We start from the raw sequence: 133,816 nt of genomic DNA, 5'->3' as shown, positions 1-133,816 counted from the left end.
CTCCGATTAAAATAAACGTTCCTGAATGACAAATCACAAGTGCTAATGAGTCTAAAACACGCCTGAAGCGTGGAAGACCTTTTGGTTCCAAAGATAAAAATCCTCGAAAGAAAAGAGGATCAGATGAATCAATAATTAGTGACAAAATTCAACCTCCTAAAGAGGTCGCTCCTGAAGAGCCAACTCCTGAAGAGAATGAAGTTATAGAAAATTCGATAAACTTTATCACTACAAGAAAAAGTTGGAACCGAAGAGAAATAATTGTTGATAGTACTTTTGCATATAATGTAGCACTTGATATTATGATAGATGACGAGAATCATGAGCTCAGGTCGGTTGATGAATGTCGGCATAGAAATAATTGGCCAAAATGGAAAGATGCGATACAATCTGAATTAAATTCATTGACTAAAAGGAATGTTTTTGGACCTGTAGTCCAAACACCTGAAGGTGTAAAGCCAGTTGGATATAAATGGGTTTTTGTAAGGAAAAGGAATGAAAAGAATGAAATAGTGAGACATAAAGCAAGACTTGTAGCCCAAGGTTTTTCACAAAGGTCTGGATTTGATTATGATGAAACGTATTCACCTGTAGTGGATACGATCACATTTAGATATCTTGTGAGTATTGCAGTGCATGAAAAACTTGATATGCGTCTGATGGACGTTGTTACTGCTTATTTGTATGGGAATCTTGAAAATAATATTTACATGAGAATCCCTGAAGGATTCAACATTCTTGAAGCATGTAAATCAAATCCTAGAGATGTGTATCTATTAGAATACAAAAGTCTTTGTATGGACTCAAACAATCTGGACGTATGTGGTATAACCGCCTCAATGAATACTTAACTAAAGAAGGTTATATCAATGACCCAATATGTCCATGTGTTTTTATCAAGAAAAATGGGTCAAATTTTGTGATTATTGCGATATATGTTGATGATCTCAATTTGATTGGAACTCCTGAAGAGATCCAAAAGGCTATCGAATATTTGAAGAAAGAATTTGAAATCAAAGATTTTGGAAAGACAAAATTCTGTTTTGGTTTACAAATTGAGCATTTAGAAGGTGGAATTTTTGTTCACCAAACTGCTTATACCCAGAAGATATTAAAACGATTCTGTATGGATAAAGCACATACATTAAGTACCCCAATGGTCGTTAGATCATTGGATCCTTATAAGGATCCCTTTAGACCATAAGAGGAACATGAAGAGATACTTGGTCCTGAAGTACCATATCTCAGTGCAATTGGTGCGCTTATGTATCTTGCTAATTGTACAAGGCCAGATATATCATTTGCTGTGAATTTATTAGCAAGATTTAGTTCCTCGCCTACAAAACGACATTGGAATGGTATTAAACACATTTTTCGCTATCTCCAAGGAACAATTGATCTTGGTTTGTTTTATTCAAATAAATCTAAGCCTGAGTTGCTTGGATATGCTGATGCTGGGTATTTGTCTGATCCACATAAAACACGATCTCAAACTGGCTATTTCTTTACTTGTGGCGGAACAGCCATTTCTTGGCGTTCTACAAAACAATCCTTAACTGCCACTTCATCAAATCATGCTGAAATAATAGCAATTCATGAAGCCAGTTGAGAATGCATTTGGCTAAGATCAATGACCCACTACATCCAGAAGAGTTGTGGGTTATCCTCCGAGAAGAAAATTCCTCCAACTATTTTATATGAAGATAATGCAGCTTGTATAGCTCAATTAAAGGGAGGATATATTAAAGGAGATAGAACGAAACACATTTCACCGAAATTCTTCTTTACTCATGATTTGCAGAAGAATGGTGAGATTGATGTGCTACAAATTCGATCGGATAATAATTTGGCAGATTTGTTTACCAAGGCTTTGCCGACTGCTACATTTGAGAAACTGGTGAAGAATATTGGTATGCATCGGCTAAAGGATCTCATATAATGTTTGCTTCAGGGGGAGAATTTATTACACAAGAATAGTGTACTCTTTTTCCTTCACTAGGGTTTTTATCCCACTGGATTTTTCCCTAATAAGGTTTTAACGAGACATATTCCTTGTGTCATGGATATCCAAGGGGGAGTGTTATGGAATAATGATAAGATGTGGATGTCCATTGGTATTCTCAAGAAGGATTACAAGATGAAGATGTCCGTTTGTATTCTCAAAATGATAGACACATGTATTCCCCCTAGATTCATTGGTACATTGGATGAACTCATTTATCGATGTACTTGATGTACTAAATTCATGTATTTGTTTTTAATAGGGTTCATGTACTTTTGATTTTGGATCACCTATATATAGGGGTGTATCCTACTTCATTTGTAACCTTGTAACCTTGAGATTTGGAAGTACTTTGATCAGTAAATATAATAATTCTATCTCTCTCTCTACTATTCGAATCCCTACTTTTGGGAGTTTTTGTATTAGTTTCACAACAATAGTAACAAAGGCAATGATGTCTTTGCTATAGTTATTATTTATAATGATATGGTGTGATTATCTACGATAATCCTATTTCTTTTGCTTATAAATTTGTTTACTTTTATAAGTTTGTTGATTTGACCAATTTACTATAATTCCATGCACTTCAACTGATTCAATTAAACTTATTACCATTCAGTTCTAATTCTACTATCTTTTCTAATGAATTTATTTGAATAAATATTTCATCGCATAGGTTAAAACTCCCATGCTTAGCGCAGGATTCCCCCTAGTAATAATGATTAAATTCATATTTTGTTTTCTCCATAAATTTTTATATTCCTTATTCCCTATATCAAATACAAACAGAGAAAAAAAAAAAGAATTCCCCATCACATCACAATAAAACCAAATTAAACAAAAAAAAAACTTTTGTGTTTTTCTTGTTTTTTATTATTTTTTTCTCCCCAAATTCATTTTCAGGAGAACAAAAATTCAAAATTAGACCCCAAAAAAGAAAAGAAATAAGAATACAGAGGAAATGACAAGAAACCGTTTTGACTTTTGCCTTCTCTTCCTTGGGTGTTAAAGCTCCTGTACCATTACGGAATCATCAATCATAGACTAATCCAAAAATCAAAAAGATTGAACGAACAAAATCTGAACTAATACTGCTCCAATGAACTAACAGAAACCAGCACCAACTCTCTACACCAAAAGATGCAGATTTCAAATTCGTTGATCCTGCTTTCACTACTTTCATCGCTAATATTATGTTCATCATCTTCATCAATTCAAGAATCAGAAGCTGCTATCGAGTCCCTGCTGAAGCGTTTGGACAGTAAAAGATCACCTGCATCAGTGCAAGAAGCTGCAGCCAGGGGTGTACTCCAGAGGTTGCTTCCAACCCATTTGTCCAGTTTTGAATTCAAAATTGTCTCCAAGGTATACAACCACATCAATTTCTTGAACTTTTGTGTGGTCTGGGTTTGTTCCATTTTGTGCTGATATGAAAGTTTTGAGTTTATAATTTGACTACAATTATTGGTTTTTACTCATTTTCTACTTTTTCTCTAAAGTTTCTGCTCATATGTTGGAAGTTTGAAGCAATCAAGAGCAATTGGATTTATGAACGTATTAAAGCCCAGCAATAGTATCTTTAAAATTTGTTTAGTGGACAAGTCAATTGTTCGACTTTGAGACCCCAGAAGTTAATATGATGTATATCTAATTTGCAAAATTTTTTCCTGTTTCGACAAGAAGAACTAGAATTTGCAGGGGTCCAATGTGCAATATATGGTATTGATTGTCTCCCGATAATTTTGGCACTACCAAGTTTGTCCCTTTACAATGCCTCAATGATGTGCATTGTCCATGCAGTTGAAGGTCAAATTCTGATTAAGAAAATAGAGTTGTCAGCATTTCTATGACTTGGAGTACGATAAAGATGTACAATTTGTAAATTGCAAGGGGTACTTTTCCTGCTGGAAGGAGCCGATGGATGATGTTATCTGTTAGGACAGTGATATAACTCCTTTTTACTCATGCTACTTGAGCTGACTCTATATACATTTCTAAACAACAATGATGACTAAGTGCGAGATTCATCTGTTAAGTTGTTTGCTTGTAACTGTATTGCTGCTTGTATGGTATGTGAAACCGACTTCTGCTTGTTGATTGTAAGCATCAGGATGGCTGTGATGGACGCAGCTGCTTCCGGATAAGCAATTACAAAAGCTCAAGGAGAAATTCTCCTCAGATACTGTATGTGACTGTGTTACTTTTAATCTGGCAAATAGAATGATGAAATTGCTTCTCTCTACATTCTTAATTTTCAGATATTTTCTCATGTACTGTAATTTACTGGAAAAAGTTTGAGGATCATATTGGTCATCTAACTGAATGAAAGGTAAAGACAAGAAACCCCTCATTGATTCTAAAATATTAATTATGCAGACTTACAATGAATGCATGGTGAAGGTGATTTCTCTTGCTGCTTAAGCAGGAGTTTTAGCAACCTTCCACTGTCGTGTTGCCACTCTGTACTATTTGTTAGGCACATATGGCTTACACTTATCAGAATGTTCCTACTTGTTCTATTTTGGGTTTAGGTGCAACTACCCCACCATAATCATTTAGAAGGCCATTACATGGAAAGAACAATATTTCTGAGAACTTTGATTTCTTAGTTAGATTTGGAAAGGGCTATAGACAATTTTGGTGGATAGTCATTTCTCATATTAGAAACTGATTGAATTTCTTGAGATTTTCACTTTTGGTCTCTGAAACATATTTGTAACTTTTAGATCTTTATTCCAATAACATCTAGGACTCCATTTACCCTTCAGTTTCTTTGGGGTTCATATGTACCATTTTTTCCTGCTTCAAGAGCTTTAGTAGGTTTACACTGTCTCTTTGCTACTTATGCATGGAAGACATTTTTTATTTTTGAGTTACTCTCTTTTTATCTTCTTGAAAGTATATGTATTTATGGAAATGACAGATGGTAATTACTAAGATGCTTAAATTGAGGTCTGAACTCTCTCTCTCTCTCTCTCCCTCCCTCCCTCCCTCCCTCCCTTCCCATGCTCAGAATTGAAGGAACTACTGCAACTGAAATCACATCAGGCCTGCATTGGTATTTAAAGTATTTGTGTTATGTTCATGTTTCATGGGATAAGACAGGGGGCATTCAGATAGCATCAGTTCCTAAGCCAGGAGCACTACCTCGTGTAAGTGATAATGTGGTGATAATTCAGCGGGCTGTGCCATGGAACTATTACCAAAATGTAGTAACTTCCAGCTGTAAGAATCACATCTTCCACAATTTATTGCTTTTTTGTTACTTAAAGAGTGCTGTCCCACTTACATGTGTTTTGGGGCTAGTGCAATCTAGGCTATTCATTGTGTTAACTAATCTTCTCAAATCGCGTGCTAAAATGATGAATGAATTTAAAAGCATTGGAAATTGTGTTTATATTTGTCAAATGTGTTTTCTTTTTAGTTTTTTCTTTTTTATTTTTCTGATGTTTTGGTTTCAGTTTAATCTTTTCATCATTTGAAAGAGAAAAGAAAGTCATGTTGCTGTAACAGCCTGTGTGCTAGACTACCAAGACATGTAATAAGCCAGCCAATTGCTAGTTATTGGCCATAATATGATGTTAAGCTTGAAAGATGTGTAGGACACAGTTGTTATGTATTGGATGTAGGAATTACGAATTGGCAGGTCATCTGTGGTGTGGGATAGTTTTAAATTGATATTTGGAAATGGCCTATTCATATTGAAGTTTTTTAGACCTAATAATAGATTAGTGGCCTATACTGTGGAAACTAGCATTTTTTGGGATTTCAAAATGATGAGACAGAAGCAGTAAGTCTCTTAACATGATGACTTTTTGAACTCATTAGGTATGCTTAAGAAGCTGCTGTAAATAGCTTAGAACAGTTCTTTATTGTGTATGCAGATTCATACGTTTGGTGGGACTGGGAAAGGTGGGAGAAAGAGATAGATTGGATGGCACTTCAGGGAATTAATTTACCTCTAGCTTTTACGGGCCAAGAAGCCATATGGCAAAAAGTTTTTACGGTATGTACTTCATAATTTCCTGATTTTATTTAAAATTTCTGTTAAATTGGTTTATCTCATTGCTTAGTTCTAATGTCTTCGAAAAAGAACACTAGCAGCCATTTTTAGGCTCCAAAATTTTGGCCCAATATGATTCATTAGCCAGCCTGATGCCCTGAGTGAAAAGTTAATGATACCAGCATATGATTCATTTGCCAGCCTGTGCATGAATTCATTTCTTTAACATGGTACTTTGTTAGATTCTAGCTGGTTTGATTGATCAAACTCTTGCTGTAAAGTGTTCTTTGTGTTTTTGCCATGTTTCATGATGATAATCTGATTCCTTTTACTTGACAGGAAGATTTTAATATCACAGCAGAAGATTTGAATGATTTCTTTGGTGGACCTGCCTTTCTTGCTTGGGCGCGCATGGGAAACTTACATGCGTGAGCACATAGCACACATATGCTCACATACTGTTTCCGTGTATATCATGAATATCTGAATGATTCTTATCTACTTTTGAGTTGATGGAGCAATCAGTGCTGTGATTGTCTAAGGCACAACATGCTAATACAACTACACTATCTTGATTTGCATGAAAAATTTATTTGTAGTCAAATTACACCTGAAATAAAAATTTGTTTAAATATAGTTTTCTGGACATATGGTAATAGACAGCTTTGATTGGTAGGTCAGAAGTGGGAAAGAAGGGCAACGGCACTCATTCTTTTTATTTGGCTGAGGGTCTTAGAATGTCCTCCACTGGATTGATTGCCCAGCAACAGAAATAACTCATTCCCCTCCTTTGTGAAATGAGACTCATCTCATCATTGTTATATTTACATTGGTCATTATCATTGTGATTATAGCTAGGATATTACAGTAACAATGATATTAACACAGATGATGTCGCAGCGAAATAACTGTTGTATTTAGACCCCCAAAACAGGAGAATAGCGTATAACTGTAATTGTTGCTATAGCAGTGATAGCTATTATATAAGACTGTAATAGAATACAGAATATTTCTGAAACTATTTCCCTGTTGTTTTTGAAACAAAAGTAAGCAGATAAAAGGTTGATATTCTCTCCATCTCAATATCAGTCATGTGGTTGCCCATTTTTTATTTTTGGTTACACATGCTATCTTTGAGATAGGATACAGCAATATCTTTTAGAGGAGAGAGACACTTAAAGGTTAAGATCTTTCTGTGCAACTAATGGGATATGGAAGAAAGAAAATCCATTAAATGGCTAATTACGGCCCACAACAAGAACAACATTCCCCTAAAATTTTCAATTTGCCGTGCAGAAAAATAGTCAAGTACTAGTTTATCTTGGGTACTGCAGTTATCTACATCTTCTTATGATCCATGGTTACATGGTCACTTGACTGGTAAGCAGATGGTGGATAAATGACAAGTATGAAAAATAGAAGAGGAATATTTAGCTAAATAAAAGCATATGGACTGTTAATAAATTAGAGTATAAACCATAAAGATTTCAGCTTTACTTTTGTGTATTGTAATTCTTGAAATATGTCTTGGGTTTTACATTCTATCATGCCTTGAAAAAGCTAACTTGTTATCTCCATTATTTACATGATTTCAAATAACTTGTTCACTGGATATCAGACTTTTTAACTGTATTGCATACTTGACCTTTTGGCTTCTCTAGTTTTGCTTCATTAGTTTGGGTGTGCCACTGGTCTGTTTTGCTTATATTGTCATCTGCAGTTTAATATCTACCCTTGTGAAAAGATTTACATCCAATGTCTATCATTTTGCAGGTGGGGTGGGCCTTTGTCTCAAAATTGGTTGGATAAACAGTTGTTGTTGCAAAAACAGATATTAGCCCGGATGTTGGAGTTAGGCATGACTCCAGGTATGCAATCGTATCAAAATCAAACACCTTTTTTCTGTTCCACATGTCAACTTGTGCCTTTTGAAACTAATTATGTTCTCTTTTACTAGTGCTCCCATCGTTCTCTGGAAATGTTCCAGCTGCACTAAAAGCAATTTATCCGTCTGCCAACATAAGTAGACTTGGGGAATGGTATATGGCTTTGGCCTTTAATATGCTTAGTCATTACCTTTTTATCCCCCTGCACTTTCTTTGTCCTTTATTTCAATATTCAACGCGTGTCAACGCCATGGATGATGTTATTATGATATTCTGAATCCACTGCTGACTTTCTCTGCATTTTATCCTAAGATGAGTTAATATCTGTGTACTTTTTTGGGCTTGTCACAACTATGCTTGGTAATCTTCTGGTAGAAGTAAAATGAACAGATGCATTTTTTGCTCCCCTTTCAAATGCAACAATTACAAACCAAATGCAGGTCTGAATCTGGTGATGAGTAGTTAGACAGCCATCTGTATTCTTGCGATCTCGAGTATTGGTCCATGCATTTATTCAAGTGGAAAACCTTTCTAGGTTCCATTCCTTTTTCTGCTTTCAATGGGTTATCTTATTGAAATATTGATTAATGGAGTAGAAAATTCTCTTCCTGGTTCTATATCACCCGACATCATTATAAGATCCAAGTCACTTGAGTTTTTCTTGAATTTTCATTTGGTATATTATTTCTTATTCATGTCAATTTCTCCAGCTGTTTGTTTATGTAGTCTGGAAAATTTTCCTTTTACCTGATATTGGTAAACTGTATTTTTTTTCCACAAAATGAGCTGTTTTACATCCATCTTAGGAACACTGTTGATGCTGACCCTCGATGGTGCTGCACTTTCCTTCTTGATCCTTCTGATCCTTTATTTGTTGAAATCGGGGAGGCATTTATCAAGCAGCAGTTCAAAGGTAAAATGTTCATCAATCTTTTATCTTGTCTGTGCTCAAAAAAAGATGAAATATATACATTTTGAATTAATACAATGCAGTTTGTTAACAACTTAAACAAAAAAAAAAAAAGAGGAACAATGAAAATCAATTTTATATTTGTTTATTTATTTATTTTACGGGTTTCAGATTTGTTACATCAAATGTCATTTCAATTCCTCCATGGTGCTCTGAATTTGTTTAAAACTGTTTCTTTCCGTTATAACTTGCTTTTTTCAATATATTTCTCATTACATGCATATATCTTGTAACATGTACACCTCGAAGATTAAGCAGTTGGATGGTTAGAAATTCATTTTCTTGATGGCCTTATGATAGAGGATTTCTTCTGTGGTTATGCATTAATTTATATGAGATTTCATGTTGAAGGGAAAATCATTCATGATACATTCTGCATTTTGCTTGGTTTGTTTTCAGTTGGTAATTTGTAATTTCTGGGGCATTTGGTTTAGTTTCTTGTGCTATCAGCACATGAAATGATCCACTGGGTCCATGGTGTTTTAGAGAATTTTATAGTCTGTTTTTGTAAAATATTGACTGTGCTTATTGACTGTGCTTATTGACTGTGCCTAATTGTTATATTTTCATGCAGAATATGGAGATATCACAAACATTTATAACTGGTATGTGTAATAAAGTTCATTGATTACCAAGGGAAGCTTATTCTATTTGTTTTCTTTCCCTGGGAGAGTACTCCTAAACCATGTCAATGCCTTTTTTTTTTACAACATGAATATTTTGATATTGGTGACCATCTTATTAGATGTAAGAGTCGGTACATGTCATGTGATTCTATAATACTTATATTGTCTTCCTCCTAATAGGTCAAGTTTTTAGATAGAGTGGCAATTTTAACATGACTTAAGGGTGGAGAAAGATCTAGGGTTTAGTTTGAACCCTTATGCTAAGTTTGCACTTCACACATGCTTTGGCTGTCAAAAAAGAATGTGTCTGGACACAAGGATTTGTCTTAGAGTACAAGGATATGTAAATGATTCGTCCCTCTAAGAGCATAAGCATGACAGATTCATCTAACTGAACCCACACTAAAAGGACCATAAGCTCAATGGCTAATAGTAGACAAGTTAGATGTTACCTACAGAAAGGGGTCATGCTTGTAGTTCTGATTTATGACTTATATCCAAGGTTTTTCAGCTGTATGTATGCATGTATGTTTTTTTCATCTTCTTTACGTTTTTTGTACCTTATGTCAACTTCTGTCTGTAATTCTGTAGTTTGTACTACTGTTATTTGTTTATTTTGGATTTTCTACGTGTTCTGGTTATCATCATGATGGTCATGACTGGCTGTTTTATCCTATCTGATCTTGCTTTCATTTTCTAGTCCACGTTTGCAGGTATTTTCTTTTTCTTCATTATATATTTGAGAAAGTCATGTATTTTAGCAGTTCTTCCACATGGTATTTAAAGCCTTCCTTTGCTCCTTATGGAGTAAGTTTGTCTATATGTGATCTTACAGAGATAGCATGTTATGCAGTGATACATTTAATGAGAACAGCCCTCCTACTGATGATCCAACATATATATCTTCTCTTGGTTCAGCTGTCTACGCAGCAATGTCTAAAGCGGATAAGGATGCAGTTTGGCTAATGCAAGTATGTCCTTAAAAGGCCACGTAGTCTCTTATTCTAATTGTCTGTTCAGTTCTGTAATTTGACATTCACTGCATTCATTGTCAGTTATATTGGTCATTTTCTGCTAAAATGGTCTTCAGATTGTACCAAGGAAAATTGTCAGAATTAATAAAAGACATAAAAGTTCTTCTGCCAGAATTAATTGATAGTTTGATTGCGGACATTTTTTATTCCCTTTGTTTTCTGTCTTGACCCAATATCTCTGTGATTATTTAAGTTAGTTGTCTGCTTTTTGGTTGAACTCAATAGGAGCAGACGTTAACACAAAAATCTTTATTTCGAAGTCCACTTAGGTAGGAATGTTGTGAACAAGTTTGAATTGGACTTATTGTGATAAGGGCCTTCCGTGATTTTCCTTGATTTACAGTTACTTCTACTAGGAATGTTTTTCATTAACACCAACTGGACGTTACACAAAGTCATTCTTGTTTTCTGGATATGCACGCAAAAGTTTGCCATATGCACAAAAAGACACTAATGGCATTAATATTTCAACATTGTTTCTGCAGAACAGGAGCATTAGGTAGCATGATATGCAATTGGGATCTCAGATGTAATATAAAATGTTGGAGGTCCTGACACAATGATAAAACTTCAAGGAATCATCTAATTAGTAGTTCGGTACTGAAATTCATAAGCCACAAAGTGTAAGTTGAAGAAAAGTACTATATTCACTATGTACTACCCTTCTAAAACTAGGTAAATACTAAAACCTAAGATGAGCAAAAAGCAAATAAAGTAGCCAAATACCCAGCCCTTATAACGGGTTTAACTCTCTTGTTGTCTCCTTTCCCATTTTTCATTTTGAAACAAAAAGGGGAAATAGTTAGGAAATGGAATTTATATCACGGCAAGACTTCATGATGTTCTTTTTTTTCTTTTTCTTTTTTTAATATGAAGTGTGACTGTCATAGCTGTCTTATTTTGGATGATAAATGAACTGAAGAATGCTCATTTACAATCTTCAGGGTTGGCTATTCTATTCAGATTCATCATTTTGGAAACCACCACAAATGAAGGTACGCATATTCAATGGCTTTAGCTGCTTCCTCTGGTTTTGCTGTGAGTCTGTTTACACTCTTTTCATGCTTTCTGGTAGTCTTTTTCTGTTTGTTTATCCAGCTTTTCTTGAGGATATTACAACTCAAAGTAGTTAAACTTCCTTTGCTCCATGATCTATAAATCATATCGTTTTTGAAACCTTATAAGTTGCAGCCATATGGAGAAACACTTTCAGCACATAAAGCTTATTGCATCCCCCTATGAATAGAAAACTTTATTCCTTATACAGACAAGATTCTTTTACTTGATTAATAAAAAAAGTAAAGTTGAAAAGAAACAAAAAATGAAGAAAGGTTACCTACTTCAACAGACATTAGGTATCTACAGGTGATAATTTCTGAAGAGGCAGGAATTCTCGAACATACTACTGGAAAGGTGCAAAATCAGGAAACAGTGATACCTGTCTTCCATTTTCCATGGGATTTCACCATATGCATATGATACTGTCAAAAATTTTTATTGCCCTGGCTAGCATTAAGAGCTCTGAGTTTTGCTTTTCGCTAAAGGAATGATTTTTGACCATTATAGGTGCATTAATTTGCTCTTAGGTAATATTTCTTGCTGGTAACATATATATTTTATGTAAAAGGTCTAATCATTGAAATATATTGACTCCTTATGAAAGGGAAAGAGATGTATCTTTGAACTTCTTGACTTTCCTCATTTGGCTCTTATTCTACCTTTTGGTCCTTCTGTTAACTTAGTCTTTTATCATCTAATTTTCCCTTGGAGCCATATTTATTAAATGTTAACTGTCCCTTATTGAAGTTTTTTTAGTTTTGCAGTTGTTTAACCATTATCTTGATTTGTTTGTCACAGGCACTTTTACATTCGGTTCCATTTGGGAAGATGATAGTTCTTGATCTATTCGCTGATGTAAAACCAATATGGAAGTCATCCTCTCAGTTTTATGGAACTCCTTATATCTGGTAGTTAGCGTATTGCTCCAGATCATTGTGATTTTTCATTCTTTCGTGAGCTTTATGTTTTTCATTCTTTTATTTGCTTTATGTTCAGAACATACTTTCTGTTCTTTTTTTTTGTTTTTTTAATCTTGTCAACCATATTGGAGAAGCTTGGGATGCTGTCTGCACGTACTTCCAATTTTCTGAATATCCAAAACATATCAGGTGTATGCTGCACAATTTTGGTGGCAATATTGAAATGTATGGGGTGTTGGATGCAGTCGCTTCAGGTCCTATTGATGCTCGTCTGAGTGAAAATTCAACTATGGTATGTTTTATTCTACTAATAATTCTTGCCTGCATATATCCTGCTCCTAATACTGGCCAAACACAGAGAACAGAATCTGATTCCTAACTGTAAAAGAAGAAGGGTCTATGGACTATTTTTCTCAATGAACTCTTTATTCCTCCATTGGTTCACAGGAATAGGACATCCATTCTATGGAATAGTAGTTTAGGTAAGAAAGGACACAACATTCATGAGAATCAAGACAGAATGTGAAGTTTTCTGGACTTCAATGGCTTATAATCATGAAGGGATCATTAGTCAATACAAAAGTAATTAAAAAATAATAATCTGTAATTTTTGATGGATGAGTTATTTAAGCAAATATTTCATTTTTTATTTAAAGTTTGAAAACTATTGTTCCTTTCTTCCAAAAATATGAGAGTCAACTTCTTGGAAATTGACTTCACAAAGTATACTCCATGGTTGGGTACTTCTACACAGAATAAATAATATTCCTCTTAACACCACAAATCTGTTTTCTGGCTCTGATGCAAAAATCAGCTTATGATGAGGTGATCATCAGTTTTGCGGAGCATCCAAAATTACTTCACATGCCTATCTCCAAAATCGTTATGATTTGTGGAAACTACAAAGAAGGCAGCAAGAGTTCCTAACCAAATCGTGCCTATCCCAATTTCGGTCAGAGCCAGCAGGTAAGAATCAGTTGCCCATGCCCCAAGTTCCTGTTCAAGGATTGAAAGAAAGTCATGAACTCCCCAATTGAGAGGCGCCATCAAATAGGCACCGGAAGCAACCAAATTTTGCCTAAGTCCAACAACTCCACCACCAGTAGGAAAATTAGGACTCAAATTGATGTGTGTGCTTTACAAGCTGAGGAGAAAGCACAGGCCTATGAGGTTGAAGAGGCACTGGAAACAACCAAAATTTGATGAAGAAGATCAACTGATATAAATTAGAGGTTAACCGGGAGAGAAATTCTGGTGGTCTGAATATGTTGAAGTGGAGCTTAAGTGGAATAGTATTCTTTTGGTGTTTCCACGGTTTGATTGAGAAAGGGCAGATGGGCCACACTGAAAACTGATGAATGTGGTCTCAACTCTGGATGGGCTTGAAACTCCATGTGGATGAATGTATCCCAATAAGTTACCAGGCAAAAGAGCTGACAATTTGGACCATCTCTATCAATATTTTTGTTCAGTATGGAAGGGTGATAACAGATGGAAATCTCCCACCATGTTTTTGTATAGCTGATTTACATCAAATTTGGCAGTTCCTTGTCGATTCAGGCTGTTTCAGGTTTAAAATTCTGAAACAGAGAATTCAAGTTCAGCTGCAGTTTGAAAGTTGAAACTGATAGACTCATCTGACTAATATTTTTGCGTAATTCAGAAACGTCTTTGGGAGTATATGAGGTACACATATACTTCTTCTCAGAAACCTGAGAGACATTCCTATATTATATAATCAAACTTTAGAAGAATCTATCCCAGACCAGAAATTTATTGAAGCCTAAAGAGAAAAATCCGTGTCATGTAGAGGATCATAGCCAACTAACATGCATACTAGTTGTACTGGCTGGTTATAGTGTTCATGGTACAGAAGTGTAGATTGAATATTGCTCAAAATAAATAATAAATAAATAAATAGGGTATAGATCGAATAATCTATAATCCTCTTGCTTAGGTGTGGTGGTAATGCCAGAGTATATTTAACTTTCTCTCATTTCTCTCATTCTTATCATCTTCATGTGTTGATCATGTACTTTATGTAATTACGTGCAGAATATGCTACATATCTGAAGTTGACTATACAATCTTTTTTCCCCCCTAATTACTGCAGATCGTAAACAATTTGGTTTTTCTGGACAGGTTGGTGTTGGCATGTGCATGGAAGGAATTGAAAATAACCCAGTTGTATTTGAGCTTATGTCTGAAATGGCATTTCGAAGTGATAAATTCCAAGTTAAGGTAATCGAAGTTCTTGTGTTACCAGTGATAAGAATCTCACGTGCACATCACTGAGATTGAGCTGCATCTTGTCTGCTTTTTGCTTCCTTAATATAGTCAGAGTTGTTTCCAGTGATGTCAATAAGAGCCCAGTGAGAGATTATCCTATAAAAACTGAGAAAGCAGTACAGAAATTAACTCAATCAGCCAGGATTGCATTTTACATTATGAAGTCTTAATGAAAGTAGTATTTTTCTGTAGATATGTCAATTTGGATTTTTCTTATTGAGTAAAATCATCCATAAGTTTTAGTTTCAATTGAAAATAATCAGAAGCCACTAAAGCTTCAAAAAAAGATAAATAAAGAAGAAATTAAGTCTCAACTTTCAATTGCACCAGTAGAACTCAATTGGATAAGATGGAATTCAATTCATCTTTCTTACTTTTGCAGTGTTCTTATGTTTTAAGTTGCCTTGTATATCTTTAGCATATACATATATTCCAGAAAAACTAATAAATAATGATGAGACAAATCATGTGATATTATTCAAGGTGCAGTGGCAGTTTTTTTTTCCTTTTTATTCTTTTATTCATGTGCACTGGTATCTTTTCATTTGCCTGCAACAAGAAATGGAAAGCTTACATGTATGCATACGGTACTGAATTCTCTCCTGTTATCCATATTTAGCAGTCTGGAAGGGGGGAGAATTAGTTATAGCACAAGTCTCACAGAAAGTGTTGCAAAATAAATAATTTTAAGCTATACATGTGAGCTCAATAAATCAAACATAAGCCCAAAAGAAAATCAAAAGTATGTTGAAAGTGACTAAGGCCAGGTATATATAGTGGTTTGAATCCTCAATCCCTAATTCACTACTGAAGATCTGATTCCCCTCGGAAATGGGCTTGTTCTTTTATTAAGCTCATTATTCATTCCATACTCCTTCAAATGGTTGTTACGCAATCGCTTTGATTTATCAATGGCTTCAAGTAAATTGCTTTTTTTCCAGGGATATTTGAAGTATCGACTGGGTCAGTGGGAACATGATCCAAAGCAAATTTTAGGAAAGCTTAGGAACTCAAAATAATTTGTGGCATTTTGCAAAAAGATACTTTGAGACAAAGGGACTGATATAAGATCTGAGAACTAGCCTATACCAAAAATGGCATCCTAACTAAGAAACATAACTACATTCAAATCCATCTCTCTTTTCTCTGAGTGTCACCAAGAACCTTTGTAATTCTGTCAACCCCATGAACAGAGACAGGAAAAAGTTTCTAGGACTCATGTAAATATCTGCCATATACAACCACTTCAAACATCAAATATGAGTATCATATCTTGGAATATCAAACTTGTGGAGCATAAACCAAAGGAATATTTACCTTCCTATGCGAAACTTAATATTGAATTGCAACACTATATGGTGCTTTTGGTTTCTCCATTACTGCTCTTGAATCATTTCTATTCTTGACGATGTAGTCTTATTTACTTCTCCAGGAATGGCTGAAAGTGTACAGTCATAGACGATATGGTAAAGAACTGCACCAGATTGAAGCTGCTTGGGAAATTCTTCATCGAACAATATACAATTGTACTGATGGAGTGGCTGTATGTATCCTGATAAACTGTTAGCATGTTGTATTTTTCTGTTTTGAGTTAACTAAGATATTTAATTGTCAGAAGCACTAAACTGAACAGAGTGGCATAGAATACACGATGCGGGACTAAGTATTAAGAAAAAATATTAAAAAATAGTTGATTCTTAGAATAAGTTCTCATGAATTGAATAATGATATCTTAATATTTTTTAATATTCTACTCTATAAAATATAGTGTCGTTTCCCATTGCTTTCTTTTATCATTATGCAGAAATGAGATATCTATCTGAGTCAGGACTATAGGATTGCACATTTGGTTGAAAAGGACTATAAATTATTCAGACAATAGGACTGTTAAGTGATGTGAATTTTTCTCATTTATCTTGTAGAGTTTGAATCAGTACAGAATTGAACATGGCTATGCAGGATAAAGTTAATTTTCTAGGCATTTTTTCCTGGATATTTATTTATGTTAACTGTCATAAAGGATTGTGCTGTTTATCTTCTAGTTTCTGAACACTCTCACATGATGTTTGCAACTCATTATTCTTCTGCAAAATCAATTTTGTCCAGGATCACAACACAGACTACATAGTCCAATTTCCAGATTGGGATCCAACACTTCATTCCAGATCCGATTTGCATCAAGAAAATCAGATGCAAAAGATTCCTGGAATATACCGAAACAGAAGGTTTATGCTCCACGAAATAAGCTCCCCTTTAACTCAGCCACATTTGTGGTATGATACTCAGGATGCGATTGCTGCATTAAAGCTTTTTCTTGACGCAGGAAATGAGCTTGCTGGAAGTCTCACATATAGGTAAGGTTGCATACGGGTGGTCAATTTGGGATGAGTTTCCACTTTCTTTTCCTTCCTACATTCCTTTTTTTCTTGAACTAAATGTGTTTGTTGCATGTGTCTGTCTGTCTATCTGCTTGTGTCTCTCTTTTCTGTCCTGCCACAAGTATTGAGAGAGAGAGAGAGGTGAAACTTCAGGATATGTCATGTGTTGATTAGTTTTAAGAACTGTAAAGTCTAGATAGTATTCTTGTTTACCTGGTCATGCATACTACTGGTATACTAAGAATTTCTGTTTTAATCTATCAACATAGAAAATATTTTACACAAATCATAATAGAGTGTAACATGTACATTTTGAGATTACCTTATAATATGTGAAAGTTGAAACTATAAACTTACATCCGGATTATTTACATGAGACTAAATGTGACAAAATTCAGCTACAGCGTGCTTATTTTCTTGAAGGACTTTTACTCTTACACATGTGGTTGGAAACATGCCATACATTGTTTATTATAACACTTAAGAAATGTTTCATGTGATGGTGGCCGAACAGCAAAATGTTCCTTACTAGTTACCCAATTTTGCTTGAGTATTTCCCTCTAAGAATATAACGTTCAGCTGCAAATTAAAACACTATTGCCCATTTCTATCTCATGTTTAATCTCTTGCTTTAGCTTTCTGGCAGGTTGATCATTCTTCCAACTGTTTCATTTTTTCAAATTTTTTGTGGTTGGAAATGTTGAAAGAAAATAGCAGATATATAGTAATTTTGAAGGGTAAAATTGAAATGAAAATGGGGAAGAGAGATCTATGGTTGTAGATACTAAGAAAAGAAATGAGAACGGGATCCAGAAGTTGCAAGAAGGAAATTTTATAGTTTAGAACTTCAAAATTTTGGTCCTCAATGTTACACTTACGAGAAGGGAAACCAACAAAGTAGAAGAAAAGTTATAAAGAAAGGAGGCATGGTTATCTGAGAGATGATTTCTACATTTGTGAAAGCGAAATTGTGGTCAACCCTCTAACAATGTTGTCAACATGAAAAGTCAAGATTAAAAGGGGAGATTCCAAACGGGACATGCACACGGCATAAATGCACTGTCTGAAACTTTTCTCAAGCAAATTAACGAGTTGAACTTTTCGCTTGAAATATTGGAAGCTTAAAGTAGATGAATGTTGTTGCAATCACCACTGATCACATATTTTGTTGGAACAGGTATGATTTGGTTGACTTGACTAGGCAGTCACTATCAAAGCTTGCAAATCAGGTATATTTGGATGCCATAAGTGCTTTCCAAAATAAGGACGCCAATGCCTTAGTGGTCCAGAGTCAAAAATTTTTACAACTAATTAAGGACATTGATGTGCTTCTTGCTGCGGACGATAATTTTTTACTTGGAAGCTGGCTTGAAAGTGCAAAAAGTTTGGCAGTTAATTCTGATGAGGCAAAGCAGGTCAGAATCATATTCTCACCTTTTCCATCAGTTTGATCAACTTAAGTCCAGCATTAAGCTTGTCATTGCATTCTCTTGGTGGTATCTTTTGTTTTCTACAGAGATTGCACACCTTTCATACAGATATTAGAGCAGGCCATCCATTTTTCTGTCAATGGTGTACACGTGATCTGTTTGAAATAAATTAGAATAGGGACTGAATGATTGATTGTTTGACTTCTTTTTTTGTTTGTTTTCATTTTCTAAAGTATGAGTGGAACGCAAGGACACAAGTGACAATGTGGTTTGATAACACAAAATACATTCAAAGCAAGCTTCATGACTATGGTAACGTACTTTCAAAATGTTTTTACCTGCTACAATCTAATTAACTATTCTTATCTGGGCTTTTGATCAGTGTTAACATTTCATTCATCTGTGATCAGCGAATAAGTTTTGGAGTGGGCTGCTCCAAGGATATTATTTCCCACGAGCTTCAATGTACTTCAGTCATTTATCAAAAAGCTTGAGCGAGGACAAGGCATTCTCGTTGGAGGATTGGAGAAAGGAATGGATAGCATATTCAAATGAATGGCAAGCGGGCACAGAGCATTACCCAGTTAAGGCCCAAGGCGATGCCCTTGCCCTTGCAAAAGATCTATACGAGAAGTACCTGAGATAAGACAACTATTTTAGGTTTTTCCTTGTTTTAACTTTTCTTTCCTGTTCTTTGTCAGGGAGAGGAGGTTAAAAATGAGATATCTCAGTTGTTTAGCTGGAATGTAAAATTCTGAAACTTGTTGGAACTATTTGCAACATTTTAAATTTACTTGAAAGATTTGAGTTCTTAAAGAGCAACTTGGGCATAATATTTTTGGATAAATGTTGATGCTGCATGATGAATATGCACTGTTGATTGAATATTCTTGATTCTTTGCTGGTCAAAGTAGAAAATTTTTTGGGGTGCTTTGAAGTTGATCCCTTTGCTGACATAGTAGAGAACAGTTGGGACAGTGAAAAATATATACATAATGTGATCATGTTCCAATATGATTTTGTGGAATAGTCAGGGACCTCTCTGTTAAACCAAGATTAGTTGGCAGAAAATTTACTGTTGAAGTAAGCACAGTGGTCTCTGCGTACAACGGGAAAACTCTTTTTTTAAGGGGAATGCAGGCAAGCTCTTGAATCCCGGGTAATAAATTCAAACAGCCCTGAAATCATCGAAAGCCAGAAGAATGTCTCCGATGGCACGAGGCCTTGGTTAAACCCCACAGTTATCTTTCTGGAAGTCAAAATCTTTAGGGCAGCACAAGCTACACAAATGCATTTGTCATAATTGTTTTCGTTGGATTGTTGACAATGTCCCAATCCTACAAGTCAATGGTTGATATACTTTCCATACGTTAACCTCTTAAGTCTATTCTGTGTCCAAAGTACCCATTTCAGGTGTTAAAACCATTTAGGAGAAAAAGAACTTTTTGAATTTGAATGTGCCTAATGAAATTGAGAAATAATTTTAATATAAGAAAAGATAAACCTACTATGAGTAACTAAGAAAATCCTTACTTGGGTAGGAATTACCCCTATATTTTATTAAATCAATAACTACTTCACTAGATAAAAATATGTAAAGGTTATAGGCGAGGAGTTTTAAAGAGAGATTTAAGAAATAGATTTTGTTAAAATAATGAAGTGAGAATAAAGTAAGAATTAATAGGAGTTTGGTCCTTTGCAAAATTTCTCTTCTCATCTATCACCTTCACATAAGCTCGGCACTCGGATCATTAGCTCCTCTATAATAATATATTCGATAGAGGTGTGGCACAAATGGGCGGGATTTGCTTGGGTTTGAGACGGGACCGAATAATATAGATTTAAATCCAATCTTATCTATATGTGTTTTGGAACTAATTTGAGCGGGGTCACTTTGGTATGAGTTTAGATTGATTCCACCCAATATTCAAACCTATTTCCTGTATTTGTTTTTCCTTTAATTCTTTTTTTTTATATAAATTTAATAATTTTTATTTATTAAATTTGTTTTAGTCTTATTGCGAATTTATATTTTCTTGAATTCTTTTTTCCCTCAAATTTTCTTTTGTTTATTTTCTATGCATATATTTTGTTTAATCTTTGATTTCCAATGTTGCTAAATTTTAGTTGAGAAAAGAAATAAGTCCTATAAAAACTTAAAAGAACTTATATTTATGAGTATAAAGAAATGACGTTTGGAACTATGAGCCATTATAAAACTGCCAAGACTGAACAAAGTATTTTCTAATAAAATTACATATTAATGACTTCTATATTACTCTCAATATTCATTTTGATCAGTATTCTATTAAAAAAGGAGTTCAATATCATTTACTGGCCTGAAAAAGTCCCCACCAGCCCCATTTAGGCCCTCTTCGATCGGACTGCTCAACCATTGAGTTTTTGTATCAACATAAGAAGTTTTTTTCGACATTTTTCAAAGAACAATCTAAATTGAGACTGGTGACAGAATTTTTACGAAAAAAGGGAAATTTTTTTTTTTAAAAAAAAACTGATTTCTAAGAGACAAAAGTGTCGAAGAAACTAGACGGGGGTTTTAAGCATAATTACAAGGAAAAAACTGAAGGACCTAGTTAGAGAATAAAAATGGTTCACTTGAGTCATTAAAAGATAAGTATAACAATTGATGGGATAAATTTTTTGTGAGATCATTGGGCCCCAATGGGTACCCAAGTTTTTGCCAAAAATTCCCATCAATTGATAGGTATAAATGGGATTAGTTCCATTTCAATCCCTATCTCAAAATTAGAATATCTATCCTGTCCAAAGTCCCTTTGGATATGGATAGCCTATTAGAACTTGGGACAGCTTGTCATCTTTCGTATATTCACAACTATTTTTCCCTCAGCTGTCTAGTGATCGAAAAGACGAGAAATGAACTGACAAATTTGTCCTTGAAGGAGAACCTGTTAAGTTGAAGTATCAGCCTTGGCTCTTGATGTCAATATGTCATTGTTCGAATATTGCAATTACATAAAGGTACCAGATGTATGGACCACAGAAAAGATAAAGAAGTACAGCTGTGAAAAAGAGATTGAGTTTGCAACTAATCGCCACCTATAAAATTTACAGTTTCATCCATTTCTTGCGGTATTTTTGGATATTAACAAGTTGTTTACATTGGACCCGAAAAGGATAAGAAAAAAGTTGGAGCAATGTCACACCAATTCCATTAGTAAAGGATCACCTGCGGACATCAGTTTTATCAACTTCAGAAAATCAGACTCGTTGGAAACTATCCACGGATGCACTGCAGGTACATGAGCAGAATAAAAATCCTGGGAATCTATAGATGAAGCTTCTGTCTTGTAGATCATTTTATTCAGCACAGAATCAAAATTTTGAGGCACATCCATTGCCATGAAGAACACAGGCACCGCAATCTTGTGGTGAATGTCAAGATCGCCCACAAGATCAACAAGATCAATGAAATCCTGAACAAATTTCCGAGGCACGTAAAACACTTCAGAGCCACAGAAAGCAAGGCTCTGCTCACTCGGGTTGCTTCCCTTGTAATTGACCTGAAGATGAGCCGGCATTGTACTTACAACTTTCTTGACCATGTCTGCTTGCTTCGAAAACCAAGATAAATTCTGGTCAATGGCTGTCCTTGAAGCAGGCACCTGGAATTTGGTTTGGAAAGAGACAGAGAATGAGCAAATGGTGATTGGGAGTCCAAAACGTAGGGAAAACATTGTTTGGGCTCATACTACCTGGTTTGCAATCCACAGTTTTGATCTATCTGCTTGCACCAGATGCCAGTAGTTTAAGATTGTATTGTCGTGAAGAAAAAGGAACCCTTCTGTACTATTAAACCTGGCAAATATTTTTGGCAGATATCTGCAATTTAACTGAGCATTAGCAAAACAAAGGCACCAACCATGGACTCTCACCACACTCAAGAGGCCAACTTTCAGCACGGAAAAATGGATAATCCAATACAAGATCTCACTCTAAGAGAAATGTATAACAAACATGCAAATGAAAGATAAATAGGAGTACAGTAATTGACAGCCGAGGGAAAGGTTAAAAAAACAAAGTCTGCCAATGCCTACTCTTGCCTTTCATAGCAAATGAAATTGAGGAAACAGAAAAAAGGAAGCTTCCTAGCTTCAGTACCTGTTAGAAACGTTGGAATGACTTTCAATAAATTACTCTTAGTCACCACAACTTAAGAAGCTGTAGTCCCACATACCAATGTGTTAACAGCATTATCTCTAAAACGAAAAACCCATCACAATCCCAATTGTGTTGAAATTCCATGAACTGGCAAGGAAGAAACTAAATCAGCTAACTAGTATAACATGTTTTACCCACCCCACCCCCCTCCCTGCAATTATATTCAGGCAAATTCTTTTATGTCTGGAATCCTTTTGGGAAAAGAAAAAGTGAAGGATAACGACATCTTATTAGAATAATCAGTCAAATGCAAATCAAGGATGATTATACAACAACTAAAATATTATTCCACTTAAAGGGTTGCTTAGAAGAAGTCATTAATAGAATGATAAAGGAAGAAAAGCTATAACGAAGCTTCAAAATATTAAGAGTTGGAGGGATTCCATCTGTTTAGCAAATAAGAATGTATTCCTCAAGAGCAAATAAGAATGTATTCCTTTCCTGTTCATTTGCCATAGGAGATTCAATGTCATTGAAATGATTTGATGTTCTATATGTAAAACAAAGTCTTTTTTTTCCCCATTTTTCTTAGGCATAGTAGGAAAACCAACAGCAAATCCCCAGAGCTTAATGATCATGCACCTATCGTGCTCTGCTTATTGGATAGCTAACTAGTTTGACATGAAACCAGACAAGTACTCTAGAGGTTCACTTATTATTCAAGTGAGACATGATATGACACTTTAATTTTCTCACTTCACTTTATACGTCAAAGCCATAGCCACTATTGTAAAAGGTAATATCATTTTCACTGAAGGAATCTAGAAAAATCTGAGCTATCTACTAATAACGTACACCAACTCCTACAACATACACCACCAGGGCTACAATCCACGATTGCCCCTCCCATCTCCAATTGCCCCAACACCTAACTAAAAAAGGAGAAAGAGGAGAGTGAAGAAATGCCAGCAGCTATCAGAAATGTGTGATTGAGATTTTTTCGTTTCTTTTTCCATAGCTTTCCTATATGTTCCTAAATAGCATATTATTTTCACAGCATGAAGATGATTCACAGTCCTATACCATACAGCCAAAATTGGTATTTATCAGCTGTGCTATTGTCCGACGGCATCAAGTGAAAATTTTGATTTTAACTCTTGTTTTCTGTGAGCATATGATTTGGCAACCAACTATATGTACAAGGGAATATTTAATTCAAAAACTCCTAAGACTTAAAGGCATCAGTCTGCGACTCTTAATATTCCTTAGTTCGGCTACACGGAACATGATAGGAATCCTAAAGCAAGAAACTTTTCATGTCAAAACCTCTTTCACAAACAAGTAAAGGTTAGTGACTGTGCAATGCTGCCAAACTTCATAATTAAGGATTGTGCATGAACTAACTTAAGAAGCCAGAATTCCTTCCTTACAACAGGATCGTGCATGAACTAAACTGAGACACCAAAATTTCTTCCTTACAACAAGATAAAAGAAGGCAAAATTTCTTCATTATGACAGGATTCAATATTAAGAATGTACCATTCTTCCCCTCTTTTTTCTTTTAACTTTTTCTAGAATGTTTATGGCTGGCTTTACCTATGGGAAATACACTTCTAAAAATTATAGTGTTATCTTGAAATGCTTCAACATGTATTCTCAAGCAAAGTTCTCTCATCTTTTGAAAAATAACAACAAGATTGATCTTTGATATTCACTGTTTTCATGCTATTGCTGCTTAGTCGTATATTCTCCAAAATGGATCCATCTTTTATGTTAATTTTTTTGCCTTGATCATTACCATTAGTAGCTTCATCACATCTATGAGATGATAAATAGAAGTTTAACCATGTAAGCAATCAGAGTAGTCAGCCAGATAAACGAAGCACTCTGAAGCAGAAACAACTGAAAATCTTGATTGGAATAATATTCAATGAGTATGTAAGCAGTAATGAGATAATGTGAATCAAAATGTCGTCTACATACTTGTATAGTTGGTCCAATTGCCCTTGTCCAATTGCAAGATCTGCATCAGCCTGGTTTGATAGAATAACCACTGTTTTGAATATTCTGCCATAAAGCAATCTCCATTCTAAAGCAGTTTGTTGGACAGGTCCACTGACAAACATAATTAGCACCACATTACCAAAACTCTTCCTCCATCTAACTAAATTCCCTATTTCATAATTCACTGTTCCCGACTCCTCAACTCCAAGATGCACAGAAGGTAGTTTTCGAGGGACAAATTCCTTTCTATCTCCAGGGACGATTTCTCCCTTTTGTCCATCCAATTCAATTTGGAATATGCTTGGCTGCTGATATCCAACAGAAAGCAAATCTTGCAACCAAGCAGCAGTATATTTGACATCATTTTCCCCCCAGAAACCTTCTTCAGCCATGGCATAACTCAAATCCAAAATCTTCTCAAATAACCTATGCTTTTCAGATCTCCAAGAAATCAAGAACCTTATTAAACGGCCTACATTTACATGAAGGTCTTTCTCCTCGGAAAAAGGGTATGCTTCAAGTTCATCATTTCTATGAACTGTTGGAGGATAAACCACAACATAACCACCAATTTCCCACAACAACCTTTGTCCCCAGTAGCCCCTTAAGATATCACATGCCATCTTGCTAACAGAGACGGGAAGCATCAAGGACCAAAATGCATTATAATGAAACAATGTATTGAATGAATTCACCGGCACCATCATACCTCGAGGCAATGCAACTTTAGGAGCATGTTCGTCAAACCCTATATCGAATGTTTCCAACCCTGCTTTTCTGGTCGAATAGAATACCGAATCAACATCGGGTAATCCATTGCTTATTCCCTGCTGTATGTACTGCATTCCTCCAGACACTTCACTGTAAAACTCCTCGTGATTAACTTCACCGACATTTTCCAATGGCAATCCTCTAGGCCAAACTGATCTCTGTCCAAAATGAACATAAGGATTCACAGCAGTCCTATTCGCAGTTACATGACTATACTGCAAAATCCTCTGCTCTTTTGCTATATCTCCATCAATCTCCAAATCAAAATGCTTCCCTATCTCCCCACCTATCACTTCCCCGCGACCATCAGCATCAAAAATCTTCCTAGCACCGTGCTGGATTGCAAAAAGATAGCCCACAGTTTTCCTAACAAAAGAATCATAAGGAAGGTAATCCACTACTCTGAACCCCAAATTTGCTTGGTCTTCTAATGACAAGTATATTGCACCCTTCAAAATCCAATCTTTTGGGGTTTTTACGTTGCCTATTGCAAGAACTTGCCAACCCTTTATCCTAACCAGGCTCTGGAGTGAAGCAGAAGGATAGTCTGAAACTGAAACCACAATCCACTGTTCTGAGTGGAAGGAAGAATAGGGTGAGGACTTGTCTAAAATGGGCTGGATTGAATTGAGGTCAAGCTTTGGAAACTTGAGCTTTTCAGGGTGGTTTTGATGGGAAGTTTTGAAGCAAAAAATAGAGTTTTGGGTGGTATTGGAAGTTTGCAAGAAGAAGAAAAGGGCTGCTACTGTGAGTGTTAAAATGCAAAAAACAAGCAGTTTCAAGGAGCTCTCAGAAACCCATGTGGAAAAATCAAAATTTCTTGGCTCATTGAAGAGATTGACATGCTTTGGTCTGATGTAATGGGGTTTTGACGATTTTACAGAAGAATCATCTTGGACCATTTTTGTCAAAAACCCACAAAACTTTTGATGCGGGTTCTCAATTCTGAGCGCAGAAACCCACCAGAGACAGCCACAGACACAACACAACACACAGCAGTACGGTGCTACTCTGATCTGAAGTTCTCTGTTATGGTAGTATAGTTTGTTAACTGAGAATGTGGGAAGAAAATGAATCTAAACTCTCATGAAAATGGAATGCTTGATACAAAAACAGAAAGACAAACAGACATTCATAAATTGGTTTCTGGATTCGGATCTAAATCAAGAAGGAATTATGAAGTGTGAAGTTAATGGAACAGTTTCTTGATTTGGCTGCCGACAGTTTTGTTTGTTAAAGTTCAAATTGGAATGCTTCAGTGAAACTTTAACACTCTTTGCAGACACTCTGTACTAACATTTTACAGTACAATCAATAACCATACTTTAACTCTCTCCCGGCTCAACGTTGCTCCCATCTGTTCATGTCCAATCATCAGGCCAGGACCCATGGGGCCAAATAGGTCGAGCTAAATAAAGGGACCATTGATTAGTGCCCAACAAACCAATTATTCCTGGTTGGCCACCGAAAGAGATTTAAAATTTTACTTGGACGCCGATTAAGGACATGCATTCTAAAAATTCATGCTTTTCTGAAAATTTTGATAGTGGGATCCGATGGATGGTGGTTCAATTTCCTTTGGATTCTTCTTGAATCTCTTTAGGTCCCTCTTTCTCTAGTATAAAATAGAAGTAAGTTTAGAATAAATTTTATCATACCCGGACAAAAAAAGTGTAGTGCCCAACAATCTGCAATAAGTTTTCAGAGTGAATTCTTAGTTTATGATGAAAAAAAAAAGAATTCTACAACGAGGGCGTTTCTTGGAGAGTATTCTACAAATGGGGTATTCGCATTCCGGTGAGCTCGCATTCTGGAAATGTGTGAGCTCGTACTCAGGAGCGCCAAGACCCCATTTCGAAAAAAAATAAAAACAGAAAAGTGAGTCAAAGAAGCAGAACGCAATATCGAAACATAGCTGTCGAACAGCAAAACAAATAATTCAGAATAGTCGAACAGCAAAACAAAGAAAACAGAGCTGGGTTCTGCACATCGAAGCATTCAAAGACCGGAGCTGACCGGAGCATCCAAAGACTGGTTCCGCGAGTGCCGCTTCCCAAAATTTGCCAGCATTCCCGTCCCATTGCGACTCTCAAATAGCATAAAGGTTAGACTTTTCCACTTGCAATGCCTCACTTATAGCATTTTAAGTTTAATTAATACTTGAATACTTGAATCCAAGGGCAAGTTCAGATTTGTTGTGAAATTTGGATTTAAATTTGATGTGGGTTGTGCTTATTTTTGCAATTTTTGTGGTGGATTTGAGGATATACGTTACATTTTTCGAAATCTTGCAATTTTTCTGTTTCCAATTTGTTGCAATTTATTTGCAGTTTCTGCAATTAGTACAGAAAAAGCATGATCCGAGGTCGGATCCGACTCAACACTGACGGATCCGACCTCGGATCCTTTGAGGATCAAAGGCGAAATTGGGTGATACGACCTCGGATCCATAGTTGTTCACTCAGATCCGAGAGCTTGTCTGATCATCTGTTGAAACGGATCCGAACCCTATTGGATCCGAGGGTTACCAGAAATAATCCGAGCTCGGATCCTCGCATTTCATAAATGCGAGGTCTGGTTTTTTTTTTTTTTTTTGTTTTGGATTTTGTTGTTCGAAAATTCGAACTGCGTGAGTTCGTATTTGCTGAGTGCGAAGACCCTTTGGACGGAATCCCATGCTCAAAATGCCCCATTTGTAGAATTCTTTTAAATTTCATCATAATTTTCGAAATTTCTCTGTCATCATAATTTTTTTAAAATGTCTATTTTTTTGTGTTGAAGAAGATAAAACAAAAAAAAAAAAGAAAAAAGGGGCAAGTTCCATTTAAAATAGAAAATGGGTTCTAATTAAGGGAATTAAACATGAGATGCAAATGAGAAACGAATCTGTCTAGGGCAGCTATGGGTAAATCGTACATTAGAGTTGTGTTCCTAGAGAAGATTTTAGAAAAATAAGGGCCTTGAACTAAGATGGAAAAATAAATTTTATTGAAATTACAATATATGTTAGCAATTTCCGAAATTTGATGCCAAGCATTGAAGTTGTCGTGGATGCATTTCCGTTGCTTTAACAGTCTTAGCATGCCATTTAATTTTTTGTTATATACATTTAGGCACTATTGTCGTACTTTAACAAGTGTATATAAATATATTTGACAAATACTTATTTTTCACTAATGTAGTTATCAAAGCCATTTACAATAATTAGTACTTTAATACGCCCTGTATAATTTGAAATGATAATAATTACAATAATTAGTACTTTAATATGTCTTGTGTAATTTAAAATGATAATAATTAATCATTTCTGACTAGTTTAATGTACAAAATAATTCTCTAAAATACTAAGCACATAGTAGACAAAGTTTCTAATACTGAATGTGGGGGCAAGGGTTATGTACCAAATTTGGGTGGCAAGTGCCCACCCAAATTCTCTAATTTCTCTAATACTGAATGTGGGGGCAAGGGTTATGTACCAATAATTCTCTAATTTCAGTTTTTATTTTTAAAATATATTTCGTAGCTATTATTTTTTGTCGAAACACTATCTACATTGGACATTGTATGTTTCGCAATTGGAGTTTAGAAATTTTATTGACATTATGTAGTTTATAGATTGGAGCTTTTGAATTTTATGGATATTTGGATTGTTTGACAGGAAATTTTAGCCCATTTATAGGGGAGACTCTGTCGAATTTTTTGTAGAGTTTTCTTTGTGAGGGCAACTGACTATTAAATGGATAAACCCTGTTTGGATTGATTGGCAGGGAGTTTTAGTGAAATTTGTGGATTGGTTGGCAGGGAGTTTTAGTCTATTTTTAGGGGAGATTTTGTCCAAATTTTCTAAAAATTTCGTTCGGAGTTTTAGGCTATTTCTATCGTCATTTATAGCATATTTCATACCTGTTTTCAATTTTTTCATAAACATCTGGATCAAAATTAGTCTATTTAATAGTTCCAACTTCGACCTAGAGTCCACTCTCTTTCATTTGTTTAAACCATTGAACTACTAATTCTAATTTATTGTCCCCAAAATAGGGATTCATTTCACAGACATGTTTGTAGAAAGACCTCTGCGGGTAAACCTATACTGGGGAGGAGAAATACATTACGAGGGTGACTTTATTTGTTATTTGTCTCGTACTTCCAATCGGACATTCACTTTGAGGCATATAATTGGATACGGGGAGTTGGTTGACAGGATTACCACTATATTGGGGTCGATAAAGGGATGTTCAAGTTGAAATTGTTTCTTCGTCAACCGTTGGAGAGTTCCAAATATACTGTTTCCTCAGTGGTGGATGATGAAACTCTTGATGTAATGTACGATCTTTGGATCGAAAAAGTTTCATACATGGCGGAGATTTATATCGAGAAGGAAGAAATCGTCCAAATGCCTGTAGTTAATAGCGTATTCACTGGATCAATAGGTAATGTTGGTCCAATGATGTCGCTTGTACACGCATTCATGGATCCAACAAAGTTTAACTTCGGTTCTAGTTCAGTCGTTCCAGAGACTTCATCGGCATGTCACTATATGCATGATGATCGATCTATGAATTCATTAGAACCAAGGCTCACATCAGGGTTCATGGGTGCCCAGGAATATTTTCATGGCTTGGATTCGATTCCAAGTTTTGGAGATCCAGGGCCATCACGCCATATTTCTTCACATGAGATCGAGTCTAACCCTGGTTTAGGTTGTCGCAGTTCAGCTGAAGATGATGTATATGCTAGTGGACATGATAGGCTCCTTACCTCTGAAGAAGATGACCCGGAAGTTAATGAGGAAGAGGTTGAAGAGTCGGAGTCGTAAGATGTGTCTGGTAGTGACTCGGATGATGAGCATGAAGGTGGGGGTTTAAGAGTAAACCTCGATACCCAACAACCCTTTGTTAGGTATCGGGTTGCCAACACAGAATGCGGAGATATTAGACGCAATAGCACAGCTGGCAGCTCTGCATATGTTCCAAGAGGAATGGCATTTTTCTCCGATCTTGGGAGCATAGATGATGATAATATAGAAGAGGAGGATGGATTGGAGCATATTGTAACATTCAGTGAGGAGAATAATAATATACGTCTCCATATGAGATTTGAAAGTAAACAGTAGCTCAGCCGGACAGTTAGGATGTGATCCATCAATCAGAATAGGGAATTCAGAGTTATTGAGAGTAAGAGTAACACGTGGTTTGCTAAATGCAAATCATCAATTGAAAAAACCCCTTCCACTTCAACCGCGCCATCGTATCCACCATGCGATTGATGTGTTAGAGCCGTAAAGAAAAAGACTCATGGAATGTGGCAAATTACAAAATGGGTCAATGACCATAATTGCTTGGGCGACATGATTAGAGATAACAATACAAGCCTGACGGCTTCCGTTATTTCAAGGCACATCCTCCGTACCATTGAAGATGACCCTGGATTAAAGGTCAAAAACATACTAAGTTTCGTTAAAGAAAACTTGAAGGTTGATGTGTCTTACAAAAAAGCCTGGTATGCCAGACATAAAACAATTGAGCTTGTGTTTGGATCTTGGGAGGCGAATTTTGTCGAACTATCACAGTATCTCGATGCCCTGGTGCAATCCAATCCAGGCACCGTGGTTGAGTGGTCAAATCATTCGGATAGTTCAAATTGAGTTAAGACTTTTAAATATGTATTCTGGGCCTTTGGACCTGCTATTGAAACATTCCACATGTTCAGAACGGTTATATGCGTTGATGGCACTCATTTGCGTGGTGAATACAAGGGCAAACTCCTTGTTGCAGTCACTCAAGATGCGAACAACAAGATTCTGCCAATTGCTTATGCCATAGTGGATGAGAAGACGATTTCCAATTGGTCGTGGTTCATGGAACAATTAAGATATAATGTGGCACTTGATCGACATCCTATCTGTGTCATTTTCGATCGCCACAATGGTATAATCTATACCATGACACACTTTGACTATTGGGAGGAACCTTTAGCCTACCATAGATTTTACCTGTGACATGTTAAGAGCAATTTGATGACACGCTTCAAAGGTTTACACCTTAAAAAGTTGTGTTGGGTAATGGGAAGGGCAAGACAATTACGCAAGTGGCGGATGTTCAGAAGAGAACTACGAAGCATGTTTTCAGATGCTTGGAATTATCTGTCAGTCATTAGTCCAGAAAAGTGGTGCCTAACACACGACGATGGCCGTCGTTGGGGTATTCTAACTACCAACATATCCGAAAACTATAATAATATCTTGCGCGGAGCACGCCATTTGCCAATTCGTGCATGCATTGACATGACATTTCATCGGACAGTTGCGTTATTTAGGACGAGAAGGGAAGATACTTCACATTGTCGCAATCCTTTTCCCCCAAAGATATGGCGGCGTTTTAAGAATGCTGAGCTGAAAGCAGACGCCCACAGAGTCATTGAGTTCGATGGCCTATCGGGCATATACAAGTTTATCACAGGGAGGCGTGTCGATGGTAAAAGAGGCAATACGCAAACCATCAGGTTTTTTGATAAGACATACTCTTGTGAAAAGTGGCAGAATTATCGGCTTCCTTGTTCACACGTTTTGGCGGTATGCAGGAATAGAGGTGACAATCCGAGATTGCTTGTGGATCAGCAGTTTACCAAAACAAGATGGGCCGTGCAGTATTCAGGGAAGTTTAACCCACTGCCGCATCAAGATACTTGGCTCTATCCTGGGTGGAAGCTGCAGGCAGACAGGAGCAAATTTGTTGCACGTCGGGCAGGGCGGGTTCGAGCTAGCAGAATTCGGAATAAGATGGATGAAAGGGATCCAGACGAACGAAGAAAATGTCGAAATTTTCATTAGACGGGTCACAATAGGAGAAATTATCCGAATTATATGTCTTGATTTGATCGAGTCCCTAGAAATTTGAAACTCATGTCAGTGCATTTTTTTTTGTCGTGGGGTTCATTCTAGTTCATTTCTGTTCGATTCTGGATTTATTTTAAACAATTATATTAGTCACTTTCATTGTTCATTTGTCAAATGGATGCTTCGTTCTGTACTATGATAAGTATTCAAATAACCAGTTTAAACGTGCAGCCCATCAGTTTTATTCTTTTATCGCTAAATCCCCTATCCATTGATTTGGGAATATATCTGCTAAAGGAATGCTCGATGGTGTTTATATGTGTTAATGTTCTTGCATATGTAGGATATGGTATTTTTTATGTTTGATTGACAGGGAGTTATGGCCGCTTTATAGGGGAGACTCTGCCAATTTTTTTAAAACTTTAAAATATGACTACAAATAAATTGCTGCAGTATATGAATACATAAAGGGATAACAAATGTTTCTCAAAAAAAATAACTGATAGGCATGGAGTTTTAGTCGATTTATAAACTACATATATGGTCAAAATTTGCTAAAAAAAAAGTCGTGACCGCGATTTATAGGTCAAAATTGTATACACAAACTTTTTGGGTTTTACTTATGCATAACTCATGGAATTTAATCGATGCAAATATTTGTTTGGGATTATGGCCGACACTCCTATCCCTGCAGGCCTACATCCAGAACCATACGTGTACGACATTATATCGGCGGGAACTGCACACCGGGCACATTCCATTTTTCATGGACATATTGAGGGCAATCAGTTAGATGTCAGACTGTGTGACAGAGGATTTTGGGAGCATACGCCTATTCCTGATCGGGTTTGTCATTATATTGCCTTGGCTGGATTTGAGGGGGTGCTTGAGAGTGGATATCATATGGTTGATCATTCTTTGATCACAAGTTTAGTGGAGAGATGGCGGCCTGAGACGCATACATTCCATTTACCGGTTGGAGAGGCTACCGTGACATTACAGGATGTAAAGGTGTTGTGGGGGTTGCGCATCGATGGTCCACCGGTTATAGGGGTAGACACATACCGCAGCATAGGGGTGGCAATCGGATCGGGTTCGGGTTGGCGGATCGGGTTGAGATTTAAGTATAACAAGGAACCTGCTGACCCGAACCCGACCCGCCAACCCGAAAAGGGTCAGGGTACCTGACACGAATCCAAAAAATTCGGGTTGGCGGGTTGACGGGTCGACCCGAAAGACCCGAAACTTAATTTTAATTTATTAATTTATCACTGTAATTTCTAATAAAATCAATTTTTCACAAAATTAATTATATCATCAAGTAATAAAAATTTAAATAAATAATTTCAAACCAAATCTAAAATAAATTAAACACCATAAAAGTGTTTTATTCCAAATCAAATATAAAATAAATTAAAACAGCATAAAAGTAAAAAATAACATAATATATTATTTGTCCAAATATAATAATTTTAACTTCACACAAGTTAAATAAATTCATTTAGGATTAAGTAATTAATGCCTTTGAAAAAAAAGAATAATTTAGTTTAGTTAGATAAAATAATTTTAATATTTATTAAATTAGTTTTAATTCGTAAACGGGTCACATCGGGTCATATCAGGTCACCACGGGTTGACCCGAAATTGACCTGTTTTCTTTTCGGGTTCGACCCGATTCTGACCCGAACTCCCGAAACCTCAACCCAAACCCATTAATTTCGTGTTGGGTTCGTGTCGTGTTTTCGGGTAGTGTCAGGAATTGCCACCCCTACCGCAGCATTTAGGAGTGGGGAGTCATTTGTGAGGAATTCATTGGATTTTCTCCTACAGTTGGATACTTTAATGGATAGAGGCTAAAATTTGGATGTTTAGCAAGAGTCTTGGATACAGAGTTGCCACCCGATGCTTCAGATGCCGAATGTAGGTAGCGTGCGCGCATCTACCTCTTACTGATATTAGGTGGACATTTATTGTCCAATAAGTCCGGCAACAAAGTCCCTTTGTTGTATCTTCCATTACTGCGAGACTTGGAAACTGTTGGGCAATATAGTTGGGATAGTACGTGTTTGGCGACTTTCTATCGGTCATTTTGTAATGCCACGAATCCTACCAAATCGGCTATTGCCGGTCTATTAGTTTTGCTACAAGTACATTGCACCCAATAGGGACTCACATCTTGAATTTTTTGCATTTTATTATTTTTGTAATTTTAACATTGATTCTAATTTTCTAACAGCTCTGGATTTAGGAACATATACCAACCATGCGTCCGGACCGAATCGCGCCGTTGGAACATTACCCTGATCCATATGGAGCTAGGTGCGCGTTTCGCCCTTATTTCGATTGTTTTAACGACATTTGTTATCGAAACAAGTTTAATTTGTTCTAAACAGGTTCCTACTTTATTAAATATAAGTGGAATAATGACTTGGACATACACAGTGTTGTTAGGCATGTTGTGCCCGCATTCCGTGATCAGTTGATAGGCCTGCGTCCTGAAGAGATATTGTACATATGTCCGGACAATAGAAATTTTTGAAATAGGTGTCAGTAGTCTTTTCTACCAATTTCTTGTCAACCCAAAGCATAAATTTGTCATATTGCATTTTGTGAATGGAAATTGAGTTTGTTGGCAAAGAGTTAACCTTCAGATATAGGGGAGACTCTGCCGAATTTTTTTTAGAAATTCAAAAATTTTTTAATTGACCGCAGACTAGCACTTTTTACATGAAATTGTCCAATTTGAATATTGGGAGTAATAGAAAAAATGAAACAACTTTGATTTTATATTTTTTTCAGTTCATATGGTAGCCATATTCGGAAGACGTTCTCGCTTTTCTTCCTGCGTATTGTACTGCAGGTCAGGACATTTGGAGGTCCGTAACGTATCTTATTTGCTGGGATGTAGTTGAGCCGCACCTCACACATCGGGTTATGCGGCAGTTTGGGTTTCATCAATCCCTGCCTGATATGAGGTTGACGGATAATCAGGCAGCTCTACATTCTCTAGATCGTCGTGATAGGGCGAATCAAGACTGGAGCACCACACATAGATAATATATTGATATTTGGACTGATCGACGTGTGCATGTACAAGATGGCACTGTAATTGAAGATACTACATATCCATCAGATGAGTATGTTCAGTGGTATCGGGAGTGGACGGTGATTTACATTTCAAATCCGGGTCGATTTCCCGCTTTCCCAGAGGGTTTTCAGGGTGATAGCGCTAGGGCACAATATCTTGTAAGTTTATTTCCAACCCACTTTTAATAATCACTTTGAGTTTGCTCACTTTTTAAACTATTTTTTACCACAGTATCTCCTTCTTATTCTTATATTTGTTTCTCCCGAACGATGCCATGTCTCGCATGTATTTCATGGCACAGGACTCTCTTGTAGTTAGTGATGAACAACACAGCGGATATTTTCAAGAGTTGAGAGACTTTGCATCCACATCTTTGCATCATGTAGGAGAGTCACGCCGACTTGCATTTCGCCATTCACACGTACCACAGGAGATTCCACTATACCCTGATCCATGTCGTGTTCAGCGAGCTCCTAGAAATACCCACGGAAGTCAGCATGGCGGTGAGCGACGTCGTAGACTCCGATCACCAGAACCCGCCATACAAACTGGATTCCATGGAGGTTCGATGGCTACAGTTTACCAAACTGGCGCATCTACTTTTGTCACACCTCAGACCGAAGTCATGCATGAGAGAGGTGTATCGATTGGCCATTCTAGGTCCCCTGTGAATTTTTCAGAGTTTATGCCCGATAGGGACTCACATCGGCATACTTCTGAGCAATATGAAGGAGGTGAAGGCACAAGCACTCAAATTCAAGATGCTACACTATTGACACATATTACTCAGGTCCATACAGTAGTGCCAAACCAACCACGTCGAAGGCAAAGAATACCCAAACCAACAACATGTGGTACTCATGAAAAACTTGGGCAGCATTGATTGCATGCTACTTATATTGTTATTGTATAAATAACCTAACTTATGGATTACATACTTTTTTTGTGACATTTTGTATATATTCTAAAATTTCACGAATATGAGTGGAACAATGCCATCGCGCGTATCTTAGTTCTCACTTTATATGAGTACTCTTTTAAACAAAACAAAAAATGTAGGTTATATGAGTTCTCACTTTATATGAGTGCTCTTATGGATTATACTAACCTCTCCTCTATTTTATACACGGTAAATTAGTTACATGTCGGAACTTCCATCTTGAAGGTGCAATTGAAGAACAAGTGTAAAAAAAGGGAGGTTTTATAACCTAACTTCGCTTTTCACATTGTTTAGAATTGCCAAGCATACATACAATGTTGTATTTTCAGTATATTCAGGTGAGTTTTGGTGATAACATGTTTATAAATGCTCATGGACTCATTTGATGTGCATAAATGCCCAAAAGTGCCATTTTGGTGTAACAATGCAAGAAAATGATCAAAGAACCTCACCCCTCGATTTTCATTGAAAATTGTGTTTGATGTGTTTTGAGAGATTGAATATTGTATTTTGGGTATATTATATGTGCGTGGGAGGTTAGAATTGATAAAAAGTTAGTCCAAAGCGTGTTTTGGAATTGGCCGGAAAAGGGAGAAAAAGTTTGAAAAATTACAGTTTCTACAATTAGTGCAGAGAAATACAGATCCGAGCTCGGATCAGAAAAACCTAGATGGATCCGACTGCGGATCTTTTATCCGAGCTCGGATCTAAGAAATTCCAGACATATCTGACGACTCGTCTGTGCTTCTGGCGGTGAGGATCCGAGCCCCTGTAGAATCCGAGGGCATTCAGAATGGATCCGACCTCGGATCTGTTCGCGATATGAATGGAATCGCGGGCTCGGTTCCTCACTTTTCAGCTTTCTTCTCCTTCTCTCTCATCGAAACCCAAACCTTCCTTCACCAATCTTCCATTTTGCCCATTAATCCTCTAAAATTTCACTACAAAAACATCCCAAATACTCTTGCGAGCATTAACCTTGAGTTTTTTGAAATAAAAAACATCAATTTGGTGAGTTTAATCTTCAAAAACGACAATCCGGGGCTGCATTGTACTTCTTCAATTTGGGGGCTAATTTGGGCTGTTTTGGCTTCCATTTTTGCATCATCATCTTCCTTTATCAACACTCTACACATTTCAGGTAATAATTTTCAACTTTCTTTGAAATTTTACATTTCTCAATTCTTAATTTTTTAGTATTTTTCTACAAATTTGGGAAATGCACATATGTTGGATTTTATTGTTATAATTTTGCTACATTGTGCTAGTATATGTCATTGGAAATGCTTGTTTGTTTAGAATTGAGAAATTTGTTAATATGGTGATAAATTTTGTATAATTTTTCTCATGAAATGACATTATACTTTTGTTGACAATTTCTTGTTTCTTTGTATAATTGGCATTTGACTATTTGAAATGAAGTTCATTTTTATGCAAATTGATGAAAAATTATAGCAAGTATAGTGGATTGTATGTATTGCTTTGAGGGAAATAAACAGAAGCTGAAAAGTGTTTGAATTGAGGATGTTTTTCGTAATGCACAAGGAGATGTTGTGTTCAATTGCTGATTAAGGCTTAATTTAATAGCACATTGTCTTTGATGGTCCATTTTACTTTGAGATAATATTCTATGCTTGCAAATGGTTTTAAACCTCACACATTGTATTTATCATGTGAGGGTTGATTTCCTTATTGAAAATATATCTTCTAAATGTTAAAAGTGGATTTCAGAATGTGTTAAGCAGAGTATTTGCTTCAATTTGTTGATTGTTGGCAGGGAGTTTCGTCCTTTTATAAGGGGAAACTCTGCCGAAATTTTTCAAATTACTTTTCAACATTCTTTTTTTGGAATGTATTTTCAAGGAATTTAGATTGCTTTTAATGTGCATTGATCTTGTTCTTAATATAGGCACAATGGTTCGCACAAGAAGGGCTATTATTCGCACTCCTTCGCCCTTTTCAAGCAAGGAGTGCACTCCCTCACATAAAGAGTCGCCTGAGGAAGAATCTCCTTCGCCTGAGCCATCACCTCTGTCTCGCTGGAAGACCGCATCCACTAGCCGCGACGAGCCGCTTCTAGATTATGATACCTCTAGATTCACGTCACTTGAGAATCAACAGTGGTATGAAACAGGCTTGGATAAGGAAATTATCATTGAAAAGCATCTGGCACCGGAGGTGGATGCGCACTACCACATCTCTATGACATTCAAGCGACTCGGATGAGAGAACATCCTTCAATTGCCCAAGCACTACTATCCCAATCGGGTCCGAGAGTTCTACGCCAATGTAGAAAACAAACAGAGTCACAGTGGCAATCTCATCGTCTTCTGGGTTCGAGAAAAAAGAGTGGCTCTTAACCGGGATACAGTCGCCAAAATCGTCAAACTCAAAGACGAAGGAGTGGATGTTAAATTGATTAAGGAATTCAAGGCACGCGACCCTTGGCAGGTGGGAGAAGCGGTAGCACGTCTAAAGGGTCAATATAGGGAGCGAGGAACTTCAAAGAAGCTCACCGTATATGCCGACTCCTTCGAGCATAGGTACCACTTGATCTTCTATCTCTTCGCCTTCAATGTAGTACCCAAGAGGAGTGGAAATTGTGTGCTCCGCAATAGTGACCTCTACTTCTTGGATAAGATGATGCATGGTGTGGGTGAGCAGTTGACTGGTATTCCTTTGCCCAGCATCATCATTAGTTACATGCGGACCACAGCTCGCATGAGGGCTGGCGAGACTTGATTTGGGTTCCCTCGACTGCTATCCCTCATTTTTTAGAAGCTCAAAGTTCCTCTTGGAATCGAGCGGGCCATTGTCACCAGATCCGCCGACGAGGTCAGTGTCTCGATACTCAAATCCTTGAGTATCTCTACAGATTTTGGAGCTGCCCTTTTTCGAGACACTGGAGAAGTTTCGACTTCTGCTCAGCCCCCACCTCACACTCAGCAGGAACTAGAAGCTCAAGAGACGGAGGCACAACAGACTCTTCCTCCTCGCGCTTCACGACCACCACCTCCGCCGCGATCGAAATGGCAAGAGCTCCTCAATGCCATCAGCTGTATGGAGACACGAGTCGTCGAGCGCATTGACCAGACCGAGAGGATGATGATAGAGCGACTCGACAGACATGATCGCCGTCTTCGTGCGATCGAGAATCATTTTCATATCCGCCGGTCACTTACTCCGACGCCTCAGCAGGAGGAGGGGCATATTGGTACATCACAGGGTCCTCCAGGCACTGAGGAGGCAGTAGACCCTCGTTCCGAGCAGCCATGAAGATGAAGATCCTTAGCTGCTCTTTATTTTTCTTTTATTGTGCTCCGTTTAAACTTTGTAGTTTTTATATTGGATTCTCTTGTGCTACTTATGGTTCTTCGTACCTTTTGTTTCATTGTGGAAAGAATTTGGATGATCGTGAGGAATTATGGCTTCAAAATGAATCACCACTTATTTTGAGGGAAGTTTCAGTTTCTTTTACTTTCCTCTACAATGAGGACATTGTTCAATCATAAGTGTGGGGGAGGGATTACTTTATTTTATGGATGTTTGTATTTTGAAATGTATGATTTTAGTTGTCTATGGCTTAAAAATGTTGGATTTGTATTTGAAAATATTGTCATGAGGTTAATTTTCTTGAAATTGAGGTTGTTGACAGGGAGTTTTGTCCATTTTTTAGAGGAAACTCTGTCAAAATTTTTTAAAAATATTTTTTAAAATTTCAAGTTAATGGCCAAAATGTTCAATTTTGTGAAATTGTGAGTTGATTAATGAGTGGATTAAATGAGTGGATAAATGCATTAATTTTGTGAAATTGTGAAGGATATCGATGTATGAAGTTCATGCACGAGCTGAAAGAAGTGTAAGAATTGTCCAGAGGATAAAGTACACAAGAAATTGTGGAGCAAAAATGAAGGAAAAACGAAAGAAGCGAAAAAACTGGAAATTTAATGGAACCGATCTGAGCTCGGATCCGTGAGAGCAAAGAGAGATCCGATCCCTCGTTTGTACTTCTGGAGGAGTGTATCCGAGGTCAGAAGATCCGACCTCGGATCCATTATGGGAAGTTCTCGGATCCTAAAGATCCGAGTTCGGATCTATATTCAACCCTCGGATCCGAGACTCGGATCTGTCTCTCTCTTTAGCAAGTGGCACAGCCGTTTTCCTGTACCTTTCTCACAACTTTTTCAGCTATTTTGAGGTACAGAAATCGGTGGCACATGCTTCTGCAACAAAAGAGAAGACCAAATGAGTTGTAGACAAAAGAAAATATCATATCTTTGATTCTGCTACTGACTACATTAGAGATAGCACTCAGGGTTTGAGGCTTTTAGGATTCAGGATTTTAGGGTTTCAGAGATCAAGAATTAGTGTTTTAGGAGAATAGCATTTTCGGGTTTATGGTTGTAAGATTTTAGTTTGACAATAGTGTGCCTTGATTAGGACTTTAGATTTTTAATTAAAATAGTAATCCTATCGTGCCGCAAAAATATTTTTTAATAGATTTTAATAAACCCAACAACCTTGATTTAATGTTTTAGGGTTTACAAGAATTTGGTTTCTAAGATTTACAATTTAGTGTTTTACGGCTTTAGCACTTAGGCTTTTAGGATTTTTGCATGACAATAACTTTGTCTTGATTATCGCTTTATATTTTTAATCAAAATAGTTATCCTGCCAACAATTGTAAAAGGTAAAACACGCAAGATTTAATCGCTAGATCTTTGATTTAATTTTTTTTCTTTTCCTTTTCAACTACCAAACAAATAACATGCACTTCATAAAAATAACTTATATAATTTTTTTAAATAACATTGCGTTATGAAATTTCTAAAATTACAGTTGAAATTGTAACATATATTAATGACTATTAACTATTAGATTCTTATAACTAATATTCATCGGTGTCAACAAATAAATACGATTCATTAATAACAAAGGAAAATTAGAATTTGATCAAAAAAATTTATTTGATAAAAAAGGAAAAAAAGTTAATATTTTTTTTATAAAAAATAGTCTACACCTTACATGTTAACAATTTCATTCTATTTTTACATTGATCTATGCAATAGAAAGAACTATGCATGTGTACTTTTTCCACCATTTAAATGTATTATAATAAAATAACGTATTTCCAACCATACAATTACCAATTTTTTTTATTATAAAAGAAATATGCATGTATAGTAAATTATATTAAAAAGATTATTGTGAATATGATTTTTTTTAGAGCACATATTTGATGACTTTAGGCACGTGCAAGTTTTAAAATAAAAAAAATTTATTCCTCTGCTAATTACAGATTTTTAAATAAAATTTCTCTAACATTTCTCCGAAATATAAGATTTTAGTAGAGATTTTAAAATAAGATTTTACTACCGACAGCATTTTAGTAAAGGCAAATTCTACAAAACAAACAATATTTACATTTAATTATATATTTTTTATGGAGCTCGTAAATTTCATTTAAAATTTTTTTTCTAACAAGTTTGAATTTAATTTTTTTGGTTGTTTTTTCGGAAGTAAAGGCCCTTTTTTTTTTGCTATGAGCATGTGGTATCCTCACCCTCAGTGAGACTAATTTGGATTCAACCAAGGAGCGTTTGCAGAATTCAACTCCTACTCGGGAGTGAAGATTTGAGACGAACTTTGAATACTAGATATGATTTCAAAATAATAGGGGTCAAGGTTAGTCAGTGAAACGATTGAGAATAAGCTTCATCGCGGGTCAAATCTTTTGAAGGTGTAACATGCACAAATACAACTTGTGATGTCCGTTAGCATTAGAAATGAAACGTGTAATGAGCACACTTAGATTCTGATTCAGCAGCCCTCTGAGATTGGAGTTTAGTCAAGTAAACATAGAAGCTTTCCCGATTAAGACTGATTCCGCTTTAGTTCAAGTAAAAAGGCTTCTTTGGAAATTGGAAGTCATTTTAGAAGATGACATTAAAGAGATCTTAACGAATTTGCAAATTTTGGCTGGTGAACTTAGACAATTAAACTAAGGGCTTCTTATGAGTTGATAGTTTTAGTTGATTATAAATTCTGATTATAGAGATAATCAGTTTTTAATAGTTAAAATTATTAAAATCCTTAATCAATTAAAGAGTAACTCTTGCTGATTCTGATTCTTTTCAAAAACAGCTTTTCATAATCAGAATCAGCAAGAGTTACTCTTTAATTGATTAAGGATTTTAAAATTTTTAACTATTAAAAACTGATTATCTCTATAATCAGAATTTATAATCAACTAAAACTATCAACTCAAAACAAGGCCTTAAGATTGGTAACATGTTAATTAGCATTTGAAGTCAATCTGCAAGCACATTTCTGTGTTTGATTTTCCAACTCTCATCCTTATGAATGCCATAGGAAACATAACAAACCCTTTCAAATCAATGCCTAATTTGTCTTAAAAGGCAATTGTGGAGTTTTAACAAAATTTTATTGTGGCGTCAATATTTGAGCTTTGGCAATAATATCATTTGTTTTCCAACTAGTCATCCAATTGAGACAAATCATTTTATACCTTTTAAGAGTAGAACTGCATTGCTTGACTTATGACATAACAATTTGGTCCAAAATTTCCAATGTCTATATAGTAAAAGAGTAAATTATCCCATAAAAGTTGACGTTGACTTATCAGAAGTAATAGCGCAAATTATAATGCGGTTGAAGCTGGAAAATATCATAACATTTTTCAATTGTGAGTTGTTTGTTCCTCGTTTGACTCTCTGCTAAAGAAGAAGATCATGGTTTGGTGGGAGGCAGTTTTATCACCAGCCCTTCAAGTTTTGTTTGACAAATTAGCTTCAGGAGACATCCTAGAGCTTCTGAGAAGATGGAACATAAATGATTTGCTTCTTGAGAAGCTGAAGATTGCTTATTTCACCTGCACAGTGGTGCTCGATGATGCAGAGGAGAAGCAGTACTTCAATCCAGCAATACAGACATGGCTGGACATGCTGAAAGATGCTGTTTGTGAAGCTGAAGATGCACTGGATTTTCTGGCCACTGAAGCCTTGAGATGCAAAGTGGAGCTTAGCCCTCAAAGCCTTTCAAATCAGGTAAGGAATAAGAACTTTCTTGCAAATAATTTTAGTCCATATGATGAAGGAATGAATGTCAAGATTGAGAAGATTATTGAAAAACTGGAATTCATTGCAAAACAAAAGGGTATTCTTGGTTTGGAAAGTAGTGGAAAAGGGATACATGGAATGATGCACAGAACTCCAACAACTCCATTGGTTGTTGAATCTTGCATTTATGGCAGGGAGAACGAAAAGGAGGACATAATAAATTTATTGTTAGCTGATGATGGAACTAATAACCAGGGATTCTCTGTAATACCAATTGTGGGTATGGGTGGGATTGGCAAAACAACACTAGCTCAGATTGTTTACAATGACAAGAGGATAGATGAGGCTTTTGATGTAAAAGCTTGGGCTTGTGTTTCAGATGACTTCAATTCGATAAATATAACCAAGGCACTATTGGAATCATCAACTGCTAAACCTTGTGATACAATGAACTTGGAGCTTCTTCAGAGGGGCTTAAAACAAACTTTGAACAAAAAGAGATTTTTAATTGTTTTAGATGATGTTTGGAATGAGAATTTTGAGAATTGGAATGAGTTATCAATCTCTTTCATGGATGGGGATCCACGGAGTAGGATCATTGTGACTTCTCGTAACGAAGGGGTTCTAAGAGTCATGAAGGCACTCCCAGCTTATCGTCTTAAGGAATTGTCAGATACACAATGTTGGTTGTTGTTCCAAGATCACACGCTGGAAAATGAAGACTCAGAAAAGTACTTGTCTTTGAGACAAATAGGTAGAGAAATAGTAAAGAAGTGTCAGGGCTTGCCTTTGGCTGTGAAGATGCTAGGAGGCTTATTGGCTTCAAAATTAGATGCCGTCTATTGGAATCAAGTCTTGAATAGCAACCTGTGGGATTTACCTCAAAAAAAGAATTCCATTCTGCCATCTCTAAGACTGAGTTACCATCACCTACCTCCCAATTTGAAGAGGTGCTTTGCATATTGTTCAATATTTCCCAAAGGCTATGAATTTGAAAGGAAAAACTTAGTCTTGCTGTGGATGGCAGAAGGGTTTGTGCAGCCAGGAGCGAAAATTAGTATGGAAGAGGTGGGTGACGAGTACTTTTCAGAGCTACTGTCAAGGTCATTTTTTCAAGAGTCTGCGCTCAATAGATCTCGGTATGTCATGCACGATTTGATAAATGATTTAGCTGGAAGTGTATCAAGGATATCATGTGTTAGGCAAGAGGAGAATTGGCAAAGAGAGCATCTTGAATGGTCTGAAAAAGTTCATCATTTCTCTTACATTTCGCAGCAAATATGATGTCTTCAAAAGATTTGAATCACTGACTGAGGTGTCTTTGCGCACCTTTTTACCTTTAGGATCAGTTTCTGGAACACAGTTCTGTTTCCTGAGTAATAAATTTCCCTGTGACTTCCTGCCAAAATTCAAATGTCTAAGGGTATTATCTATGAGTTGTTATTTCATTACTGAACTCCCAGAATCCATTGGGAATTTGAGACTTTTAAGATACCTTGATCTTTCTTATACTAGAATCAAGAGCCTTCCTGAATCTTTGAATGTTCTATACAATCTACAAACACTTTTATTATGTGACTGTGCTGATCTTAATAACTTGCCAGCTAATATTGGAAAATTGATTAATTTGCGGCACCTTGACATCAGTGGAAGTGGGATACAAGCAATGCCAATTGGAGTAGAAAATTTGGTTAGCCTACGATCATTACCTGAATTTGTTTTGGGTAACGTTGGTCCTCGTGGAAGTGCAACACAAGAGATGCCAATAGGAGTGGATAATGTTGTCACCCCTCCATTTCTACCTGAATTTGGCTTGGGCATTGTTGGTTCTCGCATTGATGGATTAAGAAACTTGTCGCATCTTCAGGGTTCACTTTCACTATCAGGGTTAGAGAATGTGGACAATTTGTGGGATGCCAAAAATGCAAACTTAAAAGGGAAGCAAAAACTTACCACATTGGTGATGGAGTGGAGCAGCACCTTAAGTGAGTTGCAAAATGATAGAGTTGCAACAGATGTCCTTGAGATGTTACAACCCCACCAAAATCTAGAAAAGTTGACAATTAAGGGATACAATGGTAGAAAGTTTCCAACTTGGATTGGGGACCCTTCATTCTCTAAGTTGGAGTGTCTGAGTGTAACTGACTGTAAAAGATGCAGATCTTTACCTCCACTTGGATCTCTACTTTCACTCAAGCATCTCTATATTAAAGGTATGGATGCAGTAAAGAGTATTGGTGCTGAGTTTTATGGGTATAGCAGTTCTTCTTCAAAAACTTTTGCATCACTAGAGACTCTAACATTTGAGGAGATGATGGAATGGGAGGAGTGGCTCTTACCTACTAGTGATGGCCATATGGAAGCATTTCCCAGTCTCCAGGAACTTCAAATTGAGAAGTGTCCAAAACTGCGACAGCAATTACCTCAGCAACTACCTTCATTGGTAAAGCTACACTTAACCGAATGTGAGCAGTTATCTGTTTCACTTCCTCAGATTCCACGACTGAAGATTTTGAACTTAAGAGGCTGTAACTATATGCTACTTAGCAGTAATCTTGCAATCAACTGTCTTGCTTCATTTGAGCTTCACAACATTTCAAGTCTGAAGCATCTACCAGAGTGGTTGCTGCAATATATGCCTACACTTAAGTGGTTGGTCATTGTTGATTGTTCTGACTTTGTACATCTGGCAAGATGCAAGAACGATATGCAATATTTAACGTCTCTTCAGCATCTTGTGATTCGTAATTGTTCTATGTTGGTATCATTGTTTGAGGAAGAACAGCCGCTGCCTCAGAAACTTGAATACTTGGAATTGGACTCCTGCCATAGTCTGAAGAAGCTACCACATGCATTGCATAGCCTCACAGCTCTACAAGAACTGATTATTACAGATTGTCCAAGACTTGAGTTGGTTCCTGGGACCACATTCCCTTCTAATCTGCAAGGCCTGGTGCTCCGAGGATGTGGTCTAGACTTGTTACCTGAACCAATGATAAACAATATCACATCCCTCGAGTACTTGTGTATTGGGGGGTGTTTAGTTCTTTCTTCATTTCCAGGAGAAGGGAGGCAAGTTCCAACTACTTTCAAGCAACTCACAATTGATCAGTGTCCCAATCTTGAGTTTCTTCCTGAAGGGATTACACATAGTAGCAACATATCCCTTGAACTGCTAGAGATTTTCGACTGCCCTTCTATCACATCCTTCCCAGCTGGCCATTTGCCTGCCACATTAAAAGTACTTACTATTTGGAATTGCTGTAATCTGGAGTCACTAGAAGATATTGCAACTGATTCAATGTCTCTTGAATCTCTTCGGATTGGTAACTGTACAAATCTCATTTTCTTACCCAAATGCCTAAACAAGCTTGGATGTCTTGACTATTTGGAAATTGATGGTTGTCCGGGGATTGTCTCATTTCCCCAAGGTGGACTTCCTTCCCGCAGCCTCAAAAAGTTGCATATACTTGATTGTGAGAATCTTATGTTCCTGCCAGAGTTGATGTTAAGCCTCACATCTTTGAAAGAACTGAAGCTGTCCAATTGTCCTAGCATCGCCTCCTTGCCAGACGGTGGTTTTCCAATTAACCTTGTCTCACTAGAAGTCAAGGATTGTGAGAACATTACACCATTGTCCAAATGGGGTTTGCATAGACTAGCATCACTTGAGAAACTCAAGATACATGGTGGGTTCTTGGATGTTGTTTTCCCTGAGTGGTTGCTTCCTTCTACTTTAGACACTCTTCACGTTGGAAACTTACCTAAGCTCAAGTCCCTTTCTCCTTGGTTGCAACATCTTTCTTCTCTAGAGGAACTAAAGATCATGGAATGCCATGAGCTCTTTAACTTGCCAAAAGAGGGAGTACCACCAATGCTTTCTTTCCTAGAGATCAGAGGATGTCCTAAGCTGCAGCAGACCTGTGAAAAGAATTGGTCCGAGATCGACCACATTCCCTGCATTTCGAATCATTTGTGATGCAGACAGTGCACAATGTAAGTGAAAACATATCATTTGAAGTTCTACTAGAAAATAATGATCTCACATAATTATAGACTTGGGGTGGTAATTCTAGAATGGTGGATTCTTTGTCAGGTCTAAGTTCAGTTTAATCCTAAGTTATAGTTCAGATCTCCAAATAAAAGTTTTTTAAATAATAAAAAAAAAACTAAAGTAGGTGGTGTGTATAAGTACTCTCTTGATTGGCATGATCCTAATATACTGACATCAATTTCTTTATTCTTTTACCAGTTTGTGGTTTCATATAGCTGATACCATGTTTAAAGTATTATCATTTGATGATTTTCCTTGACTACAGATAAGCTGGTGGAGAGAAGTTTCCTGGCTCTTTAAGTCTGAAGAATTGAATGACTAGAGTGCTCTTTCAAACCCAAAATCCAGTTAAAGAAAGTTTAATGTAACTGCCAAGTAATTTCGGATAAATGCATGTCTAAGCATTCTGAACTTCTTATTTGTAAGGTGTAACATCTCTGTAAAGATGAAACGTCTCACATTCTTTTTTGATCTCGTAACATGTGTGGCTGTGCCTCTGTCGCCCGTGATTCTCCTTTGCTGCTCTCATTCATGGAATTTGTCCACCAAAGAGCTCATTCATTCTGACCAAGTTCCTTCCCTGAAAAACACGTATGCCTATTAAGGTGTTGACTGCAAACTCTGTCATCAGTAAATGTCTGGTCTTGCAGTGAGGTAAACATGATTTCAGGTCTGGTTTTTTAGAACATTCAATTGTTTCTCTAAAATTTGTGATGAAACATTGTTTCTGTGCCAGGGTTGTCTTAAGGTGGTATTTTTTTCCATCATCTCAAGCCTTGTCCCCTATTCGCCATCCTATGGAAAGGCTTCAGTACTCTCAAACCTGAACTAGGCTTCAGTATTCCCAAACATGAACTTCAGTTCCTAGATTTTGGTATAGACATGCAGTTCCCAAGGGATGAACAGGATGCCTTGGTTTCAAATCTTCATTTTACACAGCTACCAAATCTGCACGGTGCAGGATTGTGTATTGTGCTCACCAAAGAATACATCCAGGAAATAGTTTTGAGTTCTGAATTTCTTTTCTTCGATATACTGGTAGAACTATCAAGTATCTTGAATTGTCAACTACTGAACAGAGATAACATGGCCAATTTTTTTCTTACATTTGAGTGTGTCAATTTTAATCCTTTGTCAATACTAGTAATAGTTCAAGTGCTTTGCACGTGATTGTAATATCTTAAAATATATTTATTCTTTAGATACTAAAATTTTTTTATGAAATTTTGATCACCAACATCATAATAATAGTATTTATATATATATATATTTTTAAGCTAGTTACTTTTAAAAATTTTATTAAATGAAAAGAGATAGAAAACATTCCAATGTAGTTGATATATCCCTTAGCATTGAATTTGAAATCATGAACCAAACACTTTTTGATTTATAGCTTGAACGCTAATATATCAAATATTGATAATATCATGTTTTACCAAAATTATTGTATATTCATGATTATATTGCATATAAACCACAATCATCACAATTTTTTATAAATGAAGAATCTAATTAAGTTAGAAAATTAAACATACATGTAATTTGAATTCTTTGTATTATGTTAATTCTATTTTTATCAATAATAGAGTCTAAATGATCCACCACGTAAAGTTTTTTTGGCTTGTACATTCTAACAAATGAAATTTTGTAGATAGAGATAGTTGGAGTTTTTTCTATTTTGCTTTTCTTTTATTCATGTTTTTAGCACAATCCAATGCAAAACAAAAGCAACAAGTGTACTTGTTTCATATAAGCACACTATTTTTGGTTTTTCGATGATCATGGAATTGGAATGAGAATTGTGGCCAATTAAGAATTTTAATATTAATTTTTTGTACATTGCACTGTTTTATTTTTTAATTGCTAACTTTTAATCCATAACCGCTATCATTATTATCAATTATTGGAATGCACTAAATATGTCTAATTACAATTGTCACCATAAATGAAATTTTCTTAATTTTAAAGTTTTTCATTTCATAACCGTTTCCATTATTCACTAATATTGCAATACAATATATATATATGTAATCATTAGAAAAATAAGGGTAGTTTGGACATCACCAAAAACAATTTGGATATCATTTTTATTTTATCATTCTTCATTTTAAATTTACCCTTATATAATTCTTATTTTATCATTAGAGATGACTTGATGGATGGATTTGGTTTGCTCAAGTTTGTCTTCCCCTAGATCTAGTGATTTGGATGTTGTCTTTGGTATTATTTGAATTGTATTCTAGTTTTTTAATTCATTTGCTATTTACTTTGTGTCATTTTATAAATAGTTTACAATTTTTTTCAATTTTTTTTTGTTTTGATCGGTTGCTATATATTAATGATGATAGTGGTTCGTATGGTTCTATTTTAGATTTCTTTTTTCTAGTTTAATACTGCTATTTCAGTTATAAAGGTGTCACCAATTTTTGTATATTGAAATTCCATTGGGTGCAACATGAAAAATTTTTCGTATTGGTAAAAAGTGCATAATTGTAAAATTAACTCATGATATATGTATGAAGACATACAGATGAATAAGGGTTCTTTTGTCCTTATATATTTCTCCATTTTCTAGAGAGTATCTATTTTTTGAAATTGATTTTTTTTCTTGCAATCTCAACTAATGACTCATGAGAAATTTTTCATGCTTCAAATAAGAAATTTTGATGCGTATAATAATTGGAAATGGAGTCCAAGAGTAGGTAAATAGTTTTTAATGAGCAATTTTTAATTCTAATTACCAATACTATTAAAATGTAATCAATTGGAGTGTTTTACTTCTTTTAATTAGTGTCATATTAAAATGCAATAATTCTAATTAAAAGACATGAAGGTAATTTAGGGATAGCTAAAACGAAGACAAAAAAGTGTTTATACTTGCACTCCCTAAAACCAACATTCATACTTTTTATATACTAACGATAATGATTAAACTTCCCTAATGTGTAAATCTTGCAAGAAACTTTGTCTGGAAATTATGCATACTGATTTGCTATCTTATTTCGTCTGTATTGCAGTGAATTAAAGCTTTCCTTGTGCCTTATATTTACAGCACTTACCCTCTGTCACTGGGGCTTTTAAAATTTAGTTCTACATGGCACTTGTCTGTCTACTTCAGCCTAGTCTCTAAAAAGTTAAAATTAGCCTTATCTCTAACAGGAGCAAAAATATGCTTGAACACCCGTTTGGAATTAAAAAAGATTGTCATTCATGAATCAACATCATCTTAGTTACACTTAAATCTCGTCAGTGACCCCTCCAATACATGCTATATTGAATAATCTAATGCATAACCAAACAGATTCCAATCAAAGTGATCCTCCCGGAGCCTCCAGTTGCATTGTTACCTATTCAGGAGATGAAATTCACTAATCATTTACATAATTTCTTGCTCTTCTTCCTTTCTTGGTGTTGCAGAACATCCATGAATTGGATTATATTCTTCCCTCAAATCTGTCAGGCGAATTTCGTTCCTAATAATGAATTGTTATCTCTGTCAAGAAGTGTATATCCAACTGTCCACTTAAATCACACAATGGCCTCCGGAAGGCCTAGCTTACTACTACTAAGAAAGAGTTTTCTAGGTATATCATATTTGTGGAGATTTGATACTGCATCTGGTTGAGCTAAGGATTCTGTCAGAGCAAGCAAGGGCTCTAGGAGAAAAGCCTGATTTTCATTCTTTCTTCCCTTATCCTTCCTCATTTCATCCAATAGAGCTTTACTTGTGTCTATGCCTGCTCAAAAATCATGGTGATATGAACTTTTAGAACTGAGATTAATCCAACCGAGGATACTGAGTTATATGCATCAGTTACCTGAAAGGTAAGCTCCGTGCACGTAACCGCTGAACTTTTCACTTGTGTGCTCTCCTGTGAAAAACACCCTTCCAACTGGTGCCTGCAGCCCAAAAAAACTAGAAAACATTACAAATTTGATAGAAAATCTAAGGCAACCAAAACCTAATTTAATCAACCCTGCAAGATTGTAATAGGTACAATGTAGACCTTAATGTCATCAACATGTTGGTGATTAACATAGATTGGATAGTTGCTATAGCTGCCGCGCTGGAACCGATTGTTCCACCAACGTGGTACAAGAATGTCGAGAGCATCTGGTATTTCTGGTCCAAACATGTTCCTCAGAACTTCCATGGCTTCTCTCAAGGTTTCTTCATCCGGTTGAGCTTCAACGCGTTTTGACTCCCCATTTGTTAATGTCACCACCAGTATATTTGACCCCGGGTATGCGTTCTCCATGTGCTGATCAAATTAAAACAGATCAACAACAACCAGCTTGGTTCAGTTTGGTGAGTAGTGTTTTAGAATACAAGTTACATGATTAACACACAAAGTCCTGCAGCAACCACATTTAACTGCTCTAAGGTAAATGAATCATTGCAGAATAAGCCTGCACTCGGGGTAATCTCTGCATCTGCTATGACTAGATTAGTACTAACATTACTGAAAGTGTTCCAGAATCACATTGCATCTCCAAACATTGACTGATCTTAAGCACACAAATCATCCCAAAAGAACCCTGCAGTACTAGTGCAATCCCCATACTAGCTATAATTCCAATGTTACTCGAGAAGTCTCGAATTTATAAATAAAGCAGAAATAACAGATGTAAGTATTTATTTTCCTGGTGCAGCTAGACTGCCATATATTTTTGTATTGGAAGAATGATCAAACTATAAGTATAGTTTCTATAAAGAGTTGTGACAGATTGCTGACAGTTTTTAAAGGGCAAAAAAGTAATTGGCACGAGGACAAAAACGTCATTAGCACAAAGCCCAGAACATTACAGATATGTATATTAACTAATCAAGGATCTTGACTAGACTATCATAAGGTAAAAGACAGCACACTAGAGAATCTATAGCAGAATATTGAATCTGCACTTCATGTGAAGAATGAAATGGCAAGAATATTACAAGTAAACCCTCAACTTCCTCTAATCAGCCTTTTAATAAAATTTAAAAAAAAAATCAACTACTAAAAAGGCCAAGGGAAAAATAACGAAATAAAAAAAAAAAAAAAAGAGCAAATACAAAGATGATGTAGCATGACCTATTCAATGTAGCAGGACAGGAAACTCTTAGAGGTTAAAATGGTCATATAGTTGCTCTGATCAAATTGACTGCCTAGTGACAGAAAATCTATAGCATGGAAATAAAGCCATCTGTGCAGGATTGGATGTTTTCTCATATCAATGAAAAGACAAAAGCAAAAATTTAATCAATATGATCACAATCTCTAGAGATACACGACAGATGTAGTTAGCTGAAAATAGTCTCCAATTAGTTCCTGTAATTGTCCCATCTTGTCATATAAAAACAAAGCCTGCCAAACTGGACAATCTTATTTTATTTGGAAATTATGTGAGAGCAATCTTCCACACTATTGTCCAAAAAACACGTACACAAAACACTAGATTAGAAGGGTGTTGTGAGGGGCAGAATTCTTCTAAGAAGTGGCATTGCTGGATTAGCTTATTTTAACATTTGATTTGTTATTATTATAAAAAAAAAAAAAAACATTTGAATTATTGTGCCAAACTGCTATTCAAAACAAGCAAGATGTAAGCTGCAAAAGAAACTGTAACATAAAAGAAGCCATTTGTTTGAATCTTATCAGCCAACCCTTTATTTTTCAATTTTTTTTTGTTGGGGGGGGGGGGGGGAAGGGGGTTCAGTAGGAGAGAGATCTCTTCATTGATTATTCTTCCAAAGGAAAAGAAGAAAATGTTTTAATCCTGAGTTCAAATAGTTCGTCCCGCTTCCCGCTTCTTAAAATCCCGCCCCTCCCCTGGTGAAAAATTAAAACAAAAAAATAGTTGGAGGGAAATGATTCATCTTGTTGAACTAGTTAGGTCTGTACAGAGTATAATTTTCAGTTAGCTCACCAAAAATAATATTTTACAATAACATAGATGGCTCTCAAGTCACATTGAAAATAGAAACTTCCTATAACAAGCAAGTACAGCCATATAGGCAACAAAAAAATAAATAAATAAAGAAAAGGATCATATTCTTTGACGTCATGAAAGAATTGCTTATAATAAAAACATGACATAATCCAGCAAAAACCCAAAATGGAACAGAATGGCCTTTTATGCATACACCATTTGCTAGAAAGTTAGAAAATAATACCATAGTATACATTTTATATTATGTATACATCATTTTTTGTATGTATTATACTACAAAGAAAAATGTAATTGTACCAACCTGCCAGAATGTATAGTAGCCTCTGCGCTCATGGGCATAAATGAAAAACTCCTTTTCAGGCCCACAAGGCCAAAACTTATAGGGAAACTTCAAAAAGATCTTTGTATACACCATAACATCACAATTGCTAATGGCTTCTGTTTTCCATCTCTGTTGCATTATTTTGAAAAACTGTATCAGTATTCAATTCAGGGACTCCATGATTGAGAAAGCTCATAACATTTTTCACATATAAGGGACCACAAAAACAAATTGCATCTGTATTTGAATTATGAAAGTAGGTACATTTTTATGGAATTGTCCAAGGCACATTGCAATTTGGATGCAAGAGCAAGAAAGGCAAACTGAAAACAAAAAAAAAAAGGGGGGGGGGGGGGGGAGGGGAAAGAGATAGAATAAACCACAAATTTTCAGCCTAACTATTTTACAATTATTATTTCATATCAATTATTTCAGCCTAAACTCTTAATTTTTTTTTTCAAGTATATTAAGTCACATATAATAGTCACTTTCACAGATTATTAATACATGAGCTCTTCCAAGCAAGCATGATTTTACAGCCCCATCAACTCTGCCATTCACTTTCAGCTTTTTCTATGAAATTTGAAGGCATTTGAGGGTGGTGGTGCCTATGGAGATGATGCCCACATTGACAATTGAGCAGAAAAAGTGTTCAACCAATACTCCTTAAAGTAGCGCAAAAGAAACTAAAAATCCCATACCCCATTATTCATCATTCATGTTGCTTTTTTCTTTTTTCTTGTTGGCTTACTTTAAAGAAAGAGCAAATTTCTTTAATGTTGCCTGCCATGTTTAATATATATATATATATATACATATGAACCCTGAACATCTATGACCTATTCCACAGACCAATTAAGCACTAACTACTACTAGAATATTGAACCATAGCCTGTCTCAATACTGTGGACTGTGCAGATGCAACCCCTGGTTTTGCACAAGGGCCAGACACATAAATAGATGGATAGATTGAAGAAGAGACAAGTATACAACTTTTGATATCTTAGAAGAAAGAGTCCTGCAGATTCATTTCAGTATAGCAAGGGGGAACTACATTTAATAAAGGCAGCTAAACTGTCCATCAATAATGGCCTCCTCTTCAACCTAGAGACATTTATTATATGCAGACAGAATCCCACAACACATGATTGTCAAGGCAAATAGCAAAAGAAAGAAAGAACCTAGTCAATCTCTACGTGTAAATACTGTGCAGGTGAGCAACTTCGGTTGTCCAAAACCTATAAAAATGGACCCATAACTCCTACTGGCCATGACAACATTGCAGGAGTTAATGTGCATTGAATGGTCAAGATCTCACTAGTCCCTTTTGGTCAATAGTGTCCTCTGCAATTGATTTGTGCAATCAAAAACTTGTTTTACTTGCATTGGCAAGTTTCTAGGTGTCAAGAATCATTGCATGATCATTTATTATGCAGAAGTATATTTTAATCCAAGAAAAAAAAAAAGAAGAAATTTCTAGGGTATATGTACATATATATATTTTTTAACTTCTTAAGGGGACCAATAATTGAATAGAAACTGATGGATTAAGATCTTAATGAAGAAAGATGAGACGTACGGGTAAGGGGGGTCTGAAGGAAATAAGGTTGCTTTGGAGGACACCAATGCTAACGGACAAAATCACGTAATTGGCTTCGTAAACGCAACCATCCTCCGTTGTCACCGAAACGCCGTTTCTCGAGTGCTGTAATTCCCGAACAACCTGCCCCAATCATCAATTCCATGCACAAGTTGACAACAAAACAAGAAATTAGTCAATTTTTTTTCACTACTATAATTGTGCATTTATTTGTCTGCAAGTATATCTTAGTCCCTCGTTCCATTTCATTGTTAACGTAGTCATATTTTCACTTTCTGAATGTTTCAAAATAAGATTTCGCTCTCTAAAAATCAATACAACATTTTAGTATTAATTTTTCTACTTTACCGTCTGAAAAATTAACTTTTTTCACGTACCAATACCTTTCTTGTACTTTCAAATTTTGAATCTGAGAACAATATTATAAAATGACCCAAATCTAACTTGCTAGAATATAATTTGTTTGGATAGAACATTATTTGAAATAATTATTTAAAATAATTACTGTAATACTTTTTATGATGTGATTTATATAAAATAAAAAAATAATTAAAATATAAAAAGATGAATTGAACAATATATTTTGATGCAAACAAAAAAATTTTTGAGAAAAATTTACTATCCAAACATAGCCAATTAATTAATTACATCATCACTTAAAAAGTTGGCTTCTCAAATTATGGATGGGACGGAGGAGGAGGACTACGAGCAATGCTACTGTTAGGATATCAAGAATGCAATTGCCGAGGCTGCCAATACCGGTAATGTCACCATTAGGATACTCAGAAGTCAAACCAAGAAAATCTGTGCCAGTTAGTCCTATTTTTGTGACTTAGCTTTCAAAAATGTGCAGTGGAACCTATAGGCTATGACCTTTTTGTTTTTGCCTGAGATTCGATACATTGAACTGGCCAAGAAATTCCATAAAATTCATTGAATTTTCTACCCACAAGAGCAAAATCAATATGTCATCTTAATGAAGTTAAGTGTCTAATGTATGATGTAGATAGTTCCAATCACTAATGCCCTTTAATTGCCAAAATCCGAAATGGAGTCTACATCCCAATTTCTCCTCTTCAAGTTGTCAAAAAAATTTCTCTTTGCAACTTTTTCAAGTCAAGTCATGTTTAAGTACCTGATTTTTGCACTAGTATGAAATACACACTGTTGCTATTTTTAGACTAGCAAGGTGACATGCAATTTAGTGTATACCAGTATCCTAGTGGTAAATGTGAAAATTATGGAAGAAAGAAAGATGAGGCAAATGTCAAGGCAGCACATTGAATGAAGAAACTGACAAGACTCTTATCTTCTCCATGCTCCTTGTTTTGTGTTGATTTGACTGGCTACTTGCATATTTAATTTCTCTCATGAGTAAAAGGTCGTCCATAACGCATATGCATAGAAATATACAACTATTCCAAGATGGTGGATGTGGGGACTGACGTAGGTAAAATTGTGTAGCACTAAACAGTACATAATTAAATAATCTACTTCAATATTAAATTACCAAAGAAGAAAAATAGAAATCACCCGAACTTACAAACCTTAATAACAAGTGAAAATGTCACACATCACTTTTTTTCTAAATAAATCACAAACAGACTTCTGCATCTGTTTTATAATCTACAACTAATTCTATTCGAATCGGATCGAATCCCTTACGAGGATAAACTCTCCTAACATTATTCTTTCTATTACTAAGGATTTTAAATCTGAAACCTCATGGTTAAGGAATGCAAACTCGTTGGTGCACATCACCTTATTCCATAAGTTTATTGTGTCCGTTTTTCTTCTTTGTTTCTCATCTCCATGATCACAAAATGGATTGAACATTCCAATTTTTGTATCTTGCAGGGAGAAAGAAAAGTGTAGGGCATCAAAAGAAACAAATTGAATTGCTATAAAGGGAGCGACGTCGATGTCTAGATGCCTGATATATGCAAACAGGATACCATTTCTAAAATCTAAACATGAATTTCCATGCTTTTAGAACTCAAGAAGTAGGCAACATTTTTTTACCAATGTACTTCTAGTACGTCCCAAAAACTTGACTAACTCCGAAAAGGGAAAAAGTAAGGAGCTAATTACCTGAAAGACTACAGTATTATTTCTAATCAAATTGTGATTGTAACAAAGAACCAAGTAAATTAGATTACTTAGAAATGATATTGAAAAGCTTCCCACATGGACTCTTTCAACCTACGACTACAGCCCACTTCCCAGTTCTTTTACTCTACCAAAACATCAAAAACTATTGTTTAGATTGCATTTTTCTAGATTTTTTTTGTAGAAAAATTACTGTAGCGATTTAATATATGTAAGGTAAAAAAGTGATGGGAAAATGTGTTCACGGAAAACGTATCAATTTTTCTTTGAAAAACTGCTGTCCAAACAGGGCATAACTTCTTTAATTAACTAGGAAAAAAGATATTGAGCATCAATTTGTTTAAAAAGATGCCCAACTACAGCATTACAAGCAATACTTTTTAATATCCATTTCCCTTATGAGATACCCCATTCACCAATCTTGAACCAAGATTTGTGATATTTATTCCTGAATTGTAATAAAATATGAAAGTGCACGGCCTACCAAACTGGATGACATAAAACCAAATAGGTACCTATCTAAACCAACAGTAAATAAAGAATAGAGAAAAGGGCTTTGAGAACAAAGTCGCTTTCTGTATACACTTAAAAGGTAGGTCGATCGATCTCAACAGCAAGAAAACAAAATATATATGAGCGAAAGCAGTGCAAGAATACAAAAACTCTATTAGTTTTAGGTTTATGCACTAATCACTTTCCAACCCCTATTTTCCTTTTCACTACCTTTTAACTAAGCCAATTAGAGTATGTAACGTGTTAAGCTTTTCCAGCTCATGATTGGGTGATTTATGGGCAAACTAAAGCCAAATACATGATTAACTTAATTGCATTAGACAAGACAGTTTTTTTATAAAAAAAAAAAAAAAAAGAAGTAACACGTTCTAGAATTTTATGAACTTTGGTGTGCCACTACCTTTATTTATAATCGACATTGCAAAACTTGAGAGATAGAAATCTAAAATGTGATTTTCGAATGGTCGTTCGTAATGTTTGTCTTATAATGCAGAAAATAGAAGAGTTAGAAAAAGTAAAAAATTAAAAATTAAAAATAAAACTTTGACAATGATGTTTTAGTTTATAACTAGTAGTAATAAGTACCTTATTGAGTTTTAAACGGCTGTCCAATATCTTATCCTCCTTGGTAGTAAGAAAGGTTTCTGCCATTTTATAGAGCAAATGCTCATACCCTCTTTGGTCAGCAACCAAGAATTCTCTATCTCCAAAATCCACATATGTTGATATTGGTTCAACCTCTGTAAAATGTGTTAAAAAAAATAATTATTAGCCCAGCTTCATTATTTTCCATTGGGAAAAAACTTTCTCGAAAATTATTTTTTTACCGAGATAAATAAAGTTAATCGACCTGCCATTTCAAAATCATGCAGAATAAAGTCAATTGCCAGCTCAATAGGAGTCTTTGGAGTGCTGCAAGAAAAAAAAATAAAGAATCAAAATTATTACCCCTATACAATTGAAGAGAATCAATTAATGCAATGAATTCATGAGAAAGGTAAAAAAAAACATTTTTGGGTAAAAATTTTAATTTCCAAAAAGTAAAAAAAAAGTTAGAGGGAGAGAGAAAGTCATACGACGGCGTTTCAGCAAGAACTGACACATCATGAGCAGTGGAAGCGTCATGGTTGGCCTCCTGACTCAACCGCTGGATTGCGGAGTCCACCGCCTTTTTATATGAGTCCGCCGCTATTCCACTTGGAAAAATCTTCCCACTAATTTTATCAATTAAAACCACAATCAACATCAAAACAACCCAAAAAAAATACAGAAAAATATTAAGAAAACAATGTTAAAAAATTCATGACAAAAAAAAGGAGGAAAAAAAGAAAAACAGCCCAGAAATTATTAGAATTCAAGAAAAACAATGAGAAGAAAATGCTAGCTCACTCAACCGCCACCTAAACTTTACGAGCAGAAAATAAGAAACTATACAAAATTTCTTATTTTCTGCGTTTAATTTCTTATTCCCTGAATTTAATTTATCGAGCGAATTAAGCTCAGGGAATAAGACTGACAAACTTTTAGGTTTGCCAAAAGAAACAAAAAACAACAATCAAGAATGCATACCTCCGATCATAGATGTTGTAGCGGGCGTAGCTATAATCGGAGAAGCAAGTGCGGAGGTTGGATTGTTTGGCGAGTTCCCAAACGGGGTTAGATTGTTTGCCACCCACACCGGCAATCCAACCGGCGCCGAGCTCAACCGTGACCTCGCCGAATTCCTCCTTCCTTACCCTCCCGCCTATCCGGTCTGACGCCTCCAATATCAACATGTCATCCACGCCATTTTCCGCTAACACCTTCGCCGCCGATATCCCTACGTGTTCAGATGCATGCAAAACGTTTAAAACAATAACGAGGCTATGAATTTTTACGGTGAAAATCAAGAGAAGCACGTCCAGTTGAGCGTCTCTGTATCAAGAATTACGCACCTGAGATACCTGCCCCGACTATTATGACAGAGCTGCGGGGATTTTTGTTGTTGTCCATGGAAGATTTGAGCAAGTAGAGGGAAGAGTGGAGGAGCTCAGAGAAATGGTTGGGGGGAAGAGAAAGAAAGATGTTTATGATGATGAGTAGTGAAAGATGAGGTATCGTTTGTGTTGTCCAGAGGGGAGGTAATAGCGGGAGACCGTTTTTATAGTTTCTTTCTTTGCTAGCTCCCTCCTCCCCCACTTCTCTCCTTCCTCTCTCTTTCTCGTTTATTGTCCTATATATATTTTTTTAAAAAAGGGTACTTGTTGGTGTTACCTTTTTCTTAAGAAAAAAAATATAAACTTTTAAAAATGATTAGACAGTTAAGGCGACTGGTTCGAATTTTAGAGTTTTTATAGTGGACTTATTTCTTTCTTTAATGTTTTAATTCGTGCCTTCTCGGTCGCAGATTTATCTCCGTGAATAAATTGGATATAAGAGATAGACAAGTACGATTGTATTTTGTGCAGTTGTACATAGCTCTGATGAATTCTCACGGATGAAACCGACAAATACCATACAATACAAACTTTGTGTGTAATTGTGTCGAGTTATTGATTTGTTATAGGTTTGGTTAATACTCAAAACAATAATGATTGTACTTGTTAGTTTGTTTTTTTTGTAAATATTCTCACAAATGAGAACAATAATATATCCATATGATACAAATGGTGTGCGCGGTTGTATCTGGTTATTGATTTACTGTAGGATTCGGTTGATAGTTATACAAATTTGTTCTAACATGTGTTGCTTGTTTGTGTACATAAATTCTCATAAATGAATGCAGCCGTATTCATGTAGTACAAACTGCACATAATTGCTGCAAAGCAAATTTGCATCTGCTGCCAAGGCCTAATAAATGTTCTCTATATTAAAAGTGGTAGCATACGTTACCACACGTATATACAAACATAGGCAGAACCAGAAAATTTCGTTCGAATGGACGAATTCTAATTCAACTAAAACTTAAATATATATAACTTGAAAAATATTTTTATTTTTTACGAATACAAATTTTTTGAGATTCCAACTTTTTATAGGAGAACTTAATTTTTCAAAAGTTGGGGGGCGGGGGGCCCCTCCCTAGTTCTACCCACGTATGTATAATTAGAATTTTTTTTTTTTTTTTTTGTAGGGAATGGATGGCGTATACAGAAAGTAGAATTTTAATTAAATAAATATAATAATTTATTGGGATGAACTAAAAAGAGGCAAAAAGGAGCACAAATTAATATTGGGCCAAGGAAATGCGTCTCTTCAGGCCAATTGGATTTGTGCAGAGGCTAGGAGGGGTAGATCAGTCAATTGGAAAAGGCTAATTTCGGGAATCTAAAGTTGGGATTATAGGTATAAATTCGTATGCAAAACCGGAGTTGGGGAAATAATTTGAAAAGTCAAAGTCCGAACACGTGTGGCTGAGGTGGCAACCAAACATGTGTGGCCGTCAACGGACCGACCGTGAGGCCACACGTGAGCATTTTAAATATGTTTACTGTCTGGGGTTGGTTTATTACGTTAATTACAAAATAACCCCTTTTAAAGTACACGTTTTTTCCTTTGATCTCCTTATTATTGTCCAATTTGAATCCCGAGCTTTTTTTTTTTTTTCCTTTTTGCTTTATTCTTTAATGTAATGCAGTCTTAAACTTGATTTTATCATTTGAGGTGCAGATACAGTCCAATGAACGGAGATATACGCCTTCAATTATGTCAATAATTTGTCAATTTAATAAAAAAAATTCATTAAGGCATTTAGTTTTAGAAACACTTAGGTAATCTTTATCCACAAATCGCAATAAGAGTTTTTTGTTTTGTTTTGTTTTGTGTAGGGTGTTTTTTTTGGCATTCTTGTGTGTGGTTTACATGTCGTTTCTGTGAATTTAAAATGACAAAATTGGATTCAACTTGGTGGTTTAATTTGCTTAGTTGCTCGTATCATATTTGAAAAAGTTCAAAAGTTTAAGTGTCAAATCAAACAATAAAAAGGAAAAATTAAGAGTTTAATATCTTACCATAGTGCATTTTGAAATTAACCCTCTTGTATTTGGGATTCTAATTTAGAAACTAACGTGACAGCCAGCTATAGCCTATAGGCTACTATGTTGACAGCTAAAATTCTCAAAGGCTAATGGGAGGCCTAATCAAAATATCGAAGAGTATCTCAATTATTTGTTGTTACATGAGGTTGCGATTCCAAGTCGGTATAAATACTATTCACTCACCATGTGATATGATAGTGAAGTTATCACTCACTTTCTATTGTTCTTTATTATTTACTGGGGAATAATACTTGTCTTGCACTTTCTAGTACTATGTTAGTATCGGGTTGAACTGAACTTGTACAAGCTAAGCTAGCTAACATTTGACTCAAGCTCACTTGAGCTGGGGTCAAGAACCAGTTGATGTTAAAACTAATATTAATGTAGTATATTAAAGGCATTTGAATCAATAAAAAGTAATTCAACTTGGTGGTTATACGTATAATCAAGCTAATTTCGATTATAGATGTATATTTGTTAAAAAATAAAATAAAAGTACAACGATATTCGACTTGTTTAGACCCTATTGAAAGTAATGTCCTTGATTTTTCAATAGCAATGTTTGGCATCTTTAGTGTTTTTCCATATTGAACTGCAATACATATTCAGTCAAAATCTTGATCTTAAAACTTTGCCATCTAAACATTTATATCCATTTCTCATGTTTTTATCAATTCTTTCTTAATTGCCATCTAAAGTACATAAGTTCAACTCAATTTACCCACGCCATTTCATGTTCACATCCAGTGCAGACAATGTTTGGTAAATTACTACACATAAACTTAGCAAATATTTTAAATGGATTTTTTAAGCAGCTATCCCTTATGCACCTGATAGCACACATATATTATATCCAACCTATATGTAAATGCACACACTAACAAATTATTGTCCTCTTTTGTATTTATATGTTTTTTAATTAATTTTATTTATTCAAAATTTAACACTTGAACTACATCGTAAGTGAACATTCATTAGTAACACCCATTTTAAATGGTAGGAATATCTTTTTCTTTTCCTTCCGGTAGGAGAAGGATGAAATTTAAGAAGTAGGGGAGGGGAAGGGGTGTTTAAACCCAAGACCTCTAATGGTGCATTTGATAAATTTAAAATTTGAAATCTGAAATTTGAATCTACTAAGTTATTGAATATATATATATATATATATATATATATATATATATATATATATGAAAGTAGCTATTTTAATCACAGTGTTTCTCACTCCTATGTACGTGCCTAATTGAAGAGAATTAACGGGTTATGGGTCATTTGGGTTTTACCTATACTAAATCCTATTTGGATTATATTATGTGTTTAAAAATTATCTTTAATTTTAAAATAACTCCTATTTGGATTATATTATGTGTTTAAAAATTATCTTTAATTTTTGGATTATATTATGTGTTTAAAAATTATCTTTAATTTTAAAATAACTCCTATTTGGATTATATTATGTGTTTAAAAATTATCTTTAATTTTAAAATAACTTTAAAAAACAACTAATCTTATCTAATGATGTCTGCTTCTATCAAATTATTACAATGATTATATTATATGTTTAAAAATTATCTTTAATTTTAAAATAACTTTAAAAAATAACTAATCTTATCTTAATGATATCTGCTTTCTACCAAATTATTACATAGAAATATAATAAAACCTTTTTAAATTACAATTATTGAAATCTCACATATCCCATAAATTACTTCCTTTTTACCACCATATCATTGATTAGTATTCAAATTGTTCATCATCTCTTCTTAATTTTGAATTAACTTAGTGTTACACTGATAGATTTACCAATATTATTGGAAATTGAATATTTTTTGATGAAGTAAAATGGGTTAATGGTTCTTTTTTTTTTCTACTTAATTAAGTATGAATATATAATTCTAGGTTTTGGTCATTATAAAAATTTAAATTATCTAAAAGAATATCTATAAGTTTTAGGTATGGGGTACATTATTTGATGTATACTATCATATTATAGTCAAAGTATGTATACAAAATTTTAAATAATAGTAAATAATTGAACATTTAAAATATGTTAATTTTTTAAAATTAATATGAATGAACATGTAGAATTGTTGTTAATTTTTATATTTAAATTATTCATATTTGTATAAATTCACAATAAATAAAAAAACTGTGCTAAGGTACGAGTAAAATTCTAGTTATTAATTTAAGATGTCATATTTTTAGTTGTCAAATACATTTGAATATATTAAAATTTGAAATCATTACATTTAAGTACTAAATTTGATTATCAAATAGGGTCTAAGTTTTAAAGTTTTAATATTAACCGCTAGACTGAGGTTTCAATGGCAAATAATAGGAATATTATTAAGTCACAAAAATGATGTAATGTTAGTTTTTACATGTTGGTGCCGCAATTAAAGAGTAAACAGTTCGACTTGGACATAAGCAACGCGATGCCACTTCTTCCATCAGCATTAAAGATCCGATAGAAAAGTTTGGCTGATTGCAAAAGCGTTAAGAATTGGCTGTTAGTGCAAAAGTCAAAGAAGGTGACACGATATGTTAAAGAAGGCCGGAAATGAACTTAACGGTATGCGGCTAGTATTTGCTGCTTTGCCCTTTCTATACAGTAAATTGTCAATAACTCCCTTGTGCTTTGAAGAAGTTATCCCTTCTCCGGTTCTCCCCCTATTGGCTTTAAAACCTACCCTCATCTGCCTCCTCGGAGTTTTAGAGTAAAAGGTCAATTAAATGATAAAAAATTAATAATAACAATTCTTACTGCGTTGAGATTTATTAGAGAGACTATTCTGATTTAACTTAAAAAAGAAATGTTTAGTTTTTAAAACTACAATTGCAATCAAGAGGCAAACATGAATGTATGGCAAAATTGTTTTTAGCAAACCATATCATCGAAACATTTTTTTTAGGGTAAAAGTGTGTATATTTGTAAGCATGATTTTTTGAATTTTTTTGAGATAAAAGTAAAATCTATAACAATAATGCCTACTACATAGCATATTTTCGAGTCTGTTGGGGCAACTTTTTAATCTGAACAACTTTTTAGGGTACAAATTTTAAGATAATTAATGATGTCATAATCTTGGGGGCCAAAGTGAGACTTTGGAAACCCTTGTGGGGTAGATTCTGTCTGATGCAAACTAATATGGATATTAAAAGTATTACTCAAAATTAAACCTTTATTGCTCTATTGAATCAATTCTACAAGGTTAAGAACTAAAGTTTTTGTTTTCATTTACTTCTGATAATTCTTCTAATGCTGATTTGGAGAAGGTAAGATTGCTATTGAAGAATTTTGAGTTTGCATATGGAAGAAGTAAAAAGAAAGGAGCTGAAGAGAAGCTTTAGGAACTAATAATTTTATGGTGTGCCTAACTTCCTCACTAATTAGGCTTGACGAAATATGCTTTAAACTCTAACGATAAAGTATCTGCTACTAACTAGTGGTTACACATGCAAAAGAAATATCTTAGATGCAAATAGAAGCTAGGCAATTTCCTAGCTTAGTGCAGGAAACACTAAGCCCAGGTAATTTCCTCTTTTTAAACTTTTTATAGTTCTTTTCTATACATTTGCTAAAACTTAAAACCTAGATCTATGCGTTGTACTTAGTTTGTCTTAATTAAATGGAAAGAAAGTCTGTTCTTATTAAATTAATCAAGTCAATCTTTGGATTTTGTGTCACCACATTTCATGATGTTATGTATCCAATTTTCATGTCATATTTGGATTGCACATCTTCTATAAGGACCAAAAGTAAAAACATATATTACAGATAGTGCATGCCACTGATATTATATCTTAAAAAAGCATAAAATTGGCATTAACACCCGTATATATCTGTATAAATGATGCTTCATGTTTTGTTCACATCAATTGGGATTAAAGAAGTAAGAAAGGAGGAGGAGGGATTTAAATCCAAAATTTTTAAGTTCTAGACTCTCCATATTAACTACTAGATTAAACCCTTCTCGACATGTGAACTATTAATTTTTGATGTTATGGTAGAGAAATGAATATATTTCTTTGTATCATTAGAGGTTCCTTTTTTCAAAATTGTTTCTATATTGATTTTTTCTTTTTCTTTTTTTTTTGTTTGTTTATCTTCGTGTCGGCATGACCGTGTTGGTTGATTTCAAAAAAATTTGTGAAAAGCTCCGCATCTAACTAGAAAGGAGCCATCTTGAAGTTTTGGACAATTTGGTGGCTATACAATTGACACTTTGTAAGTGAAAGGAACGCGGCTGGCAACACATACAGGTTCAGACATCATGTAACCAAACTTTAAAGATGATAAACTGTCAAGCCCCAAGCAACATCTATATAGCAGGCCATCTTGAATGCATCAATGATCTAAGCTTAATGTTTAGGATATGCTCATTTGTTAGCCAGCCTAGTAATAGGAGTACTAATACACTCAGTTATAAACTGAATAAGCAAGCAATGCACATTTATTTTGATGAGGAGTTCTTCGATTCTCAGTGTCTTAGTACACTTTTGTAAAGGAAAACTTGAGCCCTTGCTCATATATTGTAAATTCTCTCTTAGTAGAAATATATTAATCTATCGTTTCGGAAAAAAAAAAAAACTAGAAAGGAGCCAATCCCTGATAAATTGTTTTAGCTCATGCAATTTTTAGGCACTTAATTTTCCATTTCAGCTTTTATAGAGCTTCAATTGATTGTCCAAACTTCTTTTTAACTTTTTTCATTACTATTTGAAATATGACATTGAATCTGAACCAAGCCCTTGCAGGACCACAGTAGGTCATGCTATCATGCTCCTTATTAGTTTCCTATTAGCACACAATGAAAGCAGTCCGGTTGGCTTTGTCTTTCAGCAAATAATGTTCATCAGATGAGTATCTAGAATATTTATTCTTGGATGTATATATAGCATAAAAACAATGACCGGAAGACAAGTTCCTTGGACTATAAATCAATTTTGATGTTGAACAGCAATCAATAAAAGCAGTAAAAGAGTTGTTTCCATTGCATAAAACTTCTAATCTAATGAGTGGCTATGGAGCACAATATAAAGGGTGCCAAAAAAACTCAAGCACAAAATCTTTAACCTAAATTTCCAGCTTCCTAGGTGCATGCATTTTGGTTAGCAATCTTCCAAGAACCTTACACTAAGAAAAAGCAACTACACAATCCAACTTCTATATGTCTTCTCATCAACTAAGAAAGTGCTGAAAACGTGTCAATATTTATAAAGAAAATAGGAACACTTTATCTTAAATGCAATTATCTTGTCCATTACCGAAGCCTACCATAGGTTATAAAAGGAAAACAATGTTAACAATGTGGTTTCATCTATTGGGACATAAAGGTAGTTTTCTTGTCTGGATGACAATTGCTAGCTTGTTTGCATTATTAAGTAAAGTATTGGTGTATCATTGGATGTTACTTTCATACGAGATATGTTGACGTAGGAGAAGCTCCAACGGAAAAAAAAAAAAAAAAAAAAAAGGTTACGTAGGAGAAGATGATTCCTCTCCATCACTTTGATTTGAACCATGGACGTCATGACCTAAATATTTTAGGTTACCTTCTTCCATGTGGACGCAAACATTTTAGAATGTCAATTTTAGGTTGTTTAAAGTAATAAGCCTTTAATGTTATTTAAGTAAAAATTATTTTCAAGTACCTAGTGTTGTTTATCTTCTCTTTTACTGCAACTTTTTTATCGTATGAAAAAAGAAAACTGGTGTTTACCTGGGATGGGAAGATTTCATTCCATCGCTTTAGGTCACGACCTAAAAATTTTAGGTCACTTCCATGAATCCCGGTGCATTCTCAAAGTCTTACTTTTCAAGAAGCATTACTTAACCTCACATCAAAATCTTTATCAAGTACTCTAGTACGATTATTGTAGTTGTTCGCAAATATTGGCCTTATTTGGCAAGCAAAGTTTTTTGTCAAGTTTGTCACCTACAATTTTTTTAACAATTTTAACTACAATAACTTTTTAAAATCTGTAAACTATATATTTCAAAATACCCAAAAATTTACCAACTTAAAAAATTTTTTCTACAACTTCTATAGTAATTTACAATAAGTTTTAGACAAACACTCAAAAAACTCACTTGTCAAACGGGGCCAATTTGTTCTGGTGTAGAAAAGAAAATTTTCATGAGATTATTATTAATGTTTATTACCATGTGAGAATGAGTTGAAGCTTCAACATTAGTTTAGAGCCCTTGGTTTTTACCAAATTTCCTTGTGTTTCTTTTCTTTTCTTTTTTCTCGAGAAAGTGAAGATCTGCAAACTAATTAAAATATAGACAAGCTTGGGATATGATCATGAGTCAAGAGTTTTGGTTCTTCAAGATTCATGAAAAATCTTTGATTGGATATTTCTACAGATGATTAGAGATTAAGCTCATCGACTATATAAGCAAGCTCAACATCAACTCAACTGATTAAACACAACAAAGAAAAGGGGAGTACTTTGAAAAAGAAAAAAGATTAGTGGAGCAGAAAGAATTGGTCCTATTATGTAACCGGTATTCAAAATAATCCCAGTTTTTGTCTACTCTTTTTATCCGCAGGTACTCTTTTTATCGGCTGCCGGAACAGCTTTAGTGTCACCATTTTGGTCCCCTTGCTGTCTCCTGTTTTCCTTACCTAACACAAAATTGAAAAGATAGAAAACCCAAAAAGATTTGTAATTATATTTGATTTAGTGGATATTTGTTTCTTTGCACCCCCACTAATTAGGGATGCTAAAGTACGTGCCTTGTCCATTGGTGGTTTCCAAACCCTATTTTTTTTTGTTTTCTTTGTTATATTTCCAAGATAAAAGTTCCTTAAACATAAAGCACAAGACAAAATTCTTTAATATAATTGTTGTACTATTAGGACAAAAATCTAAGATTTTTAAGACTTTATTCTCTTAAACCCTATTTGTTTTTTCTTTTCTTTATTGGTTTTCTTTGTTATATTTCCAAGATAAAAGTTCCTTCAACATGAAGCGCAAGACAAAATTCATTAATATAATTGTTACACTATTAATTAGGACAAAAACCTAAAATTTTTAAGACTTTATTCTCTTAATAACATGATAATTACAATTTAACTTTGCGTCAACTGATGTGGCAAAAAGCATAGATCCATTCACCTATGATGAATTGGGACCATGCTACTTCAGTAAGCCATATAATCAAATAATAACCTAGGTTATTAGCCTTGAGAGAAACGAGGAAATTTAAACATTTCTCCATGGCAAACTACTAGCTTTGATTCCTCTGAAATTGTAAAATTAATGAAGATTCCAAGAAGAAGAATAAACAAACCTATCTGCATCTCTTAACTGTTTTATCAAGGACAATTTCAAATTCCTCATAGATGCTGGACCACAACATAAATATTAGTAACTAGCCTACATACAATATGGGATTTTGTGACTCTAGTAAATTAAATAGTGATCAGTGAGCATATTTCAATTTTCAAGATGATGAAGATTAATTAATGTAATAAGCAATCTCATCCAACAGCAACATGCGGGCGTAATTTAGTTAATCATGGAATATTATGAACTTGAAAACTTTCACTAGCTAGTGATCAGATTATAATTATAATTGTTATGAACAACTTTCTAGAATCATATTGAAAATCTCATCTTCTTTGTGCCAAAATTGGCCTACAATAGTGACCTCGTCACAATTACAGATTAGGATGATTAGGACGTCTCTATACTAATAATTATTGACATCCCTTTCCACCATAGAAAAATTAGGGAGAAGCGGCGCCCACGATAATTCTAATATTAATAGATCATTAACATAATTAATGATGCCAATCAATTGAGACTGAGCAACTTTTCACGTTAGTGAAGCTTTGTCAGAGCTCCACAAAGGCTTTTTGAATACTTAGACAGGGTGATTGTGTGAAGTTAGCAAGATACAATTTGTCACTTAAGTGCAATTACTCATATTATTGCCTCTAGAAGCATAAGATGGAACTAGAAAATTTACATTATGGAGGAAAATTTTAACGTATAATTTGAGCCCAAGTATATTATACAAACTAGTTCAAAGTTTTTGTGGTGGGACAAAATTTAATTTTTATAGAATAACTTTAAAAAATTTCAATTATTTTTATGAGAGCAAAATCAAATTTTCAGAACTTGTGGGCTTGTGGCCACTCCCCACCCCTAGGTCCGTCCTTGCTTGTTTCATCTGAGTAAGAATAGTAAAATATCCCACCTCTAAATACCAACATTTTTGCAATGTGATTTTTTCCACAAAAAAGATAAAATTATTAAGTTTTAATGAAGCACTGAGCGTGAACAGAACTTAAAATCTTAGTCGAAGAATTGAATAAATACAATCTTATATTAGGTAATTCCTCACCAATCAATAAGAAAAAACCACTAAAAGAGAGAAAGAGATAAATCTGAAAGCCACTGATAGATGACAAATCTTAAAAACTTTGATACTCAAGTCAAAACTAAAATCTTGTGTTATGCAATTCTTGACAAGAAAAAGAAAAGATGATTCTAAACTTTCTTGGGCTTGTTTCTCACGGAGAAAGGATCAACACATTCAAAATTCCAGCTGCTATATATGTATTTATATGTACCTTGATCAAGAAAAAGTTTGCTTTATTTTGTTTCTAATGGAACATCGTCACTATTCACTAGCATATTGAGAGTGACTTAATCTGACAAAGACTGCCAAATGGATTTTGAGACAAGGCATATCAAACCACAGTTTAACTCATATGTAACTGATGGGAAAGGATATTAGCCTGGTTAGCAATGATATCCTTATGATGGTGATGTTGCTAGGAATAAGATAGGCACTAAAAGCGACTTTTTCGTCTTAGAAATACACTGTTAAAGCATTTTGAGGTGTAAAGGGTCAGTGGTCCTTCAATCTTTTCAATCATAGAGTAATTACTGCATTTTGATGAATTCAACATTCTTGGTTTTCACGTTCTTGATTAGATAGCCGAAAGTGTGTATTTTGGACAAAAGATTATTTGAAAAACTTTTTCTTAAATTATCGCTATAATACTTTTTTGATGTAATATATATGAGATATAAAATGATTAGGAAGATAAAAAATGATTGAAAAATATATTTACTATAAAAAAATATAATTTATTTGTAAATAATGGACTATCCAAATCAAGAAGGATATATGAAAACAATCATTTTTATTTTAGTTTTTTCTAAACAGAAATAAATACACTATAGGATTTTTGTTTTAGTAAAAAGACTTTTAAAAATCTTCACTAATTTCAAAAGTGTGTTGGAAATATAAAAAAAGGAAAAGGTAATCGTCAATATTGACATACATATATATACACACACATATGACGTTGATTTCTTTGAAATGACAACTATACTCTTTACTAGTAAAGATTGATCCTTCTGAAAAAGGGACTTATCTTTTCATAAATAATTTGTTGTAAAACTAAATAGGTGCCGTGGCATTATCACTAACTAACAAGTATTTGTCCATCCCTCCTTGCAATGAATAATTACCATTTCGAATTTTGTTTGTAGGCCTTTTTTTTCACATTCAAATATTTTTTTTACGTTTAAATAATTTTTTTAACGTTCGGCCTTTTTCTAACTCCTTCTGAAGGGAAAGCTGTTTTTTTCTTGTTCTTTTAACGTTTCAAACATTAGCCAATATTAAACATTCTTACTAATCCCCACCCCAAATTAATGGAGTTCTGTGGATCAGAAAATTAGGGAATATTACTCATTGCTAATGTACTATTCAGCCATGATTCCATAACTAGTTGAAAAGTGTTGCTTTTGTTGGACACCGAAATGCTGTGAACTAGGAGCTACTTATATCAAGTAGGAAGTCTTCTATTATAGTCCTTGAGTTTGATGAAGTCTTCTATTGAAATGTTGTGGAATTCTCTATTCTCCTAGGAATGATCTTTTGTCATGGGATAAAAGTGAGGGCATTCTTATAGTTCAAGAGGAAAAACAAATAAAATAGTGGTGTAAAATTGAAAAGTGAGGTAAAGTTCTTGACATCCTAGAAGTTTATGGATTCCTAGTTTATCAACACTTACATACCAGACCAAAAAAAAAAAAAAAAAAAAAAAGAGTTCACGCATGCATCAAATCTTGGTCAGTTTATGGACTTCCTAGTGAACTTGGATAATATTCATACACACCTTTGCTGCACTTGTTACTTGTACCATAATTAAAAACTTAGGTTGGAGTTAGAGTTGTGGGGTGTGGTTTCACTATTTAAATTTCGTTGGTTTGTTTGTCTGTTTATTTATTTTTATTCTTTTCCGTCGAGTTTATTTCAAAAATGAAAAGAAAAGCTAATTCTAGTAACAAAATATTGAGATCTTATCAATTAATAAGCTTTCAAAACACTAGAATGAAAGCATGATTCAAGTTTTCTAAACAGCTTATTGGTTCAAAGTTATAACATCAATATATTCAATAAGCAGCTTGAGAAAAAGCAGAAGCTAACAAGAAAAGAGGCCTTTAGACTTGAACCACTTTGCTTCTTGAACTGGCAGATGGTTGATCCTTTAATCTCAATTAATCCGTTGGGCACTGATTATTTTGAAGGAATAGGGGGGAAATGAAAGAAAAGGAAATGGAGGGATAAAGTTTTTGATATTTGGATTGAATTTTGAGGAGTGAAAAGAAAAGATAGGAGAGAAAGGGGGGGAATAAAGTCTTGTTAGTTTTTGCGAACCTATTTTCCATTCAAAAGTGGACGAACAGAGAAAAAGAAAACCAAGATTAATGAAAATTTTACAAATTGAACTTTTAAGTTAAAGATAAAAACATAATTAACGTATGATAATTTTCTTTTCTTCCTTAATCCAAACAATATTTTTCAATTTTTTTGTTTTTCATTTTTAATCCAAATAAGATCGATGAAACTTGCTTTCATCTACTCTCTTTTTCTTTTCTTGTTTTTCTATTACAGTTCTCTCATTTCTTTTCCTTCCCTTTCCTTCAATTCAAACGGTGCCTTAGTTTTCAAATTGAAGTCTTTGTAGGAATATTTTATATGAAGTCTAGAATATGGTGGTAGAATTTGAACTTATTAATTATTACAATCGGCAATGACTGCCACTGACCTTTCGTTTTCTTGGAGGGCAAGAAGCGAGAATCATCATTAAATATTTTTAGTTGCAGCTAAGTACTTCAAACACGACTGATTGAAAAGTACTGCGGATATGATGCAATCATTCATAATTATATATATTACCACCACAGAACAGTACAAGGTTTGCAGCATGATGTATATTTGTTTGAAATAGTTTGTTCAGCACAAATGTCTGTATTAGAAGAACTCAACGCGTCAAAAATTTGAAAGTGGAGATGAGAATATATATATATATACACACACACATACTAGAAGGAACCAGACTGTGCTGTGGCCCATCTATAAAATTATGGTTAAAATTCATTACACTATAATTTGCTTTCAAATAAAAAGAAATTATAATTGTCAAAAAATGAGCCTAAAAAAGTTTATCATTAGTGGAATGTTTCAAAAGTTTGCTCCAACTTACTTATTGTGACGCAATAGAGATATATACTGTATTGTATGAACAAAAAACAGTAAAAAATTCAAAAACCAAGCACATGAGAAAAACCAAGCACACTATAATTTGCTTTCAAATAAAAAGAAATTATAATTGTCAAAAAATGAGCCTAAAAAAGTTTATCATTAGTGGAATGTTTCAAAAGTTTGCTCCAACTTACTTATTGTGACGCAATAGAGATATATATTGTATTGTATGAACAAAAAACAGTAAAAAATTCAAAAACCAAGCACATGAGAAAATGCCAAACCGGTTCAATATTAACATAAATGCCACTTATGCTTCATAAAACTCAAGTATCATGCTATTATAATTACAAATGCGCACATAAAATTTCACCACTATTTCTTTTTCAAACAAGACACTATCATGTAAAAACTTCTATCCTACAAATTCACAATAAAACTTGTAAGAAAGTTGAATGGAAGGCTTTTCAATGCATAAAAAAAGTTACAAAAATTTAGTACCAAAGAATTAGTAAAATAAGTGCAGGATTCAATTATGCATTAAAAAGGAACTAAAACATCAGAATTGCAAAAAATAAATTTTGCATTGAGATTTAAGACAAACAGCACAAAAGGAAAATCGATTTGCAGATCCAAAATAATGGAAGGCTTAATGAATATCAAAGAGATCAAGCCAAAATAAATAAATACACCAAGGTAACAGAATAAAGAGGCAAAAAAAGAAAAACAATAAAGGCTAAAAAAATACAGTTAATAAAAAAGTTAAGTCCATATTTGGCAGCGTGAAATGAGGGAAGAATAGGAATAAAAAGAATGGAATATACCAGATAGTAAAAGTAGCGAGGGTAAAAGGTCTATTGTCTATATATCTCCTAAAAAAAAGATGATCATGAATCATGATTTTTGAACAATGGAATAAAAGAAATATCCATTCCTGTGCAAGAAAAACATACATTCAATTAATTATAGAGGAAAAAGAAAAAAATGCATTGATTGAGCGGAATGAGGAAAGGCAGAGAAAAATTAGGATGAAGGAAAAAAAGAAAAGAAAAAGCAAAATACTAGATTAAAGAGTTAAAATTGACGGAATAGGAAGTGACAATATAAATCAATTGATTATTACAACACCTCTCCATGGTCAACAATAATCATCTAAAAAAATAGTTAGAAAATAATCTTAGTATAATTAATTATAAAGAAAAAATTTGAAGGGAGAAAAAAGAAAGATGAAGAAAAAAGAGGGAGATGAAGGTTAAAAACAGAGTCAGAAAGAGAAAGAAAAAAAATTGGGAGGAGAGATATTTATGACTTTTGACTAACCATAAAAAATAGTGGAGCAAAAATTCAACTACAAATAGAAACTGGCACTTGTCAAAATAAGAGACTATATATTTGACAAAAAAAAGAGATTGCTACCATAACCTCTCTTTCTTTTTGTATACAAGGTAGAGAGAGAGAGACACGCACAAAAGGAGACTTCAAGTCATTCAAAGGTATATTAGTTATGACAAACGAACATAGACATATTCTATATTCCCAGTACAGTATAGTAATTGAAATGCCTTGTCCTGTGGATATCCCAAGCAAATGCTAAGGCAATTGTCCGCGTTTACTAAGGATTCTTCTCCGGTGGGCTAACCAACATTTTTCCACTAGAGAAAGACAACATTACACATTAGAACGAGAATTAATGCAATCTATTACACCAAATGAAGTCACTCTCCAAATGCTTCATATGATTAGTCTAAGATTAAAAATATCACTCATGTAGTACCAAAATTAAGGGAAACGTTAATCGCACTTCTACTATCATTTTTTATCATATGATTTTTGTATCACTCATGTACCACCAAAATTAAGGGAAATGTTAATCATATTCCACTTTTCATTAATCACATTCCTACTGTTATTTATTTTTATAAGACTATATGATAAAACAAATGGTAGAAGCGTGATTAATAAAAGGTGGAGTGTGATTAACCTTTTTTAAATTAATTTATGCTTGATAAGACTAAGGCTTTTTTGGTTATAAAATAATGAAAATAGCATAAAGTTACATATTTCTACTTCCTTGAAATTTGAACTAAATTAGTACAAAAATCTATAAACCATGATTTCACATGCATAACGTGAATTATACACTACTGCAAAGTTATACTTGTAATTTCGTTTCAGTTAATTCTAATTAATTTCCTTACGTGACAGAAAAATTGTTGAGAATTATGTGGTGTAGCATTTTCACACGTCAATCTACAGAAAACAAACGCAGCCTAATAGACGTTTACGTATTTAAAGTTTCCACACCCAAGACGCGCTTTCTTCCTAAAGTGGTGGACTACCAACAAAAAGTCGTCCACCTTATTTAAATGAAAAACGTTTTTAGTGCTCGTATGGCCTACCATATTGGTATAGTTTTTTTTTTTTTTTTTTTTTTTTTTCCTTTTCCTTTTTCAAACTTAGGTTAGAGGCCCATAGCCTTCTAGCATGTCGGCACGGTGAAGAAGAAAAGGTATCAAAGCCTTTTTTTTCTTGAGTTGAGGAATTTGTGGGATCTTCTTTTACAGGAAATATTGGGAATTTTTGATAGTGAGGAATCAAATTCTAAGTATGTGAGGTTAGAGAACCAGTGGTCCTAGAGTGGATGAAGAATGAAAGAAAACAAATGTTCCCCACGATTGAACAATTCAATTGGGGTAGAATTTTGCTTGCTTAATCAATTGCACTCAAGATCTTCTTCATCTCTCCCATGGGAGGGCGAGAGACCAAATTTGGTCTTTTCCAATGGGAGGAAGTACTCTTTATAGTTTTTAGTTTCTCTAATTTGAATAAATTCTCTTCTAGGATTTCCTAATGAGAGAATCTTCTCTCCTAATATCTCCTAGTGAAAGTTTCTTCTTTCCTAGATTGTTCTACTGAGAGTTTTATTCTCTTCTGGATTTTTTTTTCTTGTGAGAGTTTTTTTGGGTTTTTATCTTTATAAAATTTGAGATTTTGTAAATTTAGAATCTAGTTTCTCAGATTTGCAAATTTCTCCATTATTGTTAGATCTAAATTTCTCTTTGAATTTGAATCAGTTTTAATCAAATCTGATTGTCAGTAGACTTGCACTGATGTATTGAGTTATAGTGATTAATGTGGATGGAAGATATATAGGAGCATCAATGTTATCTTTATTTGTATCATTTTTTTTTAAATATGTTATATCTATTAATTTCATATGTATATGTATCTGTGTTATATTTGTTTGATGTATTTTTTGTCATTAGTGTAGATTTGTTTGAATGAAATGATCTTTTCTGTATAAAAAAAATCAATTGCACTCAAATGGGCAATATTCCTAGCTAGCAAAAGTGGAAAATCAGGAATCAACTGGGCAAGAATATCTTACCTAATTTCAGTGGTTGTTGGGATACATAATCTGAGGGTCACTTCGAAATTAATAAGAACAATGGAGATGTAGTATATGCTAGTATATATTAAAGTTGAATGCTACATTGTGGAAAAAGTTGCTTCAAAGTGAAGATACTGAAGTGCGAAATGATAAGCAGGGCTAGTCAGTATTCACACTACATTCAAAGTTCAAATTATGCTTATACAAAATTTTTCCATGTTAAATGGTTATTTTGCTAAAATTGCCATTTGTCTCTTTATTATATTCTTATTGGCTTGCTTTAAGGCCTTGTTCTCGACTACTTCTGATTATATAAAAGCTGATTTTAGAAAATCAGAATTAAACAAATCAAAATAGATGCTTCTGATTTTGGCTTTTTTAGGCTAAAGAAATCTAAAATCATGAGAACACAATAAAATGACTTTTTTGAAAAAAAAAATCAGAATCTAAAATCAGGTGTTAAATATTAGTTGAGAACAAGGCCTAAGTTGATTGGATTAAAGAGCCCCAATAGAGGTGATTTTGAATGAATCTTGATCATCAAATTTCAATTTTTTTTTTTAATGAGAAACACTCTTCCTTGAGTAATTTTTACAAGAATCGATTCTTCACAACCTTTAGAGGAAATGAGGATAGAATAAGGATAAAGGATTTGGATTAGAGTGTCTACGCTCAGGTGGGTAGAATTGGATCGAGTAAAAACAGTTACTAGTCACCTACAAAATGTCAAAAACTCTTTTGGATTTTACTCTTTGTCAACAACCTTTACTATTTGTTTTCTTCTATTTTTTTCCAAACTCTTTTGGATAGATTTTCATGCAAACTATTTCATTAGCTGAAAAGCATAAGTTCCAAAAACTTGAAGTTACCCTTTCTACCATAGAGACAAGGGACGTGAAGGAAAATGAAGGGTGATATATATATTGCAAATTGATTTCTAAGAGATAAACGTCCAGTGGTGCAAAATTTATCAGCTTATCCACAGAATGTAGAATATGGATCAGCTTCACTGTGGAGATTTAAGGAACTTCTTGAAAGGAACCATTCTCCAGTAGTTAGTTGCAACTAAGATTGATGAGAATCTGAAAATGGTTGTTGATTCTGGATAAAGCATAATCTGGAAAAAGTTTAAAGGGCAGAACATATTTCCTCAAGAATATGTGGAATCATTGCCATCACTTCTCTTCCACATCTAAATCTTGCTAGAGGAAGCTGGTCATGTTATAGTTGGTTGATTGTGCAAGTAAATAGGGATGTAGCACCGGCCAACAAGTTTGTCAAATTTTATACAAGACTGGAGAATTTATGTATTTATTCTTTGGAAAATGATTTTCTAATCAAAAGACTCCAGAATTTGTTAGGATAATTACTCCAAAATTAGGTGTTACATTTGTTGTTGGACAGACTTGTTCAACTGAATGAATATTGGGGAAGTTCTTTAATTTTTTTGTGAGGTAACTGCTTTCATTTAATTCGTGTAGAAGAGAAAATTCCTTGTGCGCGCTTGATTTTTTGTGAGGTAACATTAAGGATTTTTAAAATTTATTATTAATTGACAACATTTGATTCAAATATCCCAGAAAAGAAGCTTTGATTAGCATTTAATGGTAAAAAATAGCACGTGAACAACTATATATACAAGAAAATCTTTAGCAAACAATGGGCAAGTGGAAAAAAAAAAGGGCAAATAGAAACAATGTCGGCAGAATAGCATATTATTTTACAATCATCCACTTGCTTTCTTAATCAAAAAGGGAAGTAAGGGTCAGATAAGGGTGTTTTTGGATCCAAAAAAATCTGCAGGTTTTGCATTTAAATTTACTCTGCACTTAATATGCCTCAAATAACTATTCATTCTCTTGCAGTTTCGACCTTAGCTTTAACATTCACATATAAGCCAGTCATTGAGCAATTTGGTTCATTTAAGTGTGTCATACTACGAATAGAACCTAATTTTAAAGAAGATTTTAGCATCTCTCTTCTTTAGCAAGAACACTTGATACATTAATGTTTCATGAGAGCATGCTTCCCAATGCTTTCTTTCTTTCTTTCTTTCTTTTTTGTGTTCTTTTTTCCTTGATTTTTTTTCCTTTCCTTTCCTTTCAATTGTGGGAATAGGTTGCTCCATTTTAGATCTGTCCTTTTCTTCATCCTAGTTTTTCTAGACTTAACAAAAGGACTTTGACAAAAATCCTGACAAGCCTAAGTGATCACTTTGTAGTCATATCAAATGATTTTCCACTATATAATATCCCAATACTTTTGAACGAAGAATGTGACAAGCCAATTTAGTTGGACGTGAGCACTAAACAATATGAATAATTTGAAGTGGTCCAAGTTTTGGGCTCATCAAAGTAGTTCAAACAGACTCCAGTTCCAAAAATTTGGATAACTATTTTGAGCGTATTTGAAGGAAAAAGAACTTGGAATTGACCCCACCCCTTGAACATTGAAGTTCAAGGCTTGTTCTACACCATTGGTCTTGGAAACACAATAATCTAAAGGGATAGTTTCAGAAACCTAATCATGCAGCTTTTGAGTCTTTGATAATTGATATCATGAGTCCTTCAAGATGTCCATTCACATTTCACACCATTGACTAATGAGACTCTTTATACTGTAAGGTCAACTCCAACTATTGCTTTAGTCATGCATGTCAATTCCAACCATTTTCTTTGCTTGCCAAATATTTGGAGTCCAACCGACTAAACTCCTTTAGCCACAAAATCCCCTAGCCCTCCTCCCAAGACCCTAATGGATTGCATGAATGCACCGGTCCTGGCCTCATATCATGTTCAAAGTTCAAACTTAGATACCATTCACATTTGTATGCTACATCCAAATAGCATTTACCTTACTGATTTGGGAGGTGGCACATGACCTAACTCATCTTTTAGGTTTCCTTAGTTCCTCAGGTCCAACTTCAAATTCCCTCAAGTCCGCTCAAAACAGGAAAAGGGAAAAAGGATGAGTAAACCTCAAGTCCAACTTCACAATGTTTGATTGGGCGACACCAAAAAAATTCCTTCACTTTCACGTTAAGTGTTGATCAAACCGAAAGAACCATTTTTTGTGCTGCAACTGGTGATTACATGCAATAACTTCGGGATACAATAATTGCATAACCTCTTAATTTCTACCATTTTATAAGATAAATTAATAATTTTGTTGTCCACTAAAAACTCACAAATTTTGACTAGTTCTAGCATTAGAATTATAATATTAGTACCGGCACTTCTTCCAAATCTCCTTTGTCTTGCTTAGTATCACCAAAAGAACCCATTGCCCTTGAAATTTGTTATGTTTTTCATTACTGCTCTTGTTGTTCTTTGAGATTTCTTTGAAGTCATGCAACTGTCGTTCATTCAAGTACACAAAACTTCAAGCACGCTTAGTCATACTCTGTATTAGTGCATTTTTTTAAAATAATTTTTTGTTTAGTAAGAAAAGAGGAGGATTTCACAAGTAAGAGGAGGAAGGAGGTTCATTCAAGTTAACTAAACTTCAAGTGCAGTCAGTCATACTCTCTGTTAGTGCAATTTTTTTTTAATAATTTTTTGTTTAGTAAGAAAAGAGTGGGATTTGAGAAGTAAGAGGGGGAAGGAGGATTTGAACTTAAGATCTCTAATTCTTAAGATTTCAACCTTAGCACTGGATCAAAACTTTCTTAATCAGGGCACTTTGACGTTAATTGCAAGCAACTTTAATTTTTTAATTTCTTTTTGCTGTTTTCCAGGATCAACAGTAGAGGAGACCGTTAGCAACTTGATTAGAAACCTCATAAGTTCACAATTATTCAAAAGTAGCAGGCTGGATTTATCTAAAAACTATCACAAATCTTAGGAGAGACTGTTGCACTTTGAAAAATTATGGAGCATATGGGCAACTATCGGAAAGCTTAGAATAACTAATTAACATCAGGGGAAAAGAAAGAAAAGTAAGAGCTGTAATAGACGCTTTAGAGGACCAAAATATATAGATATGGAAGTATACTCTTAACTGCCGAGAAAGTGAAGGAAAAAGAACATTAGAGGTTTTACATTCAAATGCCTTTTTTCCTCATAGCTTCTTTAACCAACACTGCCTACTAAAATAAATAAATAAAGCAAGTACACTTTTAAGTAGGTGAAGGAAAAATGCATCCTATGCTATCGAACTAGAAGCTCTCCTCCTAGTAGAATTGTTGAAAAATGAAAATAACCATCAGCCTATCCAGCCTAGGTTTAAAAACTCTACTTATGACTCGTCTAGACTTTAGACGCATAGCACTACTTGGTTAGGTGCGCACTCTGTGTATTAACAAACAGGAGTTTTTGAATCTTTTGTTTTGACTATTCGGATTATCGAATATGACGCAAAACATAGAAAAATTGCCAGATATCTTTGAAAAAATTAATCTACAGAACATAAAACGATGAACTTTGTGATTTTGTAATTGTTTTCTTCTAAATTCACATAAAATGATGTAACCTTGATCGGCACAGGACGAGGTAACTTTGTGAGCAGCAGATATGACATGTGGTTTTTAGCTTATATATAGTAATTGCACGAAATTGAAGATATTTGATTAGATAAAATCAAAGGAAGTCGGAGTCTGTCTTCAAAAAACGTCAATAGTCTTGAAAATCTCAAGCCCACCCACACAAAATTGTAGTCTTCCCCGTCCAAGGACAAATCTAACCGTAAGAGCAATGCCTGTAGAAGTTGACAATGAACTTGCCAGCTTACCCTAGGAACCAGGAAAAAGGTCTTAATGCGTGTGGAGGAGTTAATTCTCAAAGATGTGGGTTTTTAAAAGGCAGAAAAGCTTATGTGGCCAATCAAACTTTAATGATTTTACACTTTTAATATTTTAATATTGGGTTCTATACTTTTGGTCCCTTTATTAAAATGCATACTAATTAGGGGTGGCAATCGGGTCCAAATCGGTTTGAGACTAGGGTATAACAGAAAACCTGCTGATCCGAACCGGACCTGCCAACTCGAAACGAGTTAGGATACCTAACCTGAACTCGAAAATTTTAGGTTGGCGGGTTGATCCGAAATGACCCGAAACTTAATTTTAATTTATTAATTTATCACTGTAATTTCTAATAAAACCAATTTCACGCACAAGACTAAATCAAGTAATAAAATTTTAAATAAATAATCCCAAACCAAATCTAAAATAAATTAAAACACCGTAAAAGTGTTTTATCTCAAACCAAATATAAAATAAATTAAAACAGTATAAAAGTAAAAAATAATATAATACATTATTTGTCCAAATATAATAATTTCAACTTCACACAAGTTAAATAAATTCATTTAGGATTAAGTGATTAATGCCTTGGAAAAAAAGAATAATTTAGTTTAGTAAGATAAAATAATTTTTATTTTATTAAATTATTTTTAATTCATAAACGGGTTATTGGGTCATATCGGGTCACCCACGGGTTGACTCAAAGTCAAACCGTTTTCTTTTCGGGTGCGACTCGATTCTGACCCGAACAGGGAAATCTCAACCCAAACCTATTAATTTCGTGTTAGATTCGTGTCATGTTTTTAGATCGTATCAGAAATTGCCACCTCTAATTAGGGGTGGGCAAAAGAACCTGCCGATCTGAAAACTCGATGAACCCGATCCATTCCGATCCAAAAAATAGGATATCCGATTCGATTTTTCTTAGCTAGGCAGATGAGGGTTGGGTACTCGGAAAAATCGGGTACGGATACGGATCGGAAAAATAAAAACCCGCGGGTACCCAACCCGTAGGGTATATTTTATAAATATTAAAAAATTAGGGATCATTTTATAACTTTGTAATTTTTAATTCTAAGTGCCAGTGAAGTGGCTCACAGTCTCATATTCTAATCCTATATGATCCACCTCCCCTCATCTTGTTTGAGAAAAGCGAATATTCTCGATGAAACATGAACCAAATGAACAAAATGAAAAAAAAATTGTGAAACTCTGTTATAAAAATTGTTCATCCCTTTCATCCTTTTTATTTTTATTCTACTTCCATCGATCTTTCCTGCAAATTTTGCATCAATTCAATCAAAGATTTGTGTTTGGAGTTTCAATTTTTTGTTAGCTAGATAATTAAAACATTTGTGTCTTTCATTTATTTATTTATTTGATTTATTTTATTGCAATTATGTCTCTTAAATTTGTCTCTTTTATTTAGTGTAAGAAATTTATTTTTCTTTTTCATCACCTTTAATACCATAAGGTCTGTTCCAAAGATGTAAAGAAGTTGGGGAAGATTTTTTAAGGTTATTTTGGTTATATTTTTTTCCAAAAATAATTAGTTCTATTCAATTCTTTTTCGAACTTGATTTCACAATTGACTTATTTGGGATGCAATCTTGTACCATAACATCCTTAAGGAAGTTAGGGAAGTTGCCAAATATTTATTATTCTTGTGTTTGTTGTGTTGTAGAAGGATAAAATGTGTGAACTTTGTTTTGTCCATTAGATATTATAATTCTAATATGTACTAAATTTATGAGATTGATTTGATTGTTGGATGAAATTGATAAGAGTTTATTTTACGTATTTTTAGTGTGTTTTATTAGTTAATTTTGTTTGATTATTTAGTTTTATAACTAAAATAACTAAGGTTTTGGTAAAAAAACTACATTTTATGTTAAAATGGCTAAACATTGCATTTTATGGTAAAAAAACTTCATATTTTGTAGGTTTAATGATTCAATCATCAAATGAAGTGCATTGGGAAGATATTTGGATGATTGAAGATGGATTAAAGTGGTGAAAATAAAATATGAAGTGTAAAAGGAAAAATGCAAGAAAAGTCAGGTTTAACAACTCTGACACGTTTTGGTATTTTGACTATATCTGGAGCTACACAGATCGGATCAAGGTGATCTTGGTACCATTTTGAAGCTAAGAGATATATCTACATTTGGTATGAGACATCAAAGTCCAATTCAGCCGGTTTCATAGTCCAAAAGTTGAAATACCGAAATTCAACTCAGCTGTCCAAAGTGGAAAACAGAGCTCCGACCAGTCTATAGTATTTCGGTCATATCTCAGGCTACAAAGCTCCAATTTGGATGATTCTTGAAGCATTGAAAAGTTAACTTAAAGGGCTACAACTTTGGTGTTTTACACAAAAGCCAGTTCGGCCTTTATGATAGACAAAATCGCAGATTAAGTAAGGCCAAAGTGAATACGCGAGTACACAAAACGTGACTTGTAACCGCGTTTTGTGTAGGCGCGTTTTCTGGCCGAAATTCTGCAATTTGACTCAGCCATTTCCCTTGTGTTCATACCACTTTCCAGCTATAAGATGCAAGGGAATTCGGTGCACATGCTTCAGAAGACAAAATGGCAGACAATATGGCTTATTTTCAAGTCAAAAACAATGGTTTTTGACTATCTTAACAAAATGAGATTTGAAGAATCATAGCAGCAAATTTGGACTGGGAGAAGAGGAACTTTTCATGAGTTTATATGCAGAGACAGAGGATTCATTCATTCATTCATCATACGGGAGAGAACTTGAAGTGCAGAAATGTAGTTCTTTCATTTCCTTAGTGTAGGATAGTGTAGTAAGTGTAGTTAATCCATTCTTGTATAATAGCTAGATTAGGATGAAGATGGAGATGAAGAAGGAGGAGTTGAAGCTCAAGTGACATGGGTTATCTCTACTCCAATTCTTTATCTTTTGTATTGGATTCTTAACTATGGTTATAATGCAAGTTCTGGAATTTATGTTTATTATTTGTTTCTAAAGTTTATGCCTTGGGTTTGGTTGAACTTCCTATGATTATTAGTGTTTATTATTTGGCTATTTGATTGCTAGTAATTGAACAAGTTATTTAGCACTTTGGCTCTTTAAATCATGATTAATCTGGTACCATTAATTGTGATTATCTAAGGTGTTATTTCTGCAATGAAAATTGAGATTTAACATTAGTTCAATAAGTGCTAAACATGGGGAGTACACTCACGAGAGTAGAGGTGCACCTATGGGGTTTTGGTGATTAATTTCATGTAATTTCATTGAAGAAATGAACTTGTAACTAATTTCATAACCATGAGAATAGGTATGGATTGGTTATTAGTATAATTGATTCACTACGAAAGTAGGATTCAAATGCATAAGAAAATTACACCATAACTAGCTTAGATGTAGTACTCAATGATCCAAATATAGCACTTGCATGAATAGTTAGGGATACCACAACCTAAGGAGCTTTTATTTGTTATTTTGTATAATTTCAGTAGGTTAAATTTGTTATAATTTATTGATAGTCTAAATAATAGAGAAGCTTTAGTAATACCGGTAATTGTTCACTCTTCCTTGTGGGATCGACCCGATATATACCCTAAACTACTAGTTGATCTGTATACTTGCAGTGAACGGGTGTAATTCGGTATTTTTTAGCTTGCACGTATGTAAAATACCCGTCAAGTTTTTGGCGCCGTTGCCGGGGAAGATTTGGCAATATCGGTGTGAAGAGTAACTTTATTAGTTTAGACATTTTATTAGTTATTGTGTGAATGTTATTTTCTGTCATTTTAGTATTTTTTGTGTGTATACATTTTATCACCTATTCTTCTTACTAATTTTGCTCTTAAGTTGTTTAAAAGCAATTTTAGGTGATGAGAAGGGTAGGACAATTTGGAGGACAATGCTTGAGAAGTGGAAGATTGGTAATGGATGGTTACCAAGTGCAAAGCTCCTTCAACAGAGGTAACCAAGAATTTACTGAATGTATGTCTTTTGAAGATGGTTTAAGGTGCTTAAAGGCAAAATTTGATGTAATTAAGTTACAAGTTCAAATGGACACCATGATGCATGAAATTGAGCAGAGGAGGAATGTTAATGCTTTTAATTCTTATCATGTGATTTGTGACTTGTGTGGAGGTTATCATGCTACTAATACATGTATGCAAGCACAAAATGTTGAATATTATGATGAATCAAAGCATTATAATCCTTGTTTTGATCAATATAGTGCTAATTGGAACAATTCTCCTGCTTATGGTTGGGATAATCAATGTACTTATAATAATTCTTCATATTTTTACGATTACCAACCTGAATGTGTCCAATATGAATCAAAACCATCTTGGGAGTTAGTTATAGAAAAATTAGCTAATGTGACTTCCGACCGTTTTGATAGGATTGAGGAAAGGATAGATGAATTGGCTTCTCACTTTGGTAGAATACAAGATCAATTACATGTATTGTGTGAAGTTATTTTCTCTAATAATTTGCAAAATGATCCTAGCATGAATGGTGGGAATGTTGTATGTGAAAATGGATTGCATTTGGATGAAAATGATGAATTTCAATTGTGTTTTAATGAGCAAATATCCATTTCACATGATAATATCTTTGGAACTAACTTTGAGCCTCAAGAGGTGAGTTTTAATGACTCATTTTTCACCCCTCTTGAGGAGTGCATTGAAAGTATAGGTTCTAAGGGTATTGCTGCCCAAGATCCTCTCATGACATTTCCTTTGGTAAGTTCTCAAGTGGTGCATATTCAAGGTAATATTTATGAAACACTTGGAATATGTAAGTCACTTTCATTTCTCCTATCAATAGATCATGTGACTTTTGCTATAAAGTCACCATTTAATGATCCACCACGACCAAAAATGGTGGATTATTCGTTAACTAAGCCTCCTTGAAAAATGAGGTGAAATAGTCAAGCTATTGACTTTAAAGAAGCGCTTATTGGGAGGCAACCCAATGTTTGTTTAAGTTTATGTTATTTTGGGGTGATTTTATGTTTAAAGTATATGTTTGAGTTATTTTGTTATTTTTCATTTGTAGGTATTGGAAATGGAAGCAAAAGTGACCAAATGAGATGAAAAAGGCGAAATTTGATCAAGGAACTCAAACCCTCAATTTTAGGAATTGTTGTTTTTGATTTGTTAGAAGGGGTTAAAATGCATATTTTGATCATTTTACATGTGCATGCATTGAGAATTTTAGCAAACAAATGATCTATGATGCATTTTGAATGATTGGGGTACAAATGGTAATTTTTCAAAATTGGCTTTCTGCAAAAATTTCGCAGAAGAAAACGCACTTGGGCTGAAAACGCGCCTTAGAATCGCGTTTTCCATAATCGCGTTTTCAATTCTGCGCCTATACTGAAGAAAACGCGCCTTCAAAACGCGACAGGAAGTCGCGTTTTCTACCAAGTCGCGTTTTCCAACCTGATCAAAAATTGAAAACGCGCCTTAAAATACGCGACTCAAAGTCGCGTTTTATAACACAGTCGCGTTTTCGATCCTGCAAGATATGTGAAGAAACGCGACTTCACAAAACGCAGCTTGGTGGCGCGTTTTAATGAGTCGCGTTTTCGGAAAAAAAAAAAAATTGCAGATTCCTTGATTCTCTTTTTTCTTCTTTTCCTCATATATTTTCTTGTACCTTGAGTCACGAAAACAAAGGATTGAAGTTACGGATCATCATTTTGTTTATTAAACCTTTGTTATCACTTTTGTTTCTTATTTTTCATTTTTAGGATTACATCACTAATGGTTATCCAATGAAACTCATGAAGCGTTGGAGATACACGGACAATGGATTTTGAAGCTTCATATTCAATCGCAACAATAGGGGAGTATTACTTTTCTTTATCTTGATTTTTCTTTTTACACATTGAGGACAATGTGCATGTTAAGTGTGGGGGGAGAATTGAGATTATATACATTGTATGTGATTGAATTATTAGTTGCAAATTGAGATTATATACATTGTATGTGATTGAATTATTAGTTGCAAATATTGGACTTGTGTTAAAATTCAAAATTTTTCTAACATCTTGTCCAAAATTGCAAATTTGCCCCAAAAATTTTAAAAATTTAAATTTCATCCAAAGGGGTAACAAAGTTCCATACCATTAGTAGTTCAAATTCCTTCTACATTTGAGATAAATATATGTGGTTTAAGCACTTCTTTTCTCATTTAACTTGGAAATGACTATTATGTGATTATAATTTTTGCATTTGTAGGAAAGTATATCTTTTAAAGTGGAGAAAATTATGCCTATATTTTTTTTGCATATTTGATGAAATTTCTTCGCTTTATTTGATTTTATAAGTTAAGTGATAAATATGGTCAATAAGTGCAATACTCTTCTCATGATTATTCTTTTGAGGAATTTATTATTATCTTTGCTGTAAAAAGAAAAAAAGAAAAAAAAAAGTGAAAAAAAAGAAGAAAAAAAAATTTATTTATTCTACTCCAATGATTCTTGTACTTAGTAACCGGGAGTCTTCATCTACAAATGTCGACTTTCGCGTAAAACGGTACTTGAATTAAGAGTATGCAAAGCAACTTGAGTATGTGAAGTGTTGAGTAACCGGTGATCTTCATCTAAAAATGTTGATCCTCGCGTAAAAATATACTTTCACAACTTAAGTAATATTAGCTATATTATATAAATAAATCCTTCTTTAAGTTAAATAAGAAGATGATCATGGGTTTAGAAAGCATATTATTGACCATATGAGTTACTTACTTGTAAGATTGGGTAAGGATGAAAAATGGATTTGAACCTGTTATAATTACGGTATAATTGGCTCTCCTTTACTTGATATTATGAGTACTTGAATTTAATTGAATAATTGCATAATGGTTATTTACTTTGTTTTGAGGAAATGAAGTTGAAATGCTACATATGTTTATTTTCAACTTTTGGATCATGGTTGGTTTGTATTTCTTATTGCTTGAGGACAAGCAATGATTCAAGTGTGGGGGTATTTGATAAGAGTTTATTTTACGTATTTTTAGTGTGTTTTATTAGTTAATTTTGGTTTGATTATTTAGTTTTATAACTAAAATAACTAAGGTTTTGGTAAAAAAAACTACATTTTATGTTAAAATGGCTAAACATTGCATTTTATGGATTTTTATGGTAAAAAAACTTCATATTTTGTAGGTTTAATGATTCAATCATCAAATGAAGTGCATTGGGAAGATATTTGGATGATTGAAGATGGATTAAAGTGGTGAAAATAAAATATGAAGTGTAAAAGGAAAAATGCAAGAAAAGTCAGGTTTAACAACTCTGACACGTTTTGGTATTTTGACTATATCTGGAGCTACACAGATCGGATCAAGGTGATCTTGGTACCATTTTGAAGCTAAGAGATATATCTACATTTGGTATGAAGACATCAAAGTCCAATTCAGCCGGTTTCATAGTCCAAAAGTTGAAATACCGAAATTCAACTCAGCTGTCCAAAGTGGAAAACAGAGCTCCGACCAGTCTATAGTATTTCGGTCATATCTCAGGCTACAAAGCTCCAATTTGGATGATGCTTGAAGCATTGAAAAGCTAACTCAAAGGGCTACAACTTTGGTGTTTTACACAAAAGCCAGTTCGGCCTTTATGATAGACAAAATCGCAGATTAAGTAAGGCCAAAGTGAATACGCGAGTACACAAAACGTGACTTGTAACCGCGTTTTGTGTAGGCGCGTTTTCTGGCCGAAATTCTGCAATTTGACTCAGCCATTTCCCTTGTGTTCATACCACTTTCCAGCTATAAGATGCAAGGGAATTCGGTGCACATGCTTCAGAAGACAAAATGGCAGACAATATGGCTTATTTTCAAGTCAAAAACAATGGTTTTTGACTATCTTAACAAAATGAGATTTGAAGAATCATAGCAGCAAATTTGGACTGGGAGAAGAGGAACTTTTCATGAGTTTATATGCAGAGACAGAGGATTCATTCATTCATTCATCATACGGGAGAGAACTTGAAGTGCAGAAATGTAGTTCTTTCATTTCCTTAGTGTAGGATAGTGTAGTAAGTGTAGTTAATCCATTCTTGTATAATAGCTAGATTAGGATGAAGATGGAGATGAAGAAGGAGGAGTTGAAGCTCAAGTGACATGGGTTATCTCTACTCCAATTCTTTATCTTTTGTATTGGATTCTTAACTATGGTTATAATGCAAGTTCTGGAATTTATGTTTATTATTTGTTTCTAAAGTTTATGCCTTGGGTTTGGTTGAACTTCCTATGATTATTAGTGTTTATTATTTGGCTATTTGATTGCTAGTAATTGAACAAGTTATTTAGCACTTTGGCTCTTTAAATCATGATTAATCTGGTACCATTAATTGTGATTATCTAAGGTGTTATTTCTGCAATGAAAATTGAGATTTAACATTAGTTCAATAAGTGCTAAACATGGGGAGTACACTCACGAGAGTAGAGGTGCACCTATGGGGTTTTGGTGATTAATTTCATGTAATTTCATTGAAGAAATGAACTTGTAACTAATTTCATAACCATGAGAATAGGTATGGATTGGTTATTAGTATAATTGATTCACTACGAAAGTAGGATTCAAATGCATAAGAAAATTACACCATAACTAGCTTAGATGTAGTACTCAATGATCCAAATATAGCACTTGCATGAATAGTTAGGGATACCACAACCTAAGGAGCTTTTATTTGTTATTTTGTATAATTTCAGTAGGTTAAATTTGTTATAATTTATTGATAGTCTAAATAATAGAGAAGCTTTAGTAATACCGGTAATTGTTCACTCTTCCTTGTGGGATCGACCCGATATATACCCTAAACTACTAGTTGATCTGTATACTTGCAGTGAACGGGTGTAATTCGGTATTTTTTAGCTTGCACGTATGTAAAATACCCGTCAGAAATGTGTGAGAATAGTGATGTATGGACTTTAATTACAATATCTCTACCAATATTAATTGAAAAAGCATGTTTTTTTATTGAAAAACATTTTGATATTAAGTGGAAAATAATTTTTTTGTTGAAAAATAGTTTTTTTTAGGGGCGGGTACCCTATGACCCGTCCCTTTTTTTGGGTACCCGAATAGCGGATACCCGAAGACATTAGGAGCGGGTTAGGGTCGCAAAATGGCTGATCCGATATATTAGGATCGAGTCAGCCAAATCATATTAGGGGCGAGTACCCAACCCGTGCCCACCCCTACCTCTAATACTAATAGCCCTTTTTCAGTTTGAGGTGTTAAAATTGATGGAAAGAGCATCACCTGCGACATACAAAGCAAAATAGAAAGTTTCTCTGTTAGAATAGAAAATAGAGCAACTACAAATTAGGGCATTTAATTCAACATAAATTAGAATAGGTATGTCATATATCTAGAATCTTCATAATATGAGTAGTTCATCCGTATAAAGTATTGAAAAATTTGACATCTACTGGGTCTTGAATTAACTGAAAAAAGCTTAGATGGTGCAAATTTGAATTGAAAAAGTTCGGAGTATTTCATAAATTCTTTGTTGATTTGAACTCTTCATGCTCCAAGTAACATTTTAGTATAAAATTCAAAAGAATTGGTAAACGATGTGTAATATGATAATAGAACTTTCGTCTTTGAGTCAAGATATACTCTTATTTACTGAAATTCATTTAAATTTGGAATCTATGTCAAAACCGAAGTGTTGGATACAATTTGATCAAATTTTAACTATGATAAAGTAATGGTCAACTCTCAATAAACAATGGTCAATAGCTGTTGTCGGTGGTAAATAGTTGTATCAATTAGGACTCAATCGGAGGAAAAGAATATCAAAATGACATCATTTTGAGCTAGTTCCATTAGGTTACACGGTTCAAATTGATAAAAGAGATATAAATATATATTTTTAATAGTTCAAGGTCTAAAAATATACAAATTATAATTAGAGGGCTAAAATTATAATATTGTTAAAGTTTGAGGATCAAATAGGCTTTTTGCCTCCTTTTAAAATAAATTCTCAAAAGGCAATAGTTTTCATACCTCTTCCTAAAGGATGAAACACGTATTTGCTTAATGCAATGTTTCCTTAAAAGTTGCATCATAGAATGCGTGTTTTAATTTTTTTAAGCATTTATTCCTCAAAAAGTTGCATTCACTGAATAACTTTTTAAAGATTACATTCACTAACAACATTCTTTCAAAAGTCTCACTATTTGATACTCTTGCCAAAGACCACCACCCTTTGAAAATGGAGTGAACAAAGGTATAATTTTTAATACTTTTCTATCATTTTTTTTATATTTCAATTTTTGTTTTATTGTTTTGCAATTGCTAATTTAATTTGTAACCCTATTTGTTATTACACCTAAGTATGAAGCTTTAGATACACGTTATGTCACCTATACTTGTTCATTATTTCTGTTATCATTTGAATTTAAATGTTAACTACATTTACCTTCCTTGAGATTTGATTAAATTATCAAACAAACCCTATAACTTTTGACCAAATTACAGTCAACACCTTAAATATCAAAACTTTTATCAAATAAACAAATGTCTCTTGTACATTAATTGCCGTTAGAAATGATGCTTGCATCAAAACAATATATGGTGAATGCCCCAAAATATGCTTTAATTGGTAAATTTCTGCTTGTATCTCTCATTGTCCTTAAAATTTTAATAATATTTTATTTTTTAATATCTCAAGGCATTAGAAGTGAAAATTTTGATTTTGTTAATATCTCAAGTATTTGAAGGTAAAAGTACGATTTTGTGCATGCATGTAACTCTCAAAATTATGGTGACTATGATGATACGAGAGTCATTTTTAGGTAATCATGCCAACTTGTCCAGTAATGAAGCTTCTTTTATTGCACATCTATAATTATGTGCATTGCAACTTCTACTGTATATTCCATGTCAAATATATCTAATGGAGTAAAATATTGGAACTAAAGGGCCATAAAATTACGTTTAGGTTTCGTGTTTTTTATGCTTTTATTAAAGTTTTTGTATTTTACGAAATCGAGAAACGTTTATAAGATCAGGATTGTTTTCTAAATATAAATTTTAATAGATCAAAGATGTATATCATTTATTCTTATTTCCACATAATTTCCGTTCTTTATTACATTGTATTTCTACTACACCAAAGCCCACTCTACTCGTCACAAACGAGTTCAACCTATCACTTGACTCATTTATTTTGGGTTTATAAGGGCCCAAGCCCATACAAAAAAAAAGGTCGTACATGCTAGTCCAAAGTCGAACCTTTAAATCTCACATGTATATGAGGCCTTATCTGAGGTCATTTATTCAGGTACACATCAAGTCAAGATCCGGCTAGCTTGAATTTTATATGGGGAATGGAGGTCACAGGAAGAAGGGAAGAAGGAGGGAGGAGAAAGGGAGAGGAGGAGAAAGGGAAGAAGGAGGAGGCAGAGAGAAGGTCAATAGAGGAGTAAAAGGGAGGAAGGCGGTGGTGATAGAGAGTGGCAGTGGTGGTGAAGTGTTGGTATTGGTGGTGGTCTTTTTAATGTTTTTTTTTTGATGTTTTTCTAAAACTTGTCGGGTACTTAGGCCTAGTTTAGAAAGACAAATTTTTTTCTAAGCCTTATTTTTTCAAATACAATATTATAATAATCAAATTTTTCTGTTTAAATTGCCTTATTTTTAATCAAAATTTTCAAATACAATATTATAATAACATACTCCTTATACAACAATTTCAAATATACCCAACAAAATATTAAAGAATTTAAAAAATAAAATAAATCAAACCACCTTTTTCTTCTTTCATACATCACACACCACCCTCCCTTTTCTATTGCCACCACTATTCCCCCTCATCTCTTCTCCCTTTTTCTCTTCCTTTCCTCCACTCTTCCCAAAAGAGGGGAGGAGAAGGGAGAGGAGAGGAAAGAAGGAGAAAGATGGAGAAGGAGCGAGGGGGAGGAAGAGGAAGAGGAAGAGGGAGAATAGAGAAGGGGGAGGAATGTTGATGGCAATAGAGGAGGGAGTAGGGAAGGGACAGTGGTGGGAGGTAGCTTAGAATGGCAGTGAATATTTAATAAATTTTTAAAAATACTCTAATAAAATTTTAATTTTGAAAGCACTCTAAAATGCATTCTCAAAACACCTAACCTATGTGGACTCATCTAAAGTAGAAATTTTTAGAAATACAATGTTATAGTATAGTTTTTTTTTTAAAAAAAATCCTTAAAAAATCTAGTCCATATAGATCCATGATCCATCTACAATTATCCTTTAAAAAACCCACAAATTTTTAAAAAATTATAGCAGAAAAACACATATCCCAACTATCACCATTGCCACCCCTTCATTACTACCTTCCCTATTACTACCATCATCCCCCACTACCGTTTCTTCCCCCACCACTGTCACGTGCCTTTTTTCTTTCCCTCTCTTCCTTTTTCTTGCCTTATCCTTGATTTCTTCTACCTATTCCTCCTTTCTTTCCTCTCTTAGTCTCTTAGCTCCATATTCTCTCTCTTGTCCACCATTTTCCCTCCCTCCTTCATTTGGTTGAGAAATAGCAATAGTTGGAGAAGAAGAAGATGTTGGAGAGAGGATAAAGAGGTGGGGGGAGAAGAAGAGGAGGATAAGGAGAAAGAGTGGCGAGAATGGAATGAGGAGGCGAGGAGAAGATGACGAGGAGGATAAGGAGGAGGAATAGCAGGCGAGAAAGGGTTGAGGAGGCGAGGAGAAGGAAAAAGAGTTGGATGGTAGGAGTGGTAGTGAGGTTGTTTGTAGGCGTAGGTGGCAGGCTAGGAGAGGGGATGGGTGTGATATTGTGATGGAGATTGCTAGCAATATGGAGTAGGTGTGATGGTAGTCGGGGGTTGGGTTCTACAACCATCTTCTCAATACTCAAAAATTATGAAAGTTCTTGTAAAAATTCAACAGTAAATCACAATAAAAATTTTGACAAACTTCTTTAAAACACACCATCCTAACTGGCCTTGTGTTTTAGATGATTACATAAGTGATGTTTTAGAAAAAAATTTGGCCCTCTAAAACACCTCAAAAATAGGAGTGCCAAACATCCATTAGCATTTGATGTTATTAATTAATCTTGTCAAGCCTCATATAGGTTGAGCCTAATTTGGTCCAACCCAACTTTATTTTTAATTTGGCACTAACTTTAGATCCTAACTCGGTCCAACCCTAATTCAAGTGAAGCCTAACCCTATTTCAGCAGGCTAAGTGGCTTGAATTCGTGCGAGCTGGTCCCACTAACAAGCCTACCCATGCACCTCCTACCCTCACACCAACCCAATACGCCTTTCAGAGCACACCGTCTTAACACACCAACTGGTGTTGTAAATTTCAGTTGCATCCCATAAATTGATAAATAGCATTTAATCACAGGTACTTGGTGTTACGAATGAAACACATTTTAAGTTTTTTCATTAAATACTGTACAAGTTTTCCATTTGATTTATAGTAGAAAATAGGAAAGAAATGATACCAACATTACCAAGAAGGCCCTTAAGTAACTAATTTGTCTTTTTTAGCTTTGTTAGACAAGTTAGCATTTTCTCAAAAAAGGCAAAAAAAAAGAAAAAAAAAAGTTTTCCAAGCCAAGACTCCATGTAGCCTATAGTAAGATTTTGAATCTTTTCGTCATTTTTTTTCTTTAAACATCTCGTGGATTTTAATGCTTAATGTTTAAATAGACAGCCCATATGCAAGCCGGCCTAAATAGTAATTGTGACGTTCTTAAACTTTGTTTGTCCAAGCAACAATATAATCTAATACAAACTGCTTAAACATTTCAATCGATGATAACCTTTGATTTTTATCCATTAGACAAATGAATTCATATCATATGGGAAGTGATAATTCAATTTTTTTTTAATAAGTTCTTCAAGTTTCCAACTCATCCAGTGGAAATTGTGCAAGAATAATATAAGGGGAAGATATGCTTTTCAACGATCAAGGGACTTTTATGAAGCGATTTTGGATACCCCTTTAGCCATGTATCATTGCCGTGTTTAAGGAAATAAAAGAAAACTTAGGCTCTCATTTTTATAGAAACACTCTGGGATTTATTGATATGAACTTCTGATACAAAGTCTGGTGATTCTTTCCTCAGATAAGGCTCATCTATTTATAATACAGATACACGACCTTTGTTAAACGACTCTTGACTTGTTCAAAGGACAAACGACCTTTGATAACCACAATAAGCTGACCCTATGGAAAAGCAAATAAAGAGATAAACCAAAAGAAAGAATCTTTTGGCTTTTATACAAACAAGTGGCCTTGTGTTTGGAGTATTTAAAAAAAAAAAAACTTTTGTTGGTTGGAGTGTAATTTTGATTATTTCTTCCGTTAAAACTAATCTCTGTCTTTTGCTGATATCCTAATCCGATTGCAGAATTTTCCCATTGGGATTTGGTGGAGTGATCCTCCAAAATTTTTTTGGTTTTTTTTTTATAAAGAATAGTTTTCATCAACGGATTGTTAATAAACAATTTTTGCTAATAAACGGTTTTGAACTCCAATATTAATGATGAGATCTATCAAAATAGATCCAAAAGAACTCCAATATTAATAAACGGTTTTAATTGATAGTTAATGAAATTCCGCCCTTTTTCTATTAAAAGAATTACGTAATTAAGAAATTACTTGACAATAAGAGAGGAGAATTTAAAAGTTGAACTATCCTACCATACTGTGGACTTTTTAATTTTCCTTTGACCCTTACATATACAAACTTTCCTATAAGTATTTCAAGCTGGAGCAGCTGATAGTCTGACCCCAAAGGCAAACAAACACTTCCGACCGCCTTTAGATTTTCATTCGAGGTACCTTCCCGAAATCCATGGGTTCCAAGCTCTTTTCGGCAGTTTCAACCATCCTTATCATAGCGGTATCAATCTCAGTTGGTTTTGAAGTCGTGAGTTGTAGTCCTGGACCAAAAGATTGTCAGATTCTAGGGTCTAAAAAATTTCCCATTATCAATGCCACTAGACCCGAGAGTGTGGTGTTTGATAGATACGGTGGCGGCCCATACATTGGCATTTCCGATGGCCGGATAATCACGTGGCTTTCAATTGAGAGGCGTTGGACCAATTTTGCTATAACAACTCCGAACAGGTAAGAATAATTTTCCCAACATTTTTTGTGACAAAGAATCCGCAACCGCTATCCCAATATTTTTCCAACTTTGAGTATTTGTACATATCGATTTCGACCATGACAACCTGGAGACTAAAATTGCAAAACAATTTTTTGCATTTCTGAATTAGCGTAGCTGGAAACATAGATCGACAAGAAGTCCTAGTTTCTGTTTGGTGTAAATAATGCATGACAAAAGCAACCCCAAGCTTTGTTGCAATAAGTCCGGAGGCTTTGAAGTTTTTGATTCAAATTATTTCTTTCCCTTTTGACTTCTTACGTTTCACTATTTTTCTACTAAGAAAAGGATTAAAAAAAAAACTTGGCAGCAAACAAAATCCACAAAATACATTGTCAAATGGATGAATTTATAATAGATTGTGTTTTTTTTTGTTCTTGCAAGGGAGGAATTGTTAATGAATTTATCATATTGTTTGATTTACGTCAAAAGAACGTGGAATACATCAAAAGGACCGGGATATATTTCCAATAAATATTACATCTAGTTAGAAAGAAGGAAAATATTTCCTAATTGATACTAAATCTAATTAGATGAAGAAAAAAAATTTCTAGGCGATATTAAACTTAATTTGGCATTTATCATTGGGCCACACCTTGATTTTTTCCGTCCCACGTCACAACCCCTCCACCACATTCTCTTTTGTGATTACATTACATGTTATGTAACTCATGGTAGGTTTAAGAAATTCATCAACTAAATAATGAAGAAAACAAAAAAAAATCCATGAAACTTTGATTATGTTTTGAACCATGTAAAGGATAGAGTTGCCCCTATAATGGTAAACTGTTGAAACATTTTTTTTTTCTCTCCAACCATATTTTTGTCCAAAATATAAAGTGCTCAGTATGTACAAAATCAATCCTTGTTTTATTTAGTGCTCTTGGTTTTTGTCCAAGACAATTAAATGATGATCTGTTTTGAAACAGAAATGGTTGTGAAGGTCCGCAAGATCATATTCCCACCGAGTCAAGATGTGGGCTGCCGTTAGGTCTAAGTTTCAATCGGAAGTCTGGTAAGTTGTACATTGCAGATGCTTACAAGGGCCTTCTGGTAGTAGGTCCTAATGGCGGATTGGCTACACCATTGGCAAATGAAGCTGAAGGAGTTCCTTTCAAATTCACCAACGATGTAGTTGTTGATGAAAATAGTGGCATAGTATATTTCACGGACAGCAGCACTATATATTCAGTAAGGTAATGGATACTACATTCCTTGTAGGATACTATTTCCTTACGGCCCTACCCACCAAGCAGTAATATAGCCGAACAGCTAAGAGTTTAAACTTTCTTGCATTATGAACAAAAGTTTGTTCAACAAAATATGGATTTTAAACTAGCGTTATCAAAGCCGTAAGTAAGACACTTGTTCGTCAGAAACCAATTACACGTAGAGGATGACATTTGGAGTTTAAAATTTGGACTTAGGATTTAAAAGTTCCACGCTTCTTGAATTCTATCCTTTCCTTGCAAGAAAAATTGAAAAAAAAAAAGGTTTTAAAAGCTCAACTAGAATCGTGTCACCAGTTGACAATACAAAAATTCCTTCCTGGCTTAGCCTCCTATTAATTCGAATGCTTGTTCAAATAGCACAATTAGACACATCAATTGATCGGATCTTGTCTAGATCCAACCTGGATCCAATGTACTTGGATAGGGTTTGAATTTAATTTATCAAATTCAGACACTATCCAGATGCTATCCAAACTTAGATCCTATAAAAGAGTTATGGGTCTGGATGGTATTGGATTTTCTATAATCTATATCCAAATTCAAACCCATATCAGACCTTAGCCAAACCTATATATATATAAAATTAAATTATATATATAAATTTATAAAATATTTTAATATTCTATGGTCATTGGATTGAATATAGTAAGATTTCATGATTGTTTTCTTATTTCAAACTAATCCTAGTTAACATTGTAATTAGTACAAACTTTTTTAGAAAAAGGAAAAAAAGTAAAGGCAAACAAATAAAAGATTGGACGTAAATACAGCTGAATTTTAAAAATAAATAGAAGCAGTCGATAATAGTCATTTTTTCAGTTCATAATATTGCATTCAACTTCTTGAATATTAATTTTATTATTTGAAAATAAAATTCGGATGGTGTTTATATATTTTTTTAAATCTATATATTTTTACTTTAGTGTGTTTAGAAAAATACAACGGATACTCATTGGATACCCAAATCCATGAGGGTTTAGGTTTGGACTTGTCTTTTCAGACCCATAAGGGTCTGGATTTAACTAAATTTAATGTGTCTAGATCTGAATTAAATGATCAAATCCAGATCTTACCCATTGATATGCCTAAGCACAATGATCTAGGATTAGAATGTCTTGAGTTTCATCACTCAGTCACAACTATTTAAGGAAATACTTTGTTGCTCATATATATATATATATATATAATATTTGTGTCTATTATTCTTCTATACTCAACATCAGTAACACTAATTATTGTGCTCCAAATTTCAGAGATTCCGCTTCAGTGATAAGTACAGGGGATAAATCGGGAAGATTATTAAAGTTTGATCCAAAAACTAATCAAGCAACAGTTTTACTCAATAATCTCATGCTTCCAAATGGGGTGGCACTAAGCAAAAACGGCGATTTTCTGCTAGTTGCTGAAACTACAAATTCTAGAATACTGAAGTACTGCCTTGAGCCATCAAAAGCTGGTACAGTTGAAATCTTTGCAAAACTTCTAGGAAGGCCAGATAACATCAAAAGAAACCAAAAGGGTGAATTTTGGGTTGCAGTTATATCACTAGATACCAAGGTTAATCCTTACGGATCGATAGTTAAATTGAGTCAAAATGGTGATATATTGAAGATATTGGAGGCTGGAAATGGAGAGGCATGGCGATATGGTAGCGATGCGAATGAACAGAATAAAAATTTATGGATAGGATCTTTTACAGAACCTTATGTTGCCAAGCTAAAAATCTATGGCTGTGAGGATCTCAAAATTGCATTAATTTCTGAAAATTAAAATCAAAATATTATTTAAATGTTGAAATTATTAAATAATATGTATTTATATTTAATAATGTGTATTTATATTATTAATGATGTTTTCACTTATATAAATGTTATATTTTAATTTACATGAATTTTTAAAAATTTATTTGACGGTTCGCGTTCGGCTAAGAATGAGGGTGAATTTTTGCGCACTGACGCGCAATGTAGCCTTAAGCTGAAATGTAGGGTGTGTAGAGGTTATAAAAATATACAACTAAGCTGAGGAAATGTTAAATGGGGAATTCCTACCATTAGATAAAATTTTTGCGCGTAAACGCGATTCAATTCAAAATTTCCCCACCCTTCATGGCAGGCCCAAAAGTCAACAAACCTATACCTTTAGTTTACCTTCATTTTCAACCCATCTTATCCCAGCTTTCACGTTCATATCTTCCCTCCAAATTCTGATCTTCGGGTGCAAGAAAGAAACAGGAGCCGCTGCTCTTCCACAGCTTCCACCGATCCTCCATCTTCACCAACCTTCAACTCCTACCTTCACCTTCCATTTCCAGCATCAACCTTCACTCTTTGCTGCTGCCTCAATCGACCAAGAGGAAGGAGAAGATCGTTGTTGCTACTGCTACTCTCGCTGCTCCTACCGCTGCTACTACTGCTGGGTTGTTCGGGCCAGGGTGAAGGAGAAAAATCAGCTTCCTTTTTCTTCCTTCCACCAACCACAGAACCACCCCAAGATCACCAAAAATCCCAGAACCCCAGCCCTTTTCATCTTCGGTCGCTGCTGTGCTGCTGCGGTGACAGGTTAGACAAGTGGAAAAACAGAGTGCAAGGGTGCCAGCTGACTTCTTTGATTCTAAGAGCAAACTTGGGGAACTAGGCACTACATTTAGCTAATAAACAACCACCTGAAGGTAACCCAAAAACTTCCGCCTTGCACTTAGCAAAATTTTAGATTTTTGCAGCTTTTGGTTCTTGAAATTTTAGCTTGCATTGGTGAAACTTGTTGGGTTGCTGATCCTCTAAGCTAATGATTGATGAAACTAGAGGTGTTTTATGTGTTTATATGTGTATTTTGTGGTGGTTAAATGTTGGGGAAATTTTTAAAAATGAAAATGGGGTGCTAGCCGGATGAGGGAGCAATTTTCCAGCTTTGTTACCGGTTGTTGTTTTGCAAATTTTGTTTAGGTAATGAACTGGATTGCTTGTTGGGAGGTTAGACTAATTAGTTGTGATTGTTATGGATTTAAAGTATGAGTTATAAGTTGAAAATGGTTGATCAAAAAGAGGAGAAAATTCTGCTCTGCTATAGCCGCACAAACAGGATTGATTTTCTTCCATTTTTACCCGAATTTTGAGCTGAATTTTGTGAAGTTATTGAGCTATTTAAATCATGTATATGTTCACATATATGTGTAGAGTAGTTTTGGTGAAAATGCAGCTTTGGTACAATGGGAAATTTCATTGAAAAAAATCAAAGAGAAAAATGCCCCTTGAGCTGTCCGAAAAAAATTCTGGAAATATTCAGATTTTTGGGCGAATTTTGGGGTTTGGTTTTGACAAGTTTTTGAACCATTTGAGCAGTAAACATGTTAATCTATATGTGAAGTATTGTTTGGATAAAAATGTAGCTTTTGAATAGTTGAAAAATTTTGGACAAATTGAAGAGAAAATGGACTGCTTGTACCGAATGCACTTGGAAATTTGTCCAGCTTTGCATGAGACATGTTGAATGATTTTCATGTTAGCATGAACCCAATTTGACTTGTGTTTAGTTAAGGGTGTGTATAGCTCAATTTGGGACAAAAATCTAGTAGAGTTTACGTCCAAAAAGTGGACCAAAATTTTATTCTTCACGAGGCTACCCAAAACAGAAATTTTGTTTGAAATTAGAAAGGATTTTGACGTTTGGATTTCGTTTTGGTTAAATGTGGACTAAAGTTGTCCCGAATATGTTTTCTCGCATTAACCTTTGTTACTAGGTCCACTTCGAGTTAATAACCTTGAATTTTATTAGACCAAATGCCCTATTTCGAGAAATATGCCAAATTTGAAAATTTTCTTGAAAACTCAAGTTTTTGCCTTCATGAAAATTCTTGAACCAAGTTGGTCAATGGAATTTGGCAAACTTAAGGAGTTTCTATTTTATTGAAATTCCAACGACTAGTTTTACTTGGTTTATATGATTTCCTCTTAAAGGAATTTCCCAAGATATTTTTGGGGAAAATTAGAGGGGAAAATTCCTCTAAATGGTTAAATGTGATTTTTTTTCTCAACTTGTGACACCAAAGTGGTGTTGATTGCTTATATGACTCTAGAACCTGGTTATTGGAATATTTGACGAATTTAGCAAGTTTTTGGTTTTAAAGAAAACCTCAAAATTTAATTTCACTTGAAATTTGTGGATTTCACTTTGAGAAAACGATTAATGCTAGTTTGGGATTTTTGAGTGAAATTAAATGTTAGTTGACTCGAGTTAAATTCGCCAACTCAAAAGTGAAAATTTATGTGAATTATTTGTATGATTTTAGGAGTTGGGGAAGAGCACAATCTCGATCAGAGTTTGGAATTCTAGACACTTCACTTGAGGTGAGTGTCTCTTGCATGAATCGTGTTTAACTGCTAGTTGAACTACTTGTTAACAGTACTTGCTAGAGATATCACGAAAGATTATATGCTATGTGATTGCGTGAAATGCCACAAGTACAAGTGTTGCAATGTCGATTGGAGCGTGGTCTCGTCGACTAAATAAACCAAACGGATGCACGTACCACGCTCTATTAGAGTGGGAGGTACCTCTCTGCCGTCTTGGTAAAAGTGCTTGCAAAATTCATGTTGGAGTCGGGCCCGAAAATAAGGGGGAAGTCATTGCTAGGAGACATGTAGATTAGGAAAAATGTCTACATGGAGATTAGGTAGTGAAAGTTGACAAAGTGTCAACTACTATAAATTACTTGATCGAGAGCGAGGACTTTGGCTCCTGAGAGTCCCGTATCCTTTTCTTGTTATGTTACTTCGTTTTCCTAAATTGTTAATTGCTTACTTGTCCATTTGTACTTGTTAAATTGCCCTATGTGAATTGCATGTTTCGAGGCACCACTGAGCTATTGGCGCATCCCTTCCATTTTGTTTTTCCTTGACAGGTTCTGAAATGCATGAAGTCTTGGAGAACTAGAAAAGAAATGTTATATTTTGAATGCTCACTTTTGTAATTGTACTTTGGGAGATACTTTAATATCTTTTGGATAATTTTTTTTTGTGCCTTCGGGAAAATGTGAATCTTGTGGTGCTTCTGTGCCCTGGATTAGGAACTTTAAATTGTAAATTAAGTATTTTAAGCTCGACGTTTTCGTTGGTACTTGGAATTGTATTTTTGGGCTGTATAAGTTGAATTGTATGATTTATTTAAATACTTAACTTGCTCGAGAAGTAAGGATTATTTTCGATTTATGTTTGATGAAATTAGTTGCTAGAGTGAGTGAGTTCTGGCCAGAATTAGGCAGGTGACCCGCCAACCCTTTGGTTCGCCTTAGAAGGAAGTGGGGCCGCCACAGGTGGTATCAGAGCATCAGGTTAGAATATATTTGAGAGAATTGTTAGGTATTTTATTCCTAGGAATAGGAATGAGATACTTAGGTGTCTTTAAATATAATTGATTAGGTTAATGGTCTTAAAGTCTAACTTTAAAAGTTTTGACTGTTTTGTAGGTATGGAGAACCCTAACAGGAATGGACATGCTGCTAATGGTAACGGGCACGCGAATAGTCACGCACCGCCTCTTAGGCCTATTTCATACCGAGTTCTGGGTGGTGGAGCTCGCCTCCAGTACTCGCCCGCCACCCGAGTTCCCAAATGTGACTGTAGGTTGACTTTCTCCTACCCCAACCGCTTAGTTCTGGCTATAGACGATGAGCGTCGCTAGTTGGTGAATTTCAACCTGACCCTGATTCAGGACGTGGATGAGTTAGATGTCATGGTGACTCATCTGCAGAATAGGGTAACAGAGCTGACTGGACGGGTGATAGAGGTGAGAGCTAAGGTTGAGGCTGACCGAGAGGAGCTGCAGAGAGCGAGGGACAGTCTGGCTTGGATGAGAGACATGGTTCATGAGCGAGCCTCTGGGATACTAGCAGATGGTACCATGCTGGTGGATGAGGTGATGGACGAGGTCTTAGAGGTAGCTCCTAGTATTGAGGAGGATCCAGAGGAGGACCCGGAGGAGGATCCAGAAGAGGATCCTGATGAGAGGAATCCATCTGATGGTCCCGCTGAGGACTAGGCTTAGTTAAACTCTCTTTTGACTTGTAATCTGTAAACATTGGTTGGGATGGTGCTAACTCTTAGGCATTGTATTTTTGTAACTGTATGGCTTGCTTTTGTGGTGTTGCACTTCTTTTGATTATGAATGACTGGTTGCACCTTGTAGCACCTTTGTGCTGTATTTTCGTAAAATCCCAACGAAATGCTAATTGTAGGAATTTCGAATGTTAATATATATGTTAGTTGTGGTTATTTTTATCGCCCTCAAGTTGATCTTCATTTGGCATAATTTTCTGCTTTGTTTCTCAATTTTATGTAATTTTCCTGCGTTGCTCTTTAAACTTTGCGTAAATTTCTGTATACTTACTTCTTGTCTTGCATTAGGCATAACTAAGTATGGATCTCCGTGGTAGAGGCCGAGGCCGAAGTCGAGGGAGATGGACTGAACCCCTTCGTGATCAAGGGGGCGATAGAGCGTCGGAAGTGAACCAAAATCTGGGACTCGAGGGCAGGGGCGGAGATCAAATGACCACCGCTATTAATAGGATAACCGAAGTGCTAGAGCGTTTGACGGACCGTCAAAGTCCTGGACCAGTGCATCAACAACCTGGTGGGCAGGTAGATACTGAAGATAGGGCCTTGGAGAGATTCCTGAAATTTGGGCCGCCTAAGTTTCAAGGTGGGCCAGAGCCTGAAATAGCTGAGGGATGGTGGGAGAGAATATCTGATATTTTTGCCACCTTGGATTACACTGAGACGCGGAAGGTGACTTTTGCGTCATTTCAATTTCAGAGAGCTGAACGATCTTGGTGGAATCTAATTAAGGATAAGTGGGATAGAGATCGTACCCCTAGTATTTGGACAAACTTCACCCGTGAGTTAATGCTAAATTTCTTCCACCTCTAGTCCAAGAGAAAAGGGAGGATGACTTTATTAAGTGCAAACAAGGGGTCATGAGTGTAGCAGAGTATGAGACCAACTTCACCAAATTAGCCCGTTATGCCCCTGACCTGATAGCCACTGAGCAGAGACACATTAGGATATTTGTGCAAGGGCTCAATGTGGAGATTCAAGAGGGGCTCGCAACTGCTCAAATTAACACGTATAGTGATGCCGTACAGAAAGCTCAGAGGTTTGAGACGGGTAGAGGCCAATCTAGGTCATTCTTTGCTAGAAAAAAAATGCCCCTAGTGGTAGCAGGGATCCAATTTCAACAAGCGCCCCACCGTCTAAGATGGGTAGAGGAACTGGGGTAGTGAATATCCCTAGTGCATCGAGAGGATCCCTAGTGCATCGAGAGGTGCTTTAGCAAGGGGTGTTGGAGCTAGAGGCTCTGGGGCGAGAGCATCTAGAGTGAGAGGAGGTCAAAGTGGAAGGGGACCCCCTAGGAGTACTCCACAAGGTGTACAAGTGTCAACCCCTCAGATAACCTGTGGTTACTGTGGAAAGCCAATCATACTGCAAATGAGTGCTGGAGAAAGGATGAGAAGTGCCTCAAGTGTGGAAGTGCTGAGCACCAAATTGCTAATTGCTCTAGGATTTCCGAGAATAGGGGAAGCCAAGGAGGTGCCACAAGTTCTAGGCACACTACTTCTGGAGGGAGTCGGCCAAAGGTCCCGGCTAGGTTTATGTCCTAGATAGTCAACCTGTACTTGACCCTTCGGAGGTAGTCGAAGGTACACTTCCAATCTTTCATCGATTAGCTAAGGTTTTAATTGATCCCGGTGCGACTCATTCGTTTGTTAATCCTGCTTTTATGTGTGGAATTGATGTAAAGCTGTACGATTACCCTATGATTTGGAAGTTAGGACTCCTACGGATAATATGAGCATGCTCACTAGTTTAGTGTATAAGGAGTGTGAATTTTGGATTGGGGAGCGAAAAATGCTAGTTGACTTGGTGAGTTTGGACCTTAAGGGGTATGATGTGATTATAGGAATGGACTTTTTGTCTTACCACCATGCTAAGCTAGATTGTAGAGATAAAGTGGTGGAATTTTGCATCCCAGGTGAGGCAACTCTCAAGCTAGATGTAAGGGGTAGATTAGCTTCGTCTGCTTTGATTTCAGGGATTCGAGCTAGGAAAATGCTTCACAAGGGAGCCCAGGGTTTCTTAGCTTTCTTAATTAACGCCCCTAGTGACCAAGTGAAATTAGAAAATGTGCCAATCGTGCGAGATTTTCTCGATGTCTTCCCGGAAGAATTAACATCTTTGCCACCTGAAAGGGAGATAGAGTTTAAGATTGACTTGGTTCCAGGAGTAGCCCCAATTTCAAAGACTCCTTATAGAATAGCTCCTGCGGAGTTGAAAGAACTAAAGATCCAGTTGCAGGGCCTACTAGAAAGAGGTTTTATTAAGGAAAGTAACTCACCGTGGGGAGCTCCAGTTTTGTTTGTAAAGAAAAAAGATGGGAGTTTGAGATTGTGCATTGACTATCGAGATTTGAATGAGGTAACTATTAAGAATAAGTACCCTTTGCCCTTGATTGATGGATTATTTGACCAATTGCAAGGATCAGTGGTGTACTCTAAGTTAGATTTGAGACAAGGGTACTATCAATTGAGGATTAAAAAGGAAGACATACCTAAGACTGCTTTTAATTCTAGATATGGGCACTTTGAGTTTGCAGTATTGCTCTTTGGGTTAACCAATGCCCCAACTGCCTTCATGGATCTAATGTATAGAATCTTTAATAAATATCTGGACCAATTTATGGTGGTATTCATAGATGATATTCTAGTATATTTTAAGATCCGAGAGGATCACGCCAAGCACTTGGAGATAGCTTTACAAGTGTTGAGGGAACACAAGCTTTACGCTAAATTCAGTAAGTGTGAATTTTGGTTGGAAGAAATTTCTTTTCTGGGTCATAGAATTTCTAAGAATGGAATCACAGTGGATCCAACTAAAGTGGGGGCAGTTACTTTGTGGAAACAACCAGAGAATTCAACTGAAATTAGAAGTTTCTTGGGATTGACGGGTTATTACCGTCGTTTTATAAAGATTTCTCAAAAATTGTTGGGCCAATGACGGAGTTAACTAAGAAAAACTATAAGTTCATTTGGATCCCTAAATGTGAAGCGAGCTTTCAAGAATTGAAGAGGCGATTGACTATGGTTCCAGTGTTAGCCCTACCTGAGGGAGTTGATGGGTATGTAGTATATTCCGATGCTTCTAAAGAAGGGTTAAGCTGTGTTCTAATGCAAAAGGGAAAAGTTGTGACTTATACTTCTAGGAAATTGAAACCCCATGAGATGAATCACCCGACCCATGACCTAAAGTTAGCCGCTGTTATTTTTGCTTTGAAGAAGTGGAAACATTACTTGTATGGGGTGACATTTGAGATATTCACCGACCATAAGAGGCTTAAGTACTTGTTTTCACAAAAGGAGTTGAACTTGCGACAGAGGCGTTTGGTAAAATTTCTTAAGGATTATGATTGTTCAATCAATTATCACCCGAGGAAAGTAAATGTGGTTGTAGATGCACTAAATAGAAAGGCTCAAGTAGCGGGTCTAATGGTGAGAGAATGAGATATGTTAGAAGAAGCGAGTGGTTGGAATTCTCGTTTAGAAAAGTTGTAAATCATGTTTGGAAATCTATCCTTAAAATCCCCTTTGTTAGAAAGAATTAAGGAGTCTCAAGGGAAGGATCCGGTAGTACAAGGTTATTTGGAGAAAATGAGAAGGGGGGAAACCCTAGATTTTAAGCTAGGACCTGAAGGCATTTTGAGATTTAGGCATCGAATAGTAGTACCTAGTGAAGAGGGTTTGAAAAGAGAAATTCTAGAGGAGTAACATCGATCCAAGTATACTATTCACCCAGAAGTTAACAAAATGTATCAAGATTTGTACAGACTTGCCTAGTGTATCAGCTGGTTAAGGCAGAACATCAAAAGCTTTCTGGTTTGTTACAACCTTTAGAAATTCCTGAGTGGAAATAGAAGCATATTACCATGAATTTTGTGACGGGTTTACCTAGAAGTCAAAGGGGACATGATGCGGTTTGGGTGATAGTGGATAGGCTTACTAAATCTGCACATTTCTTACCGGTGAATATGAGTTACTCTTTGCAGAAACTAGCCAAGTTGTACACAGAAGAAATTATGAGATTGCATGGAATTCCTGTAAGTATAGTCTCCGATCGAGACCCTAGATTCGTTTCCCGCTTTTGGTAGAAATTTCAGGAGACTTTGGGGACTAAGTTGAAGTTGAGCACTGCATATCATCCACAAACGGATGGACAGTCGGAGAGAACCATACAAACCCTTGAGGACATGTTAAAATCCTGTATATTAGATTTCGAAGGGAATTGGAGCCAGTACATGACATTAGCAAAATTTGCTTATAATAACAGTTATCAGGCTTCAATCCAAATGGCACCGTATGAGGCGCTTTATGGTAGAAGGTGTCGATCCCCTATTCATTTGGATGAAGTAGTAGAGAAGAGAGTTTTAGACCCGACAGCTATTCCATGGATCGAAGAAGCTTATGAGAAGGTTAAACTGGTTAGGGAGAGACTTCAAACTGCTCAAAGTCGGCAGAAGAGTTACGCAAATTACCTAAGAAAAGACTTGGAATTTGACGTAGGGGACAAAGTCTTTCTAAGAGTGAAACCTATGAAAGGAGGGGTAGTATCCAAGAAGGGAAAGAAATTAAAGCCGAGGTACATTGGACCCTTTGAAATTCTTTAACGAGTTGGAAAAGTAGCTTGTCAGCTGGATTTACCTCCTAGTATGAGCAGGATTCATAATGTCTTCCACGTATCTATACTCAAGAAATATCATCCCGACCCAAGTCATGTGATTCAGTTAGATGAAGTTAAAGTAGACGAGTCTTTGAGTTATGAGGAGCGACCAATTAAGATTTTGGATCGAGAAATTAAAGAATTGAGAAATAAGAAGATTGCCTTAGTCAAAGTCTTGTGGAGAAATCGCGACGTCGAGGAGGCAACTTGGGAGGTAGAGAAGGACATGAAGAACCAATACCCAGAGTTATTCGTTTGAATAGGTAAGAATTTTGATGACAAAATTCTTTTAAGGGGGGAAGGATGTGAGGATCTCAAAATTGCATTAATTTCTGAAAATTAAAATCAAAATATTATTTAAATGTTGAAATTATTAAATAATATGTATTTATATTTAATAATGTATATTTATATTATTAATGATGTTTTCACTTATATAAATGCTATATTTTAATTTACATGAATTTTTAAAAATTTATTTGACGGTTCGCGTTCGGCTAAGAATGAGGGTGAATTTTTACGCACTGACGCGCAATGTAGCCTTAAGTTGAAATGTAGGGTGTGTAGAGGTTATAAAAATGTACAACTAAGTCGAGGAAATGTTAAATGGGGAATTCCTACCATTAGATAAAATTTTCGCGCGTAAACGCGATTCAATTCAAAATTTCCCCACCCTTCATGGCAGGCCCAAAAGTCAACAAACCTATAACTTTAGCCTACCTTCATTTTCAACCTATCTTATCCCAGCTTTCACGTTCATATCTTCCCTCCAAATTCTGATCTTCGGGTGCAAGAAAGAAACAGGAGCCGCTGCTCTTCCACAGCTTCCACCGATCCTCCATCTTCACCAACCTTCAACTCCTACCTTCATCTTCTATTTCCAGCATCAACCTTCACTCTTTGCTGCTGCCTCGATCGAGCAAGAGGAAGGAGAAGATCGTTGTTGTTGCTGCTACTCTCGCTGCTCCTGCCGCTGCTACTACTGCTGGGTTGTTCGGGCCAGGGTGAAGGAGAAAAACCAGCTTCCTTTTTCTTCCTTCCACCAACCACAGAACCACCCCAAACTCACCAAAAACCACAGAACCCCAGCCCTCTTCATCTTCGGTCGCTGCTGTGCTGCTGCGGTGACAGGTTAGACAAGCGGAAAAACAGAGTGCAAGGGTGCCAGCTGACTTCTTTGATTCTAAGAGCAAACTTGGGGAACTAGGCACTACATTTAGCTAGTAAACAACCACCAGAAGGTAACCCAAAAACTTCCGCCTACCACTTAGCAGAATTTCAGATTTTTACAGCTTTTGGTTCTTGAAATTTTAGCTTGCGTTGGTGAAACTTGTTGGGTTGCTGATCCTCTAAACTAATGATTGATGAAGCTAGAGGTGTTTTATGTGTTTATATGTGTGTTTTGTGGTGGTTAAATGTTGAAAAAAATTTTAAGAATGAAAATGGGGTGCTGGCTGGATGAGGGAGCAATTTTCCAACTTTGTTACCGGTTCTTGTTTTGCAAATTCTGCTTAGGTAATGAACTAGATTGCTTGTTGGGAGGTTAGACTAATTAGTTGTGATTGTTATGGACTTAAAGTATGAGTTATAAGTTGAAAATGGTTGAGCACAAAGAGGAGAAAATTCTGCTCTGCTATAGCCGCACAAACAGGCTTGATTTTCTTCCATTTTTACCTGAATTTTGAGCTGGATTTTGTGAAGTTATTGAACTATTTAAATCACGTATATGTTCACCTATATGTGTAGAGTAGTTTTGGTGAAAATGCAGCTTTGGTACAATGGGAAATTTCATTGAAAAAAATCAAAGAGAAAAATGCCCCTTGAGCTGTCCGAAAAAAATTCTGGAAATTTCCAGATTTTTGGGCGAATTTTGGGGTTTGGTTTTGACAAGTTTTTGAACCATTTGAGCTGTAAACATGTTAAACTATATGTGAAGTATTGTTTGGGTAAAAATGTAGCTTTTGAGTAGTTGAAAAATTTTGGACAAATTGAAGACAAAATGGACTGCTTGTACCGAATGCACTTGGAAATTTGTCCAGCTTTGCATGAGACATGTTGAATGATTTTCACGTTAGCATGAACCCAATTTGACTTGTGTTTAGTTAAGGGGTGTGTATAGCTCAATTTGGGACAAAAATCTAGTAGAGTTTACGTCCAAAAAGTGGACCAAAATTTTATTCTTCACGAGGCTACCCAAAACAGAAATTTTGTTTGAAATTAGAAAGGATTTTGACGTTTGGATTTCGTTTTGATTAAATGTGGACTAAAGTTGTCCCGAAAATGTTTTCTCGCATTAACCTTTGTTACTAGATCCACTTCGAGTCAATAACCTTGAATTTTATTAGACCAATGCTCTATTTCGAGAAATATGCCAAATTTGGAAATTTTCTTGAAAACTCAAGTTTTTGCCTTCATGAAAATTCTTGAACCAAGTTGGTCAATGGAATTTGGCAAACCTAAGGAGTTTCTATTTTATAGAAATTCCAACGAATAGTTTTATTTGGTTTATATGATTTGCTCTTAAAGGAATTTTTCAAAATATTTTTGGAAAAAATTAGAGGGAAAAATTCCTCCAAATGGTTAAATGTGATTTTTTTTCTCAATTTGTGACACCAAAGTGGTGTTGATTGTTTATATGACTCTAGAACTTGGTTATTGGAATATTTGACGAATTTAGCAAGTTTTTGGTTTTAAAGAAAACCTCAAAATTTAATTTCACTCGAAATTTGTGGATTTCACTTTGAGAAAACGATTAATGCTAGTTTGGGATTTTTGAATGAAATTAAATGTTAGTTGATTCGAGTTAAATTCGCCAACTCAAAAGTGGAAATTTATGTGAATTATTTGTATGATTTTAGGAGTTGGTGAAGAGCACAATCTCGATCAGAGTTTGGAATTCTAGACACTTCACTTGAGGTGAGTGTCTCTTGCATGAATCGTGTTTAACTGCTAGTTGAACTACTTGTTAACAGTACTTGCTAGAGATATCACGAAAGATTATATGCTATGTGATTGCGTGAAATGCCACAAGTACAAGTGTTGCAATGTCGATTGGAGCGTGGTCTCGTCGACTAAATAAACCAAACGGATGCACGTACCACGCTCTATTAGAGTGGGAGGTACCTCTCTGCCGTCTTGGTAAAAGTGCTTGCAAAATTCGTGTTGGAATTGGGTCCGAAAATAAGGGGGAAGTCGTTGCTAGGAGACGTGTAGATTAGGAAAAATGTCTACATGGAGATTAGGTAGTGAAAGTTGATGGAGTGTCAACTACTATAAATTACCTGATCGAGCGCGAGAACTTTGGCTCCTGAGAGCCCCGTATCCTTTTCTTGTCATGTTATTTCGTTTTCCTAAATTGGTACTTGTTAAATTGCCCTATGTGAATTGCATTTTTCGAGACACCACTGAGTTATTGGCTCATCCCTTCCAATTTATTTTTCCTTGACAGGTTCTGAAATGCATGAAGTCTTGGAGAACTAGAAAAGAAATGTTATATTTTGAATGCCCACTTTTGTAATTGTACTTTGGGAGATACTTTAATATCTTTTGGATAATTTTTTTTGTGCCTTTGGGAAAATGTGAATCCTGTGGTGCTTCTGTGCTCTGGATTAGGAATTTTAAATTGTAAATTAAGTATTTTAATCTCGACGTTTTCGTTGGTACTTGAAATTGTATTTTTGGGTTGTATAAGTTGAATTGTATGATTTATTTAAGTACTTAACTTGCTCGAGAAGTAAGGGTTATTTTCGATTTATATTTGGTAAAATTAGTTGCTAGAGTGAGTGAGTCCTGGCGAGAGATAGGCAAGTGACCCGCCAACCCTTTGGTTCACCTTAGGGGGAAGTGGGGCCGCCACTGGTGGTATCAGAGCGTCAGGTTAGAATGTATTTGAGAGAATTGTTAGGTATTTTATTCCTAAGAATAGGAATGAGATACTTAGGTGTCTTTAAGTATAATTGATTAGGTTAATGGTGCTAAAGTCTAACTTTAAAAGTTTTGGCTGTTTTGTAGGTATGGAGAACCCTAACGGGAATGGACATGCTGCTAATGGTAACGGGAACGCGAATGGTCACGCGCCACTTTGACGCGCCGCTTCAACCTTAGCACTGGATCAAAACTTTCTTAATCAGGGCACTTTGACGTTAATTGCAAGCAACTTTAATTTTTTAATTTCTTTTTGCTGTTTTCCAGGATCAACAGTAGAGGAGACCGTTAGCAATTTGATTAGAAACCTCATAAGTTCACAATTATTCAAAAGTAGCAGGCTAGATTTATCTAAAAACTATCACAAATCTTAGGAGAGACTGTTGCACTTTGAAAAATTATGGAGCATATGGGCAACTATCGGAAAGCTTAGAATAACTAATCAACATCAGCGGAAAAGAAAGAAAAGTAAGAGCTGTAATAGACGTTTTGGTGGACCAAAATATACAGACATGGAAGTATACTCTTAACTACCGAGAAAGTGAAGGAAAAAGAAAATTAGAGGTTTTACATTCAAATCCCTTTTTCCTCATAGCTTCTTTAACCAACTCTGCCTACTAAAATAAATAAATAAAGCAAGTACACTTTTAAGTAGGTGAAGGAAAAATGCGTCCTATGCTATCGAACTAGAAGCTCTCCTCCTAGTAGAATTGTTGAAAAATGAAAATAACCATCAGCCTATCCAGTCTAGGTTTAAAAACTCCAATTATGACTCGTCTAGACTTTAGACGCATAGCACTTCTTGGTTAGGTCCGCACTCTGTGTATTAACAAACAGGAGTTTTTGAATCTTTTGTTTTGACTTTTCTGATTATCGAATATGAAGCAAAACATAGAAAAATTGCCAGATATCTTTGAAAAAATTAATCTACAGAACATACAACGATGAATTTTGTGATTTTGCAATTGTTTTCTTCTAAATTCACATAAAATGATGTAACCTTGATCGGCACAGGACGAGGTAACTTTGTGAGTAGCAGATATGACATGTGGTTTATAGCTTATATATAGTAATTGCACGAAACTGAAGATATTTGATTACATAAAATCAAAGGAAGTCGGAGTCTGTCTTCAAAAAAGGTCAATAGTCTTGAAAATCTCAAGCCCACCCACACAAAATTGTAGTCTTCCCCGTCCAAGGACAAATCTAAGCATAAGAGCAATGCTTGTAGAAGATAACAATGAACTTGCCAGCTTACCCTAGGAACTAGGAAAGAGGTCTTAATGCATGTAGAGGAGTTAATTCTCAAAGATGTGGGTTTTTAAAAGGCAGAAAAGCTTATTTGGCCAATCAAACTTTAATGATTTAATATTTTTAATATTTTAATTTTGGGTTCTATACTTTTGGTCCCTATATTAAAATGCATACTGATTAAGGGTGGCAATCGGGTTTTCATACCTCAAAAGGCAACAGTTTTCATACCTCATCCTAAAGGATGAAACACGTATTTGCTTAATGCAATGTTTCCCTTAAAGTTGCATCATAGAATGCGTGTTTTAATTTTTTTAAGCATTTATTCCTCAAAAAGTTGCATTCACTGAATAACTTTTTAAAGATTACATTCACTAACAACATTCTTTCAAAAGTCTCACTATTTGATACTCTTGCCAAAGACCACCACCCTTTGGAAATGGAGTGAACAAAGGTATAATTTTTAATACTTTGCTGTCATTTTTTTTATATTTGAATTTTTGTTTTATTGTTTTGCAATTGCTAATTTAATTTGTAACCCTATTTGTTATTACACCTAAGTATGAAGCTTTAGATACACGTTATGTCACCTATACTTGTTCATTATTTCTGTTATCATTTGAATTTAAATGTTAACTACATTTACCTTCCTTGAGATTTGATTAAATTAATTATCAAACAAACCCTATAACTTTTGACCAAATGACAGTCAACACCTTAAATATCAAAACTTTTATCAAATAAACAAATGTCTCTTGTACATTAATTGCCGTTAGAAATGATGCTTGCATCAAAACAATATATGGTTGAATGCCCCAAAATATGCTTTAATTGGTAAATTTCTGCTTGTATCTCTCCTTGTCCTTAAAATTTTAATAATATTTTATTTTTTAATATCTCAAGGCGTTAGAAGTGAAAATTTTGGTTTTGTTAATATCTCAAGTATTTGAAGGTAAAAGTACGATTTTGTGCATGTATGTAACTCTCAAAATTATGGTGACTATGATGATACGAGAGTCATTTTTAGGTAATCATGCCAACATGTCCAGTAATGAAGCTTCTTTTCTTGCACATCTATAATTATGTACATTGCAACTTCTGCTGTATATTCCATGTCAAATATATCTAATGGAGTAAAATATTGGAACTAAAGGGCAATAAAATTACGTTTAGGTTTTGTGTTTTTTATTCTTTTATTAAAGTTTTTGTATATTATGAAATCGAGAAACATTTATAAGAATCAGGATTGTTTTTCGAGCATTAAACATGGTTGTTTTCTAAATATAAATTTTAACAGATCAAAGATGTATATCATTTATTCTTATTTCCACATAATTTCCATCCTTTATTACATTGTATTTCTATTACACCAATGCCCATGCAACAAAAAGGTCGTACATGCTAGTCCAAAGTCAAGCCTTGAAATCTCACGTGTGTCTGAGGCCTTATCTGAGGTCATTTATTCAAGTACACATCAAGTCAAGATCCGGCTAGCTTGAATTTTCTATGGGGAACGGATCACAGGAAGAAAGGAAGGAGGAGGGAGGAGAAAAGGAGAGGACAAAGGGAAGGGAAAAGGAAGAAGGAGCTGGGAGAGAGAAAGTCATTAGAGGAGTAAAAGGGAGGAAAGTGGTACTGGTAGACGGTGGCGGTGGTGGTAGATGGTGGCAGTGGTGGTGAAGTGTTGGTATTGGTGGTGGTCTTTTTAATGTTTTTCTAAAACTTGTCGGGTACGTACTTAGGCCTATTTCAGAAAGACAAATTTTTTCCTAAAACTTTGGATATGTGTAGATTGCCTTATTTTTTAATCAAAATTTTCAAATACAATATTATAATAACATACTCCTTATACAACAATTTCAAATATACCTAACAAAATATTTAAAAATTAAAAAAAAAATAAATCAAACCTCCTTTTTCTTCTTTCATCCATCACACACTACCTTCCCATTTCTATTGCCACCACCATTCCCGCTCATCTCTTCTCCCTTTTTCTCTTTCTATCCTCCTCTCTCCCCAAAAGAGGGGAAGAGATGGGAGAGGAAGGGAAAGAAGGAGAAAGATGGAGGAGGGAGGGGGAGGAAGAGGAAGAAGGAGAATAGAGAAGGGGGAGGAATGGTGAAGGCAGTAGAGAGGGAGTAGGGATGGGGCGGTGGTAGAAGGTATCTTATAATGGTAGTGAATATTTAATAAATTTTTAAAAATACTCTAATAAAATTTTTAATTTTAAAAGCACTCTAAAATACATTCTCAAAACACCCAACCTATGTGGACTCACCTAAAGTAGAAATTTTTAAAAATACAATGTTATAGTATAGTTTTTTTAAAAATCCTAAAAAAATCTAATCCATACGGATCCATCTACAATTATCCTTTAAAAAACCCATAAATTTTTAAAAAATACACTAGAAAAACATATCCGAACTACCACCATTGCCATCCCTTCGTTACTACTTTCCCTATTGCTACTATCATCCGCCACTGCGGTTTCCTCCCCCACCATTGTCACGTGCCTTTTTTCTTTCCCTCTGTTCCTCGTTCTTGCCTTATCCTTTATTTCTTCCACCTACTTCTCCTTCTGTCTTTCCTCTCTTAGCTCCGTACTCTTTCTCCGGCCCACCCTTTTCCCTCCCTCCTTGATTTGGTTGAGAAATAGCAGTAGTTGGGGAAGAAGAAGATGCTGGAGAGAGGATAAAGAGGTGGGGGGAGAAGAAGAGGAGGATGAGGAGAAAGAGTGGCGAGAATGGAATGAGGAGGCAAGGAGAAGGAAAAAGAGTTGGATGGTAGGAGTGGTAGTAAGGTTGTTTGTAGGCGTAGGTGGCAGGCTAGGAGAGGGGATGGGTGTGATATTGTGATGGAGATTGCTGGCAGTATGGAGTAGGTGTGATGGCAGTCGGTGGTTGGGTTTTACAACCATCTTCTCAATACTCAAAAAATATGAAAGTCCTTGTAAAAATTCTACAGTAAATCACAATAAAAATTTTGACAAACTTCTTTAAAACACACCATCCTAGCTGGCCTTGTGTTTTAGATGATTACACAAGTGATGTTTTAGAAAAAAATTTGGCCCTCTCTAACACCTCAAAAATAGGAGTGCCAAACATCCATTAGCATTTGATGTTATTAATTAATCTTGTCAAGCCTCATTTAGGTTGAACCTAATTTGGTCCAACCCAACTTTATTTTTAATTTGGCACCAACTTTAAATCCAAACTCGGTCCAACCCTAATTCAAGCGAAGCCTAACCCTATTTCAGCAGGCTAAATGGCTTGAATTCGTGCTAGCTGGTCCCACTAACAAGCCTACCCACCCTCACCCTACCCTCAAACAAAACCCTATATGCCTTTCAGAGCACGCCGTCTTAACGCACCAACTTGTGTAGTAAATTTCAGTTGCATCCCATAAATTGTTAAATAGCATTTAATCATAGGTACTTGGGGTTACGAATGAAACATATTTTAAGTTTTTCATTAAATACTGTATAAGTTTTCTATTTGATTTATAGTAGAGTGGCGAGATTAGAAAGATGAGGCAAGGAGAAGGAAAAAGACGAACAGGAGGAACAGGAGGCGAGAAAAGGTTGAGAAGGCGAGGAGAAGGAAAAAGAGTTGGATGGTAGGAGTGGTAGTAAGGTTGTTTGTAGGCGTAGGTGGCAGGCTAGGAGAGGGGATGCGTGTGGGACCACGGGCAAGAACGGTTGCAGGTGCAACCGTTCCTAGCGGTTTTGTGCATTTTGCACACTGCGTAACTTTGTTTTTCACACGGGGCAACTTTATTTGCATAACATGTAATTTTAGAACAAAATTTTGTGGGCCCCACACACGTTGTTAAAAACGATGTACAAGAAGTGATCTGGACCGTAAAAATTTTTTGGGCCAAGTCCCCGTCATGCACTATTTCGGGACGGTCTTTCTGATGACCGTCCCTGCCCCGTCTCCGATGGGTATGATATTGTGATGGAGATTGCTGGTAGTATGGAGTAGGTGTGATGGCAATCAGTGGTTGGGTTTTACAACCATCTTCTCAATACTCAAAAAATATGAAAGTTATTGTAAAAATTCTACAGTAAATCACAATAAAAATTTTGACAAACTTCTTTAAAACACACCATCCAAATTGGCCTTGTGTTTTAGATGATTACATAAGTGATGTTTTAGAAAAAAAATTTGGCCCTCTAAAAGACCTAAAAAATGGGAGTGCCAAACATCCATTAGCAAGCATTTGATGTTATTAATTAATCTTATCAAGCCTCATTTAGGTTGAACCTAATTTGGTCCAACCCAACTTTATTTTTAATTTGGCACTAACTTTAGATCCAAACTCGGTCCAATCCTAATTCAAGTGAAGCCTAACCCTATTTCAGCAGGCTAAATGGCTTGAATTCGTGCTAGCTGGTCCTACTAACAAGCCTACCCACCCTCCCCCTACCCTCACACAAAACCCAATATGCCTTTCAGAGCATGCCGTCTTAACGCACCAACTGGTGTTGTAAATTTCAGTTGCATCCATAAATTGATAGGGATAATTTCAGAAACCTCCCTTGAGGGTTCATGAAATATCATCTAGCTCCCCAAAGCTTTTCAAAATCTCACTTAGCACCCTTGAAGTGATAGTAAGGCCATATACTAATATCAAAGGTGATGAATTGTCAATAATACCCTCATATTTAAATTTTCTAAACTTGTTTTTCTTTCTCTAAATTTCCTACTTTTCTTTAGCAATGTCTATACAAACATACATACATATGAAATATTCAATGCATTTGGAGAAGAGTAGATGCAGGTTCTTTTTATTTTTTCCATTTTTTGGTGTTTCACAACTTTATTTATTTATTCTTATTCATGTAGAGTGCAAGAGTAATAAAGTAATTGAAACTCCGAATAGTTTTTCAAATTCTGACTTTTTCTATAATAAATTTTTCATATTTCACACCTATAAAAAAAAGTTTGTCTATTTTGAGTAAATTTTTTGTATGATATTAAAGTTGAATTTCATCTATTACTAAGTTGGTTTTGCTCAAATGTTTGATTTTACATGCTGATTACCTTCAACATTATGAAGGGTTCTATTTGTAGAAATAGTTTAAAAAATAGTATTTGCTTTTACTAAGGGCTTGTTTGGAACTTTGGTTTTTTACCATGTTTGTATAAAACTAATTTTTTAACAACTTTTACTATAGGAACCCCAAAAACCTTCACAAAAGTTTTTTAACTACACACTTCAAAATACCCAAAACGCACAAAAAAAAATTCCCTTCCTTTTTTCTTCTTCTTCCTCCCCCATGCCAACCCACCACCACCTCTATCGCCAGCCGCCACCTCCGTTGCCGGTTCTGGCGCCGATCACCTCTTCCGGCATCAGTCTTCTTGTTTTTTTCCCCTTTTCTCCCTCTCCCCCTCTTCCTCCCCCTTTATCCGATCTGACCTTCCCCGTTTTTTTCTTCCCCTCTCTCTCCCCCACCACCCTTCCCCTCTGGCCGATCTAGTCGTGGGACCAGATCGCACTGAGGGAGGATGAGGGTGGCAGGGAAAGGGGAGGAGGGGGGAGAGGGAAAATTGAAAAAAAAATCTGTTGCTAATTTGTCCGGCAAGAGAGGGGGAGAAAAAAATGCAAATCGAAGGTGGGAATTTCTGTTGCTACTTTGTCCTTGTATGCTAATCCTCTCAGCGAGCTCAGGCATAACCGGAGCTCCAGCGAATGTGGAAATTCAAGCAATTGGGTGCTGCACCTAAGAGGGATTGAAATTGGGTGCTGCACCTAAGAGGGAAAATTCAAGCTTCTGTAAAGGGATTCGGCTAGACCCCGGGTGAGGGAAGGGGGAGGGGGGAAGGGGAGAGGGAGAAGAGGGGTAGCGGGGAAGGGAGAGATAAAGAGTTGGAGATGAGGAGAGAAAAAAGGCAAAAAAAAAAAAGAAAAAAAGTTCTCTGTTTGTTGCTTCATTGGTAGTTTCGGGAGAGGGAACATGGGGGGGAAGGGGAAGAGGAAGGGGGAAGGGGGAGGGAGAACAAGCGGGAAGATGGGGGGAGGAAAAGAAAAAAGAAAGAAAAGAAAGAAAAAAAAAAGAAAAAATAAAAGGAAATCTGTTGAAAATGAAAAGGAAAAAAGTTTTTCTATCTTATAAAATTTTTTTTACAACTTCTACAGTGATCTACAGTAAAGTTTTAGACAAACTGGCAAAAACTCAAGTTCCAAACGGGGCCTAACTCTTCCTACTGTAGAAGTGACTATTGGCTGTAATATAAAATCTTACCAATTTTCATCTCCTCACTTTTAAGATTGTTCCAATTTAGTACTTTTTTTTCTTGGTTTATAAAATGTTCATTTTTTTATAGTCTAAGGGTATTAAAGGCAGTAAAATAATCTCTCTCCTCAAACATGAATTTTTTAATATAACTTTTGGTTAGAAGGGCTTCCAATGTTACCAAAATGTCAATTCAATGGGTGCTAAGTGAGATTTTAAAAACCTCAAGGGAGCTAGGTGATATTTCATAAAACCTCAGGGGAGGTTTATGAAATTATCCCAAATTGATAAATAGCATTTAATCACAGGTACTTGGTGTTACGAATGAAACACATTTTCAGTTTTTCCATTAAATACTATATAAGTTTTCTATTTGATTTATACTAGAAAATAGGAAAGAAATGATACCAACATTACCAAGAAGGCCCTTAAGTAACTAATTTGTCTTTTTTAGCTTTGTTAGACAAAGTTAGCATTTTCTCAAAAAAGGCAAAAAAAAAAAAAAAAAAAAAGTTTTCCAAGCCAAGACTCCATGTAGCCTATAGTAAGATTTTGAATCTTTTCGTCATTTTTTTTTTCTTTAAACATCTCGTGGATTTTAATGCTTAATGTTTAAATAGACAGCCCATATGCAAGCCGGCCTAAATAGTAATTGTGACGTTCTTAAACTTTGTTTGTCCAAGCAACAATATAATCTAATACAAACTGCTTAAACATTTCAATCGATGATAAGCTTTGATTTTTATCCATTAGACAAATGAATTCATATCATATGGGAAGTGCTAATTCAGAATTTTCCCATTGGGATTTGGTGGAGTGATCCTCCAAAATTTTTTTGGTTTTTTTTTTTTATAAAGAATGGTTTTCATCAATGGATTGTTAATAAACAGTTTTTTGCTAATAAATGGTTTTGAACTCCAATATTAATGATGAGATCTATCAAAATAGATCCAAACGAACTCCAATATTAATAAACGGTTTTAATTGATAGTTAATGAATTTCCTCCCTTTTTCTATTAAAAGAATTACGTAATTAAGAAATTACTTGACAATAAGAGAGGAGAATTTAAAAGTCGAACTATCCTACCATACTGTGGACTTTTTAATTTTCCTTTGACCCTTACATATACAAACTTTCCTATAAGTATTTCAAGCTGGAGCAGCTGATAGTCTGACCCCAAAGGCAAACAAACACTTCCGACCGCCTTTAGATTTTCATTCGAGGTACCTTCCCGAAGTCCATGGGTTCCAAGCTCTTTTCGGCAGTTTCAACCATCCTTACCATAGCGGTATCAATCTCAGTTGGTTTTGAAGTCGTGAGTTGTAGTCCTGGACCAAAAGATTGTCAGATTCTAGGATCTGAAAAATTTCCCATTATCAATGCCACTGGACCCGAGAGTGTGGTGTTTGATAGATACGGTGGCGGCCCATACACTGGCATTTCCGATGGCCGGATAATCAGGCTTTCAAGTGAGAGGCGTTGGACCAATTTTGCTATAACAACTCCGAACAGGTAAGAATAATTTTCCCAACATTTTTTGTGACAAAGAATCCGCAACCACTATCCCAATATTTTTCCAACTTTGAGTATTTGTACATATCGATTTCGACCATGACAACCTGGAGACTAAAATTCCAAAACAATTTTTTGCATTTCTGAATTAGCGTAGCTGGAAACATAGATCGACAAGAAGTCCTAGTTTCTGTTTGGTGTAAATAATGCATGACAAAAGCAACCCCAGCTTTGTTGCAATAAGTCCGTAGGCTTTGAAGTTTTTGATTCAAATTATTTCTTTCCCTTTTGACTTCTTACGTTTCACTATTTTTCTACTAAGAAAAGGATTAAAAAAAAACTTGGCAGCAAACAAAATCCACAAAATACATTGTCAAATGGATGAATTTATAATAGATTGTGTTTTTTTTTTGGTTCTTGCAAGGGAGGAATTGTTAATGAATTTATCATATTGTTTGATTTACGTCAAAAGAACGTGGAATACATCAAAAGGACCGGGATATATTTCCAATAAATATTACATCTAGTTAGAAAGAAGGAAAATATTTCCTAATTGATACTAAATCTAATTAGATGAAGAAAAAAAATTTCTAGGCGATATTAAACTTAATTTGGCATTTATCATTGGGTCACACCTTGACTTTTTCCGTCCCACTTCACAACCCCTCCACCACATTCTCTTTTGTGATTACATTACATGTTATGTAACTCATGGTAGGTTTAAGAAATTCATCAACTAAATAATGAAGAAAACAAAAAAAAATCCATGAAACTTTGATTATATTTTGAACCATGTAAGGGATAGAGTTGCCCCTATAATGGTAAACTGTTGAAACATTTTTTTTTCTCTCCAACCATATTTTTGTCCAAAATATAAAGTGCTCAGTATGTACAAAATAAATCCTTGTTTTATTTAGTGCTCTTGATTTTTGTCCAAGACAATTAAATGATGATCTGTTTTGAAACAGAAATGGTTGTGAAGGTCCGCAAGATCATATTCCCACCGAGTCAAGATGTGGGCTGCCGTTAGGTCTAAGTTTCAATCGGAAGTCTGGTAAGTTGTACATTGCAGATGCTTACAAGGGCCTTCTGGTAGTAGGTCCTAATGGCGGATTGGCTACACCATTGGCAAATGAAGCTGAAGGAGTTCCTTTCAAATTCACCAACGATGTAGTTGTTGATGAAAATAGTGGCGTAGTATATTTCACGGACAGCAGCACTATATATTCAGTAAGGTAATGGATACTACATTCCTTGTAGGATACTATTTCCTTACGGCCCTACCCACCAAGCAGTAATATAGCCGAACAGCTAAGAGTTTAAACTTTCTTGCATTATGAACAAAAGTTTGTTCAACAAAATATGGATTTTAAACTACTTGCGTTATCAAAGCCGTAAGTAAGACACTTGTTCGACAGAAACCAATTACACGTAGAGGATGACATTTGGAGTTTACAATTTGGACTTAGGATTTAAAAGTTCCACGCTTCTTGAATTCTATCCTTTCCTTGCAAGAAAAATTGAAAAAAAAAAGGTTTTAAAAGCTCAACTAGAATCGTGTCACCAGTTGACAATACAAAAATTCCTTCCTGGCTTAGCCTCCTATTAATTCGAATGCTTGTTCAAATAGCACAATTAGACACATCAATTGATCGGATCTTATCTAGATCCAACCTGGATCCAATGTACTTGGATAGGGTTTGAATTTAATTTATCAAATTCAGACACTATCCAAATGCTATCAAGACTTAGATCCAATAAAAGAGTTATGGGTCTGGATAGTATTGGATTTTCTATAATCTATATCCAAATTCAAATCCATATCAGACCTTACCCAAACATATATATATATATATATATATATATAATTAAATTATATATATTTTTATAAAATATTTTAATATTCTATGGTCATTGGATTGAATATGGTAAGATTTCATGATTGTTTTCTTATTTCAAACTAATCCTAGTTAACATTGTAATTAGTACAAAATTTTTTAGAAAAAGGAAAAAAAGTAAAGGCAAACAAATAAAAGATTGGACGTAAATACAGCTGAATTTTAAAAATAAATAGAAGCAGTCAATAATAGTCATTTTTTCAGTTCATAATATTGCATTCAACTTCTTGAATATTAATTTTATTATTTGAAAATAAAATGCGGATGGTGTTTATATATTTTTTTAAATCTATATATTTTTACTTTAGTGTGTTTAGAAAAATACAACGGATACTCATTGGATACCCAAATCCATGAGGGTTTTGGTTTGGACTTGTCTTTTCAGACCCATAAGGGTCTGGATTTAACTAAATTTAATGTGTCTAGATCTGAATTAAATGATCAAATCCAAACCTTACCCATTGATATGCCTAAGCACAATGATCTAGGATTAGAAAGTCTTGAGTCTCATCACTCAGTCACAGCTATTTAAGGAAATACATTGTTGCTCATATATATATATATATATATATATAAAATATTTTGGTCTATTATTCTTCTATACTCAACATCAGTAACACTAATTATTGTGCTCCAAATTTCAGAAATTCCACTTTAGTGATAAGTACAGGGGATAAATCGGGAAGATTATTAAAGTTTGATCCAAAAACTAATCAAGCAACAGTTCTACTCAATAATCTCATGCTTCCAAATGGGGTGGCACTAAGCAAAAACGGTGATTTTCTGCTAGTTGCTGAAACTACAAATTCTAGAATACTGAAGTACTGCCTTGAGCCATCAAAAGCTGGTACAGTTGAAATCTTTGCAAAACTTCCAGGAAGACCAGATAACATCAAAAGAAACCAAAAGGGTGAATTTTGGGTTGCAGTTATATCACTGGATACCAAGGTTAATCCTTACGGATCGATAGTTAAATTGAGTCAAAATGGTGATATATTGAAGATATTGGAGGCTGGAAATGGAGAGGCATGGCGATATGGTAGCGATGCGAATGAACAGAATAAAAATTTATGGATAGGATCTTTTACAGAACCTTATGTTGCCAAGCTAAAAATCTATTGCTAGGCCAGTTGAAAAATTTGCATTATCTCAAGTGTTTTATCACTTAATTGGTTATTGCAAGAACCTTTTAGTACTTTTTTCTTTTTCAATAAAGACAAAACAGTGTCAAATTTGTTTATCATCGTTGTATTGCTTCACTGTTTAACAGCGTTTCTTCTCTTTTCAAACAAAGGAATGTCAAACTTTTTACATTCTTTGTGGTATTTTTACATAGCTAATGATTTTGGCATTCGATAAAATGCTTCAAACACTTCACTCTCTTTGAAAATGACATATAACATCTACCACCTAAAAGCTCTAAAAATAAAAAGATGCTAAAATTATTTCAACACATAGGTGATGATCATTTGGCACTATCTTCATGGATACCTTTACGCTATAAAGTCTTGAAACTACTAAAGACAAACTGTAACATGGCTTAAAGCAGTTGACAAGGTTCTAACATACATGCTAAATTTTAACCTAATTTCCTCCTTTACTGTAAGTATGCAGGTCATGGTTCGTATTACTAGGGAGTTAGAATCGATTTCACGAGAATCATTTCCAAGTGTTAAGACTTTTAACTCACTTTGTTATCTAATTAATCAAAAATTTTTAACTAAATAAAATAACCACAGTGCTAAAACAATGTAACAAAAATTAACAAATTATAGAAAGTCAACCAAACACAAATGTTTTAGGGTATAGAATCTACTAAATGTACCTAATTATGGATAAAATAATCAGTGATCACTAATGCACTTGTCTTGCTACGGATGCATTTCACTCAAACCATCGGAACTCGCTCTTGCCATCTAGCCACCACTATAGTTTCCCTACTTTCGTGCTGAAGTCACAAGTGAAGACTTAATCTAGATCTATAAATGCCAAAAACATCCACCTTAGTGTACCATTACTTTCGTCTGCCAACTCCTTAGGCTCCACATATTCCATTTCCATCATTGTCAACTATATTCATAGATTAACAACAACTATTATGGTTTGCAAATAGCAATCAAACATTCACAAGTGTTAAGCCAAGAATAGATGAACTAGCAAGTAGATATAGCAATAATCAACTAGATTCAATCATAATTAAGGCACAAATAGTTTCATCTATCCCTAGAACAAGAAAATTTAGCTAGACATAATAGATTTAACAATAAAACTCAAATTTTCAATGTAACTAAGCATTAATGAAACAATAAAGAGAGTTAAGAGAAAGAAATGTTTATTCAAGTGAAAAAACAAGATTTTCAAGTTTCATCATTTTCATTGCCATCAAAAATACTTTGTTACACTAAGAGTTCTTCAGGTTCTTTAAGAAAAATAAAATCTAGATCTAAAACTACACTAATTAAGCTAAGTTAGAGAGGAAAGAGAAGAAGAAGTTGTTCTTGTTTTTGGCCAAGAAGTAATCTTTCCCCCCAATAATGCGTTTCTTTCTTGCTAAGAGTCAACAAAATAAGTTTCTAAATCCACCAAAAGTTGGTACAAGTTGTCCCTTTGAGTCTTGTCAAATATGGAAAAAGAAACAAAAGTCATATAAGTTGGCAAATTGCAGTTGTGACTTATCCCTCGAGGGATTCTTCCAGGGATTATGCAGAGCATGTAATTCTCTGCTTTTCTTTTTGAAGTTAACATTCTGCCCATAATCCCTTGCAGAATCCACTGAATAACCCTCGAGGATTTCTTTCTTTTTTTTTCTTTTTAAAGAAACATTCTTCAATTGCACCACCTCTTTTAGACATTGTTATGACTTCTCAAACTTCGCTTTGTTAGATCACCATTTCACTTCGAATTAAACTTGATCATTTTACCTACAAAACAAAGAGATTTTGCAAGTCAAATGATAAAATTACAACTAATTCATCTATTACTCAAGGTGCAAATTAAAATAAAAAAATGAACAACTTCTACTAATCAATCTACAAATTGACTCAAAAGTATTATGAAACACATTCAAAAAGATCATAAAATTAATCATTATCAAATGAAACAACAAAGCGAGTATAGAGGAAGAAATGTTCATTCAAGTGAAGAAACAAGATTTCCAAGTTTCATCATCTTCATTGCTATCAAAAATACATTGTTATACTAAGATTTTTTCAAGTTTTTTCAAGGAAAATAAAGACTAGATCTAAACTACACTAAGCTAAGTTAGAGAAGAAAGAGAAGAAAAAGCTGTTTTTCTAGCCAAGAATTAAACTCACCCTCCAATAATGTATTTCTTCCTTGCTAAGAGTCAAGAAAAGAAGCTCCTAAGAGTCAACAATTTTTTAGATTGCTAGATATTTTTTTTTTCTGCAACGGTAGATTTTGTATTCATTGGGAAAAGATGTACACTTATATGAGCAAAGGCTCAAATAGTTCTATACAAAAAGTGTTAGATATACTGAGGATTGATCCATTCCTCTTCTTGAAATATGCCTAAAGCATAATCACTAATCAATTCACATCTAGAATCTAACCTCCTATCTAAGCAAAAGGAGCATTTCTTCGGGATACAATAATTGCATAACCTCTTAATTTCTACCATTTTATAAGATAACTTAATAATTTTGTTGTCCACTAAAAACTCACAAATTTTGACTAGTTCTAGCATTAGAATTATAATATTAGTACCGGCACTTCTTCCAAATCTCCTTTGTCTTGCTTAGTATCACCAAAAGAACCACTTGCCCTTGAAATTTGTTATGTTTTTCATTACTTCTCTTGTTGTTCTTTGAGATTTCTTTGAAGTCATGCAACTGTCGTTCATTCAAGTACACAAAACTTCAAGTACGCTTAGTCATACTCTCTATTAGTGCAATTTTTCATAATAATTTTTTGTTTAGTAAGAAAAGAGGAGGATTTCACAAGTAAGAGGAGGAAGGAGGTTCATTCAGGTTAACTAAACTTCAAGTGCAGTCAGTCATACTCTCTATTAGTGCAATTTTTTTTTTAATAATTTTTTGTTTAGTAAGAAAAGAGTGGGATTTGAGAAGTAAGAGGGGGAAGGAGGATTTGAACTTAAGATCTCTAATTCTTAAGATTTCAACCTTAGCACTGGATCAAAACTTTCTTAATCAGGGCACTTTGACGTTAATTGCAAGCAACTTTAATTTTTAAATTTCTTTTTGCTGTTTTCCAGGATCAACAGTAGAGGAGACCGCAACTTGATTAGAAACCTCATAAGTTCACAATTATTCAAAAGTAGCAGGCTGGATTTATCTAAAAACTATCACAAATCTTAGGAGAGACTGTTGCACTTTGAAAAATTATGGAGCATATGGGCAACTATCGGAAAGCTTAGAATAACTAATCAACATCAGCGGAAAAGAAAGAAAAGTAAGAGCTGTAATAGACGTTTTAGAGGACCAAAATATATAGACATGGAAGTATACTCTTAACTGCCGAGAAAGTGAAGAAAAAAGAAAATTAGAGGTTTTACATTCAAATCCCTTTTTCCTCATAGCTTCTTTAACCAACTCTGCCTACTAAAATAAATAAATAAAGCAAGTACACTTTTAAGTAGGTGAAGGAAAAATGCATCCTATGCTATCGAACTAAAGCTCTCCTACTAGTAGAATTGTTGAAAAATGAAAATAACCATCAGCCTATCCAGCCTAGGTTTAAAAACTCCAATTATGACTCGTCTAGACTTTAGACGCATAGCACTTCTTGGTTAGGTCCGCACTCTCTGTATTAACAAACAGGAATTTTTGAATCTTTTGTTTTGACTTTTCTGATTATCGAATATGAAGCAAAACATTGAAAAATTGCCAGATATCTTTGAAAAAATTAATCTACAGAACATACAACGATGAATTTTGTGATTTTGCAATTGTTTTCTTCTAAATTCACATAAAATGATGTAACCTTGATCGGCACAGGACGAGGTAACTTTGTGAGTAGCAGATATGACATGTGGTTTATAGCTTATATATAGTAATTGCACGAAATTGAAGATATTTGATTAGATAAAATCAAAGGAAGTCAGAGTCTGTCTTCAAAAAACGTCAATAGTCTTGAAAATCTCAAGCCCACCCACACAAAATTGTAGTCTTCCCCGTCCAAGGGCAAATCTAAGCATAAGAGCAATGCTTGTAGAAGATAACAATGAACTTGCCAGCTTACCCTAGGAACCAGGAAAGAGGTCTTAATGCGTGTAGAGGAGTTAATTCTCAAAGATGTGGGTTTTTAACAGGCAAAAAAGCTTATTTGGCCAATCAAACTTTAATGATTTTATACTTTTAATATTTTAATTTTGTGTTCTATACTTTTGGTCCCTATATTAAAATGCATACTAATTAGGGGTGGCAATCGGGTTCAAATCGGGTTGACGGGTTGGCTTGAGACTAAGGTATAACAGAAAATCCACTGATCCAAACCGGACCCGCCAACCCGAAACGGGTTAGGCTAGAATACCTTACCCGAACTCGAAAATTTCGGGTCGACCCGAAATGACCCGAAACTTATTTTTAATTTATTAATTTACTACTGTAATTTCTAATAAAACCAATTTCGCACAAGACTAATTACATAATCAAGTAATAAAATTTTAAATAAATAATCCCAAACCAAATCTAAAATAAATTAAAACACGGTAAAAGTGTTTTATCCCAAACCAAATATAAAATAAATTAAAACAGTATAAAAGTAAAAAATAATATAATACATTATTTGTCCAAATATAATAATTTCAACTTCACACAAGTTAAATAAATTCATTTAGGATTAAGTGATGAATGCTTTTGGAAAAAAAGAATAACTTAGTTTAGTTAGATAAAATAATTTTTATGTTTATTAAATTATTTTTAATTCATAAACGGGTTATTGGGTCATATCGGGCCACCCATGGGCTGACTCGATGTCGACCCGCTTTCTTTTCGGGTTCGACTCGATTCTGACCCGAACCGGAAAAACCTCAACCCAAACCCATTAATTTCGTGTTAGGTTTGTGTCGTGTTTTTAGGTCGTGTCGGAAATTACCAACCCTAATACTAATAGCCCTTTTGTCAGTTTGAGGTGTTAAAATTGATGGAAAGAGCATCACCTGCCACATACAAAGCAAAATAGAAAGTTTTCTCTGCTAGAATAGAAAATAGAGCAACTACAAATTAGGGCTTTTAATTGAACATAAATTAGAATATGTATGTCATATATCTAGAATCTTCATAATATGAGTAGTTCATCCGTATAAAGTATTGAAAAGTTTGACATCTACTGGGTCTTGAATTAACTGAAAAAAGCTTAGATGGTGCAAAATTGAATTAAAAAAGTTCGGAGTATTTCATGCCAAATTCTTTGTTGATTTGAATTCTTCATGCTCCAAGTAACATTTTAGTATAAAATTCAAAAGAATTGGTAAATGATGTGTAATATGATAATAGAACTATCGTCTTTGACTCAAGATATACTCTTATTTACTGAAATTCATTTAAATTTGGAATCTATGTCATAACCGAAGTGTTGGATACAATTTGATCAAATTTTGACAATGATAAAGTAATGGTAAACTCTCAATCAACAATGGTCAATAGCTGTTGCCGGTGGTAAATAGTTGTATCAATTAGGACTCAATTGGAGGAACAAAAATCAAAATGACATCATTTTGAGCTAGTTCCATTAGATTTCACGGTTCAAATTGATAAAAGAGGTATAAATATATATTTTTAATAGTTCAAGGTCTAAAAATATACAAATTATAATTAGAGGGCTAAAATTATAATATTGTTAAAGTTTGACGGTCAAATAGACTATTTGCCCCCTTTTAAAAGAACTTCTCAAAAGGCAACAGTTTTCATACCTCATCCTAAAGGATGAAACACGTATTTGCTTAATGCAATGTTTCCTTAAAAGTTGCATCATAGAATGCGTGTTTTAATTTTTTTAAGCATTTATTCCTCAAAAAGTTGCATTCACTGAATAACTTTTTAAAGATTACATTCACTAACAACATTCTTTCAAAAGTCTCACTATTTGATACTCTTGCCAAAGACCACCACCCTTTGGAAATGGAGTGAACAAAGGTATAATTTTTAATACTTTGCTGTCATTTTTTTTATATTTGAATTTTTGTTTTATTGTTTTGCAATTGCTAATTTAATTTGTAACCCTATTTGTTATTACACCTAAGTATGAAGCTTTAGATACACGTTATGTCACCTATACTAGTTCATTATTTCTGTTATCATTTGAATTTAAATGTTAACTACATTTACCTTTCTTGAGATTTGATTAAATTAATTATCAAACAAACCCTATAACTTTTGACCAAATTACAGTCAACACCTTAAATATCAAAACTTTTATCAAATAAACAAATGTCTCTTGTACATTAATTGCCGTTAGAAATGATGCTTGCATCAAAACAATATATGGTTGAATGCCCCAAAATATGCTTTAATTGGTAAATTTCTGCTTGTATCTCTCCTTGTCCTTAAAATTTTAATAATATTTTATTTTTTAATATCTCAAGGCGTTAGAAGTGAAAATTTTGATTTTGTTAATATCTCAAGTATTTGAAGGTAAAAGTACGATTTTGTGCATGTATGTAACTCTCAAAATTATGGTGACTATGATGATACGAGAGTCATTTTTAGGTAATCATGCCAACTTGTCCAGTAATGAAGCTTCTTTTCTTGCACATCTATAATTATGTACATTGCAACTTCTGCTGTATATTCCATGTCAAATATATCTAATGGAGTAAAATATTGGAACTAAAGGGGCCATAAAATTACGTTTAGGTTTCGTGTTTTTTATGCTTTTATTAAAGTTTTTGTATTTTACGAAATCGAGAAACGTTTATAAGAGCAGGATTGTTTTCTAAATATAAATTTTAATAGATCAAAGATGTATATCATTTATTCTTATTTCCACATAATTTCCGTTCTTTATTACATTGTATTTCTACTACACCAAAGCCCACTCTACTCGTCACAAACGAGTTCAACCTATCACTTGACTCATTTATTTTGGGTTTATAAGGGCCCAAGCCCATACAACAAAAAGGTCATACATGCTAGTCCAAAGTCGAACCTTTAAATCTCACATGTATATGAGGCCTTATCTGAGGTCATTTATTCAGGTAGACATCAAGTCAAGATCCGGCTAGCTTGAATTTTATATGGGGAACGGAGGTCACAGGAAGAAGGGAAGAAGGAGGGAGGAGAAAGGGAAGAAGGAGGAGGCAGAGAGAAGGTCAATAGAGGAGTAAAAGGGAGGAAGGCGGTGGTGATAGAGAGTGGCAGTGGTGGTGAAGTGTTGGCATTGGTGGTGGTCTTTTTAATGTTTTTTTTTTGATGTTTTTCTAAAACTTGTCGGGTACTTAGGCCTAGTTTAGAAAGACAAATTTTTTTTCTAAGCCTTATTTTTTCAAATACAATATTATAATAATCAAATTTTTCTGTTTAAATTGCCTTATTTTTAATCAAAATTTTCAAATACAATATTATAATAACATACTCCTTATACAACAATTTCAAATATACCTAACAAAATATTAAAGAATTTAAAAAATAAAATAAATCAAACCACCTTTTTCTTCTTTCATCCATCACACACCACCCTCCCTTTTCTATTGCCACCACCATTCCCCCTCATCTCTTCTCCCTTTTTCTCTTCCTTTCCTCCTCTCTCCCAAAAGAGGAGAGGAGAAGGGAGAGGAGAGGAAAGAAGGAGAAAGATGGAGAAGGAGCGAAGGGGAGGAAGAGGAAGAGGGAGAATAGAGAAGGGGGAGGAATGTTGATGGCAATAGAGGAGGGAGTAGGGAAGGGACAGTGGTGGGAGGTAGCTTATAATGGCAGTGAATATTTAATAAATTTTTAAAAATACTCTAATAAAATTTTAATTTTAAAAGCACTCTAAAATACATTCTCAAAACACCTAACCTATGTGGACTCATCTAAAGTAGAAATTTTTAAAAATACAATGTTATAGTATAGTTTTTTTAAAAATCCTAAGAAAATCTAATCCATACGGATCCATCTACAATTATCCTTTAAAAAACCCATAAATTTTTAAAAAATACACTAGAAAAACATATCCGAACTACCACCATTGCCATCCCTTCGTTACTACTTTCCCTATTACTACTATCATCCGCCACTGCTGTTTCCTCCCCCACCATTGTCACGTGCCTTTTTTCTTTCCCTCTCTTCCTCTTTCTTGCCTTATCCTTTATTTCTTCCACCTACTTCTCCTTCTATCTTTCCTCTCTTAGCTCCGTACTCTCTCTCCAGCCCACCCTTTTCCCTCCCTCCTTGATTTGGTTGAGAAATAGCAGTAGTTGGGGAAGAAGAAGATGCTGGAGGGAGGATAAAGAGGTGGGGGGAGAAGAAGAGGAGGATGAGGAGAAAGAGTGGCGAGAATGGAATGAGGAGGCAAGAAGAAGGAAAAAGAGTTGGACGGTAGGAGTGGTAGTAAGGTTGTTTGTAGGAGTAGGTGGTAGGCTAGGAGAGGGGATGGGTGTGATATTGTGATGGAGATTGCTGGCGGTATGGAGTAGGTGTGATGGCAGTCGGTGGTTGGGTTTTACAACCATCTTCTCAATACTCAAAAAATATGAAAGTTCTTGTAAAAATTCTACAGTAAATCACAATAAAAATTTTGACAAACTTCTTTAAAACACACCATCCTAGCTGGCCTTGTGTTTTAGATGATTACACAAGTGATGTTTTAGAAAAAATTTTGGCCCTCTCTAACACCTCAAAAATAGGAGTGCCAAACATCCATTAGCATTTGATGTTATTAATTAATCTTGTCAAGCCTCATTTAGGTTGAACCTAATTTGGTCCAACCCAACTTTATTTTTAATTTGGCACCAACTTTAAATCCAAACTCGGTCCAACCCTAATTCAAGCGAAGCCTAACCCTATTTCAGCAGGCTAAATGGCTTGAATTCGTGCTAGCTGGTCCCACTAACAAGCCTACCCACCCTCACTCTACCCTCAAACAAAACCCTATATGCCTTTCAGAGCACGCCGTCTTAACGCACCAACTGGTGTAGTAAATTTCAGTTGCATCCCATAAATTGTTAAATAGCATTTAATCACAGGTACTTGGGGTTACGAATGAAACACATTTTAAGTTTTTTCATTAA

At 34.8% G+C, this 133,816-nt stretch overlaps 6 protein-coding genes and 1 pseudogene across 8 annotated transcripts; 5 read left to right on the top strand and 2 right to left on the bottom strand.

Moving 5' to 3' along the window:
- The first annotated feature begins 2,997 nt into the window (after positions 1-2,997).
- LOC113727113 (alpha-N-acetylglucosaminidase) lies at positions 2,998-19,482 on the top strand. 2 transcript variants are annotated; one of them, XM_027251117.2, is made up of 19 exons: positions 2,998-3,367; positions 4,113-4,186; positions 5,016-5,227; positions 5,887-6,008; positions 6,345-6,433; positions 7,779-7,873; positions 7,963-8,044; positions 8,698-8,804; positions 9,436-9,466; positions 10,341-10,458; positions 11,466-11,516; positions 12,379-12,488; positions 12,690-12,792; positions 14,643-14,741; positions 16,222-16,332; positions 16,896-17,143; positions 18,345-18,582; positions 18,831-18,909; positions 19,008-19,482. In XM_027251117.2, exons 1-19 carry the CDS (start codon positions 3,143-3,145, stop codon positions 19,241-19,243), a joined length of 2,430 nt encoding a protein of 809 aa, XP_027106918.1. In that variant the 5' UTR covers positions 2,998-3,142; the 3' UTR covers positions 19,244-19,482. The 2 variants fall into 2 exon arrangements, with proteins under 2 accessions (XP_027106918.1, XP_027106917.1); XM_027251116.2 differs by having other exon boundaries at positions 4,107-4,186.
- A 2,045-nt stretch (positions 19,483-21,527) lies between these two features.
- On the bottom strand, positions 21,528-26,741 carry LOC113727112 (probable glycosyltransferase STELLO1). Its single transcript, XM_027251115.2, has 3 exons — positions 24,721-26,741; positions 22,332-22,458; positions 21,528-22,241 (listed from the first exon to the last, which is right to left on the bottom strand). Exons 1-3 carry the CDS (start codon positions 26,412-26,414, stop codon positions 21,777-21,779), a joined length of 2,286 nt encoding a protein of 761 aa, XP_027106916.1. The 5' UTR covers positions 26,415-26,741; the 3' UTR covers positions 21,528-21,776.
- A 16,270-nt stretch (positions 26,742-43,011) lies between these two features.
- LOC113727110 (putative disease resistance RPP13-like protein 1) lies at positions 43,012-48,615 on the top strand (annotated as a pseudogene).
- A 2,077-nt stretch (positions 48,616-50,692) lies between these two features.
- On the bottom strand, positions 50,693-60,155 carry LOC113727109 (polyamine oxidase 1-like). 2 transcript variants are annotated; one of them, XM_027251110.2, is made up of 10 exons: positions 59,918-60,155; positions 59,553-59,802; positions 59,060-59,197; positions 58,834-58,895; positions 58,569-58,723; positions 55,341-55,484; positions 53,741-53,890; positions 51,516-51,770; positions 51,327-51,408; positions 50,693-51,245 (listed from the first exon to the last, which is right to left on the bottom strand). In XM_027251110.2, the coding sequence occupies exons 1-10, from the start codon at positions 59,973-59,975 to the stop codon at positions 51,037-51,039; spliced, it is 1,503 nt and encodes a 500-aa protein (XP_027106911.1). In that variant the 5' UTR covers positions 59,976-60,155; the 3' UTR covers positions 50,693-51,036. The 2 variants fall into 2 exon arrangements, with proteins under 2 accessions (XP_027106911.1, XP_071931733.1); XM_072075632.1 differs by lacking the exon at positions 55,341-55,484.
- A 36,293-nt stretch (positions 60,156-96,448) lies between these two features.
- LOC140004475 (protein STRICTOSIDINE SYNTHASE-LIKE 2-like) lies at positions 96,449-104,073 on the top strand. The gene is made up of 6 exons (XM_072076877.1): positions 96,449-96,768; positions 97,738-98,004; positions 99,294-99,772; positions 100,215-100,598; positions 103,502-103,638; positions 103,747-104,073. The coding sequence occupies exons 1-6, from the start codon at positions 96,494-96,496 to the stop codon at positions 104,071-104,073; spliced, it is 1,869 nt and encodes a 622-aa protein (XP_071932978.1). The 5' UTR covers positions 96,449-96,493.
- Positions 104,074-107,167: 3,094 nt separating this feature from the next.
- On the top strand, positions 107,168-109,808 carry LOC140035588 (uncharacterized). Its single transcript, XM_072076875.1, has 5 exons — positions 107,168-107,575; positions 108,130-108,180; positions 108,241-108,719; positions 108,798-109,046; positions 109,685-109,808. The coding sequence occupies exons 1-5, from the start codon at positions 107,168-107,170 to the stop codon at positions 109,806-109,808; spliced, it is 1,311 nt and encodes a 436-aa protein (XP_071932976.1).
- An 11,590-nt stretch (positions 109,809-121,398) lies between these two features.
- On the top strand, positions 121,399-124,870 carry LOC140035901 (protein STRICTOSIDINE SYNTHASE-LIKE 2-like). The gene is made up of 3 exons (XM_072077272.1): positions 121,399-121,729; positions 122,698-122,964; positions 124,272-124,870. Exons 1-3 carry the CDS (start codon positions 121,458-121,460, stop codon positions 124,750-124,752), a joined length of 1,020 nt encoding a protein of 339 aa, XP_071933373.1. The 5' UTR covers positions 121,399-121,457; the 3' UTR covers positions 124,753-124,870.
- Positions 124,871-133,816: the final 8,946 nt, after the last annotated feature.

The sequence above is a fragment of the Coffea arabica genome, chromosome 2c (genome assembly GCF_036785885.1).
Source record: "Coffea arabica cultivar ET-39 chromosome 2c, Coffea Arabica ET-39 HiFi, whole genome shotgun sequence".
NCBI lineage: Eukaryota > Viridiplantae > Streptophyta > Magnoliopsida > Gentianales > Rubiaceae > Coffea > Coffea arabica.
The sequence above is the reverse complement of the archived record's forward strand: the minus strand, read 5'-3'. Positions and strand labels throughout refer to the sequence as shown.

Excerpts from the sequence above, each read along its gene's own strand:
- LOC113727113 (XM_027251116.2), top strand. The coding sequence starts at position 3,143 with ATGCAGATTTCAAATTCGTTGATCCTGCTTTCACTACTTTCATCGCTA. Across the intron at positions 8,805-9,435 it reads TATCAAGCAGCAGTTCAAAG|AATATGGAGATATCACAAAC; the intron begins GTAAAATGTTCA and ends ATTTTCATGCAG. Across the intron at positions 14,742-16,221 it reads GTGATAAATTCCAAGTTAAG|GAATGGCTGAAAGTGTACAG; the intron begins GTAATCGAAGTT and ends TTACTTCTCCAG.
- LOC113727112 (XM_027251115.2), bottom strand. The coding sequence starts at position 26,414 with ATGGTCCAAGATGATTCTTCTGTAAAATCGTCAAAACCCCATTACATC. Across the intron at positions 22,459-24,720 it reads CAATTGGACCAACTATACAA|ATATCTGCCAAAAATATTTG; the intron begins GTATGTAGACGA and ends GTTAAATTGCAG. Across the intron at positions 22,242-22,331 it reads AACTGTGGATTGCAAACCAG|GTGCCTGCTTCAAGGACAGC; the intron begins GTAGTATGAGCC and ends ACCAAATTCCAG.
- LOC113727109 (XM_027251110.2), bottom strand. The coding sequence starts at position 59,975 with ATGGACAACAACAAAAATCCCCGCAGCTCTGTCATAATAGTCGGGGCA. Across the intron at positions 59,198-59,552 it reads TACAACATCTATGATCGGAG|TGGGAAGATTTTTCCAAGTG; the intron begins GTATGCATTCTT and ends TGATAAAATTAG. Across the intron at positions 51,409-51,515 it reads AACATGTTGATGACATTAAG|GCACCAGTTGGAAGGGTGTT; the intron begins GTCTACATTGTA and ends TTTGGGCTGCAG.
- LOC140004475 (XM_072076877.1), top strand. The coding sequence starts at position 96,494 with ATGGGTTCCAAGCTCTTTTCGGCAGTTTCAACCATCCTTATCATAGCG. Across the intron at positions 98,005-99,293 it reads AGCACTATATATTCAGTAAG|AGATTCCGCTTCAGTGATAA; the intron begins GTAATGGATACT and ends TCCAAATTTCAG. Across the intron at positions 103,639-103,746 it reads AGTACTCGCCCGCCACCCGA|GACGTGGATGAGTTAGATGT; the intron begins GTTCCCAAATGT and ends ACCCTGATTCAG.
- LOC140035588 (XM_072076875.1), top strand. The coding sequence starts at position 107,168 with ATGGTTCCAGTGTTAGCCCTACCTGAGGGAGTTGATGGGTATGTAGTA. Across the intron at positions 107,576-108,129 it reads CTCAAGTAGCGGGTCTAATG|AAACTAGCCAAGTTGTACAC; the intron begins GTGAGAGAATGA and ends TACTCTTTGCAG. Across the intron at positions 108,720-108,797 it reads GGAAAGAAATTAAAGCCGAG|GATTCATAATGTCTTCCACG; the intron begins GTACATTGGACC and ends TAGTATGAGCAG.
- LOC140035901 (XM_072077272.1), top strand. The coding sequence starts at position 121,458 with ATGGGTTCCAAGCTCTTTTCGGCAGTTTCAACCATCCTTACCATAGCG. Across the intron at positions 121,730-122,697 it reads GCTATAACAACTCCGAACAG|AAATGGTTGTGAAGGTCCGC; the intron begins GTAAGAATAATT and ends GTTTTGAAACAG. Across the intron at positions 122,965-124,271 it reads AGCACTATATATTCAGTAAG|AAATTCCACTTTAGTGATAA; the intron begins GTAATGGATACT and ends TCCAAATTTCAG.